The sequence below is a fragment of the Cricetulus griseus genome, chromosome 2 (assembly GCF_003668045.3).
Source record: "Cricetulus griseus strain 17A/GY chromosome 2, alternate assembly CriGri-PICRH-1.0, whole genome shotgun sequence".
Lineage (NCBI taxonomy): Eukaryota > Metazoa > Chordata > Mammalia > Rodentia > Cricetidae > Cricetulus > Cricetulus griseus.
In genome coordinates this window covers 378705900-378807300 of record NC_048595.1, presented here as the reverse complement: position 1 = coordinate 378807300, position 101401 = coordinate 378705900, and the positions used below count along the sequence as shown (strand labels likewise).

The following is a 101401-nucleotide window of genomic DNA, read 5'->3' as shown; positions in this document are numbered from 1 at the left end:
CAAACCCTTTTACCTGAGTTCAAATCTATGAGCCCCTGACATAAAGATGGAAGGAAGGGCTGGAGAGATGGCTCAGAGGGGTTAGTTAGGAGCACTGGCTGAAGTCCTGAGTTCAATTCCCAATAACCACATATTGGCTCACAACCATCCGTAATGAGATCTGGTGCCCTCTTCTGGCCACAGGCATGCATGCAGGCAGAACACTACAAAATAAATAAATCTTTAAAAAAAAAAAAAGATTGGCGGGGCGGTGGTAGTGCATGCCTTTAATCCCAGCACTCCGGCGGCAGAGACAGGCAGATCTCTGTGAGTTCGAGACCAGCCTGGTCTACAGAGCGAGTTCCAGGACAGCCTCCAAAGCTACACAGGGAAACCCTGTCTTGAAAAACAAAAATAAATAAATAAAGATTGGAAGGAGAGAATCGAGTCCATGAAGTTGTCCTGACCTCCATATACACACCCACACTCACATCAAGCAAACACACACATGCTAAATAAATAAAAGCATAAGACTGGAGAAATGGTTCAGTGGTTAGTGGCTGTTTTTTCAAGAGGTCAAGGGTTTAATTTCCAGCACCTACATGGCAACACACAAACGTCTGTAACTACAGTGGATCCTTACCCTCTTTTCTGACCTCTGAGGATGACAGACACTAACATGGGGCATGCACACACACAACAAAACACCTATATACATAAAAATTATAATAATGATATATGTTATAACCTTCAAGCTAGGGCAAATGACTCAGGCAGTAAAGTGATTGCAGCTAAAGCATGGAGACCTTAGTTCTATCCCCTGTACATGATGGAGTATGCCTGTAATTTAATCCCAGCACTGGGTAAGCAGAGACAAAGGGATCCATCCACATGATTTTCTGGCCTGCCAGCATAGCTACGGTGAGTGACAAGAGATTGAAGATACCTGAAGTCAACTTCTATCCAACTCCAGTACACACACAGAGTCCTCACAACTTTCTGGGATCTCAAGGATTATTGTGTAGCCTCACAAACATCTGAAACCAGAGAAATCTAGCCACATCTTACTTCTCCTAGATCCTCACTCTCATCTCCTTACCTCTTTTTGTTGCCTTTTCTTAAAAATTTTGTTTGTTAGTTTTTGAGAAAGGGTTTCTGCCTGTAACAGTCCTGGATGTCCTGGTTCTTGCTTTGTAATCCAGGCTGTCCTTGAACTCACTGAGATCTGCCTCTGCCTCCCAAGTGCTGGGATTACAGGCGTAGCCACCCTCCAACTATTATAAATTTTTTATCTATTTATTTTACGTTTATTAGAGTTTTGCCTTCACATATGTCTGTGAACCATGTGAGTACCCAATGCCAGAGAAACCAGGTGAGGGTATGAGACCTCATGGAAGTGGAGTTACAGACAGTTGGGAATTGCCATGTAAATGCTGGGAATCTAACCTGGTCCTCTGGAAGAACAGCCAGTGCTCTTAACTACTGAGCCATTTCTCTAGATCATTGTTTTTGTTTTGTTATTGTTGTTGTTGCTATTGTGTTGACTTTTTTGTGTGTGTGAAAGAGACTTACTATGTATGTAGCCTTGGCTGGCCTGGAATTCACTATGTGGCTAGGCTGACCTTGAACTAAAAGAGATCCATTTGTCTCTGCTTCTCAAGTGAGTGCTGGGATTCAAGTCAAGCATCACCATTCCTGGCTTTGTTACTGGTTTTTAAAAAGCCTTTGAGCTGGGCAATGGTGGCATATGCTTTATAATCCCAGCACTGGGAAAGCAGAGGCAGGTAGATGTCTGTGAATTCGAGGCCAGCCTAGTCTACAGAGCGAGTTCCAGGAGAGCCAGGACCATTTCACAGAGAAACCCTGTCTCCAAAACCAAAAGGAAAAGAAAAAAAACCTGACCCCCCAAATCTATCTGCTATCCATAGTGCCTCACTTAAGAGTAGGAGCTCACAAACCCCTTCCCTCCCCATGCTGGGATGTTGATCTGCTTGATCTTATAGTAGCCCCAGCTGCTATAGATTCATAAATGTGATGTCATGTCCGGTCATGTCTGGAAGACATCGTTTAGCTCTAATCTCTGTAAAATTTACCAACTTACCCTGTGGTGGTAGCACATGCCTTTAATCTCAGCATTCAGGAGGCAGAGGTAGGTGCTTCTCTTGAGTTTGAGGCCAGCCAGATCTACAGAGTGTTCCAGGACAACCAGGGTTACACAGAGAAACTCTGTCTCAAAAAGAAAAAGGAAAACAAAAATTTACCAACTGTGTTTTGTGATCCCTGAGGCCTAGGTGGTGGGTGTTGTGTATTGTCCCATTTGTGCCTGAGCACTCCACTGACACTCAGTATCTGCAGTGTGACCAGTTTGAGTTTCTGCAAACAGTATTGGATTTTAGTGAAGGGTTTCTTTATTTTTTTCTTTTTTTTTGGTGTTTTATTATTTTCAGGGTTTTGGTTCAGAGACTCATTATGTATCCCTGACTGGCCTAAAGGTTGTTTTGTTTGAGAGAGTGTCTTTCACTGAACCTGGAGCTCACCAATTGATGAGACTCCGTGGCCAGTAAGTCCCAGGGGTTGTCTGTCTCTGCCTTCCCAGCACTGGGATTGTAGGAATCTGCTGTAGGACACAGATTTTACAAGGGGCAGAGGATCGATCCCAGGTCCTTGTGTTTGCATGGAAAGTATTTTATTGACTGAGTTATTGTCCTCCTCACACTGAATGTTCACCTTTAATCCACATAAATGAGTTTTTTTTTTCTCTTTCTGGTGCTGGGGATAGAATAAACAGACATGCTAGGAAATAAATAGTTCAAATTTTGACTTACATTCTAAATCTTACAGGAGTGATGTGGTCATTTCCTTACCTCAAATTCCTAGCGGCCCGGCTGGAGAGAAAGCTCAATATTGAGAGCACTGGCTGTTCTTGTAGAAGAAACAAGTTTGTTTCACAGCACCCATGTTGGGCTTATCACAGCCACCTGTAACTCCAGCTCCAGGGGAATCCAACCTCTGGACTCTGCAGGCACTCGCACTCACACACACACACACACACACACACACACACACACACACACACACACTATACATGTAATTAAGACTAAATTTAAAACAAAACAAAAACTCCCAGCAGTTAAAAGCCATGGCTGTTCTTCCAGAAGACCAGTGTTCAATTCCTAACACTCCGTGGCAGCTCACAATTGTGTGTAACTCCAATTTCAGAGGATCTGACACCTTCACACAGATATGTGATGATGTGTCTCATACAAGACATAAATCCCTTGAGCTCAGGACTAGAGAGACGGTGCAGTGGTTAAAGAGGATCTGGGTTTGATTCCCAGCATTGTTGTGTAAGAGTCTCTTCAAAGACTAAAATTTTCCATCCTTCAGGGAAGCTCCCTAAACAGGGAGGCCAACAACAACAAAATAACTTCAAGGGCTCCCTGAAACTGACCAGATTCAACAGGTCCCTCCCAGCAGGAATAATCAGAGCCCAGAGGCAAAGACAACTCTCAGACCAGAACAGCTGCCTGGAAGGGGTTTGTAACTGAGACACCTGGAAAGGACACTCTTCAACATGTTGAGTTGCCTGTAGACTATGCAGTGTGCTCCAGGGTCCCAGTTTTGTGAGCTGTCACCCATGCTAGGATGGACCTTAGTGATACAGCTGTCTTTGAGTCAGTTCTGCTCCTGTAAGCAACCCCAACAAAACTCATTGGCTCACTAGGTTGGACATCAGCAGTATCTGTACTTTGGTTTGTTGTGGTTTCCCTATTTGGGGAAAGTGGATGAGTGTATTTAACCTCCCCAGGAAAAGCTTTGTCACATATAAGCACTCATATAGTGGCTCACAGCTTGCTGTAATTCCCCATCTAGGGTATCTGATGCATCTCCTGGGCACCACATTGCAAATGGTAGCACATACATGCATGCATGCAGAATACCCACATGCATTTTTTTTTTCTGGTTTTTCAAGACAGAGCTTCTCTGTGTAGCCCTGGCTGTCCTGGAACTTGTTCTGTAGACCAGGCTGGCCTTGAACTCACAGAGATCTTCCTGCCTCTGCCTCCCAAGTGTTGGAATTAAAGGCGTGGGCAATCACCCGGCAATCATGATAAATCTTAAAAAAAAAAAAAAAAAGCTTGCTGGACAGTGGTGGCACACACATCTTTAATCCCAGCACTCCAGAGGCAGAGACAGGCCTATTTGAATTGGAGACCATTCTGGTCTACATATTGACTCCCAGCCCATCCAGGGCTATATAAAAACCTATCTTAAACAAAAGTCCTAGCCGGGCGTTGGTGGCACACGCCTTTAATCCCAGCACTCGAGAGGCAGAGGCAGGTGGATCTCTGTGAGTTCGAGACCAGCCTGGTCTGCAAGAGCTAGTTCCAGGACAGCCTCCAAAGCCACAGAGAAACCCTGTCTCAAACAAACAAACAAACAAAAAAAACCCAAAAAACAAAAGTCCCTTACCTCACTCTGTGTAACCCTCTTGGGAAACTTGTCTACATGTGCGAACTCCATGACTTCTCCTTGTTCCTCCTTCCATGTGTCTCCCCATTCCACAAAAATTTAATTTGGCTAGGACCACCTACCTCCAGCTTCTCTGATGTCTGGCTGTTACAGGTAAAAACGTTAAAACATTGAGGTTGAGCCAGGAGGTGGAGGTGGGTGGTGCACACCTTTAATCCTAGCACTTTCCACTTTCGAGTTGGATGCAGAGGCAGGAGGATCTCTGTGAGTTTGGGGCCAGCCTGGTCTACAGAGGAAGCTCCAGGACAGGATCCAAAGCTACAGAGAAACCCTGTCTGGAAGCACCTGCACCAAAAAACACACAAACAAAGAACATCAAGGTTGAGAACACAGGGAAAAATAAGGCTTGCAGCTCAATCTGAGATAGCCAAGCTGACAAGATATGAAGGATTGAGTTCTAGGAAGGACAACAAAGCTGGTTGCATCAGACTCATAAATACCATTTTCCTCAAATAAGAAAGTACAACAATGGGCTGGAGAGATGGCTCAGAGGTTAAGAGCATTGACTGCTCTTCCAGAGGTCCTGAGTTCAATTCCCAGCAACCACATGGTGGCTCACAACCATCTATAATGAGATCTGGCACATTCTTCTGGCCTGTAGGGATACATGCAGGCAGAACACTGTACATGTAATAGATAAATCTTTTAAAAAGTACTATATGAATTAAAAATAGAAGGAAATTTAGATCCCCTCAAAATGTATCCCTTCCTTTTCCCAGAGCCAGAATGGATGATCGGCTATATTTTTTATGTATCCCACCCCTCCCAGAAAGGGTTTCTCCTGGCTGTCCTGGAACTCTTTGTAGGCCAGACTAGCCTTGAATTCAGACATATACTTGCCTCTGCCTCCTGGTACTTTTAACTTTAAAAATTACTTTGCACTAGCAAAATACCACATTAGGTAAAGGTGCTTGCTGCCAAGCCTGAAGCCTTAAGTTCGAGCACTAGAATGTACATGTTGGAAGAAAGCTTGTCCTTTGACCTCCACACAGTTATCCAGATATACAAAATAAATGTATATATGTAGGAGTCAGGGGGTGACTTTTGGGAGGCAGTTCTCTCCTGCTACCTTATGGGGCCAGACATTGAACTCAAGTTATTGGGCCTCTTAATGTCAGGCTATCTTGCAGGACCGATAGTTCTTATTTATCAGACAAAGCATCTCTATGTAGCCCAGGGTGGCTAATGATTTTTCTTTTTTTAGTAGTGTCCCTAGACATCCCTTTCTTTTTCTTTTTCTTTTTTTTCTGAGACAAGGTTGCTCTGTTAAACAGTCCTGACTGTCCTGGAACTATTTGTGGACCAGGCTGGTCTTGAACTCAGATCTTCTGCCTCTGCCTCCCCAGTGTCGGGATTAAATGCATGAGCCACTACCACCTGGCTTGTTTTTTAACTTTTAAAAGATTTGAGACAGGGTGTCACTATGTATGCCTGGCTAACACAGAACCCTCCATAGAAGTCAGGCTGGCCTCTAACTCAAGAGATATGCCAGTCTCTCTCCCAAGTGCTAAAGGCAAGCACCACCATGGTCTGATTTCTTTCAATGAGGGTCATAGAGACATTTGGGGGAGAGGGAGAGTGGTGGTGGAGGGACAAACCCAGGGTCTTAGCTTTCAAGGAAGCACTCTACAAACTCAGCCACACCCCCAGTCCTGTTCAACTAACTAGTGCATACAGACCACCCACACCCATTCATCCCAGAGGAAGCCAACATGAAGGCACAGCCAGCTTTCGCAAGGGTGGGGAATGTTTGTATATTTGGTCAGACAGCCCAGAAACAGGTGCTGTGTCTGCTGGGTGAGCTGATCTGAGGCAAGGTTGTCCTTGGTGAACACTAGCATGTTGAAGCCCATCCTTTTTTTTTTTTTTTCCCTTAATTTTTATTCTTTGTAAATTTCACATCATGCATTCTGATATGACTTATCTCCCAGTCCCCTCGAACCCACCCTCTGCTCTTGCAACCTCCCACCCAAAACAAAACCTAATTTGGAAGAAAACGCCCGAGCTGGGCATTGGTGGCGCATGCCTTTAATCCCAGCACTTGTGAGGCAGAGGCAGGCGGATCTCTGTGAGTTTGAGGCCAGCCTGGTCTCCAGTGCGAGTGCCAGGATAGGCTCCAAAGTTACACAGAGAAACCCTGTCTTGAAAAACCAAAAAAAGAAAAAAAGAAAACAAAAAAAAAACGCCCAAAGCAAACCAAAGAAACAAAAGACGAATCTTGTAGCTGTAGTGTCGTCTGTTGAGTAATTTTTTTTTTTTTTTTTAAAGCCCGTCTTATAGTCCTATATTAAGATAATGCTTTTCAGGGGAGGGTCTAGGCCCTGCTCCAAATGACAACAGACTTTGAAGATCCCCCATGGAAGGCCTCATCCTGAGGAGCAGAAAGGGGATGGGATAGGGGGTTGTGGGGGGCAGGGGAGGAAGAGGGAAGTGGTATTGACAAGTAAAACAAGCTTGTTCTAATTGAAATTTAAAAAGAAAACAAAACAACAACAAGATAATGCTTTTCTATTTCAAGACTGTAAATTCCATCCTTCATCCCAGAGACAGGGTTTCTGTTTAACAGCTCTGGTTGTCCTGGAAGCATGCTGGCCTCCAACTCAAGAGATCCTCCTGCCTCTGCCTCCCAAATGCTGGGATTAAAGGCATTTGCCACCACCGCCCAGCTCAATTGTAAAATCATATGATGAAATAATTTGGGCTATGGGTAGTGTCACAATTCCTGTAATCCCTGTATTCAGTATGAAGAGCAGGAGCATTGTTTGAAGTTTGAAATCAGGACTACTTAAGAACCTGTCTGAAAAAAAAAAAACAAAAAACAAAAAAAACAAAACCAAAACTCCAAGGACTCCATGGGCCCGAGAGCTGATAGTGTCTTTAATTGCTGCCCGGATAATTGAGTTTAGTCCCACAGTGTAATGAATGGACTCTGGCCAAGCTTTCTAACTTCTACATGAGTCATGACTTGTTAAGTGTAGACACAAAATAACAGTAACACATAATAACTAAGTAAATGTAATGATTATTTTTTTAAAATGTAGTGATTTTTAAAAAGGTCTTTCTTACAAGATACCAAGTCCTGAATCCTGTAAGACAGCATCTTTGTTGCCAGTAGCTGTCTGAGAACCTGTCATGTAGACCAAGAGATCTGCCTGCCTCTGGCTCTCAAGTGCTGGGATTTAAGATGTGTACCACCAAAGGCTGCTTTTTAGGAGGCAGTGTGACTGTGGGGAACAGGATCTCTATCTACTGAACTTTGGAAAAACTCATCAAAATTTAGTAATTTATTCCATGTAACTTAGTGGGCATGCCAATCCTTTCCCTTGATCTTGGCCCTCTATAGTCTTGCTAAGTAAGTAGCAATTTCTTTTTCTATGTGCTGAGATCCACTGAACTGTTTTTATTCAGGTAGCCCACACTGTCCACCGATTTGTGGCATAGCTGAAAATGACTTTCAGCTTTCGATCGTTCTGTCTCTATCCTCTGAGGACTGGGACTGCAGGTACATGCCAAATGGGATGTTGGTTGGGGACTTGTATATGTTAGGGAAGCTGTCTACCAGTTTCACCTCTGGTCCTAACCTTCTCTAAGACTAAGATGAGCATTAAAGAAGTAAAACAAGAGCTGGAAAAAAAAGTGAAACAAGCCAAGGTCTCTGTCTCACACAGTTTATTTAACAATAGGTAATAAGAAATCAAATTTAACAGTCTATACAGTGATCCAAAGTTCATATTTATAAGTAATCAACTTTAATTGCATGATTTACAACAGTTGAGGGTTTTTGCTTTCTATTTTCAAGTTTTACAGAAAGTGTATGTGTGTGGGGGGGGCAGAGTAAGGAAGAAAGCAAGCCAAGAAACCTCAGACATTTGCATGTTAAAATCACCCCACTGGAGTAGTTTCTTACCCTCTTTTTAAATTTTTTCCTTTGTTAGATGTAAAAATAACAAAAAAATTCTCTCAAGAAACAGAACCACAATATTATAATACATCAATTTGGCAGCTGCCCCTGTATATTCTGAAAAAGTCATTTTTTTTTTCTCTACATGTACAAATTATCTTAATACTTGAAGTTTTACGCTCAGACTTATGGAATAGAAAATCTTCTGGAGCACAAAAGTTGACTTGAGGGGTGGAAAGAGGAGGCTTTTTTTTTTTTTTTTTTAAACTTTTTTTTAAAAGAATGAACATCTTTGCACCCAGAGAAAAAAAATTGGTATTTTAATATATTTATATATATTTTTATATATATATATATATAATGTAATTTTAAGTAACATTAACCCCTTTTGTCCTCTGGTTTTAGAAATGTTCTTTTTTAAATTCTTCCATAAAGTGAGGAAAATAGGGAAAAATGTCAACCATCTGCACCAGTAAATAATAACTATTAATATTACATATTTTCATTAATTTAAAAAAAATAATAAAACCTATTGGAGGTGCAAGGCAGGAGCATATGGTTGGCTTCAGACCTCAGTCGCCTCCCAGTGCACACTTGAACCACACACACAAGGGGGGGGGGAAAACGGCTGGGGTAACCAGCCATAACAAAAATATATTCTTTGTAATCTATTATCCCTCAGGTTCATCTGGCATGTTTGCTTTAAACCACAAACGGTTACTGCACAGTTTTTACATGTTCCAAGGAAAATTGTCTTTTAGGCTAAGAAAGATTCAAAAAAATTGTTTTCAGTACAAAAAGTCTTGTTAAGAGAAAATAATTTTTTTGCTCCCAAAATACTACAAGGTGTCTCTAGTGTATGTCTAGTGTACTCTGTGAGAGGTTTGAATTCAAGTCTGCATTATCGGTGCTCAGTCCCAGGTCCGTGGCGCTTGCACCGTGGAGGTTTGCCATGCCTGGATTGCTAGTGAGCTGTGAAAGCATTGAATTCTGGTCTGGGCTGGCAAAATGCCCTTGTTCCATGGGGTTGGCAGCCTGGGCAGCTACCAGTCCAGGATGTGGGGAACTGGTCTGTGGAGAAACATGGTGTGGAGAAGGCTGAGGCTGCATCCTCGGAGATGGGCTGGAATGGGGGGGTTGAGACTGTGGTCGCGGAGAAGGGACAGGCTGGGGAGAACGTACTTGATTGGAGAGAGAATTAGGGATCTGCTGACCTTGCAGGTGTGGGGACTGTGCCTGATTTGGGAGCATATGCTGCTGTGGACTCATAGGGTTGGGCTGAGCAGGAGACCCCATCTGTTGCTGAAGAAGGCGCTGCTGATAGGCCTGCAGACTGGCTCCTGCCTCTGCCCCCAAAGCCTGGGGGAGCTGGGCCATCTGTCCCATATTCCCTTGCTGCATCTGTTGCATGTGATGCTGCATCCGCTGCTGTTGCTGCTGTTGCTGCTGGGGTGGGTATCCAATTCCTTGGGGCTGCTGGAACTGGTTGTGGTTGGCCATGCCTGGGCCAATTCCTGGCCCTGCTCCCTGCTGTTGCATCATCTGACGTCTTAAAATGTCTCGGAACTGTGACGGCATGGCATTGTGATTCATGTTCATCTGCTGAGCCTGGGGGCTCATTCCTCCCATGGGTGGCTGGAGCTGCTGTTGGGGCTGCTGTTGGGGCAGGCCAGCTCTCTGGACACCTGCCTGCATAGGATTCATGTTCTGCAAGGCTGGGTTGGAGTGGACACCTTGCTGACCAGGCATGGTAGGTGGCTGTAGCCCTGGCTGACCCTGGGGCATGCCAGGCTGTCCAGGGAGAGGTTGTGGATTAGAGTTGGCATATTTGGCAGCCCGCTGCTTGATAAATGCAGCCAACAGTTGGGGGTTGGCGTGAAGGATACTAAGCACCTGTTGCTGCTGTAAGGGAGAACTGGGAGACCTGAGAGTCCGCAAAAGGTTTTGTAAGGCTTGTTGAGACACAGTGCCTGGTTTGAGAGGGCTCACACCTACTTGGCCCAATCCTGGCTGTGGAGCCATGTTCAAGGGCTGACCATGCTGGGCCACTGACATCATGGCAGGCCTTGGCATCCCTGACTGCATCTGCTGTGGCTGAGGCATTCCTCCTTGGGCCCAAGGTGGCTGCTGTTGCATTCCTGTGGGACCCATTCCTGGTTCCAAATGCCCACCAGGACCTCTGGCCATGGGAGGTGGGTTCATGCCCATAGGGGCCATGGGTGCCATCTGGGGCATTTGGTGCTGAATTGGCCTTTGGAAAATTTGTACATGAGCCATCTGGCGCTGTGTCTCTGCTGCCCTCTGAATCTGCATTGCCATTTCTACTGCTGCAGGTGGAGGCCCTGGAAGGGAAGGCTGAGCAGTCTGAGGTGGGGTTGGTGGAGTTACTTGACCCGCTGCCTTACCCTGGGAAACAGGGCCGGCAGTTTGAGTCCTGGGCAAGTAGGGTGGCATGTTGTTGGGAGGAGTGGGCTGTGGTTGAGAGGTGGGTTGGGGCTGGGGTGTCTGTGGGGTTGCTGGCTGTTGGCCAGTTGGGGTGGTTGGAGTAGCAGGAGTTGGGGAAGGCAGGCCCTGCTGCTGCCCCGCCACACCAGTCCGTTGCATGCTGGCCATCCTCCTGCGGAGCATCTGAGCCTGTTGGAGCCGGTGCTGCAGCTGTTGCTGTCTGAGCTTTTGCTTAATGTTGAGGCAGAATGGCACCGGGCATTTGTTCTCCTGGCAGTGCTTGGCATGGTAGCAGCAGAGGGCAATAAGCTGTTTGCAGATGGGGCATCCACCATTGGTTTTCCGTTTACAGCCTTTGGTGTGCTGTACAACCCTCTTCATCTTCTGGCAGGAAGGCAGGGAACAATTGGCATTGCGGCACTGGCAGGCATGTACCAGAGACTGTATGCATCGCTGGATGCTCAGGCGTCGAGAGTCTCCTGGGCTCTGTGTGGCTGCTGCTTGCTGGTTGTTGCTCTCATCATCCAAGCCAAGGCCTAGTTTCTCCATTTTGTGGTCATGATTTTTAGTGTTATAACAGGTAATACACAGGTCATAATCCTGGAGGGGGGGGGAAACACAAGTTGAAGGTCAATTCTGCAAGACTGAAATAATTAAAGCAGCATTTTATATATTTTGCTTGGGCTAGAAAAAAGCTCCTTTTATAAATACAAAACCATTCTCTTCAGCTGTCACTCTCCAAGAGGTGTGTGTTTTTAACACTATATCACAACTCAAATGGGGACCAAAATGGCCTGACCTGCCCTTCCAACAATGTGGTACCTACCTCACATACAGTGCAATGCCAGCGTGTCTCCACATGGTGCTTGCACTCGTTGCAGGTATAGACAAACCGATCTTGACTCTGTGTGTGCAGCTCCACCAGCATGCACATGGTAGACCACTGGGCTCTTCGAAGTGAGGAGAATTCCAGGTGCTTATCCCTTGCAAGGGTGAGGAATGCATCTCTACCATCCATCAGGTCACAGGGGATGAGAGGGTCAGGGTCAACAATGGGAGGCAAGGAATTGGGAGCAGGACAAGCGATGAGGCGGATTACAAAGAAGACCTGCCAAGAGACAAGCTCAATGTAACTCTGGAACTACAATGCCACTGTAGCAGAAACCAGGGGGAACCACAGCAGATGAGTGGATTCAGGGTTAGCGGATAGCCATATTTCCCTTATCTCCTATCCTTGTTCATTTTGAGACTTGAGTATAAAGTATCTAAAGCTCAAGCTGAGCAGTGGTGGCTCACACATTTCATCCATGCACTGAGGAGGCAGGGTCAGGTAGATCTTACGTGAGTTTGAAGCCAGCCTGGTCTACAAAGCAAGTTCCAGGATAGCCTGGGCAGTTACATAGAGAAACCCTATCTCAAAATACAATAGAAAAAGAAAAACAAAAAACCCAAACAAAGGAAAAGAACCCTTAAAACCAATATCCTATTACTTTATTTTAGTAGTATCTTCAAATAAGAACAGTCTAGGACTAGGTGTGGTTGACAAAGACCTTTAATCCTAGCACAAGTGCTTTTTGGGAGTTTGAGATAAGTCTGGCCTACAGAGTTAGAATGTATCTAAAATAAACCAAACCAAGTAACAGACTAGGTCAGGGCCAGAACACATACAGCCACTAGTATACTTTAAGATGGGATCTGTAAGCCAGATGTTGGTGGCACACGCCTTTAATTCCAGCACTTGGGAGGCAGAGGCAGGCGGATCTATTTGAGTTCGAGGCCAGCCAGGTCTACAGAGTGAGTTCCAGGACAGCCTCCAAAGGCACAGAGAAACCCTTTCTCAAAAACAAAACAAAACAAAAGATGGGGTCTGTGGTATTATCCTGAATCTAAGTATAAGAAAGTATTCAGTCTGGGAGCTGGAGAGATGGCTCAGAGGTTAAGAGCACTGATTGTTCTTCCAGAGGCCCTGAGTTCAGTTCCCAGCAATGAGATCTGGTGCCCTCTTTTGGCCTGCAGGCAGACATGCAGGTAGAACACTGCACATATAACATAATAAATAATCTAAGGAAAAAAAACCCCAAAAAACAAAAAACCTCAAATGTTAAAAAAAAAAAAGTATTCAGTCAAATCTAAATGGAGACATTCTGTAAGACCCTGCCTGGACTAATCAACCAACATGCCACAGCACAATAGATGGCTGAGACCTGTTAAAAAATGACTGCTGTGAAGATACAGCAACTCAACACAATTATAATCACCAGCCTGAATGTTTTTCTTGGAAGGTACTTGCTAAAACTGCACAGACAACAAATAAATAGCAAATGGCACAGAGAGTCTACACAGCCTTTTCAGTTATTGATTTAAAAGGTGTGTGTGTGTGTACTTTATATATGTGCATGAGAGCTTTGCCTGCACTTGTGTGCCTTGTACTCCATGTCTGAAGATGTACCGTCAGGCCTCCCTGTCTCGTCTCTAGACTAGTTTTGGAGGATTGATTGATTGATTGATTCATTCATTCATTTTTGGAGACAGGGTTTCTCTATGGCTTAGGAGGCTGTCCTGGAACTAGCTCTTGTAGATCTTGCTGGTCTTGAACTCACAGAGATCCACCTGCCTCTGCCTCCCTGAGTGCTGGCATCAAAGGCGTGCGTCACCACCTCCAGGCTCAGTTTTGGAGGTTTTAAGGTATAAATTGCAGGATGGTGGTGGCGCATGCCTTTAATCCCAACACTTGGAAGGCAAATGGATCTCTATGAGTTCAAGGCAAGCCTGGTCCACAGAGTGAGTTCCAGGACAACCAGGACTGTTTCACAGGGTTTCCCTGTCTCAAAAAAAAAAAAAAAAAAAAAAAAAGAATCTATATAAATTGGCATAAAGACCTACAATATATTACAGTTGACATTTTGCTTCTGTTATCCCATTGCAAAGATCAAGTCATGAATTTCTAACGCACACCCAGAGCCTGAGGATCTAGCTCCTAGATTAGACAATTTAAATCAAATCAATTACCATTAGCTTTTAAACGTAGTAATTTACTCTCAAAATTGGGCCAGGTTATTAGGAATGTATTCTGATAGTGGTATCTACCAGAATGCAGGACCTTTCTTGTCAGTGGCATGGCTGAGGGGATGGGTATCAGCCATAGTTAACACATTTTCTGTTTCACAACCAACCAAAGTCTATACACACTCCTTTCATTCTAGTCAGCCCTCAAACCACGTCTGCCCTCCTCATATTCAGCAACCTGGAGTTCTCATTATAGTGTCAGTTGGGGTGGGCAATTTAGAATATGGCCTACCACACACACCCTTCTAACCCTGAAGGGCGTCTCTTACCTCTTTATGCTTTTCCATGGTGGCATACAGTTTCTGAGACAGGTCATTAGACACATTGGGCATACCAGGCTTCTTCTTATTGCCCCTACTCAGGCTGCTCTTGTTTTTGCTGGTTTTCTTGTTATTCTTCTTCTTAGCATTTTTGCTATCTCCTTTTGTTACCTGTAGGGCAGCATAAAGGAGATATGAAAATGTTTAATAGTTAGGATGGATCTGGAAATAAGATTGAAGGTAAGAGACTCTTTGAAACAGGTATTACTATTTTAGCTGATATTTCTCTAGCTGATCACATCCACTTTTTTTTTAAACACCCAAACTAATGCTTAACTAGTCTTTTCTTTTTGTGTGTGTGTGTATAGCTGTATGAATGTTTGTGACCAGCCATGTGTAGGTTCCTTATGTATATATATGTAGCTGTATGAATGTGTGTCAACCATGGATAGGCGCTTTCCAAGGCTGTCTGATTACAAAACTGGAGTGATAGACAGTTATGAGCTTTCTGCTGTGGGTGCAGAGAAAAGAATGGACTGGGGGCCTCTGAAAGCGCATCAAGTGCTCAATGAGTACTGAGCCACCTCTCCTAACTGCCTTCTAGTAAAGACCCCAACCTTCATTTAATGGGTAGTGGCAGCACACACCTTTAATCCCAGCACCTGGGAGGCAGAGGCAGGTGGATCTCTGTGAGTTCGAAGCCAGCCTGGTCTACAGAGTAAGTTCCAGGTCAGCCATACCTACAGAGAGAACTGTCCAGAAGCAAAACAAAACATAAATAAATGAAAAGCCTCAATTTGCAGAAGTGCTGACTGATGTGTCCCAGATTTGGGACAGGAGTGAAGAATGAGTGGCACCATGGTTGGTGAACAATGAAAGCCACGAGGCATGGAAGAGGGAACCAGCAAGTAGGCTTTGGTTTCCTCTTTCACCCACCACCTATGAATGAATTTAACCAAAGGTGTGCTCCATTAATCCCAGCACTTGGGAGGCAGAGGAAGGCATTGGGGGGCCAGTCTGGTATACAGAGCGAGTCCAGGGCTAAAAGGAAAAACCCTGTCTGGGGGGTGATTTTTGGTAAATTGACAGGGGGAAAAAAAAGAAACAGGAAACAGAAACTTACATATTGTGAAATTCAGCTTACCTTTAATCTGACCCTCCTGTCTCTACCACCCAAATACCGAGATTACAGGCAGGTAACTGCCATGCTTGGCTTAAGAGCCTCTGTATTATGATAGAGAGACTTAACTTCACCTACGGTGCTTGCGTGTTTGTGTATTTATGTGTGAATACCACAGCACATAGGTGTGGAGGTCAGAGAACAATGCATGGGAGCCAGTTCTCTGCTTCAACAATATAGGTCCAAAGAGTGAACTAGGTAAGGGCCTTTACCCAGAGCCATTTTACCTACTACTTTTCTGGACATGGTTTGCTATGCAGAGGTCTGGCCTTAGAATCCACATAAACCTTTCTGCCTTTGTCTCTTGAATGGTGAACAAAAAGGTCCGTATCACCATGCCCAGCCAGCCCTGACTTGAAAGTTGAAACCCAGAAAACAGCCTAGAAGTGTTCAATAACTGACTAGGGTACGAAACCAAGTTTTTTAAAGGAGACAAGTTAAGACAGTTCCTGGCCTGCTTTTATATGGTTAAGTGAGAATCTTACATTTTAAAAGATGGCTTAAAAAGCAGAGACAGGCTATTTGGATACTGCATCTCAGTGGCAGAGAACCTGTTTAGTATCATGTCAGTCTGGGTGTGATCCCTAGCACTTCTGAAAAAATACACCAGAGAGGATATGCAGTCTATAAAGCCTGCACTAGTCATAATTTGTCTGGTTCGTTTTTTTTTTTTTTTTTTTTAAAGATTTATTTATTATGTGTACAGTGTTCGGCCTGCATATATGCCTGCAGGCCACAAGAGGGCACCAAATCTCATTACAGATGGTTGTGATGGTTGCTGGGAATTGAACTCAGGACCTTTAGAAGAGCAAGCAGTGCTCTTAACCACTATATGATTTTTTTTTTTTTTTTTTTTGGGGGGGGGTTTGACAGGGTTTCTCTGTGGCTTTGGAGGCTGTCCTGGAACTAGCTCTTGTAGACCAGGCTGGTCTTGAACTCACAGAGCCTCTGCCTCCTGAGTGCTGGGATTAAAGGCGTGCGCCACCATCACCCGACCCTGGTTTGGTATTTTTGTTGTATAGTTTTTCAGGAGTTTCAACGTCTAGGTAGGGTCTGCTATACAGCCAAGGTGGGTCATGAACTATGTGGCTCAGGCTGACTTTGCACTTCCTGAGAGTAAAATTTGTGCAAAACACTAAGTTGAAAGTATAAACTCCTAGACCAGCAGTGATGGTGTATGCCTGTCATCCCAGCATCGCAGACCTATAGACCAGGCAAGCCTTGAACCACCTGCCTCTGCCACCCAAGTGCTTTGATTAAAGGCGTGTACCAGTACTACCTGGCCTGAGAAGACCTGTCTTGAAAAAACAAACAAGCAAATTAGACATCAAGGTAGACACTGCAGAGAGAAAGAGCCCTTACATCAGTACTCTCATTGCTAGTGTTTTCTTCCCGTTTTCTCTCTTCCTCTTCCTGTTCAAGTTCTTTAATGCTCTCTTCCAGAACATTGGGCCAGAAATCACCTTCAAAGTAGGGTAACTCCTTTGCACTTGTTAATCGATCTTCAGTAGCTTGTTTTAAAATATCCTGTTAAAAACAAATGAACAAACAAATTAAAAACCCCAAGTAAATTACAAATAGGAATCTCTATGCTTTCTTTTTTCTAAAAGGTTTCATTCTATGGCAAAAATAAAAATGTCCTCCAGGGCACATGTCAGAGAGACATTGAGAACACATTTCAAATGGTACCAACAGGGCTAGAGAGATGGCTCAGGAATTAAGAGCACTGACTCTTGTTCCGGAGGTACTGAGTGGCTCACAACCATCTATAATGAGATCTGGTGCCCTCTTCTGGCATACATGCCAGCAGAACACTGTATACATAAAAATAAACCTTATCTATCTATCTATCTATCTATCTATCTATCTATCTATCTATCTATCTATCTATCTATCTATCTTCCTTCCTTCCTTCCTTCCTTCCTTCCTGTTTTTTGAGATTGTTTTTCTGTGGCTTGGTGGCTGTCCTGGAACTAGCTCTTGTTGACCAGGCTGGTCTCAAACTCACAGAGATCCACCTGCCTCTGCTCCTGAGTGCTGTGATTAAAGGTGTGCCACCAGGCAGTTGTATCACATGCCTTTAATCCCACACTTGGGAGGCAGAAGTAGAAGCAGAGGCAGAGGCAGGTGGATCTGTGAGTGTGAGGCCAGCCTGGTCTACAAAGCAAGTGTCAGGATAGGCTCCAAAGCTACACAAGGAAACCCTGTCTCAAACAACAAAACACAAACAAACAAACAAACAAACAAACATACATACATACATATTATTAAAAATATACTTTAAGGAATTAGCCTAATTATAGCAGTTACATGTTATAAGTCAGAACATAAGAGAAGACAGAAAATAGCAAGACTAATACATTTCCATGTTCCAACTGACCTTGTAGTCATGGACAATACGTTCTGACACAGCCTTGTCAAGCATCTTTTTGTACCATTCCTGTAGGCGCTTGGGCTTTGGGATCTTCTGATCAGGCGGATGACAATGGAAGATATAGTCATCCCCTTCACTTGGTGGACATGCCCAAATATGCCCTGTTGTGTATCTAAAAATACAAAGATAAGGACATAAAAAAAAAAATCATTTGTGCTAGAGTGTTGTGAATTTCATTTACAGATGGGCTGACATAGTTCTTGATCCTAAAATCTGTACTTTAAGATGAAAAGACACGGGCAGTGGTCATGTACACCTTTTTTAAGTTCAGTACTTGAGAGGCAGAAGCAGGTGCATCTCTGTGAATTTGAGGCCAGTCTGGTCTACAGAGTGAGTTCCAATACAGCCAGGGCTGTTTATACAGAGAAACCCTGTCTCAAAAACTAAAAGGGGAAATCCTGTCTTGAAAATCCAAAAGAAAAAAATGGATACCAATGACAGTATTAGTTGATATTAAATTTCCTAAATTTAATAGGTACTGTAGTTATGGTTGGGAAAAACCTCCTTGCTCTTAAGAAAATATAAATATTTAGAGTTGAGTTAGATTCCATGACAAATAAATAAAAAACAAATAAAAGATAACTATATTGCAAAGGATTAAGAACCCATTCTAACAAAAGTGAAATGCAAGGTGAACTGCTAGGAGGAATCTTCTAGAAGTTAGATGGCATGTACTCTCCAGGATGTAATGTATTTAAAAGGCCAGGACTACCTTCAGATCTTAACTTAGGAACGAACTTGTACTCTCCAGCCTCAAGCCTCCCATATGCTGAAATTACAAATGCACACCATGACATTCAACTTTTTTCATTGTTTACACCCATTACAAAAGGATCAAGGAAAAATTTCATCTTCAAATGAGTACTATCAACACTTTTTTCAATTTTATTTTATGTGCATTGGTGTGTGGGTGTTGTCTGATCCCCTTGAACTGGAGGTACAGACAGTTGTTAGCTACCAGGTGGGTGCTGGGAATTGAACCTAGGTCCTCTGGAAACTGCTGAGCCATCTCTCCAGCCAATATCAACAACTTTTAATTCAAACTGTAAGCATAACGGTTTAACTACACTACTAATGGATTAGTAAGGCAGGGAAACATATAATGACATCAGATTCATATTACAGAGGTTGTGGCTTCACTATATCACAATCAACATGAGAAGGCCAAATACACACTTACACATTTCCACAATACATTATTTTTAAAAGAGAGTAATTGTTAATATGCTTACCCCAATTTCTTGACATATTCTAAGTATCCAATTAAAATTTCATGATAGACTGCAGTCCTCAAGCATTTAGGACGGAAGAAATGAACACTATCGAGGTAAGATATGTACACTCTCCTATATCAAAAACAAGGAGAGAAAAATGTTCTATCACATAGTTATTATTTACATGGCTAAAAACATCTTCCTTTCTTTCCTGTGCTCACTGTTATTTGTAAATTATCATAGGAAAATCATAGATTGTGGCTGAGTGGGGACCAGAGTTGGCCATAGCTTCCATGTAATTTTTACCTGGTTCATGCTATACATATCATTGTTTCTGCCCAGTGTGTTTTTGCACTAGTTATAGTATGAACCCAATCCCCCTGCCATTCACTCCCTCACAAAATGAGAAGCTGGTCATATTAAGTCAGTCCTACCTTTGGTTGGGTGGGGGGCAGTCAGAGCCATACTCTTGAACATGCATGCCAAAGAAACACAAGTCAACACCATCAATTTCTTCAAAGGCAAAAAGGGCCTTGGTTCGGTATGGAAAAGATTCTGCCATTTCTCCACTATCTACAAACCTACACAATTCAGATTGAAAGGAAACCACATATTATTCAGGTGGAATTTATCAACAGTAACTGACCATGCAACAACTGCAGATCTATAAGAGAAGAAATGGAAATTACTAGACACCTTGCTTTCATGCCTGGTTTCACTTCCACAGTTTTGTCAGAAGCATGAACAACCCTAACAGTGACCTCTCCTGATTCAGGGTGATTTTGTCGCCTTAGAAAGTCATTCACTCGATTCTCCAGAAAGGTACCAAGTCTGGTAGATGGCAATCCTAGGAATATAAAAGTTAAAAGTTACCAAGGTGTGGCCTGGCCCAATTCCAAATATTAAAGAGAAGGAAAATACCATGCATCAAATTTTTACTGTCAATCTAGAGGTTCATCTACAAACATAATCTACTTAATTTTTGTATGGTTGTTTGCTTTTCGAGACAGGATTTCTTTTTGTAGCCCTGGCCATCCTGGAACTCAATCTGTAGACCAGTCTGGCCCCAAACTGACAGATATCTGCCTGCTTCGGCCTCCGCTGTGCAGGGTTAAAGGTATCTGTCACCAGCCAGGTGGTGGTGGCACACACCTTTAATCCCAGCACTCGGAAGACAGAGGCAGGCGGATCTATGTGAGTTCGAAACCAGCCTGGTCTACAAGAACTAGTTCCAGGACAGCCTCTAAAGCCACAGAGAAACCCTGTCTCAAAAACAAAAAAAAAACCAAAACAAAACAAAAAAAACCAAAACAAAACAAAAAAAAGGTATCCGCCACCACATAGGACTATGTAAGGCCTAAAATTACCTCTGCAGTGCTAAAGGGGGAAACCTGTGACAATAATTCTAGTCAATAAATTTTACATATGGCCCACATTTTAACATGTGTCAGAACAGAAAAAAAAAAAATTAACAAAAATCCCTTTTAAAGATTTTTTTTTATAGTTCAGTATATAGAATTATTTCATTTTGCTGGGCGTTGGTGGTGCACGCCTTTAATCCCAGCACTTGGGAGGCAGAGGCAGGCAGATCTCTGTGAGTTCGAGGCCAGCCTGGTCTCCAGAGTGAGTGCCAGGATAGGCTCCAAAGCTACACAGAGAAATCCTATCTCAAAAAACAACAACAACAAAAAACCCAACAACAACAACAAAAAGAATTATTCCATTTTGGTTAAAAAATTTCTTTTCTTTTTATAGAGGGTCTCATTACTTAGCCAACACTGGTCTCAAACTCAGAGATCCAGCTCCCTCTGGAATACAGGGATTAAACACTTGGAACAAACAGTGAAAACTAATTTTGGCTGGTTTCATATTCACTAGCAGTCATAGACATCTGGGATTAAAGGCACAAACCACCACTACTTGGCTATATAAGTTTTAAATAAGAATTATCTCAAATGATACTTACTTTTAGCAGAAAACTTATTTTCTTTCCTAGTACGTGCAGTTTTCTTTAAACAGCCATCACAGACAAACCTAAAATGTAATTCATGATACAGCTTATTATAACATAAAAGTCAATTAGTTCAATAAGAGAGCATTCCACAGTGAACAAATCCTAGCCCCTATGACATAAACTTGAATCTCTTAACTTGTTTTTCCCCCCTGGGAAAAAAGATCAGCTCCTCTCTACAAAATGAGAAGTACCCTTTCTGAATCTCATTTGACTTCTAATTAATCTTTACCATAGTACAGCTATGTAACTTACTGGTCTCCTAGCCCCACAGAGTCATTCTGCATACCATTCCAATTTATGATGTCACATGAAGGAGGACTATGTAGTCCATGGCTTTATACCAACACCTATACCCTTTTAAAGAATGTACTATCAGTAAACATTTTCAAGTATGGCAAATTTAGTTATAGCTTACAGTAGCTTTAATATCAGCATTAAAATTCCTTCCTTTATTTTATGGAGACAGTTTCTCACTGTGTTGTCTAGATTTAAGTTCTTTCTTTATTTTTTTTAAATGTGTATGGGTATCTGCCTACCAAAGGATGACAGGTGGGTCCCATGCCTGTCCAGCCGTTACAGTTGTTTTTTTTTTTTGGGTGTCCAAACACTTTTAAGTGCTTTATCCAGTGAGCCAACTCTTCAGTTGCTCTTTATAGTTTTAAAAAGGGTTTGGACTGATCCTTTTCTAATTGAAGGAGAAAAAAAGTTCTGGCAATATTAGGATAGAACCCAGAGCCTAACTTGTAGCAGGAATGTGCTGTACCAGTAAGCCATATTCTGATCCCAAAGAAAATACTTAGAAGACTGTAACTTTGCCCAGATACAGTAATGTAGCACACCTTTGATCCTAGGACTCTGAGGGCACCAGAGGAGGGTTCTCGAGTTCAGGGACAGTCCAGTCTACATAGCATGTTCCTGGCTACATAGTGAGACCCTAACTTGACCACAATCAAACAATAACTTTGAACATATAATACAGTCTTGGATAAGAATGCTCATGGAAAGAGAACAAAATACTTCTGCCCATGTCCTAAGCCTCACCCAGATGGCCAGATGATCTCATGGTGAAGAACACAGATCTGGTGCATCTTTCTTCCACATTCTGTGCATTCAACAAACCTAGAAATGTAAATGATCAATTCTAAGACTGATCTTGAATTATCAGCAAACAAAATGTTCATTGTTTCCTGTAATTTCTAACAATTCAATAGTCAACCACCTGTCCTGCCAAAGGATTAAAAAATTAGTTTAGTCAAGATTTTTGGCTTTAATGTAATAGGTTAAATGAATTTGAAAACCATTAACGCATAGCTGTTAAATCAACAATCTAAAATTTCAATGCCCAAAGACCGAGAGAAGGTAACTGCTGAGACTATAGAGTCATCCCACCCCATTTTCAGAGTAACCAGAAGGAACCTTTGCTTTTTTACTTTTTTTATTCCCCTGAAGCTAAGGACTGAATCCAGGACCTTGCACTTGCTTTCAAGAACTCTACCACTGACTGAGCTATATCCCCAATCCCAGGAACCTGTACTTTTCATCAGTGCCCTAGGCTCAGAAAGCCAACATGTGGCTAAGGATTCTCCACATGCCCTGGAAATGCAGGAGAGAGCACAGCCCTGGGCAGTAGTAGTGTGATACTTGACAGTGAACACTGAAAGAACACTAACTGTAAGGGTGATAGCCTTAGCCCCGGAATGTTTCATATGTTTTTACTAGCTGTTAACATTTATGACATGGAGATGTTAGCATAAGAATATTAAACTTAAAAAAAAAAAAAAAAAAAAAAAACAATAGTAAGTCATCTCCCAGCACTTGGGAGGAAAAGATAGGTGGATCTCTGAGTTTGAGGCCAGCCTGATCAAGAGTGAGTTCCAGGACAGCCTTCAAAGCTACAGAGAAATCCTGTTTTGAAAAACCAAAATTAAGTTATCTTGGAAAAAAGGCCTAGAGTGCATTGACAATTCAGAGGAAACTACTTACAGTTCAGGATCTAGCGTGTCATTTTTTCTCTTGGAAAACTGTTCTTTATTTATTGTACTAAGGAGAGAAAATAAACATAATAAGAAAAAATACACATACAAAACATAACTTGAATATATAGCAATCTGATGTTTGAACAAAATTCATTTTCTGTATTTCTTTGGTCATAGAAAATTCAGTTGTATGTAAGGAACGTTCTACTTCATAATTAAAGGTGTGTCCTTCTGGAAATGGGGTCTTATTACATGGCTATGGCTGGCCTTGAGCTCACATAGCTCTACCTGCCTCTGCTTCCCTAGTGTTATCATATCTGGCTCTTCTCTTTTAAAGGCTGGTTCACTATATAATGTATACAGTATATAAATTTTATGATCTCTGGTTCCCAGACTGTGAACATGGTGGTTAGAAACTATTTAAGAATAGTTTTAGCCAGGCATAGTGGTGCACGCCTTTAATCCCAGCACTCAGGAGGCAGAGGCAGGTCGATCTCTGTGAGTTTGAGCCCCGCCTAGTTTATACAGTGAGTTCCAAGACAGCCAGAGGTATATAGTCTTAAATAACAAACAAAGGCTGAGGATAGAGAAATGCTTGAAGTTTGATGCTAGTCTAGAATAGAGTAATATCCTACCCTCATTGACACTCCAAAAACAACACAAAAACTAACCAGTTGATATGTCAACCAGAGGTGTGTACCTCCAATCCCCAAATTAGAAACCAACCTGTACAACATAGTGAGATCCTACTGGGGTGGAGTTTAAAAAAAAAAAAAAAAATCACTCCTCACTATTTCAGGGAGGTTTGCTTTTAGGAACCAGATGGTCAAGTACTGTATTTTTCCATGTATATCTGCATACCAGAAGATGGTACCAGATCTCATAACGGATGGTTGTGAGCCACCATGTGGTTTGCTGGGAATTGAACTCAGGACTTCTGGAAGAGCAGCTGGTGCTCTTAACCTCTGAGCCATCTCTTCAGCCCAAGTACTGTATTTTTAAGGAATGGTAGGAACAGATGCTAAATTTATCTCATAGTATTTATTTTCCATGGCTCCCCACACTGCCCTGGACATTTTGATATTATAGTTTTCCCTTACTAAACAATATCCACATCTAAGTGTTTCTAACATAAGCAAAAGCCTTAAAATTCATCCTAAAAATTTAATAGGAGACTCTAATACCAACAGCACCCAGAATGACATGGGGACTTTAAAAAAATTCAGTCTCTTGATTGGACAGACTTAGTAGACTTTCTAGGGGAGGCCTTACCCTCTCCAAGGAGGAGATAGGGTGTTTGTGTGTGAAGTGGGGGAAGCAGGAGGAGAGGGAGAGGGAGCTGGGATTGGAATGTAAAAAACAAAAACAAAAAATCCAGTCTCCTAGGCCCATTATAGACCTGAAGAACCAAGAAGAGAATCCCATTCTTCCTAACCTTGGAACCTTACTGATTTTAAGGGATTACAGTGTGCACAACCCTTCCCACAGCAGAGAAATCACTCCCTATTGTCGCTTTCTCTGGTTTTAAGAGTCAAAATCTCTCTAGGTTCTCAGCATCTGTCCTCCTACACTGGTATTCAGAGGCCTATTACACTGTATTTCAATAGTAACTGAAAAAGTGTTCTGTACAACATAAACTATGAAATTTAAACAGATTGTCTCAGAGGCTTGTTTCACTAATACTTAATCTATTTCAATAACCCCGTAAGACACCATTTTTGTGGAATGCTAAATGGTTTCTTTATACCATAGGTAAATATGAACCCATGGAAAGTTTTACAATTATTTCCCCCTTTAAGACAGGGTTTCTCAGCCCTGGCTTTCCTGGAACTTGCTCTGTAGACCAGGTTAGCCATGAACTCGCTAATTCACCTGCCACTGCCTCCCAAGTGCAGGGAATAAAGAAAGGCATGCGCCACCACCCCCCGGCCTAAAAATCAATAATTTAATTTACCTTAAACTCATTTGTATTTAAATAGTTGGCTATGACTGGTGGGATACAATGTTGGACGAACAACAGTCTAAGACCACTTAGAAATGCCTGAGAACAATCACCTGAGAATGGAGAATCAAAAGAACATTTTCAAAATAATGTAGTTACTTACGTTTGAGGCTGGGAAGGGTCATCCCCCAAAGAAACGCTCTCCCCTTGGATTTCATTGAAACACTTCTCACAGAAATGATACCTGTCGGCAAGAAGGCCATACTGGGGTGAACTGTTCCGTTCACACAACACAGCCCAAGCCAAGCAACGAAGCCACCAATCACAGCAGGCCAAGGAGGGGAACGGGAGCAGAGAGCAGGTCATCAACGGCGACAAGGACATTCAATGATGCAGATATATGGGCCCCACAGTTTGGGTTTGTTTTGTTTTTTTGTATTTTTTTTTTTTGGTAATTTTTTTTTTTTTGCAATCAAAGCCAAGCGCAGACAACGACAAGCATGAAGGAGAAAAAAAAAAACAAAACAAACGAAGAAATGAGGGATTGCAAGACAACAACAACAACAAAAAAACAAAAGCAAGACAGGACAACACAAAGCAGAAAGCCAAGGCAAAGCACATATTAGCAATAAATATCTCAATGGGATCACAAGTAGCAAATGATTATAGCAAATAAAGACCTGTCTATTAGACCCATACTACTTGATTTTACTACTCAGTGCTACTCAATACAGTATTTTTCTAAAAAAGCAGTTAAATATCAGTATGTCAGCACTCAGGAGGCAGAGGCAGGTGGATTTCAGTTAGTTCCATGCCAGCAAAAGCTATAAAGTGAGACCTTGTCTAAAAATGAACATAAAAACAAAAAAAATGAAAAAATGAAGAAAGCACCCAAGATAGCCAGTGAGTGACACATTTTAAAAGAAGTCTATTAAGGTAACATTTAAACATGTCCTGGTGTAAGATGACTACTGTAGATTGCTGTTAGAAATCCAAAAATGGGTGTGGTGTGGTGTTGAAAGCCTTTAGTACCAGCACTCTGGGGGTAGAGGTAGGCAGATCTGTAAGCTCCAGGACAGCCACACAGAGAACCCTGTCTCAAAAAACAACAGTGAAAAGAAAAATCACCCCCCCCCAAAAGGGCCTACATGTGAAGATTCGAACATAAGAAAATTTCTTATCAGTTGTTTTTTGCACCTTTAATAAAAGGGTGATTTTATCACAACATGTGATTCCTATTTTCCTAGCATTCAAAGAGAAAAAGGAACAAATCTGGACTCTATACCTAGAAGGTAGCATTAGAACAATGTTTGTGTAACAAATAAAAAATGAGAATTCTCACAGCCGGAAATGACTATGTAGCTCACAACTTCAAACAAACAGGACACCACAGTGTTGGCAGCATTATACAAGCACAGGGCAGTCATTACTTGGCCTTGTTCTTCTGCCACAGAGGACTGGGAAGAAACACTAGATGAGGTCTAATGCAGGCCAATTACTACCAACAAGAGATTGATTTACTCATGATCAAGAGATTAAGAATACAATTTAGGTGATTACAGCCACTGGGCAAGAGAAAAGGCAGAGAATACCGCATATCCAAGTCTCTGTAGAGAAAAATCATATAGATTTTTTTCCTCCTATTTTTCTTCTTTTTTTAAGACAGGATCTTATACAACCTGGGCTGATCTCATTTTTCCAATGTAGTCAGACAAGGACAACTCTGAAGTGATCCCTCTATCCCTACCTCCTGAGTGCTTGGATTACAGGCATGAACCACGGTTCTCTGTTTATGAGGTACTAGATCCAAACACCTGGTTTAATGGATGCCAGGCTCTACTAATTAGCTACACCTCAGTGCTGGGTGATTTCTTTCCTTTTTAAACTGCCTGACATAGACAATACAAAGAACATATTTTGGAATACTTTTTACACACAATCCAAGAATGTGTTAAGATAATATCCGTAGAACTTGTGAAGTGTTTTACTAGAAAATGGTTTAATTCTGCAAACAAAAGCAAGTAACAGAATTTAATGCTATACAGATGTTTTCAAGCAGATAACATATAAACCATAATGAATGTCTGTGTGCCAATACATCTGGATTGCATGCACTTTATATACAAGGACACATGGTACACACATGGTTGAACTTACCTGTTCTGGTAACTGTAATAAGTAGCATCTCGTGGGATTGTGCATAACTGTTTGCCATAGCAACACAGTGTCTGTGGAGAGAACTCCAACTGAAAAAGAAAGTATTTGTTTAAGAGCACAAAGCCCTGAAGAACAAGGAAAAATAGTTCTAATGGTAAGTCAATGGTACCTCAGCTCTCACTCAGGTAAATTACAATTAGCCACTTGAGCTTACAAATACCACTACAAATTTACTGCACAATTTCACCAGACTGAGCAGGTATATCTGCCCAGCACTATTTCCAGATACTTCCAGGCAACATGGGATGTAACATTGAAACTGTTATGTGCAGGAAAAGTGTCACATGTGGAACAAGGTGGAATTATAGGTGAACATAATGAAGCTCCTACTCCATGAGCTTAGTTTGATGATTCAAAATTCTAAATGGTCAGCTCTGCCACATCATTTTCATCTATGCAAAAAATATCTTCACAGAAAGCACATTCCACATGGACACCACTACATACAATACGTAAACTAAGAGAAAAGGTCTGTTGGGGTACGGGTAGGTAAAGTGATTCAATACTGTGTTTTGGAATCTCTAGCAACATGAGAAAAGGGAAAGGGGAATAGGGAAATGAGAATATATGGGGAGACTTTAAAGTCAGAAACAGGATTTTTTTTTTTTTTTGGTTTCTGAAACACTGTGTCATTTTGTAGCCCTGGCTGAAATGGAGCTCACTCTGTAGACCAGGCTAGCCTTGAACTCACAGAGATCTCTGCCCCTATAGTGCCTGGATTAAAGGCATGTGCAATCACCACCCAGTAAGAAACAGTATATTTTTATTCCAAGTCACCACTAGACTCGAAGTACCCTAGAGATAATAAAGGCAGGTCTGAAAGCTATTTCTTACCTTTCTGCCACAACAATATCCAAGGCTTTGCATGACTGGGTCGATTTCTTGTTCAAACACCTCGGAGAGTTTGGAGCAATATTTGTATACCCTTGAAGTTTTGCGGTTATATAACCAGGCATTGTTGAACATAAGCCAAATGTCGTCTATATATTGCCAGGGCTCTTGGTATTGTCCAGTATCTAACTTCCTCTTGATAGTAGAGAGATCCATGGGACTCTTCACAATATCAAAGTAATCCTAGAAGTATAAGCAACACCACATCACACACTCATGAGCAGGGTATTTAGGGAAGTATCTTCCAATTAGCATCATTAGTTTTCCACATAATGTTGTATGTCTTGATATGTCTACTTCCCAAAAGTTGATCGAAGTATGTCACTTCTTTAAAATATTAATCTACACAGAGGCTATGAGCATTGATTCTCCAAACAATAGGTTCAGACAGTTTCTCACATATATATAGAAGAATCAAACACGAGAAGTACAAGAAGGGGCCTACAAATCCTAGAGAATTAGTTCTAAGGTAACAGGAAAACAATGAAAAAAATACCAAAACAAACTGCGCCCCTAAAAACACTCCAATACCCTACTCAACAACACTTTAGGGCAGGGCATTGTTACAAATGCCTTCAATCTCAGCCCTTGGGATGCAAAAGCAGGTAGATCCCTGTGAGTCTGAAGTCAGTCTGGTCAATATAGTTTGTTCCAGGCACACTAAGCATACACAGTGAGATGACCCACCCCACTCTTATTTTAAAAATAAACAAAACAACACAAATAAACAATAACAACAACAACAAAAACATGGGAGTTAAGGTGAAAAAAGAGGTACTGACAGATGGCTTAGCTGTTACCAAGTATTTGCTTCCTTTTTTTTTTTAAAAGATTTTATTTATTTATTATGCATACAACATTCTGCTTCCATATATCTCTGCACATCAGAAGAGGGACCAGATCTCATAACAGATGGTTGTGAGCCACCATGTGGTTGCTGAGAATTGAACTCAGGACCTCTGGAAGAGCAGTCAGTGCTCTTAACCTCTGAGCCATCTCTCCAGCCCCAAGTATTTGCTTCTTTTACAGAGAATAGTTTAGCTGTCTGCACTCACAGGGTTGCGCCCAACCATTTGTAACTCCAGTTCCAGGGGACTGAACAACCTCTTTTGGCCCCCAGGAACCAGGCATCCATGCTGTACGTACATACAGGCAAAAACTCATTCACATAAAATATAAATAAATCTTCAAAACTAAGGGGCTCATCTTTCTGTTGTGATTTGCAGCTGTGCAAATGACAATATATTGTTGACCCAAAAACTGCACTTTAAGTACACACTAAAGAGAACATAAATCTATAGAGACTTAAAGCACTCCTGTAATCTCAGTGACAGAAGGCTGATACAGGACTTAGAAGTTCAAAGGTAACTTGGGGTATAAATCCAAACAAAAGGGAAGGCAGCACTGTACAGTTATTCACAGTACTCCATAGCCTAAACTTGAAAAAAACCAAATGCCTGTCAACTATAAACACACAGAAAATATAGTAGCATCAACATAACTAATAGTAGATGAGTAAAAGATAGCACAGAATGACCCAATCTGGATTCTCAACACCGTAACATCAAAGCAATGCAACATCCCATAGTGTAACATGAAAAGAAGAGAGTCACAAAATAGTGTATGTGTACATTTCAATGTAATAAAATAAGCAGAATAGAAGAATCCAGAGGAATTAGGCAGCCCTAAGAGATTGGGACTACTGATTTTAATGGATATGGTGCTTATTTGGGGGAGGTCATAAAAATGAATTAAAACTGTGGTGATAGATGTGTAACAGTGAAAATACTAAAACTTGTGTACTTTTTTTTTTTTTTTTCTTTCCCCAAGACATGGATTTTTTTGTGTACCCCTGGCTATCCTGGAACTTACTCTGTAGACCAGGCTGCCCTCAAATCCCAAGAGATCCACCTGTCTCTGCCTCTAAGTGCTGTGATTAAAGGCATGCACCACCAACGCCCCGCAACAAAACTTGTGTACTTTAAGTAGGCTACATTCTGTAACATGTGAATCATGTGTTAAATAAAGGAAATACAAAAATATCAGATACTTACAGGGATTCCTAGAAGCTGTGGGTCTACAGGCTGACGAAAGGGAAGGGATTCTGGATCCTGCCGGTAAAGTGCCTCCAATGTTGGCATCAGAGCCTGTCGTAATTCTTCTGGTTTGAAAACTTTAAGGAGAGTCCATTTGAAATTGGTTATCAACTCTTTAAATTTCTAAAAATATGTGCAAGTTATACTTCTAAAAGTACTTTCTAAGAATCACAGAACACAGCCAGGCGTTGGTGGCGCACGTTGGTGGCAGAGGCAGGCGGATCTCTGTGAGTTCGAGGCCAGCCTGGTCTCCAGAGCGAGTGCCAGGATAGGCTCCAAAGCTACACAGAGAAACCCTGTCTTGAAAAACAAAACAAAAAACAAAACAAACAAAAAAAGAATCACAGAACACACACAAAAGTGACATTATCCTCAGAGAAACCTGACAAAGGGCTCACTTTCTGATTTTAATTCCCACTTTGCATTAAGCACTGCCGGCTAAACAACAGAGCTGTCACTATTCTTGCTAGCTATGTTACTTTTCCAGCTGCAGATTTATTGAGAACAAACTTGACCAAATAGAAACAGAATCAGACTCCTAAGAACACAGAAGAAACTTATCAAAGTAACCATCCAAAAGATGTTAGTGTAAGAGAGGTGTTCAACACAACTGAAAATGTCCTCTATGAGCTGCTGTGGTAGGCGTGACTACACTACCAGCACTAGGCAGGATGAAGAACGAAGGTCTTTGAGGTAAGGCTGGGATACAGAGAGATCTCAAGGACAGTCTAAGCTACATAGTAAGTCCCTGTTGAGAAATAAGTAGAACCATACAATGAAATCTAAACCAATCACCAAAGGCAGGGCTCTATTAATGACACCAATATTTAACAATTTAGAATTGAGACCTGATCTACCCCACCCCTCTCTCCTTGGGTTTTTCAAGACAGGGTTTCTCTGTAGAGCTTTGGAGCCTAGCACTCGCTCTGTAGACCAGGCTCGAACTCACAGAGATCCACATGTGCCTCCGGGAGTGCTGGGACTAAAGGTTCTAGCCACCACCACCTGACCATAATTTTTATTTTTATTTTTTTAAAAGATTTTATTTAACAACATTATGCTTCCATGTATATCTGCACACCAGAAGAGGGCACCAGATCTCATAGAGGATGGCACCATGTGGTTGCTGGGAATTGAACTCAGGACCTTTGGAAAAGCAGTCGGTGCTCTTAACCTTTGAGCCATCTCTCCAGCCCCTAACCAAAATTTTTAAGTTACATTTTTATTTATCTTTTGTGCATTTGTGTACAAATGCCCATATGCCAAGGCATTTTATGGAGGACAAAGGACAATTTATAGGACTTATCACTTATCTTTCCAGCACGGCTGGTGTATGTGTATACGTGTATGTGTGTGCACATACATGCATGAGCCTGTGTTTGTAAACCAAGGATCAACCTTGGGTGGGTATTTTTGTTCAGAGGTCAATGACCTTTTTTTAAAAAAAAAAACAAAAAAAACCCAAAAAAACCAAAACAAAACATTTTTTGATACTTCATCTTATGTGTTAGTATGATGTGTTAGTATTATTACCTAAAATTATGTAAAATGTGTGTGTGTGCTGGAGCCTGAGGAAGATTGAAGAGTGTGTTTGGTCCCTGGAACTAGAGTTACAGGTGGTTATAAGCTGCCATATGGCTGCTGGTCAGTGAATTTGGATCCTCTATAAGAACAGTTTTAAATACTGTTTTGTTTATAATTTTTTTTATTTCTTGTGCATTGGTGTTTGGTCTCCATGTATGTCTGTGTGATGGTGTCGTATACTATGGCAGCTGTCAGCTGCCATGTGGGTGCGTGAAATTAAACCTGAGTCATCTCTTCAGTCTCGGTTCAGCACTCTTGACCCTCTCCACTCTCTGTTATCCTCTGCTAGAACCCTATGTCCTTCCAAGATCTCAACTTACTAGGCAGCAAGCTCCAGTGATCCCCCTGCCTCTAACTTTTCCAGTGGTTGGATTATAGGTGTGCCAAAATGCCCAAGGTCTCACTGTCTACCTCAGCCTTGTCTGGAATTTGCTATGTAGTACACAAGGCTGTCCTTGAATTCAGAGATTCATTTCCCTCTGCCTTCTAAGCATTGGGATATATATACAAGTGCTAGGAAACAAATCCAGATGTTTATTGTTTATGGGGCAAGCATTTTACCAAATGAATGATCTTCCCAGCCTTCACTTACTCTTCTTCTTTGACTGTCCAGGAGCTGGGGAGGACTGCGTAGCAGAGGTACTTGGCTGGTCTTCCTCCTCTTTTGTTTCAGGTTTTAACTCAGTGCCTCTGTCCTCTGTTTCTGTAGGTTCCACTTTAACATCTTCAGCTTTAGCCTAAAATATAAGACAGGAATTTTAAAAAATTCAAAGACTTACACCTGGGAACAAGACCATTATCACCTTATTTACGCTCCATTATGGACATACATGAATTTCCTTTTATAGCAGAACCTAATTGCTCTAGTCTCACCTCCTGAGTATCTTCAGGTTGAGCATCTGCTAGTTCAGGTTGATCCACCTCCATTTTAACCTCCATTTTTACTTCCTGTGAAGGTTGCTTCTCGGGAATGGTCTGAGAATTCACTTCTGTGCTACTAGTAGATGGAGGGTTTGATACCTGGCCTTCAATGCTTACAGTTGGCTGAGAAAGCTGGAGAGAAAAAGGTAAAGCATACACATACACAAAAGCTTGCCAATCATGGAATCAGAATTTAAATTTAAATTACACAAGGCTATTTATATTTGGGGCACTCTCACTGAACCCATTTTATTATTATGTTTTCTCTCACAAAGATCATTTTAAGAATGGATGATATGGGACTTCCCAATGCTAGCTGGCTAGCTTTACTTGAAACAGTTACCAGCTTTTTTGTTATGTGTTTAGGGGTGGATGTTCTAAAGTTGACTATATCAGAGAGGCTCAGAATATTAAAAAAATGACATCAGGGACTATGTAATAGCTCATTCATAAAGGCACCTGCTATCAAGTCTGACAACCGAGTTTGATCCCTGGTATTTAAATGGCAGAAGAGAACTAACTCCTATAGTTTGTTCTCTCTCTCTCTCTCTCTCTCTCTCTCTCTCTCTCTCTCTCTCTCTCTCTCGTGTGTGTGTGTGTGTGTGTGTGTGTGTGTGTGTGTGTGTGTGTAAAATCGATGTACCCCACATAGGTCTTTACTTTCATTTTTCAGCACTGCAACTTAAGCTGTTTCACCCCTGCCCCCCTTCTTTCCTTGCTTTGTTTTTTGAGACAGGGTTTCTTTGTGTAATAACTCTGGCTGCCATGGAACTTGCTTTCTAGACCATGCTGGCCCCAAACTCAGAGATCTCACTGCCTCTGCCTCAAAATATCTTTAAACAAGTACATGTGTATGTGTTACACTAAGCATTGATAAAACTCTTATAGCTTTCAGGCCTCAGATAATCATTTGAAACAGAATGGTCAGTGAAAATTAACCAAAATCTTCTAGCTTTCTCTACCAAAGGAAGCAAAAACAGGCAACAAACACCCAAGTCTATGAATAAAACAAGCAAAGATGAAACAAAAGTGAAAGAAAAAATGGTATAGAAACATCACTGGAGCTTAACTGGTCCTATGGACACTCCAAGACACATCTGCTTACGTACTGGAGTTGAAGGCTGAGGTGGCAACAGTGGTGCTGTTGGGGTAGGAACAGGAGCTGCAGTGCTCTGCTGTGATCGAGGCTGTTGCTGGGACTGGTCAGCAGGAGCAGCAGGAATTGAAGGTTGTACTTGGGAAGGAAGATGTGTTGGTGGTGTTGGTGTCTGTCTAGATGGGGGGTGTAGAGCTTGGGGCTGTGGTCCAGGTGGTATGGCAGGAGGTGTAGGAACAGGAGCTGGAATTGCTGTTGCTGGTGGTTGCTGAGTCCCTATGCTTGGGGGAGTATGATGAGGAGTAGGGGTACGACTAGGAACAGGAGAAGGCGAATTCTGATGAGCTTGTTGAGGCAGAGTGGAACAGTGAATATGGCTCCCTTGAGACCCTGGAGGCATTATAGGAGAGTTCACTGGACAGGAAGAACTGGACATTTGTGCCTGGTAAAATGAAAAAACATACAGTATTAACAAAAGCAGGTCATGTAGTATTTAGAGCACACAGTAGTTATTAATAAATAACAGTAGCAAACTTCTTTATTTCTGAGATGAGGGTCTCACTACATAGACCTGGCTAGCCTTGATCTAACAGATATCCATCCACCTGTCTCTGTCTCCAGGAACAAAATTAAGTGTGCAGCCCTGGACACAATCATAGTTTTCAAAGAAAAAAGGAGGGTACCTTTAAAAATCATACAGGGTTAGAAATAAACTATTTTTGAACATCATTGGATGCCACACTAGTATCAGTAGGAAATAGTATTTGCCATTTAGGCCTGGAAACATGAGCACAATCCCCAGACTCTATGTAAGGGTAGAAAGAGAGAACAGCCCACATATACTGTTGTCCTGTATGTGCATATATGCACACTAAGAAATAAATTTAAATAGTAAAAACATACTTGAGAAACAGGTGCTTGACCACTGGATGGTGTCAAAGGCATGTTTGTTACATTCATTCCTTGAGATGGAAACTGAGTTTGAGAGAGGAACTGGTTCTGACTGGAAGTCTGCTGCATTCGAGGTCCATATCCCATAGGCTACAAGAAAAACCAAAAAAAAAAAAAAAAAAAAAAAAAAAAAAAAAAAACAGAGCACCAATTATTCTACTATTATAATTAGCAATTACTCTTGTCCTGCTATCCAGATGTTTGAGTATAGAAAAGGGAAAAGACAATACTTTGGGGAGGAGAAACATGAGTAGTAAATGGAAGAACCACTTAAAAGCCAAGAATAATAAACTCATAACTACCAACACATCCCTCAAGAAACAAGAGAGTAAAGAGCCAAACATATCTACAACTCTGTCAAGAAAGAAGTAATTGAATACTTTCTTCTTGCTGGAGTATGAATTACACCTGCCTCTGCCTCCCGTGTGCTGGCTTTAAAGGCATGTGCCACCAATGCCCTGCGCTCTTTGCTTTTTTTACTAGTGGGACTGTAACAGCACAAACTTAGAAAACTAAAAGGCAAAAAAAACAAAACAAAGCAAAACAAAACACCCACTCCAACTACAATAAAACACCAACAAGTAAAAAGTCACTTGAGCTTGAGTACTGACTAATGTATTATTCATGACCTGTAAATATGCTAAGAATGTTATGCTTCCTTTCAAAAACTGCCACAAATGAATCAAAACCTTTAATAAAAGGAAATATGGAGAATTAAAAAATAGAAATGTAATATAAGAAATCCACCTTCATCAATTAAAAAGGACAGGACTCCTCCTGGTTAAACATGCAGATTCATGAGATCTAACACTAATGTGAACAATTCAAAAAGATTCAAGAAACAGGCATCCATCCATCCATGCACTCACAGGTACAAGAAAAACAAGATGGAGTTGATATGGAAAGCTGGTTGAGTAATAAGAGTTTGCAGTAGTCGTGAACACCTTTAATCCCAGAACTTGGGTTGGCAGAAACAGGTGGATCTCTGAGTTTGAGGCCAGCCTGTTCTACAGAGCAAATTCCAGATAGCCAGGGAAGTTACACAGAGAAACCCTGTCTCAAAACAAACAACAAAAACCAAACACAATTGTAAAAGGAGCAACAAGACACTTAAGACTCTAGGATGCAACTGCTCCTTCATCACCCTTGTAAAGAAAGTTCTCTGCTTGGAGGAGTAAGGACCTGCAGAAAAGGATAAGAGCTGATAAACTATGAGGCTAAGGCTGGATGATGGTGGTGCACACCTTTAATCCCAACACTCGGGAGGCAGAGGCAGGCAGATCTCTTGTGAATTCAAGTCCAGCCTAGTCTACAAGAGCAAGTACCAGGACAGTCTTCAAAGGCACAGGGCCTGTCTCGAAAAACCAAACCAAACCAACCAACCAACCACCAAACAACAACAAAAAACCACTGATGACAAATATGAGACACTACCTGCTTCTGTCAGCTTTTTAGTACTTACTGCTCTTTGGTTAAAAATTTTATTGTGCATGAATGCATGTCTTCTGTGTGTGTATTCCCCATAAGTGGATGTGCCCTTTGAGGATAAAAGAAGGTATAAGATCCCCCCATAGCTGAAATTACAGGAAGATGTGGACTACCAAACATGGGTCCAGGCAAATGAAGCCAGGTCTTCTGGAGAAACCAGATGTTCTTCTCTAGTGTCATCTCAAGGCACATCCAGCTTAGTTATGTAATTTTTAAAAAATTTTGAAACTCATTTGGATATAAACCCTGAAGTGCCCAGTAGATTAAATTTACATGTTATTCATCAAGAGAATTTTTAACTATATTGGAAGCTATGACACATATGAATTCACTTTAGAATGCAGGACAGGCATAAGGCTTGGAATAAGTGTCATTATTGACTGAACTGTCTAAAAAAAATTATTTCATGATAGATAAATTGCATTTATGTATGTGTGTATTTATGTGCAACAAGAAACATGAAATCAGAGAACAATTTGGAGATGGGGATTAGTTCTCGTTTTACCCTGTGGTCCTAGAGGTTGAACTTAGGTTCCCTGGAATCAAGAAAATTTATCAACTGGGCAGGCACTACATATTTCTGTGTAGCCTGGAATCCTGCTCCCTCTTCAGACCAAGCTGGCCTCAAACTCAGAAATCCACTTGTCTCTGTCTCCGAAGTGCCGGGACTAGGCAGGTGCCACCAAACCCAGATTTCCATATGCACATTTTTAAAAACCAATGTGCCATTTAAAAAATGCAATATATTGCATTTCTATCAGTATTTTTTTCATTTGTTGGTTGTTTGGTTTGTTTTCTGGAGACATGCTTTCTCTGTGTAGCCCTGGATAGACTGGAACTCTGCCCACCTCTGCCTCCTACAGGGATTAAAGGAGAACTCCACCAACTGCAGGATTAACTCCACAATTGCAATTTCCTTTTTAATTTTTTAAAATTTGAGTGAGTCTGCATGTAGATGGACACTGATTAGGCCCTGTGTTAATATGAATGAGAAACTTCTCCCATATGCGTAGGCATTTGAACATTTGGTCTCAAGCTAGTGGCACTATTGGGGGAGAATATGAAATATTCAGCAGGGAAAGCCTTCCTGAAGAAAGTATGACAGTAGGTGTGGTTTGAGTTTATAGCCTTATTAATCACCTTTCAGGTTGACTACTCTGCTCCATGTTTATGGCTCAAATGCAATCTCTCAGATTTCGGCTATTGCCACACCCTTTCATGACAGTATGGCTGTCTAGGCCCCAGAACCATAATCCATATTAAAACTATTCCATAAGGCACTTTTTGTCATCATATTTTATCATAGCAGCAGGAAGGTACCTTTCACTTTATCTTTCTTAAAAAAAAAAAAAAGTTGTGTTGTATATTAATTTCTGCCATTCCATTTCTTTCAAAATTTGCATTTAGCCCACTGTGACAGCACACACCTTTAACCCTAGCATTCTGGAAGTAGGAAGAGAGAGGAGAGGTGGATTTCTGAGTCTGAAGTCAGGCTTTTCTAAAGAGTTCTAGGACAGTCAGGGCTACATAGTGAAATTCTGTGTCAAAAACAGACAAAAAAACCCTTAACAAAGATCGAGGTCTGTTTGTGGTGTTTAGGTGTGAACCCATTATTGCAACTGCTAAACAAGTACTCTATCACTGAGCTATGTATTTAGTCATAACTATCTCATATAAAGGCCAAATACAACAAAACTGTAGCATCAAAAAGGTCTCAGGCTCAAGTAAATAAAGGCACTGGTCACCAAGCCTGACAGTGTTGACTTTCATCCCTAAACACACATGGGAGGACAGAGCTGATTCCTGTAAGTTGTACTTACTCAGACTTCTGCATCAACATTGCAAAGACATGTAATTTATTCACAGAAAAAAGGTGTTCTTCTGGATGTTGGTGGTGCACGCCTTTAATTGCAGCAATTGGGAGGTAGAGACAGGAGGATCTCTGTGAGTTCGAGGCCAGCCTGGTCTACAGAGCAAGTACCACGATAGGCTCCAAAGCTACACAGAGAAACCTTGTCTTGAAAAAACCAAACCAAACCAAACAAACAAACAAAAAAAGTATCTGCTGAGACAGATATGAACGTGTTTTTTTGTTTTGATTTTTTAAGTAGTAACAAAGAAAAAGATCTTTTTAAACAGTGTACAGGTAAAACCAACCGGATTTAGTGCCCCAGACTGTGCCAACTGTCCATGGTGCTGAAGAGGAGAGGGTTGCCGGGGTCCAATAGGGGGCTGAGGCATATTCATCTGCCCAAACTGATTCAAACCTGTGAATACATGCAAAATATTACATTACTCTTGTTGAATTTAATAAGAAGGCATAAGTTTTAATATATGATTCTTCTCATTTGCCCAGGAACAACAGAGTAATATTGTTTTAGTCACAACAGCCAAGCAAGGGCATTATTTAAGTGCATGTATGTCTGTCTATAACTCCAGTTTACAGTGGGAGCTGTCATATGAGTGATGGGAACTGAACCACTGTTCGCAGAAACAGCAGCCAGCATACTTATCTGCTGTGCTCTCTCTCTGGTCTGGACCAATGGCATTATTATTAATAGTTACTCAATTAAAATTTAGAACATAGTAAATTACTAGATTGACATTTTAAATTTTTGAAATAGTTTCACTCTGTAGTGCTGGCTAGCCTGGAACTCAGGCTTGAATTCACAGTCATGTCTACCGGCCACTGTCTCCCAAAAGTTCAAACCCAGCCAATAAATTGGTTATTATTATTGATATTTTTTGAGACACGGTATTCACTATGTAGGTCCAGCTAGCCTGGAATTCATCATGTAGAACAGGCAGGCTTTGAACTCACAAGAGTTCTATCAACTTGCCTGTGACTATATAGGGCTGGGATTAAAGGTGAGCACTACCATGCCTGGCAATTAGTTTTAAATGGATGCTCATTTACTATGATCTACTCCTTGATCTGTCAGTCAACCTGGTCTTCATTTTCCCTTCTTTGATGGATTTATAATACAAGAGATTTTCAAATTTTCAAAGCCAATTATGGGACTTGTTGCTGAAATCAGGAATTAAGATGGCAAGAGTCATTCTGTTATATACCATGGACTCTTACAATTAACCATGTATTTTTTTTTTTTCAAAATTTACCAGGTTGGGGAGTTATCCGAGGCATCATCTGGTTTGGCACACTGCCACGGATCATAGCTGGATCAGGTAGAGGACCATCTAGAGTGGAAGTTAGAAAAAGTTAGTATTCTTTGTTTCTTGAGAACAACAAAATCCCATCAAGTAATACTAGCTTAGAGAAACTCTAACCTCAATCTCAAAGACCTGGCAACCTGAGTCTGATACCCAGGATCTACAGGGTGCAAGTGCATACCTTTAGTCCTAGCACTTGGGAGGCAGAGGCAATCAGATCTCTGAGCTCAAGGTCAGCCTGGTCTACAATGTGAGACCTCCATGTGGTTGTCTGAATGAAAACAGCCCTATACTACAGGTTCATATGTGAATGCTTTGGCCTCCAGAAGAGGAACTATTTCTGGGAAGGAGTAGGAAGTATGGCCTTGTTGGAGTGAGCATGGTCTCGTTGAAGACTATGTCACTATGGTTAAGCTTTGGGGCTTCAAAAACACATACCACAGCTAGTTTCCTCTCCCCTCTTTCTGCCTGTGGATCAGAATGTAAAGCTCTCATGTACTGCTTGCTCCAGTACCACAGGTTTGCTTCGCACCATGATGAACATGGCAAACCCTCTAAAACTGGTTATGACGTCTCTTCACAGTGACAGAACACTAAGACACCTTTTATCAAAACAACAAAACTTTTTTTGTTGTTATATTAGAATGTAGGTTTCTAGTGAACCCTGAGCCTAGTTGGTCTATCAACATCTACTGGGCCCTGTCATATATACAAAGGTGGATGATAGAGCCATTTCCTAGGTGTTACAATTTCAAAAGCTCTCCTGGGTAGTGAAAATAGTGATAGATTTTCATAAGTAATCATACTTAGAATCCTTATATTATTCCAATAGTTTTTGAAAGTGGATGTATTATTTTCTTTATATTAAATATAATAAAAAAGCACTTACTAGTAGTCATCCCTGGTTGTTGCTGTCCCATGTTAGGTCCAGTATTCATAGAAACTGGAACCATGCCAGGAGCATTTGGTATCATGTTTTGTTTCTGTAGTCTAGTCCTCCGTTTTTCTTCTAGCTCTTTCTGGATTTTATAGATCTTCTCAGCTAGGAGGTGGTAGTATTCCGCCTTGAAATAAAATTTAAGAAGAAAAGAGGAGAAAACAGGAGTTGAGTAATAGAAAAACTGAACTAAGGTAAAATATTGGTTTCATTTAAATAGCAGACAAGAACTAAAGCTGGCTGTACAGGGAAAGGCAGACAAACCTCTGAGTTTGAGGCCAGATTGCTCTACAAAGTGAGTTGCAGGACAGCCAGGGCTACACAGAGAAATACAGTCTGGAAAAAAACCCAAAAAACAAAAACAAAAAACAAAAATAGGCAGAAAATTATAAAGACTCTGATATATCTAACTCATTAATAAATGAGCTCATACTTATAATGATACATGACTAGTAATTTTACTATGAAGTTACAAAATAAAATGTAACTTCTATATACACATTTACAAAACACAGACTGGCTATTTATAGGGTACAGAAAGAATGGCCTATCATTTTACTTTTTAAAAAAAATGTTCATTGGTGGTATTTTGCCTGCATGTATGTCTGTGTGAGGGTATCAGAACCCCAAGAAGTAGAGTTCCAAAGTGGTGTGAGCTGCCATGTGGGTGCCAAAGAACTCTTGAGAAACTCTGCAGTGCACGTGTGTGCTTATGTGTGTAAGAAACAAAGAAATATAAAAAAGGGTAAGATTACCGCTTAAAGACATTGCTTTGCTGGAAAATTTTATTTGTAACACATGGAATCCTAGCACCTGAGAAATAGAGACAGGAGGATTAAGAATTCAAGTCCAGCCTCCATTAAGTTTGAGAACAGAAAATTTTACACGTGACTTGCCTCAAACAAAACGAACTGCTTTGTTATTTTGACTGTTTAGTACTAGGAAGATGGAAGAGTAAAGTTGAAGAGACTCCTCCTAAGAAAACCACAATGGGGGAGGGAGGAGGTGAGGGAGAGGAAAAAGGGATTGAAGCAAGCTTGTTCCTAATTTGAACTAATAAAAAAAATTAAAAAAAAAAAACAACACAATTGTTTGTCATATTACAGAAGACAAGAAATTTTAATGTGTGTGTGTGTGTGTGTTTTTTTTAGAGATTCTCCCCTTGTGGCCTCAAACTCATACAGATCTGCATGCCTCTGCCTCCAGAGTACTGGGACTAAAAGTATGTGCCACACTACCTTACCAAGACAGGTAAATCTAAAAATCAACTGTTGTATAATGATTTTAAGATGTGTTACATTTGTTTATGCTATGAAAAGTATGTTTAATGATACAAAGATGTGTTGCATTCTTTTATGTTGCATTTGTTTAACTCTGTAAACTGTGCTACTTTGCCTGTCTAAAACAGCCAATAGCAACGCAGGAAAAAGGGCAGGGATGGACTGGCAGGCACAAAGAACAAACAGGAGGATATTATCTGGAAGATCAAGAATCAAGAAAGAGGAGAGGAAGACTCCAGGGTTAGCCATCCAACTAACAGCAAGCCACGGAGTAAGAAGTAAAGAAAGGTATACAGAAAAAGAGAAAGATAAAAGCCCACTGGCAAAAGATAGATGGGATAATTTAAGTTAAGAAAAGCTGGCTGAAAATTAGCCAAGTTAAGGCCTGATTCTTAAGAACAAGTCTCTGTGCATGATTTATTTTGGGAACTGAGTGGGTGGTTCCCCAGAGAGTCAACAAAGAGCAAAAAGCAACTAACCATAATCAATAGACCCACTTCAGAAAAAAGAAAAACAAACAAACGAACAAACAAAAACAACTTCTTACTCACTCTATTGTTTGCTGATTCATACATGTCCCCTTCTACTTTACGAGCATATGCAACAAGGTTTTCCATCCGTCGGTCTTTTAAAGCAGCTGGATCCGGAGTGGGAAATATGGCTTGAACACTGGAGCATAAAACAGTACCACTGTAGTAACATGTCAGCTTTCCATACAATGACCAGAGAAACACACAATAATATGAATACTGTTTTCCCTCATCAGTGTTAACATGGGTCATTCACAAAACATAAAATTCCTTTTTTGAAGTTATTAATTTCATTAAGCCTCAACTCTTTCATTTAGGTGTTTGACCTGTATGTATGTCTGCATCATGAGTGTGCAGTGCCCACAGAGGCCAGAAAATGGGATCATATACTCTAGGACTGGAGTTACAGACAGGTGTAACCTGCCATGTCGGTGTACTAGTTTGGACTTGGGTCCTTGGCACAGCAGCCAGTGCCCTTAAAGTCACCTCACCTCTCCAAACTCTAAAAAAACCTATTATTTTGCAACACGTCTGCTAGTTTTACTCTTCTCTAGTGGTGCACCTATTTTTGATGTTTTCCTATGGTGATATCTTGCTTGTACAAATAAAGTCTGTCTGGGGGTCGGAGAATGGAGTTGGCTACTAGCTAACCATGGAGGTCTGTACAGAGAGACAGACAGGAAGTGAGGTAGCTGGGCAGAAACAGGATATAAGCAGAAGAAACAGGAATTGCTCTCTTTTCTTTTGAGGTGCTAAGGAAGTAAGGTGTGCTGTGGCTTGTTCTTTCTCTCTGATTGCTTAGTATTTCCCTCTTTATCTGACTCCAGCTTTTTTATTATCTAGAGCAATCAAGAACTCTATTTATTTTTTATTTTTTTTTTTTTTTGTAGGCAGGGATTCTCTGTGTAACACTGGCTTGTCCTGGACCTCAATCTGTAGACCAGGCTACCCTCGAACTCACAGAGATCTGCCTGCCTCTGACTCCCCAGTGTTGGAATTAAACAACTAACTGTGCCACCAAACCTATTGACTATTTTTATTAAAGGAAGATTGTCGCTACAATAAAAAAAGAACATAAACTTAAAATTTTTATTAAAAAAGGGTTTTTGTAATCATGAAAAGTAACAAAATACTTTTTGGGGGGCTAGAGTGACTACTTAGTGATATTTTCTGGGGAGGGGGGTTGAGTCAGGGTTTCTCTGTGGCTTTGGAGGCTGTCCTGGAACTAGCTCTTGTACTCCAGGCTGGCCTATGAACAAACAGAGATCCACCTGCCCCTGCTGGGATTAAAGGTGTGCACCACCAACGACCAGCTTTCAAACCAGGGTTTTATGCACCCTGAGCAAGTACTCTGACAACAATGCCAAAACCAAAACTCAAAGATTTTTATTCACATTGTTTATTGTTTGTGTGCGCAAGGCACAGCATTGGTATGAATGCTAGAGCACATCTTCAGGAGCCAGTTTTCCGTTTCCACCACATGAGTCCATGGGTAGACTTGATAGCAAGAGCCTTTAGTCACTGAGCCCCAAACAACTAAAAATCATTTAATATTTCCTAAAACTAGGAATAACTTATATTTTAACAATGAAAAAGTTGTAAAATAACATTAAAAAAGATGTGTAAGCAGAAAGCAGAAGCTGGGTGTTGGAGGTGCACACCTTTAATCCCAGCACTTAGGAGGCAGAAGCAGGCAGATCCCTCTGAGTTCCAGGCCAGGCAGGTCTACAGAGTGAGTTCCAGGATAGCCAGGACTACATAGACAGAAACCCTGTCTTGAAACCAAACCAAACCAAACCAGAAACAAAACAAACAAACAAACAAAAAAGCACAGAGTGAAATATAAGAAGCCAGGCATGGTGACATATGTATACAACAATCCTAAGTCCCTGGGAGGTGGAGGAAAGACGATCAAGAATTCAAGGTTAGCTTGGGCTATATCGAAAACCTCTCTTGCCGCCCCCACCCCTGAGCCCCAGCAAAAGACACAAAAAGTAAATTGTCAGGCTGGAGAGATGGCTCAATGGTTAAGAGCACTGACTGGGTTCAATTCCCAGCACCCATATGGCAGTTAACAACTGTCTCTAACTCCAAAATCTGACACCTTCACTCAAATCTATGTGTAGGAAAAATCCAATGCAAAAAATAAAAGTATATTATTTGAAAAAAAAAAAGGGGTAAACTGTGAAAATATCAACAGCCTAGCTATACACAGTAATAATGTTTTTGTTGGTAACATGCCCAGCATTTTGGAAACACTATTGACACAATAACTCTTAAGATTGCCATCATCTTACTTACAGTTTATGAACAAGGTGGTTTCGAAGATCCTGAGTAATATCTTCATGCCATTGCTTCCGAATTCCAGTACTAGATGGCTGAGCTGCTGTTGGCAAAGGACCCAGAGAGGCCACACTGGCGTTTTCATTCATCATTGGGCTTTAAAAATGAATGATAAAAAGTGTTACATTTCCTTATGCAGGATGAGGATGAACTCTTGTATTTGAAAAGCCAAGCCCTGTCACCAGGCTATATTGCCATGTGGACACACTTTATCCCACACCAAGGCCCTTGAGCAATGGCTTAAAATAACATTAAAAAGAAACATTCTTTGAAAACTTCAAACACCTGCACAATATATTCTGATGGCATCCAGCACTGAAGAATGGGATGGAGCTGCCACATAGCAAATTCCTATTTCTTTTGGAGGGGTATAGATTAACCCAAGTAAGTGATACAAATGTCAAATAAGGTTACGAAGAGACATGCTGCTCCGTTCCTTCTTAAAATCTATCTGAAAAATCAAGGAAACTAAATAAACACTCAGGAATTCTTAAGTATTTGAAGGTACATGACACAAACTTACTTTTGAGAATTTATGGCTGAATGCAACATGGAGTCAGAAAGAAGATTCGGTGTCTGAACCCCTACACCTCCATTTACACCCATAGGACTAGCACCTAAAGCAAAACAAAGTAAAGTAGAAAAATAAATAAAATAGCCACCATATACTGAATACCATAAACCAAGTGAAGAAAATTTTCAACTCATAAAAAGCAGTGCAATTAAGAACAAAAAAAAACCAATACATGAAGTAACATGACAAACCAGTAAGAAAGGAGGCACAATTGGTAGTGTTGCTACACTAGCACGAGGACGAGAGTCCAGATCTCATGCACATACATAAAACATGGATGTGATGGTGCTCAAATGTCACCCTAATACCAAAGGGGTGGTCTCAATCTAGATAACTGAGCTCCAGGCTATCCAAGAAGACACAGTTTCAAAAAAGTATTAGAGAGTAATAAAGAAAGATATAGACCTTGACTCAAAAAGGAGGAGGGGGCAAGGCATGGTGGCACACATTTTTAATCCCAGAGGTCAGCCAGGTCTAAGAGTTCTAAGACACTAAAAGCTACACAGTCAGACCCAGTCTCAAACAAAAACAAAAAAATAGTGGAAGCAGGAAAATAAGGCTCAGTAGTTAAAAGCACTTGCCGTTCTTGAGGATCTGGGTTCAGTTCCCAACATTCACCTAATAGCTCAAAGCCACACACAGAAATCTAATAACCTCATTTTATCTCCTTGGGCTCTACATGTGGTACACATACAGTCAAGAAGAAACTCATACATCCAGATAAATAAAACTGAGCGAAACTAAGATTGGTTAGCTTAATCTGTCAAGTGCTTGCCACATTATGATGGGAAAGGCAATAGCCCAATGCCTGGAACTGGGCTTGTTAGCAGAGCATAAAGGACATGCTGAAGGTCCCAGTGAGAAACCCTCTCTAGAAAAAACAAGGCAGAGCTAGATATATGGCTCATTCGTAAGACAAATACTGCTCCCCTGTGGGACACACCAGTCTGGTTCTTAACACCCATGTCAGATAGCTCACAACCTGTAATGTAACTCATTCTAGTTCTGACCTATTAAGAGCACCTATACTCACATGCACATATGGACAGGGGCACACACACAAACATACATGTAAATATAAATACTAAACATTAAAAAAATCTTTAAAGACAAAGCAGAGGTGGAGATCATAAGAACACTGGCTACTCTACGAGAGAACCTGGGTTTGATTGCCAGTGCCCATATGGTGGCTCGAACATCTGTAACTACAGTTACCGATTTCTGGACTCTATACAAGCAAGCAAAACATATTCTTACATAAAATACAATGAAAAAGGTAGGACTGAGAAAAGATTCAGAGGTTAAGAACACTTGCTTGGATGCCAGCATGGTGACACAAACGCCTTTAATCCCAGCACTGGGGAGGCAGAGGCAGGCGGGTCTCTGAATTTGAGGCCAGAATGGTGTAGTGAATTCCAGGACAGTTAGGGCTATGAGGAGACCTAGCTCAAAAACAAACAAAATATACAAGTAAACAACAAACAAAATGAACATTTGATGGTACGCCAGCAGAACCAAGTTTAGTTCCTGACATCCTTGTCAGAAGTCTCAAAATTGCCCAGGAGGACTTAACACGCCCTCCTGGACTCCTTCCAAGGTCAGTACAAGCATATATGCATACACAGACACATACCAGTATACAAAAGAAATTATTTGACAGGGTTTGTGTAGTCCTGGCTATCCAGGAACTAGCTCTGTGGACCAGGTTGGCATTGAACTCAGAGATCCACCTGCCTCTGTTTCAAGTGTTGGGATTAATGGCATGCAACATTACACCAAGCAAAAAAATTGTAACTTTTTAAAAACAAGATTGCCTTAGCCAGGTGTAGTGCTGCACACCTTTAATGCCAGCACTTAGGAGGCAGAGGCAGAAGGATCTTTGAGTTTGAGACCAGCATGATCTTTATAACAAGTTCCAGGACAACTAGAAAATTCAGAGATCCTGTCCCCAAAACCAAATAATAGCAACAAAAGCAACCAAATAAAACCAAAACAAGAACAGATAGGGGTGACCAATGAGATGACTCACTGAGTAAAGGTCCATGAGACACAAGGGATCTTATTTCTGGAAATTTAAACTCAAGTGTGAAAAGGGAAAAAGTGATAAAAAATATCAGCACTGGTTATAACTGCTTTCAGCACATGAATATTAAAGATGTCCTTTATGCTATAATTTAAAATTATCTTAATTCTAAATATCATTTAGTAAAAAAACAAAAGAGGGGAGACAGTAGAGGTAGGGAGGGAGAGGAGAGAGAGGGAACATGCCATTATCAAGGTTATTCTTGAATTACACACACTATTTATACATTTAATCTTAACACCACTAGACTAGAAAAGGAACTTACTCATGTTGTTCATGGGTCGCATGCCTTGGGGAGACTGCCCAGACTGCTGGTTTTGTTGATTCTTTGCTTGTACCTGGGGTTGTGGTGGAATCTGGTTTACTTGATAGGGTAGTCCAAGTGCAGCATAGGCTCGCTCTATAGAGCTGGGGTCAATTTGACTAACAGTGCTTAAGCTAGGGGCAGACTGTTGACCCACTCCTAGTGAGCTAGGGTTTCCAAGCCCAACGGGTGCTCCAGTCAGAATTGCTAGAGAAGACAAAGGACACAGTATCAGAATACTAGAATTGATAAGAAAAAGAGACTAAAGGGCTTAATGAAATGTTTTACAGTTTCAATTACTGAAGCGTCAGTATTATGTGTCTCCAATTAGTTTTTGAAAACTTTTCTAGATACATGCTGTATATGTACTTCCAAATTTACCTCTTAATACTAAATATTTTGTGGAAGAAAGATGTGGTAGCTGTACTTTTTTTTTTAAAAAAAAAGATTTTATTTATTATGTATACAACATTCTACTTCCATATATATCTGCACACCAGATCTCATAACAAGATGGTTGTGAGCCACCATGTGGTTGCTGGGAATTGAACTCAGGACCTCTGGAAGAGCAGCCAGTGCTCTTAACCTCCAGCCCTGGTAGCTGTACTTTTTTAATGTAGTATTTTACTTATTACTTTTCTCTGAGAACAATCTCATCTTCACCTGATGATTCTTTTATTTATTTTATAAAATAAAAATTCACATTGACACATAACCACACCCCCCAAAAACAAGAGTTTTAAAAAGTCCAGGGAGTAGTGGTGCATGCCTTTTATCCCAGTGCTTGGGAAACAGGCAGGCAAGGCAGGTCTCTATGAGTTCCAGGCCAGCCATCTACAAAATAAGTTCCAGGACAGCCAGGACTGTTACATAGAGAAAAAAAAACGATCTTGGAAAAAAAAAAAAAAGAACAAGAACAAGAACAACAAAAAAAAACCCAACAAACCCAAACAAACAAAAATATTCAATTTTATTGTTTAAATTCAAATGATCTACTTGGCTGCAAGTGGGTAAGAATAAGCTGTTGAATGCCAAAACAATGACTCTTCAACTTCAAAAATTTTCAAGTAAAGAACAAGTTGTACATGATGGTGCACAGTAATCCTAATACTCAGGAAGCTGAGGCAAAAAAGACAAAAGTTCAAGGCCAGCCTGGACTACATAGTAAGATACAATCTGAAGGCTGGGGGGAGGTATACATTCACCTGCTGTTTTCAAAGGTAAGAGATGCTGAGTCCTTCAGTATGGCATGACAGGACCAGTTTGTTCACCAGAGTCTCACATAGTCAAGCAATACTCTAAACTCTATCAAATGGCACTAATATGTTTCTCAAACTTGGGTATCAATCAGCAAAATGTAATCACTTACACTGTTGGTTTCGCTTATCCCCAGCATTTTTGAGAGGAAGACACACAGGACAATCATGCCTTGTACAATTCTTCCAGTGTGAAATGATTTGTCGAGAAGATGCACAATGTGCCACTAAAACAAAACAGTAATTTTAAGTTTTCTTTACAGGAATAACAGCCAACTTAATAAGTGCCCCAGATGTGGTACCTCTTTAAGAAGTGATATCCCAAGCTATAGTGTAAAAAACATATACCTATAAAACAGTGATGGCACACATAAAACTATTCAATTGGGTAAAACTGTATTGTGTTGGGTCACAGCCCACCTGGTTGTGACTAAGCCTTCAATAGTACTATCTGAGCAGTGCTATGTTGGAACAAATCAACCACCAAATATCATAAAATAGAAGGCTTTACAATGTCTCATCCTACCACATACCCCTCACTTAAAATATTTTGTTGTTGTTGTTATAAAGCAGCTATCTTCATAATTTCCCAAAGAGAATACAACCAAGATTCTTTTATTAAAGTGAGTAAATAGTATTATTTCATCCAGACAACAGCTTTTTAAAGGTATTATGACAGGCAAATGAGGAATGTCCAAGTTGTGAAGATAGCTCAGTGAGTCAAGATCTTGCTGTGCAATCATGAGGACTAGAGTTCAAACCCCTCGTACCCAAAAACTGTCAGTCATATTAATCTCAATGCTTTGAGAGCTGGTGACAATGAATCTCCAGAACAAACCAGCTGATAGCTAGATCAGCCTAATAAGTGACTTCGCTGATAGCTAGATCAGCCTAATAAGTGACTTCTGGCAAATTTAGCAGTAGAGAAATGGCTCAGCAATAGAGTGCTTGTCTAGTATGTACAAGCCTTAGGTTTCAATCTCCAGGAACAGCACAAACAAGCAAATATACACCAAAAAGATGTGATTTCATTGGTCAGGAATGTACCTGGAGTATGAAGTTTCTTTGTTTATAAAGAGGAGTGGAAGCAAATTTATGTATTTGATGTAAGAACATGAGCATGTCCATAATAATGTCATCACCATAACCAAAGTACTAAATAAACAATCACTCCAAAGGCTACTTACCTTGACAGGACTTGCCTGACTGGCAGTGTGTCATGTGGTTTAGAACATTTTTCATGGTTCGACAGTGGGGAAGATTGCATTGCCTCACTTCCCCATTAGCCTGCTCCCGGCGCTGGCACTTGTGAGCATGTAAAAGGAGAACAAGCTGCTGCTGGATGAGCTTGCGCTTCTCTGGATCAGCTGTGTGTGCTCCAGAACCCATCCCAGGGGCGACTGAAGTCACCAGGCCTGGCTGCTGGACAGATGGGGTAGGCTGCTGGCCCTAAAAGATGTGACAAAGATTTGTGTGCTGCCTTTTAATAAGGACTAGATATTTCCTTTTTTTTTAGATTTATTTATTTATTATGTATACAGAGTTCTGCCTGCATGTATCCCTGCAGTGCAGAAGAGGGAACCAGACTACATTACAGATGGTTGGGAGCCACCATGTAGTTGCTGGAAACTGAACTCAGGACCTCTGGAAGAATAGGCAGTGCTCTTAATCCCTAAGCCATTTCTCCAGCCCAGGACTAGATATTTTCAAATTAAGCTCTTCTTGGCAATTTACCATATTCCAGGCTTCACTTTTTTTTTTTAATTTGGATGGAAAGAATTCAATAAACAAATGATCAGGACACTTAATGCAATAAGAAAATACAACACCTCTCAGAAATAGTCAAAGTATGTATATGTAAGACACAGAGAACTAAACAAAATGAAGAACAGGCAAACTCCACATTCTCAGTACTGGAGGCTCAGAGGGTATGATCCAGAATTCAAGGCCAGTCTTTGCTACACAGTAAGTTTGAAGTCAACCTGTTACCAGACCCTGTCTCAAAACACACACAGGGGATTGAGAGATGCTTTAAAGCACTGAGCTTGCTCTTCCAGAGACCTGAATTCAGTTCACAGCACACATGTCCAGAGTTCACAAGTACCCATTAACTCCAACTCCAAAAGATCCACGATCCTCTTTTAGTCTACTTGGGCTAAAATATAGAACACATGCATATATACACATAAACAAAAAGAATTCTTTAAAAAAAATTAAAAAGTATTGGAATTAAAGGAATGTGCCACTATGTCCAGAAAAAAAAGTTTTTATACTTCCAAAAGAAATAAACTTTTCCTGCCCAGCAGTGCTGGCACACACCTTTAATCGCAGCACTTGGGAGGCAGAGGCAGGCAGATCTCTGTGAGTTCAAGGCCAGCCTGGCCTGTATGAGCTAGTTCCAGGTCAGCTAGGTCTACACAGAGAAACCCTGTCTGGAAAAATCAAAAGGGGGGGGGGTTTGATAAATTTTTCCCAATAAGTTAGGACATGCTTATCTTTTTATACTTAAAACTTATATTTAAAAGACAGGGTTTCTCTGTAGCTTTGGAGCCTATCCTGGAACTAGCTCTTGTAGACCAGGCTGGTCTCGAACTCACAGAGATCTGCCTGCCTCTGCCTCCCAAGTGCTGCGATTAAAGGCGTGTGCCAATGCCCAGCTATATTTAAAACTTATAAAAATACAGGCAATGAACATAACAAAAAATACTTAAAAAAACATGTAAAAACTTTAGGACAACATTTAAATTTACAACTAGAAATTGAACCAAATCACAAGAGATCCACCCATCTGCCTCCAGAGATTGAAGGTGTGCTGCACCACACCTAGCATGTCCCCTAAGTGACAAGGTGTCACCTTAGCCATGGTTGGCCTGTAACTTGCTGTATAGATATGGCTGGCCTAACTTTACAGAAAGCCTTATTAGAAATTTTTAAACAGCTGACAATTGCCTACTACAGATGATGATCAATGAAGCCTAACAGTAGCCAAACATGTATTGGGTTCCATCCCAACAGAGAGAAACAGATAATTTTTGAGAGAAATTATTATTATACTAATATAAATAAAATCAGTATACGGAGTCGTTGAGAATAGAAGCATTTATAAGAGTCTTTCTCCAAGCACAGAAAGATTCTAGTTTCCCCTCCTTCAGTTATCAGTAAAGCCTGCTGATAGACCCAATGACTTCATTGCAACACACATTTGCTCTTATTCTGATTGTCTTCCTACTGATCAATACATATGCATAGGGGATAAAAAAACTCCATATGAAAATTTTGCAAAGTGAATCCATTCCAAGGCACAAGGTGCCCCCTCACATGACTAACTCAGTCATGCACCTCGGGCTCCAAGTATGTATAATACCACTGTGTTAAATGCCAGCCTACTGCTCACAAAATGGCTCGGTGGGTAATGGTAATGACCTGATTAAAGTTCAAGATTCACCTCAGGAGAAAACCAACTCCTGTAAACTGACTTCTAAAGTTCACATGTTCACTATGGCTTGTGTGCACACACCCAACCTCACACACACATAAATAAATGTGGAAAACAAAGAGCCAGGTGGAGGTGGTACACAAGTTTAATTCTAGAACTTGGGAGGTAGAAGCAGACAGATCTCTGAGTTCAAGACCAGTATGGTTTACAGAGCTAGTCCCAGGACAGCCAGGGCTACACAGATAAACCCTGTCTCCAAAATCAACAAAGAAAGAAAACAAGCTGGGCATTGGTGGTGCATGCCTTTAATTCCAGCACTCGGGAGGCAGTCAGATCTCTGTGAGTTTGAAGCCAGTCTGGTCTACAAGAGCTAGTTCCAGGACAACCTCTAAAGCTATGCAGAGAAACCCTGTCTCAGAAAACAAACAAACAAACAAAAAAAAACAAACAGAAGAAAAAGAAAAGAAAACAAAAAGAGGAAGAGTCTAAAAGTAATTTTGTACTCACCATGTTGGGCATTCCCCCACCAGGAACTGCCTTTTTGTCCATTGCAAATGGAGATAAGTTATTTGGTAATACAGTCTTGGCCTGAATTTGGAGACCAAGACCACTCGCTCCAATCTGCTGTCCAGAATTCTGAGTATATGGTGAACCATAAGGACTGGGATTGCTCATCATTCCCATCTACGTAAAATTAGAAACAAGATTTCATTTCATTGCTACTAAGACATCACCATTCTCATATAGCATGTTCTATATTACAAAATACTCTTGATTATGAAAAAAAATGCTGAAGGGCCCAACAAGATAGCTTAGCAGGTAAAGGTGTTTACTGCAAGTCTACCAACTTGAATCTGAAGCCAGGATGTGGTGAGAGCACCTTTAAACCCAACACTCTGAGCCGGGTGTTGGTGGCGCACGCCTTTAATCCCAGCACTCAGGAGGCAGCTTCAGGCATATCTCTGTGATATGCCAGCCTGGTCTACATGAGCTAGTTCCAGGATAGGCTCCAAAACAAAACAGATAAACCCTGTTCCGAAAAACTAAAAACTTAAAAGAAAAAAAAAAGAAATCCCAGCACTCTGGAGGCAGAGGCAGGCAGATCTCAGTGAGTTCAAAGCCAGCCTGGTCTACAAAGCTAGTTCCAAGATAGCTAGGACTACACAGAGAAATCCTGTTTCAAAAAACAAACAAAAGGAGAGAATTGACTCCACAGGGCTATCCTCTTACCTCTACACCTGTGCTGTGGGTATGTACCATACACACAATGGTAAACCTAAATTTAAAAACTAAAATACACCAAATAAGAAAGTGTATGTATCTCAAAGTACATTTCACAGATTAAGGTTTAAAAGACAAAAAGCTGAGCACCAGCAAGATGGAGGAGCAGGTCATCCTTAGCTATACAGAGCCAGGGCTACATAAAACTACCTCTGTAAAAAAAGGTATCTTCTGTCAGTTTATTCAAAGCCATACTACTACACATCAATTAACTGTAGAATGTTAAGCAGTTTTTAAAAAAAAAGATTTCATTTATTTATTGATTGATGCATACATAGTCTTCTGCCTGCATGCCAGCAGAGGGTACCAGATCTCATTCAAGGTAGTTGTGAGCCACTATGTGGTTGCCAGGAATTGAACTCAGGGCCTCTGGAAGAACAGTCAGTGCTCTTAACCGCTGAACCATCTCTCCAGCCCTATTAAGCAGTTTTTAAAATCACATTTTTTTTTTTAAGATTTTAGAGCCATCTCTCCAGCCCTCACATTTATTTTTGTATTTACATTTGCACATCCACACACACTTGCATGAAAGTAATTACCACAGGTTATGTACAGAAGTTAGAAAATTACTTGGAGAGTAAAGGACACCAGGCTTGGAAAGTTTTTTACACTACCAAGACATCTCACAGGCAACACTCTCACTAAAGTTGGATCCCGCTGATTAAGGCCAAGGAACCTGGTCATCACCTCTTCGTTGTTGAAATTAAAAGCCCATGCCATCATAGCCAGCTTTTCACATGTGTGCTGGGGACTAGTAAGTCCCTGGACTTGTGTGGCAGGCATTTTACCAAATAATCTTTTCCCAAAGACTAAACCCCCAAATGCATTTTCATATCAGGCTTGGTTCTGTGAGGACTATGATTACAGCCCTTAGGGGGAAGAAGCAGAATTAGCAGTTCCATGCCAGGCACATTAATTAACACTCCTATGTGACTGCCTGTTATTACCTTGCCCTCTGACCCCCCAAAACAAATAAGATCAAAGACGCAATTTTTAAATTTTTCCTTCTTTAATTAGCACCACTTAACAACCTTTTCTTTTGAGACACACTCTCACTATGTAGCCAAGGCTGGCCTTAGAAGTGTAATCATCCTGCCTCAGCCTCCCAAGAGGTGGATCATAAACACCATGTACCACCACCACATGCATCTATTTGATATGTTTGAGTGCTCTGCCTGAATGTATGTCTGTGCACCACTTGCAAGCACTGCCTTTCAAGGCCAGAAGAGGGCATCAGACTCCTTCAACTGGAGTTAGAGTTGGTCACCATATAGGTTCTTCAAATAACGTGCCTGGGTCCTCTGGAAGGAGAGCCAGTTAACTACTGAACCATTTATCAAGTCCTTACCTTATATAAGTTTTAAAGTACTAATATTTATTCTAAGATAGTTATAATGGTGTCCATGTCTATACCGAGTTACAATTTATTACTTCCCTAATTAAAATAGAAATTCATTGAGACATAGAATGAATGCCATTTAACATAGAACTTTGAATGACACAATGAAAGAAGTAACAAAATGTTTATAAAAGTTCACAAAATAGAATGCAGAAATCTGCAAGCTGCCTTGGTGTCTGTAAGTAATTATAATGCCTTTATTCATATATCTCAATACAATCAAGCTTTTCCCTTCAGAATTTCATCTTCCTCTCCTTATATTTTTTGTTTCTTGAAGCCTTTCATCCCCACCAAACAAACAGTATAAGATGGGACTGTATGTGTGTCTGGTACACTGTTATTTGATCTTGTCCAATTACCTACTCTTATACAGATAATTGACCTAACCTAAAAAAGGCAGAGAAATGATCAGTGTTGATTTCCCAGATTGAAACATTCCACCCTAAAGGGAGTTCCTCAATTAAGCTATCAACTCAAAAAAGTTTCAGGAAGGTCCTAAAACTGATCAGATTCACTAGCCCCTACCTGCCTGAGTAAGCAATAATGCTGAGTGTTCCCCACCCCCATCTCCTCAAAGGTAAAAGCTACAGACAAGACTCAAGAGGCCAGACAAGCTACCTAGAAGCAGCTGCCAGGAAAAGGTTTAGACCAGCAGAATCAATTGGAAAGGACACTGTCCAACCTGTTGAGCTGACCACAGGCTGTGTGGTGCACTCCAGGTTCACAGCTTTGTGAACTGTCTGTCACCCTTCCTAGGGTGAGCTTTGGTGATGCAGTAGTCTTTTAGCCATCTATTCCCATGTAAGTAACCCTTCACCCATATTCCTACAACTAAGACAACAAAGCTCACTGGTTCACAAAATTAGACTTTGGTAGTATTTATATTTTGGTCTGTGACTCCCAATCTGGTTAAGTATATGTGTGTGTTTTGTGTCCCCAGGGAAAGTTATGTGGCATAACCAGGAAGTTACAAGCAAAAGACACCCCCCACCCCACAAAAGCCTTTGGAGCATCATTATTCCTTTGCTAAAAACAGACTTGCACATATTAAATAACTATTAATCCATAAATTGCTGCTGAAAGTAAGAAATGTAGTAACATGCATTCACAGACACATTACAAAACAAGAAAGGGTAGAAGCAATAAAGAGCACTTGTTCTTGCAAATAACCCACATTTCTAGAACCTATACGGTAGCTCACTACCCTCTACAACTCCAGTTCCATTTGCCTGTGTGCTTGATGCTTCTGATGGCATCAAGCACACAGGCACACGAAAACAAACAAACAAACAAACAAACAAACAAAAGCACTCTACCAGGCAAGCTCAAGCTTGTAATCTCAGTATTCAGGAGGCTGGGACAAGGGGACCGAATTTGGTAACTCTTGAGGTCTGACACAAAAAATGGTCACACTTTGTGGCACATGAGTATGCCATGTATATTCAGGTCCTCCAGCAGGCCAGAGCCATCAGATTCCCTGAAGCTCTATTTATAGGTGCTTGGGAACCTCCTGACCATCATAGGTACTGGAAACCATGCTAAGGTCTCCTGTAAGATCAATACAAGCTCTTACTGTTGAACCATCAGCTCTACTCTAAAACACTCTTAATCTAAAACTTTAAAGATCAAGAACTCTTGTGCTGGAGTTATATAGCTCAGTTAATATAGTTCTTGCTTACCATGCACAAATCCCTGGGTTTAACCCCTCTGCACCCCACAAACCATTCAGGAAGTGGCAGCAGAAAAATCAGTATTACACAGGAGCTGGAGGCCAGCCTGGCATATTGAGATCCTATCTTAAACAACAATAACTCACCAGGTAGTAATGATGCCAGTCTTTAATCCCAGAACTTGGGAGGCAGAGGCAGGCAGATCTCTGTGAGTTCAAGGCCAGCCTGGTCTATAGCATAAGCCAGAGATACACAGAAATCTTGTATCAAAACTATGTGTGTGTGTGTGTGTGTGTGTGTGTGTGTGTGTGTGTGTGTGTGTGTGTGTACACATATATTCATATACATATACTTATTTAAGGAATAAAAAGCTCAGTGAATAAAAATGATTGGCATGCAAGTCTCATAACTTGTGTTCAGATACACGAAACTCCCTTAAAACACTGATATACACTAGATTTCATAGTGCCAGAAGGTTAATACAGGGGGCTCCTAGAGAAGAAAGTCACCAATGGTCTTACCAAGGTGTTGCAAGCTAAAACACACATCTTCACAGGTAAGATGTACTCAGTGGTGCAACAGTATCCTTACTATTACATGGGTAAACCACAGGTTTCTGACTGGATTTCAGTCCTGTTCAGAGGAGGAAATTCATGCCTCATACTGTAGAAGAAGTCCATAGCTATTTGCTAACTAAGTGAATATGATGCCAAAGTACCTTCTTAGTATTTCCGTTTATACACACTAGTGCTGCTGTTAGCCTTAGTCCTTGGTTAGAGAAGTTTCTTTATGCACTGAGCAATGGTTAATGCAGAATCACATTAATCACAACTGGTCAAGGTGCTTTAGATTAAGTGACTGCTGAGTGTTCAGTGACAAATGGAATAATTGTATCACCCCCAGGCTCAAGGTACATGAAGAAGGACCATGTAAAATGCTAGACACCATATGACTGCTACAATAATGAATTCACAGCAAACGTGATTACTTGAACACAGTCTGCACAAGAGTCAGTAAAATGGTTCAGTGGGTAAAAGAGAGTGTGTGTAAAAGAGAGTTCAACTAAAATCCACTAAAGGTGAAAAGGAGAGAATAAAAAATCAATTGTTGGGATCTCCATATATACCAGCTGTAGGTTACAATGCACACCCACATTTTAAAATGAAAGGGTGGAAAGGACCACAAGGTAGAGGGAAGCCTGTACAAGATGGAGCCCATTAACATCTCATCATGGATAGGGGAGAAATTCATTACCAGTAGCTAACAGTTGCTAGGGAAGGAGAATTCATTTATTCCAGAGATACGCACTGGACTTTGTTGCCCATACTCCAGTAACAGCATGCTCATGCATATGCAATCCTAACTCAATGGGTCACAAGCAAAAATAGTAGACACAAAAAGCTGGGTATAGTAGCCTATGCTCTTAATCCCAGCATTACAGAGGCAGGCAGATCTGAGAGCAAGACCAACCTGATCTATACAGTGAATTCCAGGCCAGCCAAGGATACACAGCAAGACACTGTTAAAAAACTCAAACAAAGCCCAACATTTGGTTATTAAACAACTTAGAGTGCTACTTAAAATTTCATAGGTTTCTTTTTTTAAATCCTCAATATCATCAACAATGCATAATGTTTAAAGTGAAAGATACTTACTCTCACTCATCTTTCCCATCCCCCTAAATGCCAAATAAAAAATTTAAGATGGGGGAAGAGGAGCTAATTAAACCATAGATGGTGGACCATGGAGTCAGAGGAAGGAGAACCACAGGGGTCTGCCTGGTCTATATTGTGAGTTATAGCCAATTAGAGTATATAGCAAGACCTTATCTTCTACTTTTTTTTTTTGAGGAGATTTTTATTTATGGATATGTTATGTGCCTGATGAGGTTTTGTGCACAATGTATATATGTGCATGTACCTGCAGAGACCAGAGAGAGTTGAATCCCTGGAAATGAAGTTACATATAGTTGTGAGCCACTTGTTATGGGTGCTAGGAACTGAACTCTGGTGTTCTACAAGAACAGCCTATGATCCACTAGTCTTCCTAATGGCATGCATGCAGGTGAGCCTCTAAGAAGAACAAATAAATTCTTAACCTAAATAATGTTAATATCTACTATCTTTTTTTTTTTTCTTTAAGACAGGGTTTCTCTATGTAGCGGCCCTGGCTCTCCTGAGATCTCACTGAGATCTGCCTGCCTCTGCCTCCCAAGTGCTGAGATTAAAGGTGTGTGCCACCATCGCCTGGCTTCAATATCTACTATCTTTAAATTGTAATTTTATAAGGAAGCTACAAAGATAATGTGGATTCTAAAATGAGTTGAAAAATATTACAACAGTTAGGCCAGAAAGATTAGGAATTATAGGCGATCATTTTGGAACAATCAAGAAAGTACAGGATACCAGTCAAGTGTAAAATAACGTATTTTCTATAAATGTAGTAAAAGAGCTTAAGACTTTTACCAACACATTAGATCCTTGGCACATAAACACAAGAATAAATGAATAAATTCAAGCTTTTCCCGTTATTACAAAAATAGCCAAATGGATACTTTGAACAGAAAAACAGAACTCACCTTAAGGGGCTGGGGGCCTCTCAATCCTGTTTGTCCTCCCATCTGAGGAGAGCCCTGTTGTAGTGGCTCAGTCAATAAATTGCCAGCATTGCCCATGCCTGGGTTGGGGTACTGCATATTTGGCCGTCCCCGTCCTGCTCCAATTGAACCATTCATGACTTGATTGGGCATTATCCCTTGTCCATTTCCTGCAGCCAACATTCCAGGATTCATGCCAGCATTCATCCCTGTGTTCATTCCCATGGCAGGCTGACTCACCGGACTGTTCATCATACCTGTTGTGGACTGTGTAGGACCCTGATTTGGTCCACTACTGCCCATCCCCATGTTGGGAGAAGTCAAGCCTGTCTGTGCCATTGGGCTTTTGACCATGCTATTTATCAAACCTAATCCGGGGCTGTTTTGCTGGGCCTGGCTGGCCATAACTTGGCTTGGGCCACCAACCCCCATATTGAGGTTAGGAGAACTACCAGACCGTAGCAATTCTGACAACTGTTTATGTTTAGAGGCTGCATCTTGCACTATGCCAAGACTTGTCTGAAGCTGACTAATATCGCCACCATTGGTTAGTCCCAATTCTGTAGAGTTGATTAATTCATCTGGTAAGTCATGTTCCAGGTCAAACAGCGAACCAAAATCTAAAAGCAAATAGAAAAGATAAAGGTTAAGTTTGACACAACCCAGCCAGGCGTTGGTGGTGCACACCTTTAATCCCAGAACTGGGAGGCAGAGACAGGTGGATCTCTGTGAGTTCAAGCACAGCCTGATCTACAAGAGCTAGTTCCAGAACAGCCTCCAAAGCCAAAGAAACCCTGTCTTGGAAAACCAAAACAAAAAACAAACAAAAAAAAGTTTGACACAACCCAAATCAGAAGCACATGAGACAGTTTGATTCTTAGTAAGCATAAATTAATCATATCTACACTCTCCATAGAAAACTATGTTTGTATTTCAGTTTTTCATATATATAGTATGTATTTTTTTAAAGTGCTAATTTTGGTTAGACAAACAGGTAAAAAAATGTAAGAACTGTGCCTAAAATAAGATCAATAGAAAAGAGGGCTTAATGTTGGTATAATACGTACTAAAAGAGTTGCCAAAAAGTTAGTATTAATAACCATTAAAAAGTGTGCTAGATGGGATGGACAGCTCATTGGAGAATGGCACTTATAGTCAAGCCTGGCAGCCTGAGTTCATGCCTCAGAACACACATAAATAAGAGAACAGAGTCCTGTAAGCTATCCTCTGACCTTTTTCACACCCACACTTGTGACCCACAGACATGGACAAACACACAAATTACTAAAAATGTTTTGTAAAAAAATTTGTTTTCTAATTTTTACTTCATGTGTGTGCCCTCAGAGATAAGAAGAGAACATCAGAGTCCCTGGAGATAGAATTACAAGTGATTGTAAGCTGCCTAACTTGGGTTCTGGGAATTGAACTTAGTCCTGTGGAAGGGCAGGAAGGAGGTACTCTTAACTACTAAGCCCTCTTTCCAGCACCTCCCCCCCCAAAAAAAACCCCAAACCTAAAAACTAAATTCAGTATGGTGGCTCATGTCTATAATCCTAGCACTCAAGAGACTAAGGAAGGAAGAATTTGCTTGGGGACATAGTGAATTTCAGGCCTGCCTGGATACAGAGTGAAACCTTGTCTCAAAACAAAAACCTGAAACTTTCAAATTTATACTGGGCAATTACAGTGTTCCTTAGAAGGAAAGTTAAATGCAAACTAAATACTCTTAATATATAGACAACCAATAGAAGTCTGGATGCAGTTAAATAGAATCAATTAAATGTGAGCCACAGCCACAGGCTATCTACTACTGTTTATTGCTTCTCATATCACAAGCATATTCTTCAACAGTGGAGTGAATTTGCTTACATATGACTTGTTCCTTCACAACAGTTCGCCTTAACCAAAATCTAGCCAGAAAGGAGAATAGAACAATGCCTCTGGGTACCTTTAACATACAAACAGCCAATTTCTAGCTCAGCCAAGGAGATATAAGATTTGGGCTCTTCAATATTGGAACTTTTAACATTTCACACCAGCAAATCCTTTGTTGTATTAAGGGGAAGAATGCCTTGTGGTTTTAAAATATTCAGCAGTTACTTCTCTCTGCATTTGATTGCAAAACTTAATTACCAGTTTAAAGTTTGCAAAAGCAAAACTTCAAATGCACACATACACACACCACAGTATGATTTTAGCCCATTGTTACAGCACACTCCTGTAATTCCAGACTTGGGAAGTGAGGCCAGATAAGAGTTCAAAGTGATCCTAGACTACATGAGACACTCTCAAAAACCAGTTTCCATACATCACCAACTGCAACCTGGAAAGGCCAAGTTGTTCTTTGTTGACCTGTGAATTTTAATGACCTGTTGTAAGACTGAAGTGTTTGAGTTTTCTTTCCTTTAAAAGTTTCCAGATAGTTTTCATGTGGAAAAAAAAAATAATGGGAACTGGGTATGGTGGTGCACATTTGTAATCTAGTGCACACCAGAACTTTAAAGATATACAGGAAAATTGGGGGTTCAAGGGCAGCCTGTTCTATGTGAGATCCTATCTCAAAATAAAGCACATTACTGTAGGCTAGAAAGATGACTCAGTAGTTAAGAAACAGAATTCTGATACCAGTACCCACATTGGGCAGCTCACAAATGGCCTCCTGAGGTATTTACACTCTCACAAGGATACCATACCATTCACACAAACACATAATAAAAAAATAATCTTTTGCTGGGCATTGGTGGTGCACGCCTTTAGTCCCAGCAATTGGGAGGCAGAGGCAGGTGGATCTCTGTGAGTTCGAGACCAGCCTGGTCTACAAGAGCTAGTTCCAGGACAGCCTCCAAAGCCACAGAGAAACCCTGTCTCGAAAAACCAAAAAAAAAAAAAAAAAAAATCTTTTAAAACAAAATACATTAACAGGTATTTATTTATTTTTAATTAATTAATTAATTAATTAATTACGTGTGCCGTGTTCTGCCCAGGCCAGAAGAGGGCACCAGGTGGCATTACAGATGGTTGTGAGCCACCATGTGGTTGCTGGGAATTGAACTCAGGACCTCTGGAAGAGTAGCTAGTTCTCTTAACCTCTGAGCCATTTCTCCAGCCGCATTAACAGGTATTTAATAAATAAAGATATTTGAACCTACACAATCAAAACTTAGTCCAGGGTGAGAAATGGCTAAATGGGTATTAAGATTGAAATGTGGAGTTTGGATCCCCAGAACCTGTAATTCCAGTGGGAAGGAAGCAGAGACAGAGAATACCAAAACAAAGCTGCCAAACAGATCAGATTTGGTTCTCAGTCAGATTTAAAGACCCTGCCTCAAAATAAAAATGCAGAGTGAGATCCAGATGGACCCCAGATCTCCACACACACATTTGTGTATATAACCACATGGATGCTAATATGAACACCACACACACAAACATACAAAACAAAATTAGTTCATTTCTGAAAGACAGTCACTTTAATGATCCACTTGACTTAAGTATAAGTATGTGGCTTCTTTCTCTTTGTTTTTGTTTTTTTTTGTTTTGTTTCTCTGTGTAACCACCCTGGCTGTCCTGGAACTCTCTCTAGACCAGGCTTTATGTGGCTTTTCTTTCTGGGATGTGATTTGTTTTGTCTTGTTTCATTCATTTAGGCAGTCTAGTCTAGAATTCTCTTAATCTAATGATCTTGACCGTCCAATACTCCTGTCTCCATCTCAAAAGTGTTGGGATTACAGTTGTGTGTCATCACACCTGATTTTATTTGTTTCTAGAGAATGAACTTAGGGCTTCATATGTGCTAGGCAAACAGGCTGAGCTACTGAGCACATACTGTACTCAACTGAGCTACATATTCCTAGCCCTAGAAACAAGTTTTGTTCTTTTTTAACTTTCTTTTAAAGAATCTATCAGGCCTTTTCTATCACAACAATGTAAAAACCATGCAGACGCAGGCAAGACTGTCCAGTGAGTACTGTACTATTGCTGCAGAGGATGCAAGTTTAATTCCTAACACCCAATTCAGGCAGCTCAGAACCATCTGTAACTCCAGCTCTAGGAGACTTAACGTCCTCTACTGGCCTCCAAAACCTGTACATTTAAATGCACAAACCCAAACACAAGTATACAAATTATTAAAATTAAATATTTATTTAAAAAACCAGTTTGGAACATAAATTTTGAGTGAAAGTGATCTAAAGCTACCATCCAAAGAATTGCTTAATGTACTAATACTTTTCCTTCACTACTTCCTTGTTTTTACATTATTGAGTTTTGTTTTATTTATTTTTTTGTCTGAAACAAGAGTTTTGCTGTGTAACCTCCCTGACTGTCCTGGAACTCTCTCTGTAGAGCATGCTGGTCTCCAACTCAAAAGAAATCTTCCGTCTCAACCTCCAAAGTACTGGGAGTAAAGGCATGTGACAACACCATATTAAAATTATTTTATATTTATTTTTACTTTCCACTGGAGTATCCAGGGAAAGTCTATTAGCATACTGAACATAAAGTGAAGGAACTAAAATAACCTTCAACTACTCAGACTTTACACATGTCACAAATTATAGATTAAAAAATTATAAATAAACATAGCAATAAAAATAGCAGGGGCTGTCTACCAAGATGGCCCAGCTAGTATAGTAACGTCACCTTCTGCCAATCCTGAAAATGAGTCTGATCCCCCATACCCACACGGTGGAAAGAGACCACAGTGTCACAGCACACACAAATAAACTTGGGGGTTGTTTAAAAAAATTATAGGGAGCCAGGCCTTTAATCCCAGCACTTGGGAGGCAGAGGCAGGTGGATCTCTGTAAATTAAAGACCAGCCTGATCTACAGAGCAAGTTCCAGGACATCCAGGGCTACACAGAGAAACACTGTCTCAAACACAAAAGCTGGGGTGGGTGGGTGGGTGGTGGTGGTGGTGGTGGTGGTGGTGGTGGTGGTGGTGGTGGTGGTGGTGGTGGTGGTGGAGGAAATACAGCTTAGTTGGTAGAGTGCTTGTTTAACACATTGGATGCTATGGGTGTGTCCGGTCCCGTCCCCCCCACCAAACAAAACTGGGCTTGAGGTGGAGTGTTACAGAGATGGCTCAGCAGATGAGAGTAAATACTACTCAGTAGAATTCCAGCTCAGCTCTCCCACTCATGTGTATGTGTTTAGCATAGGCCTTTAATTCCAGCTATCAGGAGGCAGAGGCAGGCAGATTTCTATGAGTTCAAGAACAACCAGGACAGATACCCTGTCTCAAAAAAAAAAAAAAAACATAAACAGGAGGTGGTGGTGCATACCTTTAATCCCAGTACTCAGGAGGCAGAGGGACAGATATACATGGGGGTAAAGCACCCATACACACAAAAGAAAAATAGGGACTGAGCTTTTTTTTTTTCCTGTTTTTTCAAGACGGGGTTTCTCTGTGGCTTTGGAGGTTGTCCTGGAACTAGCTCTTGTAGACCATGCTAGTCTCAAACTCACAGAGATCTGCCTGCCTCTGCTTCCTGGGTGCTGGGATTAAAGAAGTGTGCCACCATCACCCAGCTGGGACTGAGCTCTTTTTTTTATCAGAAGATAAAAAGCATTTTCTGCTCTTACTGAGGACCCAGGTTCAATTCAAAGAACCCACATGACAGTTCACCCTCTTCTTGCCTTCCTGAGTACCAGGCACATAAGTGGTACATACTCATACACATGAAAAATAAGTATCAGCTGAGTGGGCTAGACACAGGGCTCAGTGGTGAAGAGCACTTGTTGCTCTTGCAAAGGTCCCGAGTTCAGTTCCCAGCACTAAAGTTGGCAGCTCACAACTACCTGTAACCCCAGCTCCAGAGGATTTTACACATTCTGCTGGTTCTGCAAGTACACACACGCATGCACCCACAGATGTGCTCACATACACATTAACAAAATAGTTATGTTTTTTAGTCAACTGAATGGCATATTCACATTAAACCTAAACTGTGTGTTAATTTATCACTACACTTTTGGTTTTCAATAAACTTCAGTTTATTCAAAAGGAGTACCTACAGGACTATAGACTGATAAAATACTGTGTTATTTAACTTTTTAAATCTCATAGAGGCTCCAGAAAAAGATAGCTTAGTAGGTAAAGGCACTTGTCCCACAAGCCTGACTAATTAAATTCAAATCCTAGAACCAATAAAAAGGTAAGGGAAACAACCCCACAAAGTTCTCCTCTAACCCACACACCAAATGCATACTCAATAAAGATAAATAAAATCCCATTGTTTTTTTAAAAGCCTCCAGTCAAGCAGTGGTGACACATGCCTTTAATTCCAGCACTCAGGAGGCAGGTGGATCTCTGAGTTCCAGGCCAGCCTGTCTACAGACAGTTCCAGGACAGCTATTTTGCTATCAGGTTCTCTCCCTGCAACTGATTCTGTGTACATCACCATCAGAATAGTCTTTCACCAACTGCCTTTCTCCTCCTACATTTTTTGCTGTGACAACCAAATAAATGGCAAATTCCTTAGCATATTTGTCTTCTCATCTTCCCAATATCCTCTTCCATCTGTTTCCAGTGAAAACACCCCAAGCACACAGCGTATGTTCTAGCCACATTTGTATTTACTTTATGTGAAATATCCTTCCCCATGTCTAAGAAAAGCCAATTATTTTTAGCCCTAGCAACTTTTGTTCAAATACACATTAAATTATGTGAATTTTTCAGCAACACCTAAGACCTATGCCTGAAATATTCCTATCGGCTTACCCTTAAAGATTACCAGAGCACTGCTTGTAAGGAAACTGTGTATGTGTGTACACCACCTCATGAGATCCTACACTCAAAAGCAGAAATCACCTTGGTTTATCTTTATATCCCAAATGCCTAATCCTTGGTAAATAGTCTATGCTAACCACAAAGGAACAGAAACCAAATGAAGATAGTGTCTTAATTCAGAAGAAACTTCAAACTGTCCAAGTTTTAACTCCCCTAGCATATTTATTCACTCATTAATTAACTAATTCATTCATTCATTCATTCATTCACACACACACACACACACACACACACACACACACACACACACACACAGACATACACACCCCACACACTTCTCTTCCTATAATCTTTTAGTAAATTACCTACCCATCTTCCCCAACTTGAAACTTGAATCTTAGATTTCTTCACCTGGCCACTTCATTGGAAACAAGTTATGTCTCAGCCACTGAACTTCCAAACCTCCCCACTTTTTTCCATCTTCTGTGATAAAGACTAACCCTTACTAGAATCCTTTAAATCTCACTTCTCTTACTGCCTCTTCCCAAATCTTTCTTCACTGTAATATCTTAAATGGCTAAAACGTAAAATGTAAACCTCTATAAGCATTATTAGTCCCGAATGATTAACACCTTGCTCACCTCTCCTTTCTATCCCTCCAGTAAGGTAGGACTTTCAGGTTCTCAGAATGAGCATGTTCTAGCCTCATGTTCTCTCTTCCCTCCTCTGTTCCAGCCAAACAACTCTTACTAGCCCTATCTACTATCAGATTCCAAAACAGAACAAAATTTCTCAAAGATATCCACCAGTGTTTATAAACTAGGCTAAAGGCTCCATATTCATCCATCTGTCCCTGTATTTTCCAAATAAATGCTGGTCAGACTTTTTTGATATCAGTCTTTCCCCTGTATCTTTAATTCCAGGAAGGCAAAAAGAAACCATCTCTGTCTGAACTAGCAGAGTGTTCCATAAACCAAGGATAAATGCACAGCACACAAGCATACAATAAATATTAGTCCAAAAGACAACTGCAACCTTGCTAACTCTTCTCTAATATTCTTTAAATTGTGATTCACAAACTATTAGTAGGCCATAAAACTCAATCAAGGGGGTAGCAATCAGTGCTTCAAAAAACCAAAACTAAAACCTGGATGTGGTGACATATCGCTGTAGGCCCAGCACTAGAGGCTAAGGGAGAAGGGAGGAAATAACCAGAGTTTATTACCAATAGGAGTAGGAAGATGGCTCAGTCAGTAAAGTACTTGTCATAAAGACCCAAGTTTAGGCCCCCAGTACCCTTGTAAAAGCCAAGCAGTAACACTGTAATCCCATCCCCGGGGGAAGCAGAGAGAAGAGAACCCTGAGCCTTTTTTGAATACTGTCTAGCTTAATCAATGAGCTTCAGATTCAGTGAGATCCTGCCTCAAAAAATAAGGTGGGGAGAAGAGAAGACACCCAAAATCCACATACATAAAGGAACATACAAACACATATACAATAATTTCACACTATGACCAAGGTTTCTGATTCTATATATAAATGTAGGTTTTTTTTGCTTGTTTGTTTTGTGTTAGTTTTTTTGAGACAGGGTTTCTCTGTTTACCCCTGGCTGTCCTAGAACTCGCTCTGTAGATCAGGCTGACCTCTTAATTCAAAAAGTTCCACTGTCTCTGCTTCCCAGGTGCTGGGGTTAAAGATGTGAGCCACCACTGCCTGGCCATAAATATAGTTCTTAATCCTTAAACTAGGTGTTGCTGGACAGACCTGTGATCACAGCACACTGGAAGCTCAGGTAGAACTGTCATAGTTTGAATGAAGCCAGCCTGAGTTATGTGTGATAAAAAACAAAACAAAACTAAAAACAGCTATATTTCTCTTCCTCTTTCTTTATAAGAATGTTATCTTTTTGGCCCGGCATAATGATTCTACCCTCAGAACGTCAGGCAGGGTAGGAACATCAGAAAAGATTTCAAGGGAGCCTGAGCTCCTGGGCTATTACAGTGAGTTCCAGGCCACCTTGTAGTACAGAATGAGACTGTCTCAGAACAATAAAAACAATGCCTGAAGAGACAGCTCAGTAGTGAAGAGCACTTGCTACTTTAAGGGTTCAATTCCCAGGACCCACATGGTGCCTGTAACTCCAGTTCCAAAGGATCGAAACCCTCTTCTGGCCTCTATGGTACCCCCCCCACACACACAGTGTACATACATACATGCAAACACCGCACATAAAACTAAAAAAAAAAAAAAAAATCTAGACAAGCAAATGAAAACTGGAAAAAATTAGTACTCAACCACATAACTTTTGTAAAAACTCTTATGTTGAATACTGCCAATAGGAACAATTTGCCGTTTTTCATACTGTTAGTAAATAACTATTCATTTTAATTACTTAGATACGAAACACTGTGTGGTAGGCACATACATTGCTTTTGAGTTGTTTTTGTTTTTTGTTTTTGTTTTTCAAAGAACAAGACCTCACTCTAGTTAAGGCTGGCCTAAAACTTGCAGTTTCTTGCTTCCAGCTGCCAAATTCTAGGATTACAGGTATATCATGATTAAGAGTGCTTTTGTTCTTATTTTGCCTCTTTGTTCCCATATTCTTTGCTAAAAGACTGAATCTTTGGGTGGATGATGTAAAACTCTGCTACAAAACTTACTTGATCACTCTCTCTCTAAACTCTTAAGTCTTTGTCTTTGTCCACTTTATCTGTATGTCCATTAAAATAAAACCCTATCACTAATTTCCTGTAGTGGAGTTGGCAGTACTAGCTAACGTAATGTGCATACATTGTGCAAGCGTGTCTTATTTAATTTTGTCCCAGGGTCATTTTATGTAGCCCTGATAGCCAGAAACTGTATCACTTGGTAGCCTTAACTAAACTCTATCTGGAAATAATAAGTCGCATCCTCCTAGAATTCTGTGATTACAGGTAAATACCACCACATACAGCTTTCCTAAACAGGGAGTTCTCACTCCTCACCACAACCCTGTAATAACGGGTACTACAGGTAAGAAAGATAAATCATAAGTCAGGTTGTTAGCTCAAGGTACAGTTAATAAACAAAGGCACAGGGTTCTCAATTCTAGAAGTCTGATTCTAATACTCATTTAACACCCTCCCCCAAACAGGGTCTCAGTCTTTAGCTCTGTAGACCAGGTTGGCCTCAAACTCACAGAGAGCCGCCTTTCTCCACCTCCAGTGCCGGGATCAAAGGCAGGCAACACTACAGTCAGACATCTACTCAACTTTTTTGTTCATAGGGTTTTTTTTTTTTTTTTTTTGTGACAGGATTTCACTACAAGTAGCCTAGAACTAGTGTTGTAGACCATGTTAGCCTCGGAATTCTTTGAGGCATTTATTTTAAAAAGAATCTACATCTAAAAACATATTATCTGTGGGGATGGAGAAATTGCTCAAGGGTTAAGAATACTTACTGCTCTTACAGAAAACTGGGTTCGGTTCTCAGCACCCACATGGCAGCTCTAGTCTCAGGGGATTTCACACCCCCTTCTGATCTTTGGGCACCACACACTCACGCACGCACGCACGCACTCATATACATGCATACATACAAAATGCAAGCTAAATATTCACACAAAATAAATCTAAAACTAGAAGTAAAATAAAACTCAAATTGCTAAGAGGCTTAATCAATTAATACTTATTCTCTTAGCTTCCCATAATGTGTGTATGTTCATCACAGTATGCATGTGGCAGCCAGAGAACAACTTTGTAGTTGGTCCTCCTTTAAAAACAACAACAAACAACAACAGCAACAAAAAACCCCTATATTTTATGTACATTGGTGTGAAGGTGTCACATCCTCAGGAACTGGAATTACAAACAGCTGTGAACTGCCATGTGGGTGCAGGGAATCAAACCCAGGTCCTCTGGAAGAGTAGCTAGTGTTCTTAACCACTGAGCCATCTCTCCAGCTCTTTTTAACCTTTTTATGGGTTCTTCTGATTGAACTCAGGTCTACAGGGTTGCACAAGCAAGTACTTTTACCCACTCAGCCATCTTGACAGCAACATTTTAAACTCTTCAAGAAAGGAGCAAAAGAAAAATGTATCAAAGTTTCAGAAGGAAACTACTAATCATCATAAGAAAAATAGTCATTTGCAAAAATCAATATTGTTTTTTTTGGTTTCTTAGTTTTGTTTCTTCAATTTTGTTTTGAAATGGGGCCTTACTACATCATACCCCAGGCCGGTCTCAAACTCTCAATCTTCCTTGCCACAGCCTCCTCAGCGATGGTATTACAGATATGCACAAATGAACACACCCAACTCAAATTTTATTTTTTTAAAATATGGAACAACTCACAAATTTTCATACCATCCTTTTCAGAGGGGCCATAATGATCTTTTCTGCATTGTTCCAATTTTAATATATGTGCTGCCAAAGTGAGCACAAAATTTAGTGTTTTAATTTGTCTTAATCTTTAGTATAAGTATTTTTGATTACTCATTAATTTCACTAATGTTACTCACACTCAAAATAACTTCAAGCCAGGTGTAATGCAGCATGCCTAGCTACAAAGGAGGCTGAATTGCAGTCAGTTGAACCCTATAGTTTCCAGACCACCTAGGCAACAAAAGACCCCATCTCAAAAGAAAAAAAAAGAATCTGAAAAACCACAAAATAATTATTTCCTATTTTCCATTAATTGTTGGGCATTATAAACTGGCAGAATGACTTCTGAATTGTTTTTGTAAATTTACCAGAATTATTTTATAATCCCACTTGTATCAGGAAACATTCTTCCTACACTTCTTCCCTTTCTTTAAACATTTAATATATCTACAAATATCACTAAGCATTGATTTTCAGAAGTTTCAAATTATTTTCTTCAATGAATAGACTAGAGGAGATAGAAAATAAAATACCAAAGGCAAAAATCCTCTTCCCCACCACCCCCAGCATCAATTCACTGGGCATGCTAGTAGTCTCTACTTAAGCAATAAAACTCAAGCTCCTGCTGGGAAAAGGAGCCCTTATTATAACACACAGGACTTAACAAAATGTCATTTCTCTCACCGTCAACCAATCTTCTTGAGGTCCCATCAATGAATTTACAAGGCCTTGAGAAATTTAAGGTACAGGGCTAAGTAGTCTGCTATACTGCACAGCAGTCAGCAATACCTCACTAGACCAAGGTGTCACTTTAACCTGATTCAGACAACTCTAATATACACATTTTCTAACTAAAAAACAAAATTAGAACACAATGCCAAGGTCTGTACTAGGAAAAAAAATATCTACAGAAGTATCTAAGTAGGATGGTAAGTCACTTATACAATACTCTAAGAAAAATAAAACAGACATTTATAAAAATGTGTGACTTGTTCCTGTAATCCTAGCACCGGGGAGACAGAGGCAAGAAACCAGTAGCAAAACAATCATCCTTACCAGTTCTCTAGGGTATACATTAGCCTAGTGTTCAAGATTCAAGTATACTTTATATCCTATTTCCTTAGTGCCTTTGAAATTGGGGAAAGGGACTGGTTTGGGGCATAACACAAGCCAATCCAGTTACTTACACAATAGGGCTACAGGAGGAATCCCCCCCACCCCCACCCCCAAGAAAGGGTTTCTCTCTGGCTTTGGAGCCTGTCCTGGAACTGGCTCTGTAGATCATGCTGGCCTTGAACTCAGAGATACACCTGCCTCTGCCTCCTGGAGTTCTGGGATTAAAGGCTTGAACAATCACTGTCCCTTTAAATGTTCTTAAGTGATTTGCAAACAATGACAAAATGTTCAATTAACAAAGTCACCCCAGTCTGGTGGATCTCTGGAGTCCAAAGCCATCCTGGTCTGCAGAGCAAGTTCTAGAACAGCCAGAGTTACACAGAGAAATCCTGTCTCAAAAAACAGGGGATGGGGTGAGGTCACCTTCATCATTGCCATCTCTTAAGATCAGAAATCAGTTTAATAAGTTTTCAAAAACTTATTAACTGTGGCCAATTTTACAACAACAAAAAAAGTTTATAAGTAGGTTTCATGATCTTTTAGAGGAGAAAGGATAGAACAAAGTTATGTTTCAAACAAGACACAGAGGCTGAAAAAGATCTCTTTGAAGCCAGCCTGGTCTACATAGGATGTCAGAGCTAAGCAGTGAGACCCTATCTCAAAAAACCAAAATTTAATCAATAAAAAGTTACAGTTCAAAGTTTTGTACAACCATACCAAACTCATTTTTTGGGGGCGAGGGGGGTATGGTTCCGAGACACGGTTTCTCTCTGTAACATGCCTGGATGTTCTGGAACTCACTTTATAGACCAGGGTAGCCTCAAACTGAGATCCCACTGCCTCTGCCTCCCAATGCTGGGATTAAAGGCAAGGGTCACCTCACCTAGCATAAATACACTTTTTAAGGATCAAATGCAAATACTGAAATACAAACATAAAAGTACAAAAATAAAAACAAAACGTAAACCAATGTTTTTATTCCTTTCCATTTCAAAACAAAGCATCAACCTAGCAATTTCACAATGCATTAGCACCTAATCTTAGAAATGCTAAAATGGGGGGGGGGAGATGAGTTTGAGAATAATCTAGTCTACATAGGGAGTTCCAGAGAAACCCTGTCTTGAAAAAAAAAAAAAGAAAGAAAGAAAGAAAGAAAAGAAAAAGAAAAAGAAAATTCAGAACTTGGGTTTAAATATTATCTATTTTGTAATACTTCAGTTACCAACTCACTGGATCTAGTTGCTTTCTTAAAAAGAAAACACAATCAAACACTCTTGATCAGTATACTTACTCTACAATTTTATTAAAAGCTTAATTAACTTTATTTGTTATCTTGGAGTTTCCTTGTGAAGCCCTGGCTGTACTGGAACTTGCTCTGTAGACCAGGCTGGCTAATTTACTTTTAAAAAATTTGTAGCCAGGCAGTGGTGGCTCAAGCCTTTAATAGCAGCACTCGGGAGGCAGAGGCAGGAGGATCTCTGTGAGTTCAAAAGAGACCAGCCTGGTCTACAAGAGCTAGTTCCAAGACAGCCTCCAAAGCCAGAGAGAAACCCTGTCTCAAAAAACCAAAAATAAATAAATAAAAATTTAGAAAGAAAAAGAAAATTAAAATACAGCCGGGGTGGTGCTGGTGCAGGCCTTTAGTCCCAGCACCCAGAGGCTGAGCAGTCAGATTTCTGTCAGATAGAGGCCAACCTGGTCCAGGACAAGCTCCAAAGCTACACAAAGAAACCTTGTCTTGGGGGAGGGGGAAGGATCAAAATACAGACACTGCAAATTTTACTATCACATCTGTTCCTAGATGCAAAGAACTATCAAAATTGTGACGATACCCTCCATGGTTAAGTTCAGGAAGGGGCAGCATTTTCTTGATACTCATTCCTCTAGCTCTGCCAAAACAAAACCAGAAACAAAGGTTCCTACAATTTAAATTGTACATCATCTGGGTTTGGTGGAGCACACCTTCAGGCAGAGGCAGTAGGATTTTTAATTTCCAGGCCAGCCAGGGTGACGTAGTGATATCTTGTATCCAATTAAAAAGAAAAACAAGGGACTAGAGAGATGGCTTGGCAGTTAAGAGCACTGGCAGTTGTTCCAGAGAACCCAAGTTCAATTCCCAGCATCAACATGGCAATTCACAACCATCTGTAACTGTCTGACACCCGTGGCAAAACACCGAAGCACATAATACAATTTTTTAAACAATTCAAAAAAAAAAAAAAAAAAAAACATAACAAGCCTGGCATTGTGGCACAGGCCTTTAATCCCAGCACTCAGGAGGCAGAGGCAGGAGGATCTCTGTGAGTCTGAGGCCAGTTCTAGTCTACACTGAAGAGTTCCAGGACAGTTGGAGATACATGATCCTATCTCAAAAAACAAAACAAAAACGAAAAAACCTACTGGAAGATAAATTCAAGAAGAGCAAAAAATGAACACTCATTACAATTTTTTGGGAAAAGTTACTATTATTAATATAAACTTTTAGTACCAAGAATAAGCCAATTTCAGTACTGAATTTTTTTCACATTTAAGAATCTAGTAATTGGCACAGGGCACAGTGGTGGCACACAGGACAGTGTGCCACACACATGCCTTTACTCCCAGCACTTGGGAGACAGAAGAAGGTGGATCTGAATTCCAGGACAGGCCTACATAGAAAAACAAACAAACAAAAAAGAAAGAAATGAAGAAAAAAGAAAAGGCTCCAGTAATTGTATTCAAAAATATGCAAAGCAAGTTTTGTTTTTTAACCACGAAAGTCAGCAAAAGCTATGCAAGTTAGCTAAGTATATCAATCAGATATAGAGAATGCAGTAGTACACCAGAACAGAAATGTTTACTTCAAAGCTAAGCCACTTAAACTAGGACTTTTCAAAATAATTCATTTAAAAAGTTTCCCATACAGTATTTCATGTTACTGGTTAGTTCAAACATGGTTAACTTGAGAACATATATTTATTCAGGGGGAGGACAAAAATGCATAGGAGAATGTCTAAAACATTTTCTATACCTACAAAGGAATAATGTCTATTCAAATGAATTCTGAAGACGTAATTTTTAAAAATTCTAAGACTACAGAAATTTCACAGCTGAATGCTCATGCGTAACTAAAGTTAGTGCCTTTGAGAACACTGCAAGATTCATCCTTCTCAATTGCTGCAGGTTAACAAACTCAAAAAGTAAAGCACTTGTTCTCTTATTTTCTTGCTTTGTTAGAAACATGGTCAACAAGTTCTATACAAACTTATAGGGTACATTTAACTCCATTATGCACTCTCACTGGCAGATGGAGGGATGACGTTGAGATGTTTGCAGTAAGGGGGAACATCTTGTGGACTGTCAGATGACCCGCTATTATTCTTTTTCATTATCCTGGCCTCTCAAACAACTCAGACAGCAAAAGAGAACCAGGTCCGGGACCATCAGAATAACTACACTAAACTAACAGTAAGCAGAAAAAAGAACGGGATAATGGAAAGTCTCCCTGAATTTCTCATAACAATGGGGCAGAGTGAAGAAAAGAATTCCTTGATCTTGTAAACTAAAACAGCAAAAATCCAAAAACCAAAGCATACACAAAACCTACTATGTATTTTTAAGCTTGTACAATCACTTTGGTTGGAAGTTCATGACTGGGCCTCTTTCAACTTCTAGTCTCCATTTCAAAGTGCCTAATTCCAGAAAAGCTTTATCTTTTTCTGTTTCCTCCTAAATAAGAGAGTGACAACAAAGTGCAAAGAAAATGCCCCAGGTATCGTCACCTGAAGTCTGAGTTTGAGACACTTTGGTTTCACACCAAATAGACATAAAATGAACTTCGTTCCATACTAAGTCAAGAATGGGAAGAGGGGAACCAAAGAATAGCATTTTGTTAAACTTCATGTTACACTTAAAATCCTGGACCATACATACCCCTAAGACTTTTCTTCTATCCCCATTCCGCAACAGAAAATATGCTGCACAGACCAAGAAATTTACAAGTGGGAAAGCAGAGGAAAAGAATAAAGTGCAATGGGGAGAAAGCTTTGAAATCCCTCACTCACCACCAAAAAACAAAAAACCCACCTAAAAGTGCATGAAAGTCCTTACATACAATTGTACCCATATTTCCCAAATTAAATTGCATGGGGCCAACAATAAAGGTCCATGCAGCACCCACTTCAGAGCTCTTAATTCCAGAACACACAACGATGTGACATGACAGTGTTGCAATGAATGTATCAGAAGGCAAAGAAAATGGTTGGGGTGGCTACTGGACGTCTTCAACCAGCCCATTCAAACACCTTTAAAATTCAACACGGGCTGGGGAACTAGGAAGATATACACAGAAATACAGAGAAATAAAGGTGCAACGAACAGAAAAGACGAAGAGAAATGTGGAAGGCCCGGAGTCCCGAGACTAACCTGTGCCATCGCTGGCCGACGCCGAGAGGGCAGGAGATGAGAGTTTAGGCCGCTTGGCTGAAGGCGGCCCCGGTTCCACCACATTCTCGGCCATTTTTAATTCTTTCGGAGATACAGCCGAGGAAAAACGAGAATCCTGAGGAAATCTCTTCTTCGGCCGGGGGTGCCCGCCCCGCTCCTAAGGGTGGGCTCGGAAGCTCCGCCGCCACCCAAGACGGGTGGGGGAAGTTCCTTTTTCTCTTCGCCTGGTTGCGGTGGCTGGAGAGGGATGCGGACTCGACAGAAATGGTAGGGGCAAGTGCGAGGGGCCGGGCCTAAGCCGGGCCCGGAGGAGCGCACAGCAAAACTGATCCGACGAGCACGTCCGCTGCAGCGAATTCTCGGGAACTCACAGCTCTACAAACGCAGTCCCCAGCCCGCCACGGCGGGCCCTTGCCCAGCCGAGGTCTCTCGGAGCTCCGCCGCCGCCATCAGCCTCTTCCTTCTCGGCGCTGTCCTCCTCCTTCTCATCGCCACAAGGAGGCGGGGGCGAAAAAGGGGGAGAGGAGGAGGCGACCAGAGACTCTCACCTCCTCCCGGTGCCCCCTCCCGGGCCTGCGCCCCCACCCTGAGAGCCCTCCTCCTCCTCCTCCTGCCGCTGCGCTCCGCGCCGCCGCTGCCGCACCGGCCCCTAATGGCCGCACTGAGCTCACCCGAGCCGAGAGCCAGACTGGCGCCGCTACCGCCTCACATCGCGCCGCGTACGGCGGAGGCGCGGCGACGACGCCGAGCGTGGAGCTCGCCGGCCCGGAGGGCCAGGGGGGCCGGGCCGAGTAGGGCCGCCCGCCGCAAGCCCGCGCTGACGCCGAGCCCACCGACGCGGCCTCCCCGCGCGCCGCTCTCTCCGCCTCCGCCCGCAAGCCCGCGGAAGGGAAATAAGTACGGCCGCCTCTCCGGCCCTCACCCCCGGCAGCCAGGTGCCGGGAGCTCCCGCCCCCCCGGGGCTCGGCTCGGGGCCGCCCTGGACGGCGGGCTAAGGCGCCGCGGGGCGCGGGGTTATGTAATGGTCCCCCCCTTAGGCGTCGACGCCGGCCCGGGCCGCGGTGGGGGTGTGTGCGGGCAGGAGGGGGCTGGGGGTCGCCTCAGCCCGTGCGCCCCGGGCCCCCTGCCAGTGTCTCGACCGCGGCCGCTGCTCTCCGGCCCGGTACCCTTCGCACTCCCTGCTCCCGCAGTTCGCACTCAGCTGGGCGTCCCGCTTGCCCCACTCTCGCCCGGTCCCTCTCGCTCTCTCTCCCCCCTAGCCTAGCACACAAACAAGATGGCGGCTGTTGTTTCTTGCCTCTGCCGAATCCTCCTTACAGGATAGCGGTAGCGGCGGCGGCCGGAAATGAGCCAAGATGGGAGGGGGGGAGCAAAGAGGGGCGGGACCTGGCCTCCGTGGGGCGGGGCGAGGGCGGGGCCTCGGACTAGCAGCTCACACAATGGGGGAAGCGGCGGCGGGGGGCGGTGCCGAATCCAATCACGGGATCCGCCCAAGGACCCAACGCGGTAGGCGCTTCCGCAAACTCCCCCGGCGTCACTAGGTGGCTCCCTTTAAAGGGGAGGTCTTGAAGGAGGGGGGGATCGGGGATGGACTCAAAACCTATTTTCAGTCGGTGGACATTTACGGGAGGAGGTGGCTGGGCTGGGTCTCAGCGCAGAAGGCAGTCGGAGCTCGGGCGCTGCTCCGCAAAGAAGCAAGTAAGCTGTAGGAGCGCTCGAATTTTCCCCTCGCAGGCTGATCCTTAGAACCCCATCAAATCCGCCAAAAACACCTGCTGTGTTTAGGGGTAGAGACACATTGCATCCCCTTCATCGCCTTTCCGAAAGGATCGGCTCAATTCCCAAAGTCACACTGCGAGTCCTTTCCATTTTCTCTGAACTGTGTAATTTAAAAGGAAAAATTTGGATTACGAAAACACTGATCATTACAAAAACGGGGGTGGGGGGACCACAGCAGTGAGAGAACTAGACCCCGCATGCATTTTTGCCCTTCACGAGTCTACACATCCTTACCAGGTACCACTCTCAAAAAGAAGCCTTGAGAACTATTTTTCTGAATCTGCCTGAAACTTCGAAGATCCTTGGAAATATTTTCAACCTTCTCTAGCAGATGAGCTTAATAAAAGACCGTGTTAGTGCCTTAAATATAATGTAAGTATGGGAGAAGAAAAAAAAATGTTAAGTGCTAAAGATAATGTAGCCCTAGAAAGAAGTGAGGAAATGCTCCTATGAAGTCCAGTGTGTCGAGCAGCCCAATGTCGCAGCAGAAAGCAAGGAGCATGCTTTTAGGTACCTCAAGTTACAGGGTTTCTGTGTGTGTTGGCACCCTGAAAGCAAGGGAAGATAGCAAGGTTCTAAGTGACACTGAGGGAAACCTTCATGCCATTAGCAGTTGGGCAGGTAGTGGGCTTGCCTGCTGTTCCTGCGGCCTTAAATTCAGTCACTAGTATGCCAGGAAAATAGATTTTTCTCAGATTTGTTTTTTTAATTACATTTAGTGTGTGTGTGAGTGTGTGTGTGTGTGTTGGCATGTGTGTGTGAACATATATGGCTCACTTGTGGCAGTCAGAAGAGAATCTGGAGAGATTCCAGTCTTCTGAACCCTCTCATCAGGTCATATTTTCTCATATTTCACATCTTATCCTGTTTTGCCATTTATCAAGCAGTTTTTGCTGTTTGACTTCTAAGACAATAGTTGGAGAAACTAGAATTAGCTGAGGGGTGGGACATACATGCTTTTAATTGCAGCACTCAGGAGGCAGAGGCAGAGGCAGAGGCAGGTGGATCTCTGCATTCCAGACCAGTGTGTTCTACAGAGCAAGTTCCAAGGTCAACCAGGGCTACATAGAGAAACACTTTCTGGAAGAAAAAGAGAGACTAGAATTGAAGCTATCGAGGTGGCTCAGTTGGATAAGATGATTGTCACTAAGTCTGAAAACCAGACTTTCATCCCCAGAAGCCATGTTTTGACCCTGAAAAAATAACAAAACACCTAGAACTGACAATCCTATGAAGAAACTTTAGTTGCCCACCTAATGAATTCTGTCTTGTGATCTTCAAACATAGTTCAGGCAAACTAGTGGAGGAAAAAAACAGTTCCTAGGAATTGAAGCCAGGGTTTGGCTCAACTAGGCAAGTGTTCTGCTGCTGAGCTACCCCTCAATACTCACCTACCCCCAAAGTGTTTTTGATTGTCACATTGAGACATGTCTCATTAAATGCCCAGGCTAACTTTGAACATACAGTCCTCCTGTTGCAGCCCTCCAGTATGTAATAATAGGTGTAGCCTACCACACATGGCTGGTCAAGTGCCTCCTTAAAACTGTCACAGGACAGGGCTGGGGATGTGGCTCAATTGACTGAGTACTTTCCTATCCTGTGGGACCATGAGTTCAATCTCCAAGATCACTAAGACTGGACATGATTTAGACACACCTGTAATTCCAGCACTTGGAGAATGGGGGTGGGGGGGCAGAGGGGGACATAAAGGCAGGACAAGAACAAGATCATAAGGTTAGCCTCTACTACATCAAAAGTGGGACAGGTGTGGTGGCACACACATTTAATTCCAGCACTTAGGAGGAGGCAAGGGAATCTGTGATCTTGAGGCCAGACTGCTCTACATAGCTATTTCCAGGACACCAGGGATACATAGAAAGACCCTGTCTCCAAAAAAAAAAAAAAAAAAAAAAAAGAGAGAAAAGAAAAGAAAAAACAAGTGGGATTTTAGGGGCTGGAGAGACCGTTCAATGATTAAGAGCACTGACAGCTCTCCCAGCAGACCCAGGTTTGATTTCCAGCATCCACATGGCAAATTACAACCATCTATCTAGAAAATTCTGGTTTGAAGGGACCCTGTGCCCTCTTCAATGGCACCAGTCATGCATGTGATTCACATACATAGTTGTAGTCAAAACACTCACAAATCTTTTAAATGTGGGATTATATCTAATATAACCAAGGGAAATTTAATTGGTTATGGGGTTTCATGTGTAGATTAAGGCTGTGATAGCCAGGCATGGTGCCATATGCCTTTAATCCCAGCACTTGGGAGATGGAGGAAGGCATATATCTGGGAGTTAAAGGCTAGCCTGGGATATACTGAGTTCCAGGAAAGCCAGAGGTACATAGAGACACCCAAAAGGAAAAACAAACTGTGGTCATCGGGTTGGGGGATATAGCTTTGTGGTAGAGCAGTTGTCTGATAGGTGTGAATCTTGGAATCTATCCCCAGCATTGAAAAAAAAGAGAAAAACATTCATGAAAAAGAAGTTGTCTATTGTCAATTGGGAGACCCAGGAGGCAACAGAGCCTAGCAGGTAAGAGTAGGAAAGATGAATTCAGAAAGTCTGATTTTAGAAATTATATGACTTAGACAAATTAATCATCTATAAGGTGAGTTTTATAATCAGGCCTACTTTATTCAATGGCTGAGTGGTAGAGCATGGAATTACCTTGCACAAAGCCTTGGACTCTATCCCCATCACAGGGTGAGGGAAGGATAGTAATACACAGTGCCTGGTACTCGATATATATAGCAACCACCCGATATACCATCACCATTTCACCATCTATCCTATGGAACCCAGAAGTGATGGAAGCAGGAGAGATCTCAAGTTTGAGACCAGCATGAGTGATACTCAAAAGTTATGAATAATAAATCAACGAAAAGGAAAGAATTATATATAACTTAAAGGAGTTACCAGAGGCTTAGGGAGATGGCCCAGTTGGACAAGTGGTTGCCACACAAACATGAAACCCAAGCTGATTCCAAGCACTCCCCCAAAACAAAACAAAATAAAACATGTACCTGTAACCCTGACCCTGAGGAGGAAAAAGATACAAGAACCCTGGAGTTTTCTAGCCAGCTAGTCCTGTGAAACTGGTGAGCTCCAAATTCAATAAGAGACCTTGTCTCAAAAAATAATATTCTTCTCCAAGAATAGAGGAAGACATCCAATATTGACCCCTGACCGCTACATGCATGTACACACATGACGACATACTCATGCATGTATGCATACACGACACAGTTATTAGAAAAATAAAAATAGAATTACAGCACAAATGTGTAACACTGAAACCTTCTCACAATTTTCTTTCCCAGGTGTCCCGATGATTGCCACAGATGGGAACCCTAGATTTTGCATGTAAGAACAGAGGAGGGAATGTGTTATCCTAGTGTGTGCCCATCAGGTATATTTTGTGGAGGCCAAAATACTCTCCACATGATCCACAGGCTAGAGGCCATAGTTCATTTCTGTGTCCCCCCCCCTTTTTTTTTGTTTTTTTGGGACAGGGTTTCTCTGTGTAGTCTTGTATTCTTGATTGTCCTGTAACTCACTTTGTAGCTCAGGCTGGCCTTGAAACTCACAGTGATCTTCCTGCCTCTGCCTCCAAGTGCTGAGATTAAAGGGTATACCACCATTGCCCAGTATCAAGCTCATCTTTAAACAAAAAAAAATTAAGTTGGGTGGTAGTAGCACATGCCTTTAATTCAAGAGGCAGGTAGATCTCTGTGAGCTCAAGGCCAGCCTGGTCTACAAAGAGTTCTAGGACAACTAAGGCTATTACAAGAGAAATCCTGTCTCAAAATAAATAAATAAATAATAAATAAATAAATAAATAATAAAACCTAAAAGATAAGATATATTCAAAAATAAAATACAATTTAAAAGCTGGCATATACTAGAGTTATCCAACAGAATGAGTATGCATTGAAAGAAGATTTGGTGCAGCTGGGAACTTGGCTCGGCAGTTAAGAGCGCTGGCTTCTCCAGGACAGTGGTGGCACACGCTTTTAATCCCAGTACACAGGAGGCAGAGATAGGCAGATCTCTGTAAATTCAAGGCCCATTTGGTCTACAGAGTGAGTTCCAGGACAGCCAAGGCTACACAGCCTGTCTTGAAAAACAAAAACCAAACCAAACAAAGCATGGTCTGCTCTTCTAGAGATCCCAGGTTTGATTTCCAGTGCCCACAGGCAGTTCCCAATGGCCTCTAACTTCTTTTGCAGGGATTCAAAGCCCTCTTCTAGCCTCATCCATCACTAGTCATATATGTGGTACACAGACACACATGCATACAACACACACACACACACACACACACACACACACACACACACACACACACTCATTTTTTCAGGGTTTCTTTGAGTAGCCCTGGCTGTCTTGGAACTAGCTCTGGAGACCGGATTAACCTCAAACTCAGACATCTACCTCTCTCTGCTGCCCAAGTGCTGAGATTAAAGTCATGGGCCACCGCTGCCCGGCATATATATATATATATATATATATATATATATATATATATATTTGTTTTTGTTTTTTTTTGTTTTTTTTTGTTTTTTGAGAAAGGGTTTCACTGTGGCTTTGGAGTGTATCCTGGCACTCTCTCTGTAGACCAGGCTGGCCATGAACTCACAGAGATCTGCCTGCCTCTGCCTCCCAAGTGCACCACCAACGCCCGGCTAAATTTTTAAAATATATAATTTATATATCTGGGCAGTGGTGGCCCATGCCTTTAATACCAGCACTCAGGAGGCAGAGGCAGACAGATCTCTGAGTTCAAAACTAGCCTGGTCTACAGACCGAGTTTTAGGACAGTCTCCAAAGCTACAGAGAAACCCTGTCTCAAAAAATAGATAATAATAATAATAATAATAACAATGATAATAATAATTAATAAATAAATTTTAAAGGCAACTTAGTCCTCTATAATGGGACATGCCTTTAATCCCAGCACTTGGGAGGCAGAAGCAGGCCTATAGAGCTGTGAGTTCAAGTCCAGCCTGATCCACATGATGAGTTTTAAGACAGACATAGTGAGACCTTGTCTCATAGAAATAAAGAGAGAGAAGAAGAGAGAAATAAATAAGGAAATGTGCTAGAATGATTTAGGCTATAGTTCAACAATGTCTGTCTTCATATTGGAGAGGTTGAGAAACAGCAGCTGCCTAATGCATGAGTTTGGCTGTCTGAGCAATCACAACCTGCCAAGGATTCCTTGGGGAATCACTGAAAGATACTTTTCATGCAGGGCAGTGGTGGCGCTCATCTTTAATCCCAGCAGTAGGGAGGCAGAGGCAGGTAGATCTCTGTGAGTTCAAGACCAGCCTGGTCTACAGAGTGAGTTCCAGGACAGCCAGGGCTGTTTCACAGAGAAACCCTGTCTCAGAAAGAGAGAGAGAGAGAGAGAGAGGTGGGGGGGAGGGAGAGGGAGAGGTTTCACATTGTAAGGTTAACTTTTCCCACTTCAATTTACCTAAAAACAAAACAAACAAAAAAATTCCCTTTCAGGTATATCCAGGGATTTGTCTATTAGTTCATCCCTAATCCAGTAAAATTGACAACCTAACATTAACCCATTACAGATAACAAGTGACTTACTTATGTATTTATTTTGAAGTTCAGTGTCATAATGTAGCTATTGCTGGCCTGGAACTCACAGAAATCTGCCTACCTCTCCCTCCTGAGTAGTGAGATTAAAGGCATGAGCTACTATGCCCAGTTTGAGTTTTTACACAGGGCCTCAGTGTGTTGCTGTCTTCAAATTTGTGGCAATCCTCTTGCTCCTGAGTGCTGGAATCACAGGAACGAGCCACTAAGGCCAGTGTCTTAGTTACTTTCCAGTTGTTGTGACAGAAAAGCAGAACTGAGGCAATTTGTAGAAGAGTTTATTAGGGGCTTACCGTTTCAGAGGGTGAGTGTGTAACCATCACAGCAGGGAGCATGGCAGCAGGGAGGCAGGCATGATTATGGCACAGGAGCTGAGAGCTTACATCCCAATCAACAAAAAGGAGCAAGAGAGAGCTGAGAAAAATGTAGGCTTTTGAAACCCCAACAAGGCCACACATCCTAATCGTTCCCAAACAGTGGGGACCAAGCATTTAAATATATGACCTATGAGGTCCATTTTCATTCAAACCACCAAACACAGGCAGTGGTGGCACATGCCTTTAATCCCAGCAATTAGGAGGCAGAGGCAGGAGGATCTCTGTGACTTCAAGGCCAACCTGGTCTACTGAGTGAATTCCAGAGCAGCCTCCAAGAGCTACAGAGAAACCCTGTCTTGAAAAACCAAAAACAACAACAAAAATTTATTTATGTATATGAGTGCTCTATTTGCATGTATGCCTCCCGCCAGAATAGGGCACCAGATCTCATTGTTTGAGCTACCATGTAGCTGCTGGGAATTGAACTCGGGACCTCTGGGAGAGCAGCCAGTGCCCTTAACCACTGAGCCATCTCTCAGTGCCATATATTCCCTTTTCTATAAAGGCCCTTCTGTTAAGTGCAGAGGTAAAGCCTGTAGTCTCAGCACTTGAGAGGCTGAGGCAAGAGGATGATGAAAAGGGGATCCAAAGCTGTATAGTGAGAACCTTAAAAAAAAAAATAAGATGAACTAAAGATGACATCCAGGACCTCTTGGTACTCCACCTTATGCATTGAGGCAGGATCTGTCATTGAACATGGAGGTGCCTTATCTGGATAGTGGAGGTAGCCAGCATGCTTTGGGGAATCATTTATCTCTGCCTCCTAACCATTGAGGTTACAGATAGGCTCTAAAGCCTGCTCAGCATTTTTTGGTTGCTGGGAATCCATCCTTTAGCTTGCACAGCTAGTATTTTGCCTGCTAAATGCAGGCCTCTTTTTACTGAACTATTGCATTGTACAGTAAGAGCCCTCAGTTTCCTCAATACTCACCTAATATGGAATCTTATGCCCATAAGCACCTGTTAAATATGGGATGGAAGGAAGGATGAAGAGTAGAAACGAAGAAAGGGTGGGGCAGTGATGGTGCATGCCTTTAATCCCAGCCCTTGGGAAGTAGAGGTAAGTGGATCTCTGTGAGTTCCAGGCCAGCCTGGTCTACAGAGAGAGTTCCAGGACAGCCAAGTCTACACAGAGAAACTGTTTAAAAAAAGAAAAAAGAAGAAGAAAAAGGAAGAAAGGAGGGGAAAGATGGACAGGAACCTTTGCACATAAACACAGACACAGAACTAATAGCCTTTCTGTAAAATAGGAGGGCTCACGAGATGGCGCAGCAGTTGAAAACACTGGCTCCTCTTCCAGAGGACCTGGGTTTGATTTCCAGCACATCAGGCACACATATGAAGGCGCACAAACACACATACAGTCAAAACTCCTAAACACACAAAATTAAAAAATAAAAGAAAAATACCCGGGCCATCATGGTACAACCCTTTAATCTCAGCACTTTGGAGTTAGAGACAGGCAGATCTCTGTGAGTTCAAGGCCAGCCTTGTCTACATAGTGCATTCAAGGAAACCCAGGACTACAATGGAAAACTAAAAAAAAAAATAAAAGGAGAGTGTTATCACCAGTGGATCCAGAAAGATGGTTCAGTGGGTGCAGTGGATGCTAAACAAGGATGCTGAGCTGAGTCTGGACCCCTTAGTACTGCCAAGAAAATCCAAGTGTGGAGACACATACCTGTAATCCCTGTGCTGGGAGGTAGAGAAAGGAGGATCCCTGGAGTTTGCTGTCTAGCCAGTCCAGCTAATGGTGAACTTTATATCCAGTGACACAATGTCTCAAAAATATAAGACAAAAAGTGAGAGTGGAGAATAACCAACATCAACCTTTGGCCTATATACACATATCACACACATGAGCACTGTCTCAGGTAGGGTTTCTATTGTTGTGATAAACATCATGATCAAAAGCAATTTGGTGGGGGGGGGGCAAGGGTTTATCTCATCTCACAGCTTGTAGTCCATCATCCAGGGATGTCAGGGCAGGAACTCAAGGCAGAAACCTGGAGACAAACTGATACTGAGGCCATGGAGGGATGCTGCTTACTGGCTTCCTCTTCTTGGCTTGCTCAACCTGCTTTCTTGTATCACCAGGGAGCAGCAGCACCCACAGCAAGCTGGGCCCTCCCACATCAAACATCAATCAAGAAAATATAAGCTTGCCCTAAGGCCAATCTGGTGGGGGCATTTTCTCAATTGAGGTTCCCTCTTCTCAAATGACTCTAGCTTATGTAAAAATGAAATAAAACTAGTCAGTAGAAGCCGGGCGGTAGTGGTCTATACCTTTAATCCAAGCACTCTGAGGAAGAGGCAGGTGGAGATCTCTGTGAGTTTGAGGCCAGCCTGTTCTACAGAGCAAGTTCCAGGACAGCTAAGACCATTACACAGAGAAACCCTGTCTCAAAACAAAACAAAACAAAACACTAGTCATTAGAGGATATGCACCCACACACACTAAAACACACACACACACACACACACACACACACACACACACACACACACACACACACACACACACACACACACACACACACACACATGCACACATGTTTGCTGTATGAAAATACATCCTGATTGACTCGAAATAAGCAAAACCAGGGCTCAAAATTGTTTCTTTGTATTCAAAAAAAGGAGCTCTAAGGGATGGGTAAAAGAAGCATGCAAATGAGATATCTTTTCAGTACCTTGCAGTCCCTTAGCTCAGGCCATGCATGGTAACTATAGCTGCAATGTGTGGACCTATCAGAGTGGGATGCTACCTAAAAGATCTCAAAATAGCTCTGCACTGCTTGCTGTGGCAGGCTTGCCTCTGTTCCAATCAACAGTAGCTCATTCTTTACTATTGTTGCTATGTGACAAACTATTGGCTCCCAGCCCGCAGAGAGGGAGGGTGGACAGAGGGTTTTTGGGAGAGCATCTTTCTCAGAATCTAAAGTAACAGGTATGTACTCTGCGGGAGACACGGCCCATTGGAGACACGGCCCAGTGCATCTTGTGTGCAGCCTCAGGAGGACCCTTGTGGCACATGACCCTGGAGATAAAAATATCAAAACAAAACAAAAAAACCCACAAACAAACAAAAAACCTAGCTCAAGCCTGGTGGTAGTGGTAGTGGTGTGGTGGAGGCAGAGGCAGGCAGATCTCTATGAGTTCGAAGACCTGCTGAGGCTGAAGCTGGAGGTTTGGTACAAGTCTGAGGCCAACACAGCCTACATCAAGTTCCTGGTTAGCCTGGGATACAAAACAGGACACTAGCCTGTCTTAGAGCTGTGAATGGGTCTCGGTTTGGAGAGTGGTTGATAGCAAGCACCAAGACCTGGCTTCTATCCCAACACAATATTAACTACGTAGTGGCGTCACACTCACCTCCACATCAGACTCCAGTCCTCCCTGGATACTGGGGGATATTCCTTTACATCGTGTGAATATATGTCAGTGTGATTGGTTTAATAAAGAAGGTGACTGGCCAATAGCTGGACAGAATAGGGTTGGCAGTAAAGCCAGACTAGGAGACTGCTGAGAGAAAGAAGGACAGAGTCTGGAGTCCATCAGACAGACACAGAGGGAGCAGGAGATGAAACTGCCACACTAATAAAGTTACTGCCACATGGCAGAGTGTAAATAAGGCATATGGGTTAGCTAGTTAACAATAAGCCTGAGCTATTGGCCAAGCATTTATAATTAACATTAAGTCTCTGAGTAATTATTTGAGAGCAGTTGTGGGACTGAAACATGTGCCTACACATGGATGCATAAGAGTCTGTCTCAAAAACACAAATAGGTAGCTGGAGAGATGGTTCACTAATGAAGAATACTTGCTGCTCTTCCAGAAGACTTGAGTTTCCCAAATTTCTGCATGCACACACACACACACACACACACACACACACACACACACACACACACACACACACACACGGCACATACACAGACAGATAAGATAGACAGACACATATGGATAGTAATGAAAATAAATCTTTAAAACAATAACAAACAAATAAAAATTCTGGGAACCCCCAGAATTTATAGGCCAGCTAGCCTGGGCTCCACAGCTGGAAACAAAGAGACCCTAATTCAAAGAAGAAGGTGAGGACAGATACCTGAGGTTGCCCTCTCATCTTCTCACCATGGGCCAAGTCAAGCAGGCATTGGAGCTCATACACACCAGTCAATACACACTCAGATGTACATGTCCATGAACATACAGAAAGCAAGCTGAAACCTTACTTATGCCCTTGGGAGAAGCTGAGCAGGTGAATGGTAAAGAATATACTTAGCATGCACAATACCCTGGTCCAAGGTCCAAAAAAAGTAAATAAGATGTCTTCCTCTTTTTGTTGTATTAGAGACCATATGACTTTGAACACAAAGTTACTTAAGGGTTACATATGTTAGGGGTAGAATTGATTAGCTATAGGAATATGAACATCTTTTGTTTCCCTAGATAATATCAATTTTTCCTAGATATTATCAATTTACATAACAACAGCCCATGAGTTGTTGTCAAATTCTCTTTTGGTGAGTGCGTCTTTTTGAGACAGGGTCTCTATTATGTAGCTCTGACTATCCTGGAACTCATAGACTATAGACGGTCCTCAAATTCATAGAGATCCACGTGCTTCTTTCTCCAGAGTGCTGGGATTAAAGGCCTAATGCCATCATGCCCAGCTTGATGATATCAAATTTCTTAGTTTTAGAATCTAACTTGATACATACCAAAGATGCCCCTGAACTTCCTACCCTCCTTCATGAATCTCTCTAGACTAGGACTATAGGTATGACCACAGGACCTGGTTTAGTGATGCCCATCTAACCTGGGCCTATATTATACTCTACCTCTGAGTCACAGCCTCAGGCCCATACCAGCTTTTTTGTTTTCTTGTTAAGACAGGATTTCTCTGTATAGCTCTAGCTGTGCTGGAACTCACTCTGTAGACAAAACTGGCCTCCAAGTCAGAGATCTGCCTGCTTCTACCTCACCGGTACTGGGATTAAAGGCATGTACCTGATGCAGGATATTTGTATACTGTGTGGAGATATATTGCTGATTGGTTTAATAAAGAACTGAATGACCAATAACTAGGCAGGAGGTATAGTCAGGATTTCCAGACAGAGAAAAGGAAGTAGAAGATGAATCTAGGTGAACATCAGACATCAATGAGACAGGGAAGGAGTCAGACATGAAGAATGAAAGAACTGTAAAAAGCCAGGAGGCAAATGCAGATTAATATAAATGGGTTAACTTGAGTTATAAGAGCTAGTAGGGCAACCCTAGGCTAAAGTTAATCTTTTTGTTGTTGTTGTTTTTGTTTTTGTTTTTTCGAGACAGGGTTTCTCTGTGTAGCTTTGGAGCCTATCCTGGCACTCGCTCTGAAGACCAGGCTGGCCTTGAACTCACAGAGAGCCGCCTGCCTCTGCTCCTGAGTGCTGGGATTAAAGGCTTGTGCCAATACTGCCTGTCCAGAAGATAATTTTTTTAAGCCTACTGTACTCAGTATTCCCAGGTGGTCTCCCATTCTAGTACTAACCAGACCCAATCATGATCGGATGAGATAGGGCAATGTTCACTATGTATGGCCATAGATGAGACTTTTTTTTTTTTTTTACAGTTTTTAGAGGGTGCTTTTTTGAGACAGGGTCTCCAGGACAGTCAAGGCTACACAGAGAAACCCTGTCTCAAACAAAACAAAATGAATGTATTGAATTCATAGTATAGGTCTGGTTGGTGCTAAGATCTGAAACCATGTTTATAGGGAGACATCGCTGAATCCAGCAAAGCAGGGGCTGATAAACACTATGACAGGACACACAGAGACACAGGTAGCAGGGACATGTAGTGGTCTTGGAACTGGCAGGAGGACCCAAGTTCAGTTCCCAGCACCCACACAGTGGCTCACAGAAATTTATTTGGAGTGGTCTTGGGAGCAGAAAGGAACAAAAAAGAGAGAACCAGCCAGTGGAAGTGGTTTTAAAGGAAGAGAAGCCCCAGTGGAGGAAATAGCATTTGTGGAAGGAACAGAGCAAAGTCCATTTGAGGAACTGAAAGAAATTCTGAGCAGCCGGAAGTAGACATGAGCCAAGCTTTAGAAGTCATTTGAGAGGCCAGGTAGAATGTGGAGAAAGGACTGAAAGGGACCAGACCAGTTAGGTGTGGTGCTGCATGCCTGTTAATACCAGCCCTTGGGAGGCAGACACAGGAGGATTGTCACAGGTTTGAGAGAAGTCTGTGCGATACAGAAAATTCCAGGCCATTGTGAACTACAGAGTGAGACCCTGTCTCAAGAAAAAAAAAAAAAAAAAAGAAGAAGAAGAAGAAGCTTCTGCAGTGGTGGCTCACATCTTTAATACCAGTATTTAGGAGGCAGAGGCAGGAGGATCTCTGTGAGTTCAAGGCCAGCCTGCTCTACAGAGTGAGTTCCAGGCTAGCCAAGGCTACATAGTGAGATCCTGTCTAATAAAGATAAACAGCCAATAGTGAGGCAGGAAAAAGGCTAGGCAGGGCTGACAGGCAGAGAATAGAAATAGAAGGAGAAATCTGGAAGATGGGGAAGGAGCAAGAGAACAAGGAGAGGAGGACATCAGGGGCCAGTCACCCAGTCATCCAGTCACCCAGCCAGCCACCGAGTAAGAGTGAAAGTAAGATACACAGAAGTAAGAAAAGGAAAAAAACCCAGAGGCAAAAGGAAGAGGGGATAACTTAAGAAAAGCTGACTAGAGCCAGGCATTGGTGGCACATGCCTTTAATCCCAGCACTCTGGAAGCAGAGACAGGTGGATCTCTGTGAGTTCGAGGCCAGCCTGGTCTACAGAGTGAGTGCCAGGACAGCCAGAACTGTTACACAGAGAAACCCTGTATCGGAAAACAAACAAACAAACAAAAGAACAAAAGAAAAGAAAAGAAAAGCTGACTAGAAACTAGCCAAGCTAAGGCCAGGAATAATAATCCCCCATGTGTGATTTATTTGGGAGCTGGGTGGTAGGCACCCCAAAGAGAAAAAAGTAAAGAGCCAAAGAGTAAAAAACAAACAACAGCAGATTCTAAGATGTTGGTAGACACCAGAGGGCTAGGGACTGGATGGTGAGGCCACTACAAGAAGCAATCACTGAAGCTGCTGCCCCCTCAGGACATCTTGGCACAGCTTTTTACTCTATACATGAACTGGGAACTAGGCCTGGGAGACTCCAGTATTTGACACCAATACCTCAGAGGACTATGTCCAGGCCCACATCTATAGAATGACTTTGTAGTAGTAAGAGCTTTTTTTTTTTAATTGTTAGCTAACTTTTCTGCCAACTCACCAACCGCTGTGCAATGAATATTATAGTCTTGAAAAGTAAATAGCTGGGCATAATCCCAGTACTTGGAAGGCAAAGATAGGAGGATCTCTGTGAGTTTGGGACCAGCCTGCTGATATAGCCAGTTCCAGGACAGTTGGGACTACATAAAGAGACCCTGTCAGAAAACAACAAAAAAGCCAGCAAGCCAGGCATGGTGGCAACACTTTTGATCCCAGCACTGGAAAAGTAGAGACAGGTGGATATTTATAGTTCAGGGCCAATTTGCTACAAAATGAGTTCTAGGCCCGCTAGGGGTATATAGTAAGACTCGATCTAAAAGTAAATAGTAGATAGATAGGTAGACAGATAGATAGATAGATAGATAGATAGATAGATAGATAATAGTAATATGAAACATAACAAAGCTAAGGAATTTCTTTGTGATATGTGGCAGATAATATTTATTTATTTATTTAGAAATAGTATTTAAAGCCATTTGTCTAGCTGCCAAGTTCGGACTTTTTGTTTGTTTGTGTGTTTGTTTTTGTTTTTGTTTTTTGAGACAGGGTTTCTCTGTGGCTTTGAAGACTGTCCTGGAACTAGCTCTTGTAGACCAGGCTGGTCTTGAACTCACAGAGATCCGCCTGCCTCTGTCTCCTAGGTGCTGGGATTAAAGGCGTGCGCCACCACCGCCTGGCCAAGTTCAGGCTTATAACCCATTGCCTAAGGTATCCATCTGGTTGTCAAGTCTAAATAACTTATGAGCTGATGATCATATTTAGTTTTCATGTATTTGTGTGTGTGGTATGTTAGTGTTATATGCATATTCATAAGTGTGTGGGCACGCTTCTGTTCTGGATCATGTAGTAGCCCCAAACTGACATCAGATGTCTTCCTTGAATATTCTCCATCTTATTCATTGAAACAAGGTTTCTCCATTGGGTTCAGAGTTTGAGGCTGTAACTAGAAAATACAGGCAGCTTACTCTAGGGATCTCAGCTCTGCATTCCAAGAACTAGGCTTAGAAACAGCCACACTTCTGGCATTTTCACATTACAGATGGTTGTGAGCCACCATGTGGTTGCTGGGAATTGAACTCAGAACCTCTGGAAGAACAGTCAGTGCTCTTAACCCCTGAGCCATCTCTCCAGCCCTTGTTTTTTGTCAAGTAGACACAAGCTAGAGTCATCTGGGAGAGGGAGCTTCCATTGAGAAAATTTCTCCCATTTGTTTGTTCATTTGTTTTTTTGAAACAGGTAACTCTACATAGCTCTGGCTGTCCTGGAACTCACTCTGTAGACCAGACTGGCCTCAAACTCACAGATAACCACCTGCCTCTGCCTTCCAAGTGCTGGCATTAAAGGTGCGTGCCACCAACACCTAGTTTAAGAATGACTTTTAGGCAAGTCTCTGGAGCACTTTTCCTTAATTAATTTTTGATGTGGGAGGATCCAGCCCAATGTAGGTAGGAGGGCCTGGGTTATATAAGAAAACAAACTAAGAAAACCAGGTGGATCAAGCCAGTAAGCAAGTTCCTATATGGTCTCTGCTCAATTCCTTCCTCCAAGGTCCTGCTCTCAGTTCCTACCCTGACTTCCCTTCATGAAGGACTCTAAGCTGTAAGGTGAAATAAACCCTCCCCAGGTTGTTCTTGGTCATGTTATCACAGCAATAGAAACCTAACTAAGGTACCAGGCAACCTGAAGACCTGAGTTCAATCTCCAGAAGCCACTTAAAGGTGGAAGGAGAGAACTGCCTCCACACAGAACACTATGGTAGGAATGCCACCCTTTCACACACAAACATCATGCACATACAAAATGATTATAAAGAAAACTAGAAACACACATAGGTTGGGCACAGGCTGCTTAGGAAGCAGAGCATTGAAAGGAATCTAATGAACTAGCAGGAGCAGTTTCCTTAATAGATGAACAATTAGTAACAGAGAATTTAAAGACAGAGCATTGAAGATTGGTGGGGGGGGAGTACGGGGAAATGTGGAAATGGCATGCTCAGTAATTGTAAGTGTTCAATCTGACACCACTGGTGCTTGTGTGGAGGAAGACAATAGAGCCAGGTGTGATAATGCACACTATCAATCCCAGCACTTGGAAGACAGAAGAAGGCAGATCTTTGTGAACATGAGGCCAGCATAGGCTACATAGTGAGACCCTGTCAGAGAAAGTTACAGTTACAGTTAAGTGAAGTTACAGTTAAACCATTACACCTACCTAGCATTTATGGCATTTCTGGGTCCTGGGAGCTCAGCTTCTAATCCTCAAATTTGCATAGTAAATGCTTTAACTACTGAACATTCTCTCCAGCCCCCTCTCCCTCCTTTTTGTTTTTGTTTTTGTTTTTTGTTTGTTTGTTTGTTTTTCAAGACAGGGTCTCTCTGTATAGCCATGACTGTCCTGGAACACTCTGTAGACCAGGCTGGTCTCAAACTCAAAGATTGCCTGTCTCTGCCTCCCAAATTCTGGGATTAAAGTCATGTTCCACCACTGCCTAGCTTTGCTTAGCTTTTTGATAAGGTAGGAGGAAAGTGTATCTCATCCTGTTGGTAGGAGCTTGACCTCACAATCTTTCCCAATTAGCGAGATCAATTTGAAAGGGAAGCTTTTGTGATAGTTCATGTGTTAGACAAAGAGAAACACTGAAAGATAGGGAGGTTTATAGAATGTTTGTCATGGGTAGGCTAGCTACCTTTCTTGGGAAAGAGACCTTTACACACACACACACACACACACACACAAACACACAGAGAGAGAGAGAGAGAGAGAGAGAGAGAGAGAGAGAGAGAGAGAGAGAGGTACACACACATACACACATTTGAGACAGGGTCTTTCTGTGTAGTCTGCTGCCCTAGAACTCTTTGTGTAGACAAATAGGCAAAGCTGGCCTTGAATTCACGGAGATCTATCTGTTCATCTCTGCCTGCCCAGTCCTGGGATTAAAGTTATGTAGCATTGTGCCCAGTTTCTTACCGCTATACTTGACAGTGAGGGTTTTACAGAAAAGGGAATGTAGCTAGATGGTTCATTTTATAATCCCAGAACTCAAGGGCCTGAGGCAAGAGGATTGCCACAAACTTTAGGCTAGTCTGAGCCACACACTAAGACCCTGTCTCAAGAATCAAATAATCTGGGCTAGGCATAATGGCACACGACTTTATGCCCAGCACTCGGGAGGCAGAGGCAGGCAGATCTCTGTGAGTTTGAGGCCAGTGTGGTCTACAAAGGGAGCTCCAGGCCAACCAGGGCTATATAGAGAAACCCTGTATTAAAAAAATCAACAACAATAAAAAAATCACTTCCTGAAATGTCCAGGTCTCAGACGCTACCCTTCACCATTGCATTCACTGATACATTAACATAGAAAAGTCTATCCAACACTCAGGTAATTAATATCAACTGGCATATGCTAGAATAATGATTCCCAAAAGATTTCTATGTTCTTAGAGGCATAGTGATACATGTATATAATCCCAACACTTGGGATTCCAGGCAGAAGCAGTGTTAGTTCAAACAAACCTAGGCTATGTGGCCAGCTCAACCCAAAAAGAAAAAAAAAGAGTCCTAATCAATGCCTTTACGCCCAAACCACTATATTAACATATATAGCCAAAGGGGATTTTGTAAATGTAATTAAGGATGACAAATGGGATTATCTTGGATTATTTGGGTGGCTCTGATATAATAAGAAGGTCTGCAAGGAAGAGAGCAGGAAGTACAGAAACCAGGCATCCTGACACACTCTTGTCATTCTATTCCTTTGGGCAGCTGAGGACTGAGAAGCACGAGTTTAAGGCCAGGCTGGGCTGCTTCAGTTTGTTCTAGGCCAGTATCAGCCCCAAAGTGAAATTCTGTCTCAAAGGAAAATAATCATAACAGAATTGAGAGAAGGCTCACTGTGTAATGTGCTTGCTGTACCAAAGGAAAGACCTCAGCTCAGCTCTTTAGCACCCACATAAAACCTAGGTAATTCACATATGCTGGTAATCCCAACACTGGAGGCACAAAGACAGGCAAATTCTGGGGTTCAGTGAGCAGTCAGTGTAGCTGAAGATGCAAGTACTGGATTCAGTGGAAATGCTGTGTCAGCAAATAGAGCAAATAGAGAGCAGCAGAAGAAACTTCTGTCTCTGGCCTACACAAACAGACACACACACACACACACACACACACACACACAACACATAAGCCATAAGCAGCTGGACATCGAAGCACATGCCTAGAATCCCAGCAGAGGCCTGAGGATCAGGAGGTGATGATCATGTTTGCTAAAAAGTGAGTTTGAGGCCATCTTGGGCTATATAAAGCCCCGTCTTAAGACCAACAAAAGCCAGGTGGTGGTGGCGCATGCCTTTAATCCCAGCACTCGGGAGGCAGAGACAGGTGGATCTCTGTGAGTTGGAGACCACCTGGTCTACAAGAGCTAGTTCCAGGACAGCCTCCAAAGCCACAGAGAAACCCTGTCTCGAACCCCCCTCCTCCAAAAAACCCCAAAACACAAACAAATAAAAACTGGTGATGGTGGCTCATACCTATATCCCAATCCAGGAGGAGACAGGATGGAGTAGAACTTATAGTTAAACCGTGCATCGAAAAACTAAATATGGGGGCTGGCAAGTCAAAAGCACTGGCTGCTCTTCCAGAGGACCCAGGTTTGATTCCCAGCAACCACATGGCAACTGAAACTATCTGTAACTCCAGTTCTGGAGGACTAAATGCCTTCTGGCCTCCAAGAACACGAGGCATGCAAATGATGCATATATGCATGAAGGCAAAACACTCATATACATAAAATAAAATAAATCTAAACAGGGGCCAGGCATGGTGGTGCATACTTTTAATATCAGCACCTTGGAAGCAGAAGCAGGTGAATTTCTCTCTGAAAGTTCAAAACCAGTCTGGTCTACATTATGAGTTCCAGCCCAGTCAGAGCTACATAGTGAGATCCTGCCCCCCAAAACAAACAAAACTGAACAGGGACTGGAGAGATGGATAAATGGTTAAGAGCACTAGCTGCTTTTGCAGCAGACCCCAACGTGGTTCTCAGCATCCTCACTGGGTAGCTCACAACTGCCTCTAACTCCAGCTCTAAGTGACCTGATGACCTTCTCTAGCTTTTGTGGGTTCCCACAGGCCCACACGCCCAAATAATAAAGTAAAGCTTTTTTAGTTAGAGACAGTAAGTGTTGGAGAGCTGCACTCAAGGAGGCAGAAGCAGGCAGATCTTTGTGAGTTCAAGGTCAGCCTAGTCTACATAGTAAGTTCCAGGACAGCCAGAGCTACATAGTGAGCCCCTGTCTTGAAAAAATAAAAAAGTAAAGAGGTAGAAAGCTGAAACAGGACAAATAAAACTGGGCCTGGTGGTACAGGTTTGTATCCGAGCCACTGGACGTGCTGAGTTCATGCCCTTACAGGCTACAGATGGCAAAAGCTGAGTTCAGATGGGAGTGGTAGCACATGCTTATCAATTCAGCAATGATAGGTAAGGATCAAAAGTTCAAGGTCACACTGGGCTGTCTACTGAGTTTCAGGCCAGCATTGGTTATACAAAACCCTGTCTTAAAAAACATGAGGGGAGAGAACGGAAGAGGAGAAAAGCAGAGACGTGTGTAAAGAGCGCATGTTGGACAATCTTATTCATATAGAATGTCCAGAAGAAAATAATCAGTGCAGACAGAAAGCAGATAAATGCTTGTAAGGTCATGTTGAAAGTGGGGGCCATGGGAGTGATTGTTAATAAGTGTAAAGTAAAAAGAAGACCAGGAAATACATAAAGTGTCCTTCAAATTCTGTAATTTCTTAAAACAAAACAAGGTGTTTCTTTACTTTCTTTCTTCCTATTTATTTATTTATTTATTTATTTATTTATTTATTTATTTAGGTTTTCCAGGACAGGTTTGGGCTGTCCTGGAACTCACTCTGTAGACCATTCTGGCCTCAAACTCAGAGATCCTCCTGCCTCTGGCTCCTGAGTGCTGGGATTAGAGGCCTGGGCCACCTCCTCAGGGTAGGAAAATGTTTTAAAATTGACTGTGGTTAGCCTTGCTACATAGAGAGTTCCAGGCTAACCTGGACTAGGCTATGTGAGACCCTGCCTCAGAAAACAAGCCTAGCAAATAAAACAGGATGGTGCCAAACTTCCTGCAAGCATGTGGCTGTGCTGAAAACCAGGGAACTGTTTGGGTCCCAGAGGATGGATTTCATGGTGGGAACCATCTAAAGAATGTGGAAGCGATGGTTGAAGGTGTCTCTATCTTAGAGAAGAGGCTGGAACAGGAGAAATAAGTTGGAAGCTATTGGACTGAGACAGGAATGAGCAAAGTGACACTGAAGGGACACAGACCAGTACAAAAGTCTGGCATCAAGTCCTGGGCTCTTCCACAATGGAATGGAAGACACCCCCCCCCCAGGATCAATAAGACGTCTGAGAATCCTAGAAACTGTTGATTAGGGGCTGTCAAGGGCTCCGTCAATAAAGAAGTTTGCTACCAAACTTGATGACCTGAGTTCAATCCCCAGGACCTACGCAGTGACTTCAGCAACTGTCTCTGGCATCCATACATGCATCACAACACACACCGTAGAGCATGTGCATACCCCCAGCCATGATATACGTGTGTGTGTGTGTCTGTGTTTAAAGACAAGGTTTCTCTGTGTAAAATTCCTGTCATGGGTCATGGAACTCACTTTGTAGACCAGGCTGGCCTCGAACTCACTGAAATTCATATGCCTCTGCCTCCCAAATGCTGGGATTAAAGGCATGTGCCACCAAAGCCAGACAAATTGAATATTTTTAAGGCAGACAAGCTGGAACCAAGAGAGAATAGGAAAGAACAAGCCGTGGGAACAAGCTGAGTGAGGTAAGGCTATCAGGATACCACAGGGTCTATCTCAGGCTTGCCTGCACCTTTGACAAAAAAAAAAAAAAAAAAAAAAAAATGAGCAGTGGGCCCAGCTGAAATCTCCCGCCAAAGTGGGGATAGGTAATTTAAAGGAAAAGGGAATTATCTAGTGTCACCCACACCAGGGACAGTCTCAGCTCTGCTGCTAATGGCCTCAGTGACCATAGGAATGGCCGTGCATTAATTCATCAGTGCCTCAACAGGACTAGTCTTGATAGCCCTGAAACTGTAGCAGTGTTTGTAGCCCATGCAAGCTGCCTAGAGCAAGCACAGTAATTGGGTGGTTTTTTTGTAAAGATTTTTATTTATTTATTATATATGCAACATTCTGTTTCCATGTATATCTGCACACCAGAAGAGGGCAATAGATCTCATAACGGATGGTTGTGAGCCACCATGTGGTTGCTGGAAATTGAACTCAGGACCTCTGGAAGAGCAGTCGGTGCTCTTAACCACTAAGCCATCTCTCCAGCCCCACAGTAATTGTTAATAGTCTCTGGTTCCTCACACTGATGACTAGCTGTGGTACTTGGTCAGTTTATACAACTCTGGCTTTTCATTTAAAGTATTTAAAGGAATATTAATAGGGGCTTCAGAGATGGCTTAGCAGTTTAGAGTCCTGGCTGCTCTCCCAAAGGAGCCAGATTCAATTCCCAGCACCCACACGGCAGCTCACAAGTGTAACTTCAGTTCTTGAGGGACCTGATGCCATCATACAGACAGACATAGAGGTAAAACACTGATGCACATTAAATAAATAAATACTTTTGTAAAAAAAAGAATATTAGTAAAATCTACTCCATCTCTTCCATAGATTTATTAGCAAGAGTTAGAAGAGAAACTGCCTGTGCATTTAGATAGGATTTGGAGCACATAAGGGCCCACAGTTAGATGTGCCTGGGATCAGAAGTGGAGCTAAGTTGGTAAAGTGCTTTGCTAGCATCCACAAAGTCCAACTGAGTATGTAGCATATGTCTGTAATCCCAGAACTTGGGAACTGGAGATATGAGGATCAGAGGTCCAAGGCCACCATTTATATAGTGAATCTGAGGCCAGGCCAGGCTGTACCACTTGAGACCTAATCTGGAAAAAAAAAAAAAAAGACTTCGGTGGTCCCTCCTATCTGTCTCAGCCCTTGCTCAGAGGCATGTCTGCCTCTCTCCTCTTGAATGACCATCAGGTAATAAGCACAGGGCATGGAGGGAGAAAACAAGCTTTTTTCATGTTTCATTGAGACTGGATCTCTAACTCATTATGCTGGCCTCCAACTCTTTATGTAGTTGAGGATGGGCCTAGAACTCCTGATCTTCCCACCTCTGCCTTCCCAGTATAGGGTCCTAGGAAATGCTGAAGGAAGACCCCCAAACTCAAATAGTATGTAACAGCAAATAGCATTTACTATACCACATGCATGTGGGGTTGTTCACCTGTACAAAATGGTGACGAACCCCGAACCCTGAGAGGAACGTGCAGGCTCCTTTTAAGCATAAGTAAGGAGAGTTTCAGGAGCGATTAGGTCATCTCAAATGTAATTGGTTAACCAAGCATCAGTTACATTAGTATATTTCTAATTGCCCAAGGTTTACTTTTATCACATCTGTTTAAGCTTGGACATGACCCAGAGGGGGCTGCTGGGTTTGTCCTTCAGCTATTGTGATGCTGACTTAGGCCTTTGATGTGTTTTTCTTCGATGCCCCCCCACCCAATTTAAGGGTATAGTGAATAATTAGCCCTTTGTTGGAAGAGACACCTGTGTGTCCTTATCAGAGAACTGAATCCTAAATACAGTTGTAAAAGTGGGCAAATGGAACCCCTTCTCCAGTACTGGGGTTTCAGGCCATGTACCAGCATATTCAGTTTAGTGAGCAGGTTTACAACCCCAGTTCAGCCCTGCTGGAACACAGTCTTCTGAAGGAGCCTCAGAAATTACAGTCTGACACCATGGGATCACCCAGGGCATGCAGATGGAGTGCAGAGCTTTAGATCTTCAGGAGCTTCGGGGAGGCACACTAAATTTCTTCTTCTTTGTTTTTTTTTTATTAAAGATTTATTTATTTATTATGTATACAGTGTTCTGTCTGCATGTACCCAGGCCAGAAGAGGGCACAAGGTCTCATCACAGATGGTTGTGAGCCACCATGTGGGTGCTGGGAATTGAACTCAGGACTTCTGGAAGAACAACCAGTGCTCTTAACCATTGAGCGATCTCTCCAGCCCCTAAATGTCTTCTTAAGATGGCACTGGGGATATGATTGCTGCTGTTGCACCCAGAGGGAACAACTGCACAGGAGCCGTTCTCTGTCAAGTCCCTCACACAGGTCCTGCTTAACCTTGAGCAGCTGTGACCCAAGGCCAACAGCTGGGTCATAAATCATCAATGACACCGGCAGATCAGCTCAGCATGATCTGCACTTCTCCTTGGGGTGAGGGTGGGGAACAAGCAAAATCTCCAGACCCCATCTCTTCCCCTGCCAACATTACCCATTGCATTCAAGCCAGGGGTTGTTTTCCTTTTGGCTTTGAATGTTTGCAGTGAAAATGCTGTCTTCAACAACCAGAGGTTTGGAGACAGCACAACAGAGCAACATAATGCTAGGTCTAGAATATGGCATGGGGGGTGTCTGCAATAAAGTCACTCCTTCACAAACTATGGGACAAGGAGCCGGGCAGTGGTGGTGCATGCCTTTAATCCCACACTCGGAGGCAGAAGCAGGCAGATCTCTGTGAGTTCGAGACCAGCCTGGTCTACAAGAGCTAGTTCCAGGATAGGCTCCAAAGCTACAGAGAAACTCTGTCTTGAAAAAAAAAAAAAACAGAACCCCCCCACCGCCCCCCCCCAAAAAATACAAACTATGGGACCAGGGAGACCAGAAAGCCCTCTCCTATGTCCAGAAAGCTAGTGTAAACCGGAAGCAACTCATCTGACAGTCCACTAATGTTCAAAACACATGTTCTGAGCTGGGAGCCTAGAGCCTGGAGCCCAGAGCCCAAGCCATGGCCAGCCACATCCAATCATCTTCAGCAGCTAGGGAAACTGCAGCCCGAGCACATATTCACTGTTTTATCAGTGGGTTACAGGCCATTTACTTTGCTACAGTTTGATTCCCCTTAAAAGCGTGGTAATGGCATTTGTTTTTGGTTTTTTGCTTTTGTTGTGTTGTTGTTTGGTTTTTGTTTTTTGAGACAAGGTTTCTCTTTGTAGATTCTCTTTGGAGCCTGTCCTGGCACTTGCTCTGTAGACCAGGCTGGACTCTAATTCCCAAAGATCTGCCTGCCTCTGCCTCTGCCTCTCTGCATCTCTGCCTCTCTGCCTCTCTGCCTCTCTGCCTCTCTGCCTCTCTCTGCCTCTCTGCCTCTGCCTCTGCCTCTGCCAGTAGATTCATAAAGGTAAAAAAGCAGTTGAGAGTGGAAAACAAAGGTACAGGTCTGTGTGCCTATGATCCCAGTCCTTGGGAGATAGAAGCTGGAGGATCAGGAGTTCAAGGTCATCCTTAAAGCTAAGGAGTGAGTTGAGGACAGCATGGGCTCAAAGAGAGAAAGGCCCAATTCAAGGTCTGGTGTTAGGATGTTTGAATTACATGCTTTTGCTTTATAGCCCAGGCTGGCTCCCAACTCAAAAGAATGCTCCTTTTTTCTTAGCATCCCTAGTGCTAGAATTATAGGTTTTACATTTTTTTCTTCAATTAAAAATTTTAAGTTGGGGCTGGAGAGATGGCTCAACAGCTCTTCCAGATGGCTGCTCT

General features: G+C 41.9%; 1 protein-coding gene and 1 non-coding gene across 2 annotated transcripts; both read right to left on the bottom strand.

The window, feature by feature from the left end:
* Positions 1–8164: 8164 nt before the first annotated feature.
* Positions 8165–75936, bottom strand: Ep300 (E1A binding protein p300). The gene is made up of 31 exons (XM_027404073.2): positions 75662–75936; positions 59031–59668; positions 52610–52786; positions 49854–50115; positions 48780–48893; positions 47372–47617; positions 44973–45066; positions 44408–44545; positions 42128–42245; positions 40249–40423; positions 39309–39386; positions 38346–38455; positions 34653–34790; positions 33763–34191; positions 32606–32785; positions 32325–32469; positions 30107–30225; positions 27996–28235; positions 27102–27190; positions 25108–25188; positions 23010–23066; positions 22068–22145; positions 20979–21046; positions 19709–19859; positions 19447–19593; positions 19031–19144; positions 17745–17910; positions 16727–16891; positions 14194–14355; positions 11685–11966; positions 8165–11458 (listed from the first exon to the last, which is right to left on the bottom strand). Exons 1-31 carry the CDS (start codon positions 75753–75755, stop codon positions 9266–9268), a joined length of 7248 nt encoding a protein of 2415 aa, XP_027259874.1. The 5' UTR covers positions 75756–75936; the 3' UTR covers positions 8165–9265.
* LOC113834524 lies at positions 70092–70199 on the bottom strand. Its single transcript, XR_003483088.1, has one exon. It is a non-coding gene; the product is annotated as a U6 spliceosomal RNA (small nuclear RNA).
* Positions 75937–101401: the final 25465 nt, after the last annotated feature.

Coding starts and splice junctions, on each gene's coding strand:
- Ep300 (XM_027404073.2), bottom strand. CDS start 75,755: ATGGCCGAGAATGTGGTGGAACCGGGGCCGCCTTCAGCCAAGCGGCCT. Junction 39,387..40,248: donor ACAACCAGGGATGACTACTA/GTAAGTGCTTTT, acceptor CTTCCACTCTAG/ATGGTCCTCTACCTGATCCA. Junction 19,860..20,978: donor AAATAAGTTTTCTGCTAAAA/GTAAGTATCATT, acceptor TTATATTCCTAG/GATTGCCATCTACCAGACTT.